This window comes from Dama dama, chromosome 6 (genome assembly GCF_033118175.1).
Source record: "Dama dama isolate Ldn47 chromosome 6, ASM3311817v1, whole genome shotgun sequence".
Taxonomy (NCBI): domain Eukaryota; kingdom Metazoa; phylum Chordata; class Mammalia; order Artiodactyla; family Cervidae; genus Dama; species Dama dama.
The window spans coordinates 31,253,247-31,391,087 of NC_083686.1; the positions used below are offsets into that span (position 1 = coordinate 31,253,247).

The 137,841-nt window shown below is 37.5% G+C and overlaps 2 protein-coding genes and 1 pseudogene across 5 annotated transcripts; all 3 read left to right on the forward strand.

Annotated features, from left to right (window-relative positions):
• The first annotated feature begins 14,492 nt into the window (after positions 1-14,492).
• LOC133058534 (UDP-glucuronosyltransferase 2C1-like) lies at positions 14,493-60,238 on the forward strand. 2 transcript variants are annotated; one of them, XM_061145238.1, is made up of 6 exons: positions 14,493-15,247; positions 29,696-29,844; positions 31,386-31,517; positions 50,022-50,109; positions 53,203-53,422; positions 59,769-60,236. In XM_061145238.1, exons 1-6 carry the CDS (start codon positions 14,527-14,529, stop codon positions 60,046-60,048), a joined length of 1,590 nt encoding a protein of 529 aa, XP_061001221.1. In that variant the 5' UTR covers positions 14,493-14,526; the 3' UTR covers positions 60,049-60,236. The 2 variants fall into 2 exon arrangements, with proteins under 2 accessions (XP_061001221.1, XP_061001220.1); XM_061145237.1 differs by lacking the exon at positions 14,493-15,247 and adding an exon at positions 22,917-23,654 and having other exon boundaries at positions 59,769-60,238.
• An 11,263-nt stretch (positions 60,239-71,501) lies between these two features.
• On the forward strand, positions 71,502-93,884 carry LOC133058536 (UDP-glucuronosyltransferase 2B18-like; annotated as a pseudogene).
• A 12,938-nt stretch (positions 93,885-106,822) lies between these two features.
• Positions 106,823-133,352, forward strand: LOC133058535 (UDP-glucuronosyltransferase 2B4-like). Of its 3 annotated transcripts, XM_061145241.1 has the most exons (7): positions 106,832-107,155; positions 107,516-107,561; positions 108,254-108,402; positions 127,300-127,431; positions 129,760-129,847; positions 131,363-131,582; positions 131,684-133,352. In XM_061145241.1, exons 1-7 carry the CDS (start codon positions 106,832-106,834, stop codon positions 131,961-131,963), a joined length of 1,239 nt encoding a protein of 412 aa, XP_061001224.1. In that variant the 3' UTR covers positions 131,964-133,352. The 3 variants fall into 3 exon arrangements, with proteins under 3 accessions (XP_061001222.1, XP_061001224.1, XP_061001223.1); XM_061145239.1 differs by having other exon boundaries at positions 106,823-107,561; XM_061145240.1 differs by lacking the exon at positions 107,516-107,561 and having other exon boundaries at positions 106,832-107,309.
• The last annotated feature ends 4,489 nt before the right edge of the window (positions 133,353-137,841 follow it).

The following is a 137,841-nucleotide window of genomic DNA, read 5'->3' on the forward strand; positions in this document are numbered from 1 at the left end:
GTGTTTTCTGCATACTTCTTTGTTCATGAGGGTCTTGTACATTATCTTCTGGCCTTGGGGCCTATTAACATTTTATGCAGGTCAGGTGAATGTAAATCTATTTTCTGTTTCTATGGTGACTTTAACTGAAAGGTAGCAGTCTCATAGGGCAACAGTATAGAGTGGAAGTATAACCTTGTTAACACACAAATTAATCCTTCTGCAGAAGTTGTCAGTTGCGTTTATCTAAGAAGTTTACCCCACACAGACTCTGCGGCTTTGGTGAGGCAGCTTCTGCCTAGCACTCCTGGCTGACAATTAACAACCATCTCATTGTTACCACACTAGGGTGGTATTTCTCTAGGCTCTTATTTCTCTAGATCTTTAGCTATATTAACAATGGTTTCTATAACACAACCTTAGCACATTAAAAGCAAAAACACAGCAAGCAAAACACAGCAAGCAAACGTCAACCCAATAACCACCTTTAGAATAATTTTTCTTATGTTTTCTAATAGGAATTCCTCACTCCCCGAAGGGCTCTGTGTCTACTAGGGCCTTTATATGATCAGGTTCTTTATGCTATTTTATGATTAGGGTATTAATATAAGCAGTCATGCATATTAGTACCAAGGGCATAAACGCATTTGCCAAACAAACTAAAATACCAGCAAAGGAATTTAAATTAAAACACTCCTTTCACCCTGGATAATCTCATAAAATACCACCACCTGGGAAACTTATTGATTAAAGTTCTAAATTGATGCTTATTTGGGAAGAGATTGGGGAAGGCCTTCTGCCTGTGTCATAGAAATTAGGGAGTAGTCTATTGAGGCACGCATCAGAAAGACAGATATCATCTTTAAGGTGAGCGCCGGGGGCAGCATTTCGGAATCCCTGAAAACCTGATCTGCCTGGCCTGTCAGGTTTTCTCCTCATGACCTTGTCATGGGTGGGATCTCGTGAGCTGGCCTTTTTGAAACCCCTGAAAACCTGGTCTGCCTTGCCCGTCAGGTTTTCTCCCTCATGACCTTGTCATGGGTGGGATCTCGTGTGCTGGCTCCCGGCAGGATAGTAATAATGATAGCACTTGAATTGTATTGTAACACTTCTTGGCTTCAGAGAACTAGCTGACTCTTGTATGTTTGTGTGGTTATTGATATGAGAGACCAAAGTAAATGACTGGAATTTAATACCCACTCTTTTAAACTAACTTAAGTACAATAAGGCTGTACATTGTCATTCTGCTTATTTAACTGTATCCAGAGTGCATCATGTGAAATGCTGGTCTGGATGAATCACAGGCAGGAATCGAGATTGCTGCAGAAATAGCAACCTCAGGTGATACACAGATGATACCGCTCTAATGACAGAATGTTAAAAGGAACTAAAGAGGCTTTTGATAAGGATAAAAGAGGGAAAAACTGGCTTAAAGCTGAGCGTTAAAAAAAAAAAAAAAGAAAGAAAGAAAATGAAAATCAAGGCATCTGGTTCCATTATTTCACGGCAAATAGAAGGGGGAAAAGTGGAAACAGTGCTTTCCTGTCCTCCAAAACCACTGAGGATGGTGACTGTAGCCATGAAATTAAAAGACGCTTGCTCCTCAGAAGAAAACCTATGACAATCCTAGACAGTGTGTTAAAAAGCAGAGATACTACTTTGCAGGCAAAGCTCCATGTACTCAAAGTTATCCCTTTTCCTGTACATTTGTGAGAGTTGGACCATAAAGAAAGCCCAGCAGTGAAGAATTGATGCCTTAAAATTGTAGTGCTGGAGAAGACTCTTGAGGGTCCCTTGGACTGCAAGGAGATGAAACCAGTCAATACTAGTGGAAATCAACCCTGAATATTCATTGGAAGGACTGATGCTACCATTGAATCTCTATTACTTTGGACACCTGATGAGAAGAGCTGATTCATTGGGGAAGACCCTACTTTGGGGAAAAATGGAAGGCAAAAGGAAAAGAAGGTGGCAGAGGATGAGATGGTTAGATAGCATCACTGACTCAATGGACATAAATTTGAGAAAACTCTGGGAGATAGTGAGGGCTTCCCTAGTGGCTTACTGGTAAAGAATCTGCCTACCAATGCAGAAGACTCTCACTTGATCCCTGGCCCAGGAAGATCCCCCAGGGGAAGGATTGGCAACCCACTCCAGTATTCTTGCCTGGGAAATCCCATAAACAAAGTAGCCTGACAGGCTACAGTCCAAGGGATCACAAAGAGTTGGACATGACTTAGCAACTAAACAACAACTGGGAGATAGTGAAGGACAGAAGAGACTGGTGTGCTGCGGTCCATGGTGTCACACAGAGTCAGATGCCAACAACTACATAAAAAATTTACTTAATTGAATCCTACATTAATTTTACTTACAATATAAATATTTGCAAAGAAGAAATAAACTGTTTCGAGTTGCACTGCAGATACTTTGGACAGAAAATACACTTCCCATAAATACTGTTTTCTATGGGGATGATTTCTCCTTCAGAATTTCAGGAGTTCATCCATTTATTTCTTTTCCTCTGTCTCAATATTTCTCCTGATCCTCTCATGAGCTGTACTGTGACCACTGTACTAAGCACAAGTACCTAGGCATCTTACTAACTAGCATAAGTCTAAAATCTGCACCAATATGAAGACATAAATTGAATTTTAATAAAAATTAACATGTCTCTTTAAAGAGAATATTCTCTTTTTTCCCCCTTCTTCTCTAATCCTATAGGTGAATATGGGGGGTTCTGGCCATGATTTTGTTAGGAAATTCCACTAAATTCTCCATTTAAAAAAAAAAAAAATCTCTTCCTTTCTTTTCTAAAAAGCCTATCTTTAATATGCTTGCCAATAATTTGCTCTTGATGTCAAAAACGTTATTCAGTCTAACTCAGATGATGTTATGTACCAACCAAGTTCAGTAAATAATTCACCATAAACTTTTACATCTATAACTCAAGTTAAATAGGCCTAAAATAACTAAGGACAAATGTAAGTGGTAGACTTTATGTTTGGTAAAATATAAAAACAGAACAAATATAACACTATCAGAATAAACATAAATGATTTGGGCAATTATATGTCTTTACAGATATGAGAACAATGTAATTATAATTTACTATTAGTTGGGGAATTATCTGTAAAGAAATATAGGAGCTAAAAATATATTTTCTCAATTTGATGAGGCTTTGAACAATTTAATTATATTGTTTTAAGAAATAGAACTTAAAAATGCAAGAACTGAAGTTACTAGTTAAAGATAAAATGCATGTAATTAAAGCAATAATACAGCATAAACCTAAATCATATATTAGCAATATGATAATGTTCTTTCCTATAATAGTCTTTAAAACATTGTTTAATCTTTGGTCATTTTATGCCAAACTCAAGATATATCTTCACTTTTTTTTAATATACAATGATGTTAACATAAAGGAATTTAAGTAGCTCTGGATTTAGATACCTTATTTCTGAGTTTCCTGAGTTTATTTAAAAAGATTACTATAACAACTAAATGCATATATTCTATCTTGTAGAGACCAAAGCTTTTTTTAAACCATAATATTTACCTATTTGTATCACCTATATATTATTATGGGGCTTCCCAGGTGGTGTCAGTGGTTAAGAACCTGCCTGCCAATGCAGGAGACATAAAAGACATGGGTGTCTTTTTCTCAAGTGCACACGGAACCTTCTCCAGAATAGATCACATTCTGGACCATAAATCTAGTTTTGGTAAATTCAAAAAAATTGAAATCATTCCAGTCATCTTTTCTGACCACAGTGCAGTAAGATTAGATCTCAATTACAGGAAAAAATAATTGTTAAAATTTCAAACATATGGAGGCTAAATAACACGCTTCAGAATAACCAACAAATCATAGAAGAAATAAAAAAAGAAATGAAAATACGCATAGAAGTGAATGAAAATGAAAACACAACAACCCAAAATATGGGACACTGTTAAAGCAGTGCTAAGGGGAAGGTTCATAGCATTACAGGCCTACCTCAAGAAACAAGAAAAAAGTGAAATAAATAACCTAAGTCTACACATAAAACAACTAGAGAAGGAAGAAATGAAGAACCCCAGGGTTAGTAGAAGGAAAGAAAGCTTAAAAATCAGGGCAGAAATAAATGCAATAGAAACTAAAGAGACCATAGCAAAAATCAACAAAGCTAAAAGCTGATTTTTTGAAAAAATAAACAAAATTGACAAACTGTTAGCAAGACTCATTAAGAAACAAAGAGAAGAACCAAATTAACAAAATTAGAAATGAAAATGGAGAGATCACAACAGACGACACTGAAATACAAAGGATCATAAGAGACTACTTCTAGCAGCTCTATGCCAATAAAATGGACAACTTGGTAGAAATGGACAAATTCTTAGAAAAGTATAACTTTCCAAAACTGAACCAGGAAGAAATAGAAGATCTTAACAGACCCATCACAAGCAAGGAAATCGAAATTGTAACCAGAAATCTTCCAACAAACAAAAGCCCAGAACCTGATGGCTTCACAGCTGAATTCTACCAAAAATTTAGAGAAGAGCTAACACTGATCTTACTCAAACTCTTCCAGAAAATTGCAGATGAAGGTAAACTTCCAAACTCATCCTATGAAGCCACCATCACCCTTATTCCAAAACCAGACAAAGATGCCACAAAAAAAGAAAACTACAGGCCAATATCACTGATGAACATAGAAAAAAAATCCTTAACAAAATTCTAGCAAACAGAATCCAACAGCATATTAAAAAAATCATACACCATGACCAAGTGGGCTTTATCCCAGGAATGCAAGGGTTCTTTAATATCTGAAAATCAATCAATGTAATACACCACATTAACAAATTGAAAGATAAAAAACATATGATTATCTCAATAGATGCAGAGAAAGCCTTTCACAAAATTCAACACTCATTTATGATTAAAACTGTCCAGAAAGCAGGAATAGAAGGAACATACCTCAACATAATAAAAGCTATATATGACAAACCCACAGCAAGCATCACCCTCAATGGTGAAAATTTGAAAGTATTTCTTCTGAAATCAGGAACAAGACAAGGGTGCCCACTCTCACCACTACTATTCAACATAGTGTTGGAAGTTTTGGCCACAGCAATCAGAGCAGAAAAAGAAGTAAAAGGAATCCAGATAGGAAAAGAAGAAGTGAAACTCTTGCTGTTTGCTGATTACATGATCCTCTACATAGAAAACCCTAAAGACTCTACCAGAAAATTACTAGAGCTGATCAATGAATATAGTAAAGTTGCAGGATATAAAATTAATACACAGAAATCCCTTGCATTCCTATACATTAACAATGAGAAAACAGAAAGAGAAATTAAGGAAACAATACCATTCACCATTGCAACAAAAGAATAAAATACTTAGGAGTACATCTACCTAAAGAAACAAAAGACCTATACATAGAAAACTATAAAACACTGATGAAAGAAATCAAAGAGGACACGAACAGATGGAGAAATATAGAGTGTTCATGGATTGGAAGAATCAATATTGTCAAAATGGCTATACTACCCAAAGCAGTCTATAGATTCAATGCAGTCCCTATTAAGCTACCAACGGTATTTTTCACAGAACTAGAACAAATAATTTCACAATTTGTATGGAAATACAAAAAACCTCGAATAGCCAAAGTAATCTTGAGAAAGAAGAATGGAACTGGAGGAATCAACCTGCCTGACTTCAAACTATACTACAAAGACACAGTCATCAAGACAGTATGGTACTGGCACAAAGACAGAAATATAGATCAATGGAACAGAATGGAAAGCCCAGAGATGAATCCACGAACCTATGGACACCTTATCTTCGACAAAGGAGGCAAGGATATACAATGGAAAAAAGACAACCTCTTTAACAAGTGGTGCTGGGAAAACTGGTCAACCACTTGTTAAAGAATGAAACTAGAACACTTTCTAACACCATACACAAAAATAAACTCAAAATGGATTAAAGATCTAAATGTAAGACCAGAAACTATAAAACTCCTAGAGGAGAAGATAGGCAAAACACTCTCCTACATAAATCACAGCAGGATCCTCTATGACCCACCCCCCAGAATATTGGAAATAAAAGTAAAAATAAACAAATGGGACCTAATGAAACTTAAAAGCTTTTGCACAACAAAGAAAACTATAAGCAAGGTGAAAAGACAGCCCTCAGATTGGGAGAAAATAATAGCAAATGAAGCAACAGACAAAGGATTAATCTCAAAAAATACACAAGGAACTCCTACTGCTCAATTCCAGAAAAATAAATGACCCAATCAAAAAATGGGCCAAAGAACTAAACAGACATTTCTCCAAAGAAGACATACAGATGGCTAACAAACACATGAAAAGATGCTCAACATCACTCATTATCAGAGAAATGCAAATCAAAACCACAATGAGGTACCATTACATGCCAGTCAGGATGGCTGCTATCCAAAAGTGTACAAGCAATAAATGCTGGAGAGGGTGTGGAGAAAAGGGAACCCTCTTACACTGTTGGTGGGAATGCAAACTAGTACAGCCGCTATGGAGAACAGTGTGGAGATTTCTTAAAAAACTGGAAATAGAACTGCCATATGACCCAGCAATCCCACTCCTGGGCATACACATCAAGGAAACCAGATCTGAAAGAGACACGTGTACCCCAATGTTCATCGCAGCACTGTTCATAATAGCCAGGACATGGAAGCAACCTAGATGCCCACCAACAGACGAATGGATAAGGAAGCTGTGGTACAATTACACTGTGGAATATTACTCAGCCATTAAAAAGAATTCATTTGAATCAGTTCTAATGAGATGGATGAAGCTGGAGCCCATTATACAGAGTGAAGTAAGCCAGAAAGATAAAGAACATTACAGCATACTAACACATATATATGGAATTTAGAAAGATGGTAGTGATAACCCTATATGCAAAACAGAAAAAGAGACACACATGTACAGAACAGATTTTTGGACTCTGTGGCAGAAGGCGAGGGTGGGATGTTTCGAGAGAACAGCATCGAAACATGTATATTATCTATGGTGAAACAGATCACCAGCCCAGGTTGGATGCATAAGACAAGTACTCGGGCCTGGTGCACTGGGAAGACCCAGAGGGATCGGGTAGAGAAGGAGGTGGGAGGGGGGATCGGGATGGGTAATACATGTAACTGCATGGCTGATTCATGTCAATGTATGGCAAAACCCACTACAATATTGTACAGTAATTAGCCTCCAACTAATAAAAATAAATGGAAAAAAAAAAAAGACATGGGTGCGATCCCTGCGTCAGGATGATTCCCTGAATGATGACCTGGCAATCCACTACAGTATTCTTGCCTGGAGAATCCCATGGACTGGGAAGCCTAGCTGACTACAGTCCATAAGGGTGCAAAGACTTGGATATGACTTAAGTGACTTAGCACGTCTATACATGATTAAATTCATTATATTAAAAATCTTATAAAAAGTATAGGTATGTAAAGGATAAACCATTGTAACATGTTACATTTTTCCAGTTTAAGTGCTAATAAAAATTACTTTTGGAATTTGATGAAGTCTGGCTCTCATAGTTAAAATAACATGCTTTAAAATCTCTTTTAAACCAGTTAATTCATATATGATTATATTATGAAATCCTGCTCCAGTTTTTCTTCATTGTGATAATCTAAAATGCTAATAGGTAGATTCAAGTTTTTTTCTTCATGTGTGTACACTCACATATAATGAACACAGAGTCAGGTTCCATATGTTATAAACAAAAAGTTATTCATGCGGTGTTATCTTTGACTATTAAACTTACTTGTCTTTTATGATAAGGGAACTTTTGTTTCTATTATGTTCTATATATTTTGCCAAAGATAATAATTCACCTGCCTACTGAGATCTAACATATTGCCTAAATTAATGGGAGTATCAACCATGATATTCTAAATGGTAACAGAGTTCAGATTGAGAAGGATCTTATGTCTATGAAGCAGAAAATGTAAGTTCTGCAGTGTACTTGAATTGCTACCTACCATTATCTGCTTTTCAATTTTATTTTCTCCCCAAGTTCTTTGCCTCTGAATCTCATTCCAGCTCTACTATGGTTCTAGATTCTTGCCCTAAACTTGGCCAAATAGGCTGAGCTTCTAATTCTTATTGTCAATTACTGCCATTCACTTCCCCCACAAAAAAATAGTCCTTCATATATTTAGATGTAATTCCCTCATATATGATATCAACAGTCCATATGACACCATGAATTTCAGACACCTACCTTTCACAGCTAATGCAATATTCAGATGTAAACCATTATTCTTCATGGAGGGAAGCTACCCCAGCTGTGTAAGAGCCCTCTATAATGATGGAAATTTCAGCAGGAATCACCAAGTCTTCCCATCCATAGTGAAAAGATCGACTCCTTGTGTTTCAAGTTTTATAAAGAAAGGTTGTTTCTACAAGCTCTCTATAATGGTTGAGAAACTTTGTTTTAGGAGCTATAAATACTTCAATTTCCTCAGTACTCTTAACAAAAATATAAACTCTGTTTAAGTCTGAACTCATAATGACAGATAGTGAAGAGGACGTAAACAGCCTCTTGATGAAGGTAGAAGAGAAGTCATCAGCATGCTGATGAATGTCTCGATATTCAGGCTATGTTTTTTACAGTAGTCATGTATGGATGAGACTTTTGGAACATAAAGAAGGCTGAATGCTGAATATGAATGCTTTCTAACTGTAGTGCTGGTGAAGATTCCTGAGAATCCATTGGACAGCAAAGATCAAACCAATTAATCCTAAAGAAAATCAACCCTGAATATTCGTTGGAAGGATTGATGCAGAAACTGAATCTCAAATACTTTGGCCAGCTGATGTGAAGAGCTGAGTCTTTGGAAAGTTTGAAGGCAAGAGGAGTATGGAGTGACAGAAGATGAGATGGTTGATTGGCATCACTGAATCAGTGGACATGAGTTTGAACAAAGTCCAAGAGATAGTGAAGGACAGTGATGCCTGGCATGGTGCAATCCATGGGGTTGCAAGGAGTCAGACACAACTGCTCGACTAAAAAACAATATCCCTTCACACCATTCAGAATGGCTATCATCAAAAAATCTACAAGCAATAAAAGCTGGAGAGAGAATGAAAAAAAAAGGGAGCCCTCTTACACTGTTGGTTGGAATACAAATTGGTATAGGCACCATGGAGAACCATAAAGATGTTCCTTAAAATACTAAAAATAGAACTACCATAAAATCAGCAATTCCAAACTGGTCATGTACTCTAAGAAAACCATATGTGAAAAAGATATGTGCACCTGAAATGTCATGGCAGCACTATTTATTAATACAATAGCCAGAAAAGAGAAGCAACATAAATGTCCATCAGCAGATGAATGGATAAAGAAGGTGTGGTACATAAATACTAAAGAATATTCAGTTCAATTCAGTTGCTCAGTCGTGTCTGACTCTTTGCGACCCCATGAATCGCAGCATGCCAGGCCTCCATGTCCATCACCAACTCCCGGAGTTTACTCAAACTCATGTCCATTGAGTCAGTGATACCATCCAGCCATCTCATCCTCTGTCGTCCCCTTCTCCTCCTGCCCCCAATCCCTCCTAACATCAGGGTATTACTCAGCCATAAAAAGACATGAAATTGGATCATTTGTAGCAATGAGGATGGACCTGGAGCATATCATGCAGAGTTAAGAATGTATTAAAGAGAAACAATGAATAACATATATTAATGCATACACGTGGAACCTAAAAAAATAAAAAGGTACAGATTAATCTATTTGTAGGCAAAGAGTAGAGATGCAGACATAGAGAACAGACATGTGGACTTGGGAGGGGGGATGAATTGGGAGATTGGGTTTGATGTATATACCCTACCATGTGCAAAACAGATAAATAGTAGGAACCAGCTGTATAGTGTAGGGAACCCTGCTTGGTGCTCTTTGATGACTTAGATGGTGGGATGGGGGTTCACAAAGGGGTCCAAGAGGAAGGGTACATATGTATACATATAGCTGATTCACTTTGTTGTACAAGAACCTAACACACAATGTAAAGCAACTCTATTCCAATCTTGGGGAAAAAAAAAGTTATCGCTGTTTATGGGAAACATGATGCTACACATAGAAGATCCTAAAGATGATGTGCAAAACTACTAGATCTCATGAATGAATTAGGTAAGTAAACAGGATAAAAAATTAATAAAGAAATGTGTTGCATTTCTATACACCAGCAATGAATGCTCAGAAGGAAATTAAAGAAAAAAATCCCCATTACCATTTCATCAAAAAGAATAAAATATCCAGGAATAATCCTACCAAGGAAGAAAAATACCTGTGCTCTGAACAGGATAAGACCCTGGTGAAATAAATTAAAGATGACACAATCAGATGGAAAGACATGCCATAGTCTGGAATTGAAAGAATCAACATTATCAAAATTTTTACAATACTCAAGGCAATCTACAGATTCAAAGCAATCTCTACCAAATGACCAATGGTATTTTTCATAAACTATCACACACACACACACACACACAAATTAGGGAGACACAAAATACCCTGAATGGTGAAAGCAATTTTGAGAAAGAAAAAGAGAGGTGGAGAAATAAACTCCCCCAGACTACACTTCAAAGCTATAGTCATCAAGATATCATGGTACTAGGACAAAACAGATATAGATCACGGGAACAGTATAGAAAGTCCAGAAATAAACCCACAGACCTATCATCAATCTCTAACTGTGGAGAAAAATCCAAGATCTTCAATAGGTGGTGCTCGGAAAACTGGAAAGATATATGTAAAAGAATGAAAGTAGAACATAATTTAATATCATATACAAAAATTAACTCAAAATGGATTAAAGACCTAAATGTAAGACCAAACACCAAAACATTCATTGAATAAATCACAATGATATCTATATTTTATCCATTTCCAAGAGTATTGGAAATGAAAACAAGACTAACAAATGGGATCAAATGAAACTCAAAAGCTGTTGCACAACAAAGTAGAACATAAGCAAGATAGGAAGGCAACACTCGGAGTGGGAAAAAAACATTTACAGATGAAGAAATAGACAAGGGATTAATCTCCAAAAGATTGCAGCAATGTATGATAGGCCTGGAAGTTATCATACTAAGTGAATAAGGAATACAGAGAAAGACAACAATCACATTGCTTATATGTGCAACCTTAAAAAAAAAAAAAAAAAAAACTTATTTACAAAACATAAACAGACTTAAACACTAAAAACAAACTTAAGGTTACCAAAGGGGCAAGGTGAGGAAAACAATAAATTGGGAGTTGGGATTAGCAAATATAGACTCAGTTTAGTTCAGTCACTCAGTCGAGTCTGACTCTTTGCGACCCTAAGAATCGCAGCACGCGAGGCCTCCCTGTCCATCACCAACTCCCGGAGTTTACCCAAACTCATGTCCATCGAGTCGGTGAAGCCATCCAGCCATCTCATCCTCTGTCGTCCCCTTCTCCTCCTGCCCCCAATCCCTCCCACCATCAGGGTCTTTTCTAACAAGTCAACACTTCGCATGAGTGGCCAAAGTATTGGAATTTCAGCTTCAGCATCAGTCCTTCCAATGAACACCTAGGAGTGACCTCCTTTAGGATGGACTGGATGGATCCCCTTGCAGTCAAAGGGACTCTCAAGAGTCTTCTCCAACACCACAGTTCAAAAGCATCAATTCTTCAGCGTTCAGCTTTCTTCACTTCCAACTGTCACATCCATACATGACCACTGGAAAAACCATATACTTGACTATATGGATCTTTGTTGGTAAAGTAATGTCTCTGATTTTTAATATGCTATCTAGGTTGGTCATAACTTTCCTTCCAAGGAATAAGCATATTTTAATTTCATGGCTGCAATCACCATCTGCAGTGATTTTGGAGCCCTCAAAAATAAAGTCTGACACTGCTTCCACTGTTTCTTCATCTATTTCCCATGAAGTGATGGGACCAGGTGTCATGATCTTGTCCTCTGAATATTGAGCTTTAAGCCAATTTTTTCAGTCTCGTCTTTCACTTTCATCAAGAGGCTTTATAGTTCCTCTTCACTTTCTGTCAGAAATGTGGTGTCATCTGCATATCTGAGGTTATTGATATTTCTCCCAAAAATCTTGATTCCAGCTTGTGCTTCTTCCAGCCCAGCATTTCTCATGATGTACTCTACATATAAGTTAAATAAGCAGGGTGACAATATACAGCCTTGACATACTCCTTTTACTACTTGGAACCAGTCTGTTATTCCATGTCCAACTCTAACTGTTCCTTCCTGACTGCATATAGGTTTCTCAAGAGGCAGGTCAGGTGGTCTGATATGCACATCTCTTGAAGAATTTTCCACAGTTTATTGTGATCTACATAGTTAAAGGCTTTGGCATAGTCAATAAAGAAGAAATAAATGTTTTTCTGGAGATCTCTTGCTTTTTTGATGATCCAACGGATGTTGCCAATTTGATCTCTGGTTCCTCTGCCTTTTCTAAAACCAGCTTGAACATATGGAAGTTCATGGTTCATGTATTGCTGAAGCCTGGCTTGAGAATTTTGAGCATTACATTACTAGCGTGTGAGATGAGTGCAATTGTGCAGTAGTTTTAGCATTCTTTGGGTTGCCTTCTTTGGGATTGGAATGAAGTCGGACCTTTTCCAGTCCTGTGGTCACTGCTGAGTTTTCCAAATTTGCTGGCATATTGAGTGCAGTACCTTTCACAGCATTATCTTTCAGGATTTGAAATAGCTCAATTGGAATTCCATCACATCCACTAGCTTTGTTCTTAGCGATGTTTCCTAAGGCTCATTTGACTTCACATTCCAGGATGTCTGGCTCTAGGTGAGTGATCACACCATCGTGATTATCTGGGTCTTGAAGATCTTTTTTGTACAGTTCTTCTGTGTATTCTTGCCACCACTTCTTAATATCTTCTGCTTCTGTTAGGTCCATACCATTCCTGTCCTTTATGGAACTCATTTTTGCATGAAATATTCCCTTGGTATCTCTAAAAATTTTTGAAGAGATCTCTAGTCTTTCTCATTCTGTTGTTTTCCTCTATTTTTTTGCATTGATCGCTGAGGAAGGCTCCCATTCTCTCCTTGCTTTTCTTTGGAACTCTGCATTCAAATAGGAATATCTTTCCCTTTCTCCTTTGCTTTTCGCTTGTCTTATTGTCACAGCTATCTGTAAGGCCTCCTCAGATAACCATTTTGCCTTTTTGCATTTCCTTTCCATGGGGATGGTCTTGATCCTTGTCTCCTGTACAATGTCACAAACCTCTGTCCATAGTTCATCAGGCACTCTGTCTATCAGATCTAGTCCCTTAAATCTATTTCTCACTTCCCCTGTATAGTCATAAGGTATTTGATTTAGGTCATACCTAAATGGTCTAGTGGTTTTCCCTACTTTCTTCAATTTATATCTGAATTTGGCAATAGGAAGTTCATGATCTGAGCCACAGTCAGCTCCAGGACTTGTTTTTGCTGACTGTATAATTTTCTCCATCTTTGGCTGCAAGGAATATAATCAATCTGATTTCAGTGTTGACCATCTGGTAGATGTCCATGTGTAGAGTCTCCACCATGACCCGTCCATCTTGGGTGGCCCCATACAGCATGGCTTAGTTTCATTGAGTTAGACAAGACTGTGGTCCGTGTGATCAGGTTGGCTAGTTTTCTGTGATTATGGTTTTAGTGTGTCTGTCCTCTGCTGCCCTCTCGCAATACCTACCGTCTTACTTGGATTTCTCTTACCTTTGATGAGGGGTATCTCTTTACAGCTGCTCCAGCAAAACGCAGACACTACTCCTTACCTTGGATGAGGGATATCTCCTCATGGCCGCCCCTCTTGACCTTGAACGTGAAGTATATTTCAAGCTGTTGAACCAACGAGAACTTACTATTTATACAACCCATGAAATTCTGCTCAATATTCTGTAGCAACATAAATGTGAAAAGAATTTTAAAAAGAGAAGATGTATGTATATGTATAACTGAATCACTTTTCTGTTCACCTGAAACTAACATATTATTAATCAACTATAATCCAATATAAAATTAAAATTAAAAATAATATAAATCTCCTTGCCTTAACATCTCTTAAAGTGTGTGTATTTCTGGCATTAAGATGATCTCTTCTGTACCTAAGATATCTAGAAGAGTTATCAGTAAAAGAAACACTACAGAGATCTTCCTGTTCAAGTGATCATAAAAATAAAGTCAGAAAAAAATTCCAAAAAATCTAGCCTTAATAGAATATGCAATCACATAATGTCGGATTTTCAAATATTATTTTGAAATTATTATGGATTTGTGTTTAAGCCTGAGTATATATTTCCTAACTCAGTGTATTTTGTTATATCAAGGTGTTTTTTTTTTCCCCCCATCAAAGGAGTTGCTTTTCATTTTAATCCATAATACAAAGTATACAAGTCAAAGTTCAGCCCAACCTACTATGAACTGATTGCGAAAGTTAAGGAGAGATCTTTGGATTGTGAGTTTCATGCATTTGGTTTAAGATTTAATTCAAGCAGGAACTAACCATGAAGACTGTGAAAGACTTCTGCATGCTTTTCATGCTGCATCTATGTCTCCTTGACTCTGGAAGGACGGGCAAAGTTCTTGTATGGCCTGTGGATTTTAGTCACTGGATTAATTTACAAGTGATTCTAGAAGACCTTCACCATCGTGGGCATGAGATAACTGTCCTGGTACCTTCACAAAATCTTCTGATTGATCATACCAAGATTCCCTACCATGTGGAGATCCTCCCGCTTTCAATAACTGAAGAAACTTTCATGGAAGAGCTCAATACCATTCTCTATGAAGAAATTTTTGAAGTGTCAAAACTCTCATGGTGGGAAAGGCAAATAAAGCTGGCAAACTTAGTCAGACAATTTTTATTAACAAACAAAAGAGTGTGTGACAGCGCTGTCACTAAAAAGGAGTTACTCAGCAGGCTACAGGCAGCCAAGTTCGATGTCTGTATTGCTGATCCTTTAAGTTTTGGTGGGGAACTGGTCGCTGAACTCCTGAATATTCCATTGATATACACTTTTCGATTTTTCTATGGGAATGTCATTGAAAGACTGTGTGCTGGGCTTCCTATGCCTTCTTCATACGTTCCTGGTGTCACATCAAGACTGACAGACAAGATGACTTTTATACAGAGGCTGGAGAACTGGTTACTGTATACAGTGAGTGACATGCTATATACATATTATGTATTTCCAGAATGGGATGAATACTACAGCAAGGTTTTAGGTAAGAATAACATGTATATAATAACTACTCTTATAGTCTATAAATAATGTAAACATTTGTCTGACTTATGAAAACTTACCAATGGTATTTTAGGGTGGCCACATTGTTTTGAATGTAAAAATTAATAACACCCTTTTTTTTGGCTTTGTGTTATATGATTGAATCATAACATTCCCTCTTCTAATTGATCTTCCCAACCCAGAATTGAACCCGGGTCTCCTGCATTGCAGGCTGATTCTTTACCATCTGAGCCACCAGGGGAACTCTGGTATATATCCAAGAAGGAATATTCTCTATATTTAAGCTTAAGGTTTTGGAGTGTCTGGAAAACCCAAATCTGACAGTGTGCTTAATTTCTGTAAACTTGGACTACTTCTCTGTGCTCTTGCTTCTCCTCCTTCACAGCCTGATTTCTTTCTGATTAACCTGCTCTTCCAAAGGCTTTATATCTGTGTTCTATGAAGGAATGGTTAATAGATGACCAGGTTTGCAATGTGATGAGCACGAAACTAGAACAAATAAGTAATGTAGCTTGGTTTCATTTGGTCTTGTCTTCCAAAGTGTAAAAACAAAAGAATACTTTTTTCCTATAGGACCATGTTTCTAGATTTTTAACTCACTTCAGTGTTTTGTTCTTGTTGTTTTATTTAAGATTAGAGGTCATTAGAAGTCAACTAGTGACTTTTGATCCTGAGCACAAATTTTTTCTCTGTTTTAGCAAGCCCATTTACCCTTCTATTTTGCTTTTGAATAATTTATTTTTATTATGTTTATGTGATTATGGTAATGACATTTTGCTTAAAAGGCAAATTACCTTTGAGAAAGCAGTACCTTTCATGTATTATTTAATTAGATTTTTTATGATATTACCAATATGCAACATTATATTAGTTTCAGATGGTGACAAAAAATTAGTCAGTAGTCAACCCAGAAAAGTATGGAAGATTTCATTTGAGCCAATCTGAGGATTATAACCCTGTAGAAAATCTGTCAGGAAGCTCTGAGGGATTCACTCCCCATTAAAAATTAAAGAACTGTCATATAGGTTTTTGAGGGAACAGGTTACAGATGAAAGTGTAATGCATCAGAACATTATATTGCCAGTTTATGTAGTCATAAACAGTGAGTAGTGGGTCATTGTGAACCCTTAAAAGATTAAGGAAAGAATGTTAGCTTATAATGGGTTACCTTGCTGGTGTCAGAAAGAAATTACTTTTTTGTAGAGTAAACATCCCCGTGTCTTCTGAGGGCATCTAGTTAATGTATAATGCAGAAACACATTGCACACCGAAACAGGGAGTGCCGGGCAGTGGCTCAACTGGTAGAGAAATTTTTATGCAATATTTTGCTTGCCCAGACTTGAAATAATTTCGTTTCAACACAGGTATACAACAAAATGATTAGATATTTGCACATTGTGAAATAATCACCAAATAACTCTAGATAATATCCATCGCTGCACATAAACACACATGGCATTTATTTGAAAACTCTTAATTTCTACTTCTGTTATTTCTGAAATTGGACCCAAGTACTGCATTTCAGACTCTTTTCTTGACTCTAGGGACACTCCCATTTCTTCTAAGTGATTCTTGCCCATGGTAGTAGATACAATGGTCACCTGAATTAAATTCACCCATTCCAGTTCATTTTAGTTCACTGTTTCCTAAAATGTCTATGTTCACTCTTACTATCTCCTTTTTGATCACTTCTAATTGATGTTGATTTGTGGGCCAAACATTCCAGGTTCCTATGCAATATTCCTCTTACAGCATCGGGCTTTACTTCTGTCACCAGCTACATCTAAAACAGGACATTATTTTTGCTTTCGCTCTATCTCTTCATTGTGTCTGGAGTTATTTCTCCACTCTTCTCCAGTAGCATATTGGGCATTTGCTGACCTAGGGAGTTTGTCTTTCAGTGTCATATCTTTTCACCTTTTTTTTTTTTACTGTTTGTGGGGTTCTCAAGGCAAGAATACTGAAGTGATTTTCCATTCTCTTCTCCAGTGTACCAGGTTTTGTCAGAACTTTCTGCTGTGACCCATTCATCCTGGGCAGCTCTACATGGCATGGCTCACAGTTTCATTGAGTTAGACAAGGCTGTGGTCCATGTGATCAGTTTGGTTAGTCTTCTGTGTTTTTAATTGTGGTTTTCATTCTGTCTGCCCTCTGATGAAAAGGATAAGGGGCTTATGGAAGTTTCTTGATGGGAGAGACTGTCTGTGGGGGAAACTGGGTTTTGTTCTAATGGGCAGGGCCAAGCTCAATGAATCTTTAATCCAACTTTCTGCTGATGGGAGGGGCTGGATTCCTTCTCTGTTGTTTGGCCTGAGGCCAAACTTTCAACCCATACCTCCACCAGAAACTCCTAGGCACTCAAAGGCAAGTCTGGCTGGGTCTCCCACTGGCCTCGAAAGTTACCATCTTATTGGGGCTTCTCCTTTGTCCTTGAAATTGGGATATCTTTTTTTTTTTTTTTTTTCTTTTGATGGGATCCAACATTCTGTCCATGGTTGTACAGCAGCTAGTTGCAACTTTGGAGTTCACACAGGAGAAGATGAGCACATGAATTTTATTTGCCATCTTGTTTGTTGACGTCCTTTTCATCATAGGGGACTGGAAGGCAAAAGCAGGAAGTCAAGAGATAGCTGGAGTCACAGGCAAATTGGCCATGGAGTACACAACGAAGTGGGGCAAAGGCTAACAGAGCTTTGTCACAAGAAGGCAATGGTCATTAACAAACACCCTCTTCAGCAGCACAAGAGAAGACTCTAGACATGGACATCACCAGATGCTCAACACCAAAATCAGATTGATTATATTCCTTGGAGTCAAAGATGGAGAAGAACTATACAGTCAGCAAAAACAAGACTGTCAGCTGATTCTGGCTCAGATCATGAACTCCTTAATACCCACTTCAGACTTTAATTGAAGAAAGTAGGGAAAAACCACTGGACCATTCAGGTATGACCTAAATTAAATCCAGTGTGATTATACAGTAGAAATGACAAATAAATTTAAGGAATGAGATTTGATAAACAGAGTGCCTGAAACTAAGGATGGAGGTTCATGACATTGTACAGGAGGCAGTGATCAAGACTACCTCCAAGAAAAAGAAATGCAAAGGCAAAATGTCTGAGGAGTCATCACAATTAGCTGATAAAAGACGAGAAGCTAAAGGGAAAGGAGTAAAGGAAAGACATATCCATCTGGATGCAGAGTTCCAAAGAATAGCAAGGAGAGATAAGAAAACCTTCCTAAGTGATCAGTGCAAAGAAATAGAGAAAGACAATACAATGGGAAACACTAGAGATCTCTTCAAGAAAATTAGAGATACCAAGGGAATGTTTCATGCAAAGATGGGCACAATAAAGGACAGAAACGGTATGGACCTAACAGAAGCAGGAGATATTAAGAAGTGGTGGCAAGAATACACAGAAGAACTGTATAAAAAAGATCCTCACGACCCAGATAACCACGATGGTGTGATCACTCACATAGAGCCAGACATCCTGGAGTCTGAAGTTAAGCGGGCCTTAGGAAGCATCACTGTGAACAAAGCTAGTGGGGTTGAGGACATTCCAGCTGAGCTATTTCAAGTCCTAAAAGATGATGCTGTGAAAGTGCTGCACTCAATATGCCAGCAAATTTGGAAAAATCAGCATTGGCAACAGGACTCAAAAAGATCTGTTTTCATTCCTTTCCAAAGAAAGGCAATGCCAAAGAATGCTCAAACTAAGGAAAATTGTACTCATCTCACATGCTAGCAAAGTAATGCTGAATATTCTCAAAGCCAGGCTGCAACACTGTGGATATTCAAGCTGGATTTAGAAAAGGCCAAGGAACCAGAGATCAAATTGCCAACATCTGCTGGATCATAGAAAAATTGAGAGCTCCAGAAAAACGTCAAGTACTGCTTTATTGAAATGTCAAAAACTTGACTGTGTGGATTACAAAATAATGGAAAAATTCTTCAAGAGATGGGAATACCGGACCACCTTACCTGACTCCTGCAAAGCTTGTATGGAGGTCAGAAGAAACAATAAGAACTGGAAATGGAACAACAGGCTGGTTCCAAATAGGGAAAGGAGTTCATCAAGGCTGTATATCCTCTCCCTGCTTATTTAAATTATATGCAGAGTACATCATGAAAAATGCCAGGATGGATGAAGCACAAGCTGGAATCTAGATTGCCAAGAGAACTACCAATAACCTCAGATATGCACATGACACCACCCTTATGGCAGAAAGTGAAGAAGAACACCAGAGCGACTTGATGAAGGTGAAAAAGGAGAGTGAAAAATTGGTTTAACACAACATTCAAAAAGTGAAAATCATGGCATCCAGTCCCATCACTTCATGGGAAAAAATGGGAAACAGTGGAAACAGTGAGAGACTTTATTTTCTTCGGCTCCAAAATCACTGCAGATAATGACTGCAGCCATGAAATTAAAAGACCCTTACACTTTGGAAGAAAAGCCTAGACAGCATATTAAAAAGCAGAGATATTACTTAGGCAACAAAGGTCCATATAGTCAAAGCTGTGGTTTGACCAGTAGTTTTATAGTGATGCAACAGTTGGACCATAAAGAAGGCTGGTCATGGAAGAATTGATGCTTTTGAACTGTGGTGTTGGAGAAACATCTTGAGAGTCCCTTAGACTGCAAGGAGATCAAATCAGTCAATCCTAAAGGAAATCAACCCTGAGTATTCATTGGAATGATTAATGCTGAAGCTGCAACTCCAATAATTTGGCCACTTGATGTAAAGAGTTTACTCTTTGGAAAAGATTGAGGGCAGGAGAAGTAGGAGGTGACAGAGGATGAGATGGCTGATTGGCATTAGTGACCCAGTGGACATGTGTTTGAGCAAAGTCTAGGACATAGGGAAGGACATGAGACCTGGTATGCTGCAGTTCATGGGGTTGCAAGGAGTCAGACTTGACAGCTCAACTGAAAAACAGCATCACCTCACACCATTCAGAATGGCTATCATCAAAAAATCTACAAGAAATAAATGCTAGAGAGAGAATAAAGAAAAGGGAGCCCTCTTGCCCTGTTGATTGGAATGTAAATTGATACGGAGACTATGGAGAGCAATATACATGTTCCTTAAAATACTAAAAATAGAATACTATAAGATGAGGATATACTCTAAGAAAACCATATGTGAAAAAGATATATGCACCTCAAATGTCATTGCAGCACTATTTATTAATACAATAGCCAGGGCATAGAAGCAACTTAAATGCCCATCAACAGATGAATGGATAAAGAAGGTATGGTACATATATACAATGGAATATTACTCAACCACAAAAAGAAGTGTAACTGGATAATTTGTAGAGAAGTGAATTGACCTGGAGTATGTCTCAGAGTGAAGTAATACAGAGAAAAAATAAATATCATATACTAATACATATATGTGGAATTAAAAAAAAAAAAGGTACAGATTAATCTATTTGCAGGCCAGGGGTGGAGATGCAGACATAGAGAATAGACATGTGAACTTGGGAGGGGGGATGAATTGGGAGATTAGGTTTGACTTATATACCCTAGCATGTGTATAACAGATAAATAGTGGGAACCTGTTGTATAGTGTAGGGAGGTCAGTTTGGTGGTCTGCAGTGACTTAGATGGTAGGATGGGAGTTCACAAAGATGTCCAAGAAGGAGAGTAATATATATGCATATAGCTGATTCATTTTATTGTACAACAGAAACTAACACAATAATATAAAACAACTATACACCAATAAAAATTTTGGAAAAGAAATAAAACTATCACTGTTTATGGAAAATATGATACTATATATAGAAAATCTTAAAGATGTTATGCAAAGCTACTAGATCTTAGGAATGAATTTGTTAAATAAACAAGATACAGAATTAACTCATAGAAATTTGCTGCATTTCTATACACCAGCAATGAATGATCAGAAAGAAATCAAAGAAAAAAATCCCATTACCATTTCATCAAAAAGAATAAAATATCTAGGAATAATCCTACCAAGGAAGCAAAAGACTTGTGCTCTGAACAGGATAAGACACTGATGAAATAAATCAAAGATGACACAATCAGATGGAAAGAATTGGAAGAATCAATATTATCAAAATTACTATAGTACTCAAGGCAATCTACGGAGTCAATGCAATCCCTTCCAACCTAGCAAGCATATTTTTCATAATCTAGAACAATTTAAAAAAAAAAATGTGCATACAGAAAAGTCCCTGAATGGTCAAAGCATTTTGAAAAAGAAAAACAGAGATGGAGGAATAAGATGACTCCCTGACTTCAGGCTTTACTACAAAGCTACAGAATCAAGACATTATGGTACTGAGACATAGATCAATGAAACAGGATAGAAAGTCCAGAAATAAACTAACAGACCTATTGCTAATTAATCTATGACAAAGGAACAAAACTACAATGGAGAACAGACTGGCTATTCAATAAGTGGCACTGGGAAAACAGGATAAATACATGTAAAGGAATGAAAGAAGAACATTATTTGACATCATACAAAAAAATTAACTTAACATGGATTGAAGACCAATGTAAGATGGAACAGCAAAACATTCTCTGAATAAATTGCAATGATACCTTTTTTTGATCTATTTCTTAGAGTAATGGAAATGAAAACAAATCTAACAAATGGGATCAAATTAAACTCAAAAGCTGTTGCACAGCAAAGCAGAACATAAGCAAAATGGGAAGGCAACCCTCAGAGCGGGAGGAAATATTTGCAAATGAATAAACTGATAAAGGATTAATCTCCAAAATATTGCAGCAGCACAGATAAACCTGGAGATTATCATATTAAGTGAATAAGGAATACAGAGAAAGACAACTATCACTTTGCTTACATATGCAATCTAAAAAGATGATACAAATGAACTTATTTACAAAACAAAAATAGACTAACACAGCATAAAACAAACTTATGGTTGGAAAAGAGGCCAGGTAGGGTGAGCAATAAATTGGGAGTTGGGATTAGCAGATATAGGCCATTATATTTAAAATAGATGAACTAACAAGAACTTACCATATGGCACAGGAAATTCTGCTCAATATTCTGTAGCAATGTAAATGTGAAAAGAAGTTTAAAAAGAATAAAATATGTATATATATATATATGTATATATATGTATATATATATATACGTGTGTGTATATGTGTGACACTAACACATTACTAATCAAATATAATCCAATATAAAATTAAAAATAAAAATAAATCTCTCTGCCTTAACATCTCTTAAAGTATGCATATTTCTGGCATTAAGTATTGATCTCTTCCAAACCTACAATATCTAGAAGAGTTATCAGTTAAAGAAACACTACAGAGATCTTCCTGTTCAAATGAGCATTCAAATAAAACAAACAAACAAAAAATTAAAAAACTTTAGCGTTAACAGAGTATGCAATCACATAATGCTGGATTTTCTAGCTTTACTTAGAAATCATTATGGAACTCTGTTTAAACCTGAGCATATATCTCCTAACTCAGTGTATTGAGTTTTTTTTTTTTTTTTCCATCAAAGCAGTTGCTTTTCATTTTAATCCATAATACAAAGTACACACTTCAAAGTTCAGCCCAACCTACTATAAATCCGAAGAGAGATCTTCGGATTGTGTTTCATGCATTTGGTTTAAGCCCAGATTTAATTCAAGCAGGAGTTAACCATGAAGACTATGAAAGGCTTCTGCATGCTTTTCATGCTGTATCTATGTCTCCTTGACTCTGGAAGGACGGGCAAAGTTCTTGTATGGCCTGTGGATTTTAGTCACTGGATTAATTTACAAGTGATTCTAGAAGAACTTCACCTTCGTGGGCATGAGATAACTGTCCTGGTACCTTCACAAAATCTTCTGATTGATCATACCAAGATTCCCTACCATGTGGAGATCCTCCCGCTTTCAATAACTGAAGAAACTTTCATGGAAGAGCTCAATACCATTCTCTATGAAGCTACGTTTGAACTGTCAAAACTCTCATGGTGGGAAATGCAAAGAAAACTGGCATACATTGGCAGAAAATTTTTATTAACAAACAAAAGAGTGTGTGACAGTGCTGTCACTAACAAGGAGTTACTCAGCAGGCTACAGGCAGCCAAGTTCGATGTCTGTATTGCCGATCCTTTAAGTTTTGGTGGGGAACTGGTCGCTGAACTTCTGAATATTCCATTGATATACACTTTTCGATTTTTCTTTGGGAATGTCATTGAAAGACTGTGTGCTGGGCTTCCTATGCCTTCTTCATACGTTCCTGGTGTCACATCAAGACTGACAGACAAGATGACTTTTATACAGAGGCTGGAGAACTGGTTACTGTATACAGTGAGTGACATGCTATATACATATTATGTATTTCCAGAATGGGATGAATATTACAGCAAAATTTTAGGTAAGAGAAATGTGTATATAATAAGTATTCTTATAGCCTATAAAAATGTAAGTATTTATCTGACTGTATGAAAACTTACAAAACGTATTTTAGGTGAAGAAGATCCAAGCACCTGTGGTTACACTGTTTTGAATTTAAGAAATAAAAGCACTCTTGTTTTGGTTTTGTGTTATGTGATTGAATACTGATAACATTCCCACCTCCAGGGGATCTTCCCAGCCCAGAGATTGAACCCGGGTTTCCCCAAATCTGACAGTGTGCTTAATTTCCATAAACCTGGACTACTTCTCTGAGTTTTGCTTCTGTCTTTTCACAGTCTGTTTTCTTTCTGATTAACTTGCTCTTCCTAAGGCTTTATATTTATATCTTGTGAAGGAATGGTTAATTGGTGGCCAGGTTTGTAATGCACTGAGCATGAAACTAGAAAATAAATAATGTGGTTTGGTTCCATCTGCTCTTGTCTTCTAAAGTGTAAATATATATATATATATATATATATATATATATATATATATTTCTTTTTTCTAAAGGACCATGTTTCCAGATTTTGTAAATCACCTCAGTGTTTTGCTTCTGTTTTTTTTTTTTTTTTTTAAAAAAAAAAAAAACTCTTCATTCTGCTAGTAGGAAGGAAATAAACTAGAACTGGCTTATCAAAATCCAGTTAGGTAAGTATCTCTCTTTGGACCAGAACATGCAGTATTACATGAACATATCTTAGGGAGAAGGACATTTGCGGGTTTTTTCTGTTTGAATTCTGGGGTAATTGTTTGTTCTGATAAAATATTTTACAGATAGAGGGGACGTGTTGTTCTATTTAAAATTGCATTAGAGGTGAACTAGTGACTTTTAACCCTGAGCTCAAAGTTTTTCTCTACTCTGATTTGATCATACCAATGTTCCCAATAATGTGGAGATTCTCCAGCTTTCAGTAACTGAAGAAACTTTCATGGAAGAATTCATGAAAGTCCATTCACCCCTTCTTTCATTCCTTTTGAATAATTTATTTTTTATTATTTTTATGTGATTATATGATTATGTTAAATAAATTTTGCATAAGAGGTAAATTACCTTTGAGGAAGCAGTATCATTTTTACATTATTTAGTTAGATTTTTTTTAAGGTATTACTAACATGTAACATTCAGAAAACTAAGATCATGGCATCCAGTCCCATCACTTCACGGCAAATAGATGGGGAAACAGAGGAATCAGTGGCTGACTTTATTTTGGGGGGCTCCAAAATCACTGCAGATGGTGATTGCAGCCATGAAATTAAAAGATGCTTACTCCTTGGAAGGAAAGTTATGACCAACTTAGACAGCATATTAAAAAGCAGAGACATTATTTTGCCAACAAAGGTCCATCTAGTCGAGGCTATGGTTTTTCCAGTAGTCATGTATGGATGTGAGAGTTGGACTATAGAGAAAGCTGAGTGCAGAAGAATTGATGCTTTTGAACTGTGGTTTTGGAGAAGACTCTTGAGAGTCCCTTGGCCTGCAAGGAGATCCAACCAGTCCATCCTAAAGGAAATCAGTCCTGGGTGTTCATTGGAAGGACTGATATTGAAGCTGAAACTCCAATATTTTGGCCACCTGATGGGAAGAGCTGACTCATTTGAAAAGACCCTGGTGTTGGGAAAGATTGAGGGCAGGAGGAGAAGGGACGACAAAGGGTGAGATGGTTAGATGGCATCACCGACTCAATGGACATGAGTTTGGGTAAACTCCGGGAGTTGGTGATGGACAGGGAGGCCTGGCATGCTGCGGTTCATAGGGTCACAAAGAGTCAGACACGACTGTGTGAATGAACTTAACTGAATTGAACATTGTATTAGTTTCAGATGGTACAAAAAATTAATCAAGAATCAACTTAAGAAAGAAATGGAAAATTTTACTTGAGCCAGTCTGAAGGTTGTAACCCTGGAGAAAGTGTCAGGAAGACCTGAGGAATGTTCTGCACATTAGAAGTCAAAGCAGTGTTATATAAGTTTTTGAGGAAAAGAAAAAATACATGAAAGAGTCATCCATTCAAGCAATATATTGCCAGTTTATGTTGGCCTAAAAAGTGAGTAGTGGGTCATTGTGACCCCTTAAGGGATTAAGAAAGGAATGTCACCTCCTAAGTCATTACCTTGCTGGGGCCTGGAGGAAATTGCTTTTTTGTAGAGTAAACTTTCCTGTGTCTTCTATGGTGATCTATTAATACAAATGCAGAAGTACATTGCATGCTAAAACGAGGGGTGTTGGACACTGACTCAAGTGGCAGAGAAATTTTTATACAAAATTTTTCTTGCTCTGCCTTAAAATAATTTTGTTTCATCACATATATACAATATAATGATAAGATATTTCTACATATTGTGAAATAATTACAATAACTCTAGCTAATATCCATCAGTACACATAGTTACAAATGGGTTTTTATCTGAGAACTCATAAGATCTACTTTCTTAGCACAATACAGTATTAGTAACTATAGTCTCCACGCTGTAAATTACACCTCTAGATTACTTACTTTAGAACTGGAACTTTGTACCATTTGACCACTACCTGTTGTGACCATGCTACAACCCTAGTATCTGGCAACCACCAATTTTCTCAATGTCTATAGTTTGTTTTAGTTTTAGTTTTGTTTTCTTTTGGATTCCACATATAAGTGATATATTTCCCTGTCTTACTTCACTTAACATGATATCCTCAAGGTCCATCCATGTTGAGGCAAGTGGCAAGTTTTCCTTGTTTCTCGTGATTTAATAATATTCCACTCTATCTGTAACAATATTTTCTTTATCCATTCATGTATTTATAAACACTTAGATTGTTTCCATAATTTTGGCTATTGTAAATAGTGCAGCAATGAGCTTAAGAGTGCAATGATCTGTTTGTTTTTTTTTCCTATTTTCCTACCCGTAAGTGGAATTTCTGGATCATATGGTAAAATCAAATAAAATCAATTTGTTTTTAAATTTTAAGGAACCTCCATAACATTTTCCTTATTGGCTATACCGATTTACATTTGCACTAATAGTGTAAATTCGTCTCTCTTCACTACCTCCTCACCAGCATTGTCTCTTATCATTTTGATGATAGCCATCATAAAGGTATGAGATGTTAATTCCTTGTAGTTTTGCTTTGAATTTTCTTGGTCACTAGTAATGTTGAGCACCATTTCAGATTCTTGTTGACTATCTGAATATTTTCTTCCAATAAATGTTTATCCAGTTCCTCAGCTAACTTTTTAAAATTTAATTATTTGATTTTGTGCTATTAAATTGCGTGAGTTCCTTCTATATTTTAGGTGGTAACACCTACACAGGCATATGGTTTGCAAATATTTTCTCTATTTTCATTGGCTGCCTTCTTATTTTGTTGATCATTTCTTTTTCTGTGCAGTGTGCAGAACTTTCTAATTGGAAGCAGTTCCACTTTTCATCTTTAATTTTTCATTTAATTTTGTTACTTATAGTTTAGGTGTTACATTTTAAATTCACTGCCATGATGAGTGTCAAGAACTATTTCCCATTTATTTTCCTTGAGGAATTTTATGGTTTTAGGTCTTATATTTAAGTCTTTAATCCATTTTAATATAATTTTGTAGTGGAGTAAGATCAGGGTCTAGCTTTTCTCCTTTGTATGCAAATATCCATTTTTTCAGCAAGAATTATTTAAAAGACTATCTTCTTTCATCGAATATTTTTGGCTCCCTTGTGAAATATTAGTTGAATATGTATGTATGAACTTATTTTGGGACTTTTACTTCTGCTCCAGTGGACTAAGTGACTCCTTTTAGCTGTATCATTTTGATTACTATAGCTTTATAACATTCTTTAAAATCAGATTGTGTGATCAGCTTTGTTTTTCTTTCTCAGGATTGATTTGTCTATTTGGAACTTTTTCATTTTCATATGAATTTTTTTTTTATTATTTTCCTTGTTACTAATTTTAACAGATGTATCTCTAATATCCTATCATTACTAAAAGTTGTGTTTATTCCCCACAACTTAAAAATATTGTAGTTGTGATCTCTTATTTTATATAGCCACTTCCTTTTTCCTTTTTTGGGTATCTATTCAATATCTCTTCTGGGAAATTATTCAACAACTCTGAAGCAACATGACTGCTTCCAGTGAACTATGCCACTTGGCAATATGTAATATGTTCAAAAAAGCATATGACCTAATCAGTGTTGACATGTTATACTGAAACCTCTGGGTATTTTGTGACAGAAACAGGTGCTTATATCTGTAGACTTGGCCCTATAAAATATGGGCAGAAACCATCACACATTCATGTTCAGAGTTCAAGCTACAAGAGGCAATACTGAGAAGGATAATTTAAAATCTCATCAAGGTGACATTTTCTGAGTCATGGTTTAATCCTTGATTGATCTACAACTAGATTGAGCTGGTTTACTTCTGGTCCCAGCAGACTGACACTCAGTTTAGGAAAATCTTTTCTCCTGTTAGAGTATTACTCTATCCCTAATTCTTCCATAGTTCTTAGCAACTTAGAATATTCTTTGGTGGAATATATCAAAAATCTGAGAAGAAGAATTAAATACTTGGTAAATAGAAGAAATGCATTTCTTTTACTTATATATGTTAAAATGCTACACGATATAGATGCAATTTGGCTACTCAGAATTTAAAATCATCATTATACAATGTATTCCAAGTATACTTTACAAATTTTAAAAGTATAGCTCATAATTTATAAAACTTTTTATTTAAACATGTCATAGATATGTTCAAATAATTGATGAATAAACCAGAAAGATAGCATTCATTTCAAAAAATTGAGAAACTATTTATAAACCTCTTGGGGGATAAAGGAATTTTAGGATAAGAGCACTAGGTTAGACACAAAAATGGTCCAAGAAAATCCTATAGGGCAATAAAATCATAATTTGGGAAACGATATTTTCTACCAGACAGAAATATGCCAGTTAACAATTCATTTTAATGTATTTTAACTCAAAAGTTAGAGAAAATTAAAAAACAAGCAACCTAAAGTGTGTACACATTTTCATAAAGAAATGATATTGTAATCACCAAAGTCAAGTCCCTCATTTACTGAGATTTGCCTTGATCTCTTATGAAGATAGACCTTCCTAGGAGTTCAAAATCCCTTATATGTTTCTAATAAAAACCTTAGCACACTTAGAACATCAAGAAGAATATTCAAAAAGCCATGTAGTGAGAAACCAGATAGCTATGGTTTCCTCCTATCGGTGACACAGAGCACATCTTTCAAAAGGCACCACAATTCTGGGTAAGGTTCGGTATACAGCAGTAGATGCATAGAATTCAGAGATGAAACTAAGGAAGATGATTCAATTCAGGGTCACTAATTTAAGTTCTTATTCTGTAACTATTCACTTGGTTTCCAATTCAGTTCAACGGAACCCTTTTGTGCTGTTTGTTAACTAAATATGTCAAAATAGCAAATATTTCACCACCAGATTATTGTGCAATGCAGTATCTTTACCAAAGAGGATGCAATCTTGCAAAGTAAGAACTTTCCTTTACCATAGCAAAGGAAACAATCACTTTAAGAATTGTACTAAAAATACTCAGGATGTAATTTGTTGTGACAGCACACTTGAAAATAGTAGAAAAAAGAAGGATAAAACACAAGTTGATTTTCAACATAGTCAGAGACTTTTTGGGATATGAGGATGAGATAAACTGAAATTCCAGAAGGTGTGACTCTACCACAGAAGGCTGAGGATCACTGCCTAAGTTTCTTGTACTTACTAGAAGCACATGAGTGGGTTCAGGCTTACCTCAAGAAGACTCCATTGACAGAGAGAAAGTAACAGGCTTTTGGTTTTGCTCCATACTTATATCTGTTTTCTTATTCATATTCTGACTATTATGTCCTCTTCAGGGTAAAAGGCCAATTGATATATAAGCTGGGTTGCAAAGGCTCAGTATTGGTCTTCAAGAATTTACTTAGAAAATTGGGTGGAGAAATATCTCCCATTTACCATATCAGATTGTTTTCCCTCTATTATCCTTTATTTATTTTTTTTTTTTCAGGAAAACCTACCACAATATGTGAGATTATGGGGAAAGCTGACATGTGGTTGTTTCGAAGTTACTGGGATTTTGAATTTCCTCAGCCTTATTTACCTAATACTGAATTTGTTGGAGGACTGCACTGCAAGCCTGCAAAGCCCCTACCTAAGGTAATTAAACATGCTTATTATTTTCCTATAGGAGTATTTATCTCTTAAATGATTTCTAGTTAATTATTATTAAGATTTGATCTACAAACTGAGAATACAGAATAGAATTTAATGGTCATTATTTTCTTAGACTATACACTACAGTCAGAAAGTGAATACCTTTATTTTGGATTATGTATTATTATCTGATTGAAGTAGTTCTCAATATTTTTTTTTTCTTGTTCAAAGTCCATTCACTATTCATGAAAATCTATTTTAAATAAATTCTAAAATATTTTCTATTATCTCAAGAATACCATGCTATAATTGAAAATAAACTTAAAGGTAATATTATATTTTAAGTCAAATCATCTGTAAATATAGTATAATGGGTAATTTTATGTATTAACTTCCCTAGCTAGGTACTCAGCTATTTAGTTAAACATTTTTCTGGAAGTTACTGAGAGGCTATTTTCAGATGACATTAACTTTTAAATATGTGAACCTTGAGTAAACAAATTACTCTTCATTATGTGGATAAGCCTCATCCTATTAGTTGAAGATGTGAATACAACAAAAGACTGAATTCTGCCAGTAGGTAGCCTTCAGACTTGAATTACAGTAGTGGCTCTTCTCTGAGTCTCCAGCCTAATGGGCTGTTCTGCACATTAAACTTGCCAGCCTCCATAAACATGTGAGAAATACCTGAAACTAAATCTCTTACCTGGCTTTCCATTTTACGTCTCACATAGTTTTTCTTGTCTTATTTAATTAACTTAGTTTTACTAATATTTAAATACAGGATGAAAGGATTTCTTTTTATTTCAGTATGATTGAATATGCAGTTTTTATTTTTAACTCAAAATTAGATATTTCTACCATATTCCTATAATCTTCAGAGTATGTTTTATAGGTATTTCTGCATTACTTGTCTGGTCAGGAGTTACTTGGCTACTTCATTCCAGATTGTGTTTGTGGAAGCTTATATAAAAATCAAATATAGCCAAAATAAAAGAAAATCGAAAGTTAGAAAACAGGGAAAAGTAAATATACCAAAATTGTGTCACTGTGCTGACCATGATTCAACAGAAAAATGAAAGATAATCTTATCAGCGTCTAAGGCTAAATATAAAGTGCAGCACCAGAACTATTTAGCCTAAAGGTAGAAATTTGCTCTGCCACCCACTGCTATGTAGGCTTGGACAAATTACTTAACCTTATTGAGAGATGTAAATGTATACATATCTCATAAAATTACCATATGCCTAAGCTAAATGATACATGTAAAGAGTTCAGCAAGTGGCAGAAGATAACAGGCAGTCAATAATTTGTAAACACAAACATGCATGCACACACATACCTGAAATATGTTTTACTAAATGAGTCTTTAGTAAAAAGAAATTTTAATTTGTCTAATAAATGATTTCAGGTCATCTATGATACAGTGAAATCATTAACATGTGAAAATACAGAATTGTCCTAATAATTCAGACATGTTGAAAAAAGTGTGACATCTATTATAACTATAAGCTTTTATACTACAAAGGCTGTTTTCTTCATAGGAATTCGAAGAGTTTGTTCAAAGCTCTGGAAAAGATGGAATTGTGGTGTTTACTCTGGGGTCAATGATCAAAAACCTCTCAGAAGAAAAGTCTAATATAATTGCATCAGCCCTTGCCCAGATTCCACAAAAGGTCAGGTAAAATTTTTTTCAGGGACAGTTATTTTAAAACCTCTATAAAAGTATACTTTTAAGACGTAGGAAAGGCTATTGATATTGGTAATGTCAATTTAAGTGAACTCTAAAGAAAAAGTATAAATGTTAAAAGGGGATATTTGATTGCTACCTTGCTTTAAAACTGGCATTATTCACAGGAAAATCTATTGCAGTATTTTCCTTAAATAATGAGCTAAAACTTAATCCTTTGCTATTGCTAAATGATCAGTCAGCTTTGTGCATGGGTTTTAAGGCATCCATGTAATCTAACTTTTTTTTTTTTTTGCTGTTCTTATATTTTCTTTAAATCTGAAGCATATAAATAAGTTACAAATAACATGACAGACAATACAGGAAAAGATAATGAAAATGATAGGCTTGATTCACAGAATGTCTTGGGACTATATTTCCTCATGATTAATTTTTTTTATTGTGAGCCCTTGTTGTTAGCTTCTAAAAATAATCCTAAATAAAGAGTCTTCTAATAATCCTTGAAAATGAATCCTAAAAATAATCCTAAATAGTAATTCTAAATAATGATTCTTTTTTTTTTAATCTATTGATTTTTTAATTGAAGGATAATTGCTTTACAGAATTTTGCTGTGTTCTGTCAAACTTCCACATGAATCAGCCATAGGTATACATATGTTGCTTCCCTCTTGAACCTCCCTCCCATGTCCTTCCCCATTATACTTCTCTGGTTGATACAGAGCCCCCGCTTGAGTTCACTAAGACATACAGCAAATTCTCACTGGCTATCGATTTTACAGCCTTCCCTAATAGCTTACCTGGTTAAGAATCTGCCTGCAAGGCAGGAGACCCCAGTTGGATTCCTGGGTCTGAAATATCCTCTGGAGAAGGGATAGGCTACCCACTCAAGTATTCTTGGGCTTCCCTTGTGGCTCAGCTCATAAAGAATCCCCCCTGCAGTGCAGGAGACCTGGGTATAATCTCTGGGTTGGGAAGATTCCCTGGAGAAGGGAAAGGCCACCCATTCCAGTATTCTGGCCTGGAGAATTCCATGGACTATATCCAACGGGTTGCAAAGAGTCAGACACAACTGATCAACTTTCACTTCAGTTCTTCACTTCATGTATTTTACACGTGGTAATGTAAGTTTCCATGTTACTCTTTCCATATATCTCACCCTCTCGTCTCCTCTCCCCATGTCCATAAGTCTGTTCTTTATGTCTGTTTCTCCATTGCTGCCCTGCAGATAAATTTTTTGATACCATGTTTCTAGATTCCATATATATACATTAGTATACAATATTTATCTTTCTCTCTCTGACTTACTTCATGTATAATAGGCTCTAGTTTCATCCACCTCATTAGATCTAACTCAAATGAGTTCCTTTTTATGACTAATATTCCATTGTGTATATGTAGCACAATTTATTTATCCATTCATCTGTCATTGAACATCTAGTTTGCTTCTATGTTCTAGCTATTGTAAATAGTTTTGCAATGAATATTTGGATACATGTGTCTTTTTCAGTTTGGGTTTCCTCAGGGTATATGCCTAGGAATGAGATTGCCGGGTCATATGGTGGTTTTATTCCTAGTTTTAAAGAATCTCCATACTGTCTTACATAGTGGCTTTATCAATTTACATTCCCACCAACAGTGCAAAATGTTACCCTTTCCTCCACACTCTCTCCAGCATTTATTGTTTGTACACATTTTGATGATGGCCATTCTGATTGATGTGAGGTGATATCTCATTGTAGTTTTGATTTGCATTTCTCTAATAATGAGTGATATTGAGCATCTTTTCATGTGTTTGTTAGCCATCTATATGTCTTTGGAGAAATGTCAGTTTAGGTCTTTCCCCCACTTTTTCATTGAGTTGTTTGTTTTTTTGGTATTGAATTGCATGATCTGCTTGTATATTTTGAAAATTAATCCTCTGTCAGTTGTATCATTTGCTATAATTTTCTCCCATTCTGAGGGCTGTCTTTTCACCTTGTTTAAAGCTACTCTGCTGTGCAAAAGCTTTTAAGCTTAACCAGGTCCCACTTGTCTACTTTTGTTTTTATTTCCATTACTCTAGGGAGTGGGTCATAGAGGATCTTGCTTTGATTTATATCGTTGAGTGCTCTGCCTGTGTTTTCCTCTTAGAGTCTTATAGTTTTTGGTCTTACTTTTACCTATTTAATACATTTTGAGTTTATCTTTGTGTATGGTGTTAAGAATTGTTCTAAATTCATTCTCTGTAGCTGTCCAATTTTCCCAGCAACAGTTATTGAATAGACTGCCGTTGCCCCATTGTATATTCTTGCTTCCTTTGTCAAAAATAAGGTACCCATAGGTGCATGGGTTTATTTCTGGGCTTTCTATCTTATTCTCTTGGTATATATTTCTGTTTTTGTGCCAGTACCATCCTGTCTTGATGACTGTAACTTTGTGGTATAATCTGAAGTCAGAAAGCTTGATTCCTCCAGCTCCATTCTTCTTTCTCAAGACTGCTTTGGGTATTTGGGGTCTTTTGTGTTTCCATATGAATTGTGAATTTTTTTGTTCTAGTTCTGTGAAAAATGCCACTGGTAATTTGATAAGGATTGCATTGAATCTGTAGATTGCATTTGGTCATATAGTCATTTTCACAATATTGATTCTTCCTATCCAGGAGTATGGACTATCTCTCCATCTGTTTATATCATCTTTGCTTTCTTTCATCAGTGTCTTATAATTTTCTGTGTGCAGTTCTCTTGTCTCCTTAGGTAGGTCTATTCCTAGATATTTAATTCTTTTTGTTGCAATGGTGAATAGGATCAATTCCTTAATTTCTTTTTCTGATTTTTCATTGCTAGTATATAGGGATGTGAGTGTTTTCTGTGTATTGATTTTGTATCCTGAGACTTTGCTAAATTTGCTGATTAGTTTTAGTAATTTTCTGATAGTACCTTTAGGGTTTTCTATGTATACTTTCATGTCATCTGCAACAGTGAGAGCTTTATTTCATCTTTTCCAATCTGGATTCCTTTCTCTTCTTCTTCTTCTCTGATTGTTGTAGCTAGGACTTCCAAAACTATGTTGAATAATAGTGATGAGAGTGGACACCCTTGTCTTGTTCCTGATCTTAGGGGGAATGCTTTCAGTTTTTCACCATTGAGAATAATGTTTGGTATGGGCTTATCATATGTGGCCACTAATCAATAATGATTCTTAAATAGTTAAAACTTTAATAATATAGTAAAAGATTTATAAGTATACTTTATAATGTTCCAGCTATATACTTTTAAATTGATACCATTCTAGGTTGTAACTGACACTTTTCCCCTAGTTTTAGTTAAAATAGACCTTTACAATGCATTTAAGATTCCAAAAATTATGACAATTCTTATACTTATATCCAAATTATTTTAAAAAATTGCTTTGTAAAAGTAATACCCATTAAAAAATTTAACCTAAAAGGCATCATCATAAAAATGTTGAACTTTCAATTGCATTAAAATACAGTGCTTAAGAGTGGCATCACTGAAGGGTTGGAAAAACCAAAAACTGTCTCTCCAAAACTATGTTGAATAAAAGTAGTGAGAGGGAACATCCTTGTCTTGTTCTTGGTCTTAGAAGAAGTGCTTTTAGTTTTAGTCATTGAGAGTAATGTTTGCTATGGGTTTGTCATGAATGTGAAAGTCATTCAGTCGTGTCTGAATCTTTGTGACCCCATGGGTATAGTCCATGGAATTCTCTAGGCCAGAACACTGGAGTGGGTAGCCTTTCCCTTCTCCAGGGGATCTTCCCAATCCAGGGTTCGAACCTAGGTCTCCTGCATTGCAGGCGGATTCTTTATGACCTGAGCCACAAGGGAAGCCCAAGAACACTGCAGTGGGTAGCCTATCCCTTCAGAGGATCTTCCCAACCCAAGAATGGAACTGTGGGTCTCCCATCACAGGTGGAATTTTTTGCCAACTGAGCTATTAGGGAAGACCTGGGTTTGTTGAATATGGTCTTTACTATGCTGAGGTAGCATTTCTCTATCCCCGCATTCTACAGCTTTTATTATAAATGGGTGTTGAATTTTGTCAAAAGGTTTTTCTGCATCAGTTAAGATGATGATATGGTTTTACTCTTCAGTTTGTTAATATGGTGGTGGTGGTTTAGTCATTAAGTCATGTCTGACTCCAGTGACCCCAAGGACTGTAGCTTGCCAGGCTTTTCTGTCCGTGGGATTCCTCAGGCAAGAATACTAGAGTGGGTTGTCATTTCCTTCTCCAAGGGATCTTCCTGATCCAGAAATTGAATCCGGATCTCCTGCATTGCAGGCAGATTCTTTATTGACTGAAAGATTCTTTACCAACTGTTAATGTGGTGTATCACATGGATTGATTTGTATATATTGGACAATCCTTGCATCTCTGTAATAAATCCCATTTGATTATGGTGTATGATCCTTTTCATGCCTTGGCGGATTCAGTTTGCTAATGTTTTGTTGAAGAATTTTGCATCTATGTTCATCAGTGATATTGGCCTGCAATATTCTTTTTTTTTTTTTTTTTGTGATATCTCTGTTTTTTGTATCAGGGTGATAGTGGTCTCATATAATGAGCTTCAGAATGTTCCTTCCTCTGCAATTTTTTGGAAGAATTTCAGAAAAATAGGTGTCAGTTCTCTAAATTTTGACAGAGTTTGCCTATAAAGCTATCAGGTTCCGGTCATTTGCTTGTTGGAACATTTTAAATCACAGTTTCAATCTTAGTACTTGTGATTGGTTTGTTTTTATTTTCTGTTTCTTCCCAGTTCACTTTTGAGAGACTGTACTTTTCTAAGAATTTGTCCATTTCTTCCAGGTTGTCTTTTAATGGCATACAGTTGCTTCTAGTAGTCCCTTATGATCCTTTGTATTTCTGTATTGTACATTGTAACTTCTTTTGTATTTCTCATTTTATTGATTTGAGCCCTTTCCCTTTGTTGTTTGATTGATTTGGCTAAAGTTTTGTTAATTTTCTTTATTTCTCAAAGAACCAGATTTTAGTTTCATTGATCTTTGCAACTGTTTTCTTTGCTTCTATTTCATCTATCACTGCTTTGATCATTATGACTTCTTTCATTCTACTAACTTTGGTTTTGTGTATTCTTTCTCTAGCTGCCTCAGCTGTGAGGATAAGTTATTTATTTTAATTTTTTCTTATTACTTAAGATTGTATTATTAAAAATTTCCCTTCTTAGAACTGCTTTTGCTGTGTCCCATATGTTTTGGATATTGCATTTTTGTTGTCACTTGTCTTTAGATTTATTTTTTAATTTCCTATTTTATTTCTTCAGTGATCCACTGGTTGTTTAGTAACATTGCTTAGCCTCCACATGTTTGTGTTATTTTAGTCCCCCTGCTCCACCCTGTTTTTCTCCTGGTTTCTAAACTCATAGTGTTGTGATCAGAAAAAGATGTTTGATACAATTTCAGTTTTATTAAATTTACCAAAATTTGCTTTGTAACCCAACATGTGATTTATCCTGGAGAATGCTCTGTGTGCACTTGAGAAGAAAACTGTGTTCTCCTGCTTTCAGATGGAAAGTCTTATAAATATCAATTAAATCTATTTGATCTAATGTGTCATTTAAGACTTGTGTTTTCTTATTGACTTTCTGTCTGGAAGATCTGCCCATTGGTGTAAGTGCCCCCACTATTATTGTGTTACTGTTGAGTTCTCTTTTTATGGCTGTTAGCATTTGCCTTATATAGTGAGGCTCTCCTATATTGGGTGCATATACTTTAAAAGCTGTTATATATTCTTCTTAGATTGAGTCCCTTGATCACTATGTAATGTCCTTCCTTTTCTCTTCTGGTAATCCTTATCTTAAAGTCAATTTTGTGTGGTATAAGTATTATTACCTCAATTTACTTTTACTTTCCATTTGCATGGAATATCTTTTTCCATCTCCTCACTTTCAATCTGTATGTGTCCCTAGGTCTAAAGTAGGTATCTTGTAGACAGCATATATATGAGTCTGGTTTTCTTTATCAATTATCAGGCTATATCTTTTGGTTAGAGTACTTAATCTATTTGCATGTAAGGTAATTATTGATATGTATGCTCCTGTTGCCATTTTCTTAATTGTTTGGGATTTGTTTCCACAGGTTTTTTTCTTCCCTTCCTTTTTTTGCATCTTCTGTTGTGGCTAGATGACCATATTTTGCTTTGTGTTGTGATTGCTTTTTCTCTTTTATGTGTGAACCTATTGTAGGTTCTGCTTTGCGTTTCCCATAAGATTTTGATATAGCAGTCTATATATATACAAGGGTCTTCCTTGGTAGCTCAGTTAGTAAAGAGTCTGCCTGCAGCGCAGAAGACCCCTGTTCTATTCTTGGGTCTGAAAGATCTGCTGGAGGAGGGATAGACTGCCCATTCCAGCTTTCTGAGCTTCCCTTATGCCTCAGCTGGTAAAGAATCCACTTGCAATGTGGGAGACCTGGGTTCAATCCCTGGGTTGGGAAGATGCCCTGGAGAAGGGAAAGGTTACCCACTCTAGTATTCTGGCCTAGATAATTCCATGAACTACACCCTTGGGGTTGCAAAGTCAGACACGATTGAACGACTTTCACTTTCACATATAAACAAAGTTGTTTTAAGTTGTTGATCTTTTACTTTTAAATATCATTTCATTTCAAATATCATTTCAAAAATGCATTTCCAATATCCTACATCTGTAATCTCCACTTGTCACAGTTGCTGGTTTCAATATCATATTTGTGTGTGATATTATCCTATCTTTACTGTGTGTTTTCCTTACTAGGTAGCTTTATCATTTAAGGTTTTCTCATTTCTAGTTGTCACCTCAACTTTTTCTACTATCCATAGAAGTTCATTTAGGAAGTAGTAACCATGGCAATTAGAGTGAAAAAAATAAAAATTCAAATCAGAAAAGAAGAAATAAAGCTCTCACTGTTTGCAGATGACATGATACTATACACTGAAAATCCTAAATATGCTACCAGAAAACTGCTAGAGCTCAAGAATGCAGTTGGTAAAGTTGCAGGATACAAAATCAATACACAGAAATCTCTTGCACTCCTATGCACTTAACAACAAAGACCAGAAAGAGAAATTAAGAAAACAATCTCATTTACTATAACAGCAAAAAGAAAATATACCTATGAGTAAACCTAACAAAGGAGGCAAAAGACCTATATTCAGAAAACTATGAGATATTGATGAAAGAAGTCAAAGAAAACACAGAAAGATGGAGAGATATACTATATTCCTGGTTTGGAAGAATCAATATTGTGAAAATGACTATCCTACCCAAAACAATCTACAGATTTAGTACAATCCCTATCAAATTACCAATAGCATTTTTCACAGAATTAGAACAAACAAACAAACAAAAAATGTACAATTTGTATGGAGACATAAAACCCCCCAAATAGCCAAAATGATCTTCAGAAAGAAAAATGGAGTAGGAGGAATCAGGCTCCCCAATTTCAGATGGTACTACAAAGCTACTGTAATAAAGGCAATATGGTACTGGCACAAAAACTAGAAATACAGATCAATGAAACAGGACAGAAACTCCAGAAATAAACTCACACACCTATGGCCAATTAATCTATGACAAAGGAGACAAGAATATACAGTGGAAAAAAGACAGTCTCCTCAATAATTGGTCCTGGGAAAACAGTATAGCTACATTTAAAGAAATAAAATTAGAATACTCCCTAACACTATACACAAAAATGAACTCAAAATGGATTAAAGATCTAAATGTAACGCCAAATACTATAAAACTCTTAGAGAAAAAAATAGGCACAACACTCTCTGACATAAATCTCAATGAGATCTTTTTGACCCACCACTTAGAGTAATGGAAATAAAAACAAAAACAAACAAATGGGGCCTAATTAAGCTTAAAAGCTTTTGCAAGCAGAGGAAACCGTAAACCAAATGGAGACAACCATCAGAATTGGAAAAAATAATTACAAATGAAGGAATTAATCTCTAAAATATACAACCAGCTCATGCAGCTCAATATATATTTAAAATTTTTTAAATGGTGGAAGATCTAACTAGATATTTCTCTCAAGGAGACATAAGATGGCCAACAAACACATGAAAACTAGGACAACATCACTAATTATTAGAGAAATACAAATCAAAACCATAATGGGGTATCATCATACATTGAAGAGAATGACCATCATCAAAAAATCTTCATACAGTAAATGCTGGAGAGGGTGAGGAGAAGGGGGAACCCTCTTACAATATTGGTGATAATGTAAATTGGTACAGCCACTATGATGAACAGTATGGAGATCCCTTAAAAAACTAAAAATAGAGCTACCAAATGATCCAACAATCCCATGCTTGGGCTTATATCTGGATAAAACCATAATTCAGAAAGATATATGCACCACAGTGTTCAGTATCAGCACAGTTTACAATAGTCAGGACATGAATTCAAACTAAATGTCAATCAACAAAGGAATGGGGGAATACTCAGTCATAGAAAGGAACAAAATAAGGCCATTTGCACAAATGTGAATGTACATAGAGATTGTCATACTGAATGAAATTAGTCAGACAGAGAAAGACCAAGAGCATTTGATATCACTTATATGTGGAATCTAAAGAAGGGGTACAAATGAACTTATTTGCAAAACTGAAATAGAGTTGTAGATACAGAAAACAAACTTATGATTACCAGAGGGATAGGGGGGATAAACTGGGAGATTGGAATTGACATGTACACAATACTTTATACAAAATAGATAATAAGAATTACTGTAGAGCACGGGGAACTCCACTCAATACTCTGTAATGAATTATATAGGAAAAAATCTAATAAAGGTGGATATATGTACATGTATAACTGAATCACCTTGCTGTACATGTAAAACTAACACAATATTTTAAATCATCTATATGCCAATAAATTTTTTTTTTTTTTAAAGAAGCTGTCTAAAGTAACCATATTGGAACTCTGAGTACTTGCAACTTGCAGGATAAAGCCAAACTGGTAAACTGTAGTTAATTTGGTCATTTCAGCCCTTTAACACAGCACCAGCTTCAAAACCTCCATTATCCAACCTGCTGGCTGTCAGCATGCCTGTGTACTTGGTATAATTTAGTGGCACCATAATGGGCAATAAAGACCTTATTCTCCACATATTGAGGTTCTTTATTGCTGATTAGTGCCCTTGATCACTGAGCTGTAGTCTCACATAATGGCCACAATTATTTCAAATCCCATTATCAGAAGCTTATATGTTTTAACCTTTATGATAAAGTATAATTAGAATAAACATATATCTAGAGATTAATGCAATGAGTGGGGTGTTTGGAGACTTTTGACACATTTAAGAAGATTCAGGTAAGAAGATTCAGTTATTCAGGTCCACTTATTAGTACCATCTTTCAAATGGTGGACGCTTTCCAAAAGTAGAGCCTTAAATTTGTTAGCACTTAGAGCAAAAATGGTTATTTTAGATGTTGAGTTCATACATAGAAGGGAACTATTGTGATCCATGAAAAATCAGAACATGTCTGATTAAAAAAACAGTCTATTAAAAAAAAAAAAAAAAACAGGACAAATGACAGCATTCAGACTCAAAAGACTTACTTGCTCACTCACTGAGTTAAGATTATGGGCTTAGAGTGATATAGATCATGTTTCAATCCTGGCTCAAGAAAATTAGATAAACTCTAGTTTGAAGTTTTCCTCATATATAAAATGTGAAACTACATTACTGCGTGAGTTGTGCCATTCACAGCAAGGTAGTCAAGAATCGCTCTCGGGAAGCCCGGAAGGACCAAACACCTCCACCCCGATTTAGACCTGCGGGTGCTGCCCCACGTCCTCCACCAAAGCCCATGTAAGGATCCAAGTCCTTAAAGACTGAAGAAATATTGGTTTCTCTGAAAAGACAATAAAACGGAAATTATACTTTATGTAGCATGTTGAATATATGTTGCCAGATGGAAAAAATAAATAAATAAATAAAATGTGCAAATAATGCCTCGCTCATAGACTTGTTATGGAGAATAAAAAGAGACAACATATGAAAGTGCTTACCACATTGTCTAGCACACAATCACCAGTCAATAGTTGAGATTATTGTTATTGTAAAGATTTCCTCCTGGAAATTTTCCTGGCAGTTTATATCAGGGAGTATGAGTTACATCCCTGGTTGGGAACTAAGATCCTGTGTGCCTCAAAGTATAGCCAAAAAATTAAATAAATAAATAAATAAATAAAGTCCAGCTTATTTGAAGAAATTAAAAAAAAAATCAGCACTATTTTTAAAAATTGTATCCCTTTTTTTTTTCTTAATTTGAGGATCAGACATTAAAGAATTAAGCTGTTTAAAAAAACTCACATACAGCAAAATTTAAAAAGCTGTGTTCATATCCAGGGAAAGAATCAGGTTCATAAAAGTCCTGAAAAGCCCTTAAAGTTCTAAGGCTTTAACCATAGCCTGATTCCTGGAAAAGATAAATTCTTCAACAACAACAACAGCAAAAATCAGATACTAAGAAGAAGGGTGAATCTGATTTCTGGAATTAGTATATTATAAAAAGTCAAAAGTACAGTTTTCAACAAATACAGCAAGATAAAAAAATAGATAAAATATGTTTCAATCAAAAGAACAAAATTAATTGAGAGAAATTATTCCTCAGGAAAGTTGGATTTTGCAATCACTGGAAAAAAGTCTTTAAAACCACTGTCTTAAAGATGCACAGAGAGCTAAAGAAAGAGAATAATAAAGAGAAGGAAACAAAGTAGAAATGAAGTAAAATACTGATACAGGGGGAAATTAAAAGAACAAAAAATTCTGGAGTTAAAAATTGCAATAATTAAAATGAAAAATTCACATCAGTGGTTCCAAATCAGACATGACCATGCAGAAGTATCAGGAAACTTGAAGAAAGGATAATTGAAATTATCAAATTGGAGGACTAGAAAGAAAAACAAATGAAGAAAAATGAGCCCTAAAATAAGAGTGGGATACTACCCTATGAATGAGCACAAAAATTGTGGTACTTATAGAAAAAGAGAAATGGGTAGAAAGAATATTAAAGAAATAATGGCATGAAATATTTTAATGAAAGAGATCATGAATCTAAAAATTCAAAGAGCTTCAGTTCAGTCCAGTTCAGTTCAGTCGCTCAGTCATGTCTGATTCTTTCTGACTCCATGAATCGCAGCACACCAGGCCTCCCTGTCCATCACCAACTCCTGAAGTTTACTCAAACTCATGCCCATCGAGTCAGTGATGCCATCCAGCCATCTCATCCTCTGTCGTCTCCTTCTCCTCCTGCCCCCAATCCCCCCCAGCATCAGCATCTTTTCCAATGAGTCAACTCTTCGCATGAGGTGGCCAAAGTACTGGAGTTTCAGCTTCAGCATCAGTCCTTCCAATGAACACCCAGGACTGATCTCCTTTAGGATGGACTGGTTGGATCTCCTTGCAGTCCAAGGGACTTTCAAGCGTCTTCTCCAACACCATAGTTCAAAAGCATCAATTTTTCGGTGCTCAGCTTTCTTCACAATCCAACTCTCACATCCATACAAGACCATTAGTAAAACCATAACCTTGATTAGACAGACCTTTGTTGGCAAAGTAATGTCTCTGCTTTTGAATATGTTATCTAACTTGGTCATAACTTTCCTTCCAAGGAGTAAGCGTCTTTTAATTTCAGAGCTGCAGTCACCATCTGCAGTGATTTTGGAGCCCCAAAAAATAAAGTATGACACTGTTTCCACTGTCTCCCCATCTATTTGCCATGAAGTGGTGGGATCAGATGCCGTGATCTTAGTTTTCTGAATGTTAAGCTTTAAGCCAACTTTTTCACTCTCTTCTTTCACTTTCATCAAGAGGCTTTTTAGTTCCTCTTCACTTTCTGCCATAAGGGTGGTGTCATCTGCATATCTGAGATTATTGATATTTCTCCCAGCAATCTTGATTCCAGCTTGTGCTTCTTCCAGCCCAGCATTTCTCATGATGTACTCTGCATATACGTTAAATAAGCAGGGTGACAATATACAGCCTTGATGTACTCCTTTTCCTATTTGGAACCAGTCTGTTGTTCCATGTCCAGTTCTAACTGTTGCTTCCTGACCTGCATACAGGTTTCTCAAGAGGCAGGTCAGGTGGTCTGGTATTCCCATCTCTTTCAGAATTTTCCACAGTTTATTGTAATCCACACAGTTGAAGGCTTTGACATAGTCAATAAATCAGAAATAGATGTTTTTCTGAAATTCTCTTGCTTTTTTGATGATCCAGCAGATATTGGCAATTTGATATCTGGCTCCTCTGCCTTTTCTAAAACCAACTTGAACGTATGGAAGTTCTTGGTTCACGTATTGCTGAAGGCTGGCTTGGAGAATTTTGAGCATTACTTTACTAGCGTGTGAGATGAGTGCAATTGTGTGATAGTCAAAAAGCTTAGAGAACTTCAAATAGAATAAAATCAAATATATCTATACAAAGACATATTAAAATCAAGCTGTCAAAAGTCGAAGACAATGAGGAAATCCTGAAAGAAGCTAGATGAAAGTGCTGTGCTTAGTCGCTCAGTCGTGTCCAACTCTTTGTGACCCCATGAACTGTAGCCCGCTAGGCTCCTCTGTTCATGTGGATTCTCCAGGCAAGAATATTGGAGCGAGTTGCCATGCCTTCCTCCAGGGGATCTTCCCAACCCAGGGATCGAATCCAGGTCTCCCACATTGCAGGCAGATTCTTAACCATCTGAGCCAACAAGGAAGCCCAGACAGAAGTAATTAATCACATAAAAGATATTTTCGCTAAGGTGATCATCAGATTTCTCATCAGAAACCCTGGAATCCAGAAGGCAGTAGATTGATAAATTCAAACTGCTGAAAGGAAAAAAAAAAAAAAGCATTAACTGGGAATTTTATCAGGCAAAATTTCCTTCAAAGGTGAGGTAGAAATTAAGACATTACCAGAAAAACAAAAGTTGGGCTACATTATTACCACTAGACTTTGCCAATAAAAAAATGCAAACTGGACTCTTTTTGGCTGAAAGGAAAAGCTGCCAGAAAGTAACACAAACCACATGAAGAAATAAATAGCTTCAGTAAAGGTAAAAGTGAAGGTAATTTTAAAAGCTGGTATCATTCTAATTTTGGTGGTGAGTGAAAGTCACTCAGTTGTATCTGACTCTTTGCGATCTCATAGACTATACAATCCATGGAATTCTCCAGGCCACAATACTGGAGTGGGTAGCACTTCTCCAGGGCATCTTCTTCCCTGCAGAAGGATTTCCCTTCTCCAGGGGATCTTCCCAACCCAGGAATCAAACCCAGGTCTCCCGCATTGCAGGTGGATTCTTTACCAGCTGAACCACAAGGGAAGCCCTCCCACCTGTCAGATGGTGGTCAAAAAAAGTATTAAAAGAAAAAGACAAACAGGACAAAGCAAAAGTCATTGTTTTTCCTGGACTTTTGATTGTAAGTCCAAATTTTTAAAATTTTCTCAATACTTTAAAAAAATTTAAAAATGATTATTAATTTATATAATTAAGAACACTGATTAAATATGTAATTTATGACATCAATTACAGAAAGGCTTTGATGCAGATATTAAGGAGCAGAGTTTTTGTATGTTTTAAAGTTAAGAATAGGTCAAAGAATAAATCCCAAGAACAATTAAAAATAGTTTTTAAATTAATGAAACAGAAGAGATCAAAACAAGAGATGCAGAGGAAGCAGGGATCAGAGGGAAATTTATATGTAAATGTGCTTACCTTTAAAATGAAGAAGGACCTAAACCCAATAACCTAATATTATACCTTAAAGAACTATAAAAAGAAATCAAACTATACCCAAAGCTGGTAGAAGGAAATAAGATTAGCACAGAGATAAACAAAGTTAAAAGAAACAGCAAATCAATAAAACTGAAAGCTACTTCATTGAAAAGATCAGCAAAATTATCAAAACATGAGCTAAACTGGAAAAAAGGAAAAACAGAATAAATGAAAATAATAAAAATCAGAAATGAACCTAGAGATATTACTAATGGTTTTATAGATATGAAAAGGATTATAAAAATCTAGATAGAAGCGCAGCCAAGATGGCAGAGTAGGAAGACCCTGAGCTCACTTCTTTCCTCTGGCATACCAAAGAGCAGTAATTTATTGCTCTCATTAACTATTAATGGGGATAACCAGAAGACTAGCAGAGAAGACCTTGAATCCACATGCAAAGGAAGCAAATGGGATGGTCACCTTATGACATATTCAGAAAATCAAGTCAAAAATCCATCGGAGACTTTTGAAGTAAAACAACAGCACTTTTACAAGAAAACCCTAAAGGAAAATTTCACCACAGTGATTGTGCTATGATTTCACAGGTAAGACACCAAATGCAAAAGCAGAAAGAAAAAATATACAAATCAGACTTCTTTGAATTAAGAACTTTGTGCAGCAAAAGATACTATTAAGAAAGTGAGATAAAATATGCAGATTTGGAGAAAACCTTTTCAAATTATATATCTGAGAAGGAATGAATGTGCACAATACATAAAAAAAAATCCTGCTACAACTCAATAACAATGACAACAACAACAAAAATCTAACTGAAAAGTGAAAAAGTAGTTGAATAGACTTTTACAAAGAAGATACAAATGGTCAAAAGTACACGAAAAGAAGCTCATTTATCTTTACGGAAATGCAAATCAAAAGCACACAGAAGTAACACTTCACTCATTAAGATAGCTATTATCAGAAAAGAAAATATAAAAAAAGGAAAATAACAAGTGTTGGTGAGAAGTGGTAACAAGTTGGTAAATTGGTAACAAGCTGGTAACAAGTGTTGGTGGGAAGAAAATCACAAGTGTTGGTTCTCTACCAACATGTTGGTAGAGAAATGGAACTTGGTGTACTGCTACTAGGAGTGCAAAATGATGCATCTGCTGTGGAAAACATTCCTGTGGTTTCTGCAAAGTTAAACATAGGATCAGATAATCTAGAAATCCTAATCTTGGTCCTTGTATTGAAAGGAATGGAAATCAGGGATTAAAACAGATATTTGCACATCAATAATCATACCCATTTGAATGCAGAGTTCCAAAGAATAGCAAGGAGAGATAAGAAAGCCTTCCTCAGTAATCAGTGAAAAGAAATAGAGGAAAACAATAGAATGGGAAAGCCTAGAGATCTCTTCAGAAAAATTAGAGATACCAAGAAAACATTTCATGCAAAGATGGACACAATAAAAGACAGAAATGGTATGTACCTAACAGAAGCAGAAGATATTATGAAGAGGTGGCAAGAATACACAGAAAAACCATACGAAAAAGATATTCATGACACATATAATCACAAGGTGTGATCACCGACCTAGAGACAGATATTCTGGAATGTGAAGTCAAGTGGGCCTTAGGAAACATCACCACTAACAAAGGGGGGTGGGGGGGTGGGCAGTGATGGAATTCCAGCTGAGCTATTTCAAATCCTAAAAGATGGTGCTATGAAAGTGCTGCACTCAATATGCCAGCAAATTTGTAAAACTCAGCAATGGCAACGGGACTGGAAAAGGTCAGTTTTCATTCCAATCCCAAAGATAGTCAATACCAAAGAATGCTCAAACTACTGCAGAATTGTACTCATCTCACATGTTAATGAAGTAATGCTCAAAATTCTCCAAGCCAGGCTTCAACAGTACATGAGCCATGGACTTCCAGATGTTCAAGCTGGTTTTAGAAAAGGCAGAGGATCCAGAAATCAAATTGCCAACATCCTTTGGATCATTGAAGAAACAAGAGAGTTCCAGAAAAACATCTACTTCTGCTTTATTGAATATGCCAAAGCCTTTGATTGTGTGGATCACCACAAAATCTGGAAAATTCTTAAAGAGATGGGAATACCAAACCGCCTGACCGGCCTCTTGAGAAATATGTATGCAGGTCAGGAAGCAACAGTTAGAACTGGACATGGAATAACAGACTGCTTCCAAAAAGGGAAAGGAGTACATTAAGGCTGTATACTGTCACCATGCTTATTTAACTTATATGCAGAGTACATCATGAGAAATGCTGGAATGGATGAAGCACAAGCTGGAATCAATTGCTGGGAGAAATATCAATAACCTCAGATATGCAGAAGACACCACCCTTAATGGCAGAAAGTGAAGAAGAACAGAAGAGCCTCTTGATGAAAGTGAAAGAGGAGAGTGAAAAAGTTGACGTAAAACTCAACATTCAGAAAACTAAGATCATGGCATCCGCTCCCATCACTTCATGGCAGATAGATGGGGAAATGGTAGAAACAGTGGCTGACTTAATTTTCTTGGGCTCCAAAATCACTGCAGATGGTGATTGCAGCCTTGAAATTAAAAGATGTTTGCCCCTTGAAAGAAAAGCTATGACCAACATAGACAGCATATTAAAAAGCAGAGACATTACTTTGCCAGCAAAGGTCTATCTAGTCAAAGCTATGGTTTTTCCAGTAGTCATGTATGGATGTGAGAGCTTGACTATAAAGAAAGCTGAGCACTGAAGAATTGATGCTTTTGAACTGTTTTGTTGGAGACTCTTGAGAGTGCGCTGGACTGCAAGGAGATCTGCAAGGAGATCCAACCAGTCCATCTTAAAGGAACTCAATCCTGAATATTCACTGGAAGGACTGATGCTGAAGCTGACGCTCCAATATTTTGGCCACCTGATGCGAAGAACTGACTCATTTGAAAAGACCCTGATGCTGGGAAAGATTGAGGGCAGGAGGAGAAGGGGATGACAGAGGATGAGATGGTTGGATGGTATCACCGACTCAGTGGACAGGAGTTTGAGTAAACTCTGGGAGTTGGTGATGGACAGGGAGGCCTGGCATGCTGCAGTCCATGTGGTCGCACAGAATCGGACAAGGCTGAGAGACTGAACTGAACTGAACTGAATCATAGCAACAATATTCATGATAGCAAAATGTATGGATGAATAATTTTTTTTTAAATTTTCTGAGGGTTAATATTGTTTATTTATTTATTTTTATTTTTATGGGAGTATAGTTGCTTTACAATGCTGTGTTAGTTTCTACTGTGGAGCAAAGTGATTCAGCTATATATATACATATATCCCTTTTTGGTGGATTTCGTTCATATTTAGGTCACCACAGAACATTGAGTAGAGTTCCCTATGCTTTATAATAGGTTCTCATTAGTTATCTATTTTATACATAGTATCACTAGTGTATATATGTCAATTTATACATAGTATCACTAGTGTATACATGTCAATATGGTATCCATACATTTGTTCTCTATGCCTGTGTCTCTATTTCTGCTTTGCAATTTATATATATATATATATATATAATGTATATATATAATGTATATATGTATATATATGTATATATACACATGTATATATATATAATGTATATGTATAAATATATATATATTAAAATACATATGTATATATATACATATATATGTGTGTATATATATATAATGTATATGTACATTTTATATATATAATGTATATAATGTATATATAATGTATTATATATATAATGTATATAATGTATATATAATGTATAATGTATGTGGGCTTCCCTGGTGGCTCAGACGGTAAAGAATCCACATGCAATGCAGGAGACCTGGGCTCAATCCCTGAGTTGGGATGATCCCTTGGAGGAGTGCATGGCAACCCACTCCAGTATTATTGCCTGAAGAATCCTCATGGACAGAGCAGCCTGGTGGGCTACAGTCCATGGGGCCGCAAAGAGGTGGACATGACTGAGTGACTAAGAACCCACATATATAATGAAACATTGTTCAACCTTAAAAAAGAAAGGGAATTTTGATATGTTGCAACATGCATGAACCCTGAAATAAAATAATGCTAATTCAGAGGAAGACAAATATTGCATGGTTCCACTTGTACTTGTTACCTCAAGTAATCAAATTTATAGAGACAGAAAGTAGAAGAGAAGCTATCAGGGGCTAGGGTATGAGAAGAATACGGAGTTATTTAATGATACAGAACTGACATGAGGGATGATGAAAATATTCAGTGTGCAGTTAGAGTTGATGGTTACACACCATTGTGGATGCTTTTAATGCCACCAGACTCAATAGTTACAATACTTTAAAATGAAAAATATCATTACTAATATTTTACTATATGAGTCTCTGTTACTAGTAACTATATTAAAAAAAGATCAAAGAGGTAAATAATAACCCTCCCCTTTGCCTCTGAAAATTTTGTTTCAAAAATCCCCTTTACCAGAGTAGCCTAGTAATACCAGTATATAGTTGTTTCAGATACAGATTGTCATTTTTCTTCATCTACAAGTTAGATTTAACCCAAGGACGATAACCTATTGACTAGGATTGTTGCAAACCTTAGAAAATATGGTTGTAGTGTCAATGGTTTAAAAACATTCATTACCTAATCACTTAGGGCCTCAGTTTGCTTGTGTATTACCTGAAGGCATCAGACCTGATTAATCCTAGGTTAACTGCCTTCTTTTGACAGGATGTGATTCTAAAAACCTTCTAATAATGACATTTATCTTAATAGGTTCTGTGGAGGTACACAGGAAAGAAACCAGAAACATTAGGAGCCAACACCCGACTATATAAATGGATTCCTCAGAATGATCTTCTTGGTAAGACCAAAGAAAGTAAAATAGAGCTGAATGAGGGATAATGTGAATGATTGCTTAATAACAGATAAATCCAACAAATTTGTATTTAAAATAATAATAATAAAAAAAAAAACTAATGCTTTCTTCACATTTCCTCTGGAGTTTGTTGAAGAACAGATTATTCCTGACACTTTTTAAAGACTAAGGCAAACTTTTTTCAAAACCATCATGATCAATATAGTTATTAGTGAAATGGACTTTTATAATATGACAGAGAGCCTGGATTCAACACTGAATGCAGAAAAGAAAAGAGGAGAATTTATCACAAAAGAGCATTGTGAGTGGAAGTTCACTGTATGGAAAATTAGAAAGAGGAAATGTCAGGTGCAAAGAAACAGCCTAGCAAAACTAACCTAATTAGATTCTCACTGAAGGTATGCTAAGGTCATCACATATCACTTGGGGGATAGTGAAAGAAGAGGTGACAACTGTAAAAGATGGTCAGACATCAAGACTGATCTGTTAAACTGACTTAGTAGAGTGCTTGCAATGCAGAGATAAAGGAGACCCAAAATCAAATTCTAGTGGAGAAGAGTTCAGGGAAGTCTGACTAGACTTTGGTCAAGGATCTTTGTCAAACTGTAACACAAATATCGAATTTATAATTCTCTCATTTATGATATAGTCTTTCCCTCCTCAGAATCAAAGTCAAATAAAGTATCTTTATATCAGGCTCCCATTAACTTTTGTATAGAATATTGCAAAAACCTCCTGATTCTTCATCCATTTCATCCCACTTCTCTTCTCTTTTGCCTACTACAACTGTATGGGGAAAAAAAAAAAAATCTGGCAAAAAATTTCATGATCTATAATACAATTGGCTCTCTATTACTATAGAGTCAAATGCTTAAACAGAGTACACATGCAATTGCTATAGCATTTTTCTATGATGCACTCAATATACCAGCAAATTTAGAAAATACAGCAGTGGCCACAGGACTGGAAAAGGTCAGTTTTCATTTCAATCCCAAAGAAAGGCAATGCTCAAGCTATCACTCAACTGCACTCATCTCACACACTAGCAAAGTAATGCTCAAAATTCTCCAAGCTAGGCTTCAACAATACATGAACTGTGAATTTCCACATATTCAAACTGGTTAAAGAAAAGACAGAGGAACCAGAGATCCAATTGCCAACATCTGCTGGATCATCAAAAAAGCAAGAGAGTTCCAGAAAAATATCTATTTCTGCTTTATTGACTATGCCAAAGCCTGTGACTGTGTGGATCACAATAAACTGTGGAAAATTCTGAAAGAGATGGGAATACCAGACCACCTGACCTGCCTCTTGAGAAACCTATATGCAGGTCAGGAAGCAACAGTTAGAACTGGACATGGAACAATAGACTGGTTCCAAATAGGGAAAGGAGTACATCAAGGCTGTATATTGTCACCCTGTTTATTTAACTTATATGCAGAATACATCATGAGAAACACTGGAATGTATGAAGCACAAGCTGGAATCAAGATTGCTGGGAGAAATATCAATAACCTCAGATATGCAGATGACACCACCATTATGGCAGAGAGTGAAGAGGAACTAAAAAGCCTCTTGATGAAAGTGAAAGAGGAGAGTGAAAAAGTTGACTTAAACTCACCATTCAGAAAACTAAGATCATGGCATCTGGTCCCACCACTTCATGGCAAATAGATGAGGAAACAGTGGAAACAGTGGCAGACTTTATTTTTGGAGGTTCCAAAATCGCTGCAGATGGTATTTGCAGCCATGAAATTAAAAGATGCTTACTCCTTGGAAGATAGGTAATGAACAAACTAGACAGCGTATTAAAAAGCAGAGACATTACTTTGCTAACAAAGGTCCGTCTAATCAAGGCTATGGTTTTTCCAGTGGTCATGTATGCATGTGAGAGCTTGACTCGAGCTGCAGTCCATGGAGTCGCAAAGAGTTGGACACGACTGAGCAGCTGAACTGAACTGAACTGAACTGAACTGAACTGATGCTAACATTCTGGTAGTGAAACCCTGTACATCTCACCACCCCTTTCCCAAAAACAAAAATATTTTCCCACTAACAAAAATATTTGGTTTCTTCAGTCCCTCCATTCTTTTTTATTGATATGTTCTACCTCCAACAGCTTGTCAAATGACAAATACTCTTCATCGTTTATTCTGCAGGAAACTTCTCAATTGTCTCTAGAAAGACTTACATGCTATAATCACTAATTATACTTCAGTTCAGTTCAGTTCAGTCACTCAGTCGTGTCCGACTCTTTGCGACCCCATGAATCGCAGCACGCCAGGCCTCCCTGTCCATCACCAACTCCTGGAGTCTACCCAAACCCATGTCCATCGAGTCAGTGATGGCATCCAGCCATCTCATCCTCTGTCATCCCCTTCTCCTCCTGCTCCCAATCCCTCCCAGCATCAGGGTCTTTTCCAATGAGTCAATTCTTCGCATGAGGTGGCCAAAGTGTTGGAGTTTCAGCTTCAGCATCAGTCCTTCCAATGAACACTCAGGACTGATCTCCTTTAGGATGGACTGGTTGGATCTCCTTGCAGTCCAAGGGACTCTCAAGAGTCTTCTCCAACACCACAGTTCAAAAGCATCAAGTTTTCAGCACTCAGCTTTCTTTAGAGTCCAACTCTCACATCCATACAGGACCACTGGAAAAACCATAGCCTTGACTAGAAGGACCTTTGTTGGCAAAGTAATGTCTCTGCTTTTTAATATGCTCTCTAGGTTGGTCATAACTTTCCTTCCAAGGAGTAAGCATCTTTTAATTTCATGACTGCAATCACCATATGCAGTGATTTTGGAGACCCCCCAAATTGTGCATATATATATATATATATATATATATATACACACACGCTTATGTATATATTATAATTATGCTAATTATTCTTAGCCTGGACTAATTAATTGCTGCTTTCTTTGGAGCCTATTAGAATTTGTATGAGGCCTCATGGCACAGAATTATATAGAAGATGTCATTTAATATAATTAATGATTTATGAAGGTATCATGATTTTCTGTTTCTGACATTCTTACAACTTAGAATAATTTTTTTTTTTTTTTTTTTTTAATTTTTAGGTCATCCCAAAACCAGAGCTTTTATCACTCACTGTGGAACCAATGGGATCTATGAAGCTATTTACCACGGGGTCCCTATGGTTGGAATTCCTATGTTTGGTGACCAGCATGATAATGTTGCTCGTATGAAAGCCAAAGGGGCAGCTGTTGAAGTAGACTTGCAAAGAATGACAAGTGCAGATCTGCTTAATGCTTTGAAAGCAGTTATTAACAACCCTTCGTGAGTAGAGTTTATATTCTTTTCTAAGAAGGAGCATCTTGTTTCTTGAAGAATAATCAGTTTCATAAATTTTTTAATTGATAACTTTTGCATAATCACCAGCACATACCTAGTGGCAAATTAGATTATTTTATGCTTCCTAAATGTTGTGGAAGTACTTTGTCACCTACCACTAATGGGTGATAGATTACAACCTTGAAGAAATACTACATTTATTTAAAGAAAATGAGCTATTGTTGAAAACATACACATTTCTATTAATAATAGTACTTTTATTTATAACCCTCTTAAAAATTGTAGATATTATCACTATAAAGAGTTTAGGCAATATGACAAAAACAAAGGTAAATAAAAATAAAAACTCACTCAACTCTCCTCATGTAGCTATAATTAATGACAGTTTAGAAAACTGTTATTTCCTTGTGCTAATTTATAAATAGAAAATAATATAATGAATTTGCTTAAAAAATAGAACTATATTTGTTAGTTAAAAATTTCTTATATTGGATTTATTTTAAATTAAAACCAGAGAAAGAGAATGAAGGAAAATTGAGATCCAAATGGAGGTAGAGAAGACCCCAGCCTCCTCATTCCTTGACAAAGAACAACAGTTAGACACTATTCATGAACAAAATAATTTCTGGGAGTGCCCTAAAGACCATGTAAGAAATTTTAGCAACACAGTAGAACAAAAAAAAAAAAAAACAAAAAAAAAAACTGAGATAAATCACACAAGAACAGAATGATGACAGTTTTATTTTACCAGCATCATCCCCAAGCCAGCATTACTCATCACTGAGAGAGAACTTTCAGCTAGAAAGAATTCCTTGGCAGAAAAAGAAGAATGGGTTGAGTAACCAATTTCTAAAGCCTTCTGGGGCACAGAAATAGAAAAACAAATTCTAAATTTGTATGCAACCACAAGAGATCACAAAGAGCCAAAGCAATCCCAAGAAATAATGAAGTTGGAGGCATCCCACTTCTTATTTCAAACTGTACTACCAAGCTATAGTAATTTAAAAAAGATGCCATTGGAATAAAAATAGACATACAGACCAATGGAAAGGATTGAGAGGCCTGAAACAAACCCTCATATGTAAAGTTGAAAAATATTTGGAAAAAAAAAAAAAAATGAAGAATACTCAATAGGAAAAGTGTTGTCTATTCAATAAGTAATAGTGGGGAAACTAAATAATTATATGCAGGAGAGTGAAATTTGGACCCCTATATTACATTACTTACACAAATTGACTAGAAATAGACTAAAGACTTAAGCAAAAGACCTGAAACCATAAAGCTGCTATCTTAAAACAGGAGGAAAAGTTCCTTGACAAGGGTCTTAGAAACAAATTTTGGGATATTTGGGACACCAAAAATACAAGGAACCAATGCAAACCTCAATAGGTGGGGCTGTATCAAGCTCAAAAACTTCTGCACAGCAAAAGAAATTGAAAGGCTGTTGCTAAACGGTAAGACGCCGGGATTCTTGGCCTCCGGAGGAGATGAATTAAATCCGGGGCCAGAGACGAGGCTGGATCGCTCAGAGCTTTTGTGTAATAAAGTTTTATTAAAGTATAAAGGAGATAGAGAAAGCTTCTGACATAGGCATCAGAAGGGGGTAGAAAGAGTACCCCCCTTCTAGTCTTTAGCTGTATGTTATATAGTCACTCACAGTCTGTTAATGAAAAGAAAGGAATGTCTTAAAATTTAGAATGGCACCAGATAATTCATCCCCGGCCATAAAATGATTGACTTGAATCTTGTAGAAGGGCAGATTCCCAAACAAATAGTTTCATTTACATAGATTAGGGGAACAATATCTGAGTAAGTAGGTTAGGCCATTTGGCGGAATTTACAGAGTCTGGGGTAAATTAACATATCTTAAGACAAACACTTCAATAAGAAAAAAATGTATTGGTTAACTCAAGGTTTGAGAATAGTTAGCTTCAGGTGAAACCAGGTGTCATGGCAACACAACATTTTAAGAGAAACATCCTTTTAAATTTGTATAGAGAAGAAAAAAATATCGCTGGTTTGTTTCCTCCTTCCGCTTAAGAGAGAAAAAAATGTCTGGCACTTGCAGCCTATTTCCTCTGTTTGGAGACCCCTGGCCTTCCTGCCTGTTACCCTTTCAAAATGATCTATAAAATGAAAGGGAATCCACAAAATTGGAGAACACTTTGAAAAGTATACATCTGATAAGAGATTAACGTACAAACGATATAAGGAACTCATTATTCAATAGCAAAAAAAATTTTTTTTTTTTAAATGAGCAGAGGTACTGAATAAGTGTTTTCCCAAAGAAAACATGCAAATGGCCAACAGGTTCATGAAAAGGGGCTTCAAGTCACTAAGCATCAGGAAATACAAATCAAAATCCCACCTCATACCTGTTAAAATTGTTGTTGATGCTGTTTATTCACTAAGTTGTGTCCAGCTCTGCGACCCTACAGACTGCGGCATGCCAGTCTCCTCTGTCCTCCACTGCCTCCCAAAGTTTTCTCAAATTCATGTCCATTGAGTTGGTGATGCTATCTAACCATCTCATCCTCTGCCACCCCCTTCTCCTTTTGCCTTCAATCTGCACCAGTATCAGGGTTTTTTCTAATGAGTCGGCTCTTCACATCAGGTGGCCACAGTATTGGAGTTTCAGCCTCAGCACCAGCCCTTCCAGTGAATATTCAGAGCTGATTTCATTAAGATTGACTGGTTTGATCTCCTTGTGGTCCAAGAGACTCTCAAGAGTCTTCTCCAGCACCACAATTAAAAGCATCAAATCTTTGGTGCTCAACCTTCTTTACGGTCCAGTGGTAAAGAATCCATGTGTCAATGCACGTGCCACGGGAGATGCAGGTTCAATCCCTGAGTTGAGAAGATTCCTTGGAGTAGAAAATAGCAATCCACTCAAGTATTCTTGTTTGGAAAATTCCCTGGACAGAGGAGCCTGGGAGGGCTACAGTCCATGGAGTCTCAAAGAGCCAGACTTGACTGAGCACACATGCACAAAATAACATTCATACATGACTACTGGAAAAATCATAGCTTTGACAATGTGGACCTTTGTTGGCAAGGTGATGTCTCTGCTTTTTAATACACTGTCTATGTTTATCATAGTTTTCCTTCCAAGGAGCAAGCTTCTTTTATTTAATTTCATGGCTGCAGTCACTGTCTGTAGTGATTTTGGAGCCCAAGAAAGTTAAATCTACCACTGCTTCCAATTGTTCCCCTTCTATTTGACATGAAGTGATAGAACTGGATGCTGTGGTCTTAGTTTTTTGAATACTGAGTTTCAAACCAGCTTGAAACTGTTAGAATGGTCATCATCAAAATACAAGGTCTAAGAAGTATTGGTGAGGATGTAGAAAAAGAGGAACTCCAGTGCACTCCAGGTGGGAATGTAATTTGATACAGCCCTTATGGAAACTAGTATGGGAACTCCTCAAAAGATTAACAATAGAACTACTAGATGATCCACTGGAGAAGAAATAGGTTACCCACTCCAGTATTCTTGGGCTTCCCCTGGGGCACAGCTGGTAGGGAATCTGCCTGCAATGTGGCAGAGCTGGGTTCGATCCCTGGGTTGAGAAGATCCCCTGGAGAAGGGAACGACTACCCACTGCATTATTCTGGCCTGGAGAATTCCATGGGCTGTATAGATCCTGGGGTAGCAAAGAATTGGACATGACTGAATAACTTTCAGCGAAATTGATTCAGTAAGACTGAGTAATCTCATTTCTGGATATATATCTAAGGGAATGAAAACAGAATATGGAAGAGATATCTTCACCCCAGTGCTAATTGCAGCATGATTCATGGTAATGAAGATATGACTAAAACCTGTGTTTGTCAGTGGATGAATAAAGAAAATGTGGTATATGTATGTAAAGGAACATTATTCAGCAAATAGGACAAAGGAAATACTGTCATTCATGAAAACATGGCATTGTGCTAAGTGAAGTAAGTCAGACAGTGAACAACAAATATTATTCAATGTCACTTATACATGTAATCTAGAAATTCAGAGAGCAGAGTGGTGTTTTCAGGGCCTAGGACTTGGGAGACTGGTGAGGCAAACTTTGAATAATAGGGCACAGGTTTGAGTAATAAAATAAATAAGTTCTGGAGGAACTTTTTACAACATGGTGATTAGCTGTAATCACAAACAAATAAATTATCAATAATGAAAGATTACATTTATTATGTAATTCTATTTCATATAAATAAAACAAATATATTCTTTGGAAAAAGAAACTATATTAAAATTAAAAGAATTGCCAGGCTGGGATAAATATTTCTTTAATAGCAGATAAATTCTTACTAAAAATTTTACATAAATCTGTAAATAAGCATTGACGTTAAAGATTAAAATAATTTTTAAAATATTTCATTTTTTTCAGTATTGGATGGCTTTTCACTAAAGTCACTTAACTTCCTATCAGTATCTCTCTTTTCAGTTTAACTTATTTTTAATTGGAGAATAATTGCTTTACAATGTCATATTGGTTAGTACTGTCCAACAGTGTGAATCATCCTTAAGTATACTTATATTCCCTCCCTCTTGAGCCTCCCTCTGACCCCCATCCCATCCCATCTCTGTGTCTGTGTGTGTTGCTCAGTTATGTCCGAGTCTTTGTGACCCCATGGACTGCAGCCCGTCAGGCTCCTCTGTCCATGGAAATCTCCAGGCAAGATTATTGGAGTGGGTTGCCATTTCCTTCTCCAGAGAATCTTCTGACCCAGGGATCAAACCTCAGTCTACTGCATCTCCTGCATTGGCAGGCAATTTTTTTTTTTTTTTTTTTTTCCACTGAGCCACCTAGGAAACCCCAGAGCACCAGGTTGAGCTTCCTGGGTTACACAGCAGCTTCTAACTGGCTTTATCTACTTTACACATGGTGTGTATATATGTCAGTGTTACTCTTTCAGTTCATCCCAACCCTTGCTACCCTGGCTGTATCCACAAGTGTGTTCTCTATGTCTGCATTTCTATTCCTATTGTACAAGTGGGGTTACCAGTACATTTTTTTCTAGGTTCCAATATTAATAGATGATGCTTAATTTCCTCTTTCTGACTTACATCACTCCGTAAAAGAGGCCCCAGGTCCCATCAGTGTGCTTTAAACATCACATCTTAGATTAGTTTGCTATAGTATCAGTGTAATATTATCAAAGTTGACAATGTGCACATCTTGTCTGTGACCATAATTTCCAATATCATTTAGCATTTGTTTCAGATTTATATTGATTTAATGATGCAATTTGTGTTTTATCATACTTTTTCAATTCATTTTATTAACTTTTTATCTGATAAATATTTTGTTACTGTGTCTGTCTTGGAACTTCTGTTGATATTGTTTGTTTTCCTGAGATGTATTCAGAGTTACTTATTCCTTATATTCTTGTGTATTTAGAAAGTCCTGCCTGGTTTTTTAAAACCAAAGGGGAAAAGGGTTTTGTTTAAGATTTTCTGGTTTATAGTTCTCTTCCTCAGAACTTTTTACATGCTGTTCCACCATTTTTCACAAGGTAATGTTCCATATTTTCTATCAAAGATGACTGCACTTCAGTGTGGGTGAATAATCCCCCTCCTTCACAAACCCAAGGAAATCTTGCTTCTAAGTCAGCCATTCAAAGCTTTAAACCAAAACCCTATCTGTTCCTTGACAGAAGTTAGAAAGATTCGTGTTCTAACAATTGCCATCCTTCCATCTCACCACTGCATGTGCAGCCCTCGGTAGCCTGAAGCAAAAATTCCAGCATGTATTCAGTCTCAGGCCCTACTTCTTGCCCAGAGGGTCACATGAAGCTTTTTGTTTGCATCTGGAATGTCAGGACCATGGAGATCACAGACCAAAACCATTTCCTGTTACTGTTGAAGTCTTGTTGACACTGATACTCCAGATCGAACCTGGGGAAGAGTGAAAGGGTGAGAGAAGGATTCCTTTTTCACAGATCTGCCCTCAATGCTGCTTCCTGACACTATCATGTTCCCAATGCCACACTCAGCAAGTGAGATCAAAATTCTATATTCTCAAGCTACATATTAATCCATTCCTATTTCTGTACTTCCAGAATGCTATTTCCAACTGGCAATTATTTTCTCTCCTGCCTCCAGTAATTACTGAGACTATAAGGCATCAAACACATTCCAACTGATAGGCCATCATATCTAGAAATATCTCAAGAGGAAACAAACTGTCATATGCTTTCTGTAATCTCAGTGATATCATTTATCACACAACTGATCATATAATTACGCAATATACTTTTAACAATATACAACAGTTTTAGGTATATGGTGTCCTTAATAAACTTTTCAAGTTGTTATTTATATATTCAATTTTAGCTATAAAGAGAACGCTATGAAGTTATCAAGAATTCACCATGATCAGCCTGTGAAACCCCTGGACCGAGCAGTCTTCTGGGTTGAGTTTATCATGCGCCACAAAGGAGCCAAGCACCTTCGCCCAGCCTTCCATGACCTCACCTGGTACCAGCACCACTCTTTGGATGTGATTGGCTTCCTGCTAGCTTGTGTGGCAACTGTTGCATTCCTGGTCACTAAATGTTGCCTGCTTTTTTGCTGCAAGTTTGGTAAAACTGCAAAGAAGAAAAAGAGAGAGTAGCATTTTTTTTTTTTTTTTTTTTAAGCAGTTGACCTGGAATCCTTGGAATGGTTCATTGAAGTAACCAGCCATTGATTAGTATAGATTCCTCTCCTACTCCACTGGATCCTTGTCCATTCCTCAGTTTACCAAGCCAAAAATCAAAGACTTACTCCCAAAATATGCCACATGATTCAGAAATAAACTTTAAAATAATCTATTCTTGAAAAAGAGAATGTAAACAATTAAACAAATGGAAGTTACTACCATTAAAGGCTCAGTGTTTTATTTATCAATTTTATTTCAACCAGTTGAGCTGCTGTTTGAGGTCTTAGGAACATAATGATTAATTCTATTTTCAGTATTGAACATATTGAATATTTCCTGAAGATCTAACATGATTTTGGGTTCAGTGTCTACTCATTATTACTCACTCTCTAAAGAAACTGGACAAGGAGTAGTGTAGAGTACAGTCTAGCCAGAGCTTCCCTTCCAGTCAGGATGGTCAGGAGAGTCTGAGTTTCTACTCTGCGGTAACGCACATTTTGCTGCCTGCTGCCTGCTAAGTCACTTCAATCATGTCTGACTCTTTGCGACACCCTGGACTGTAGCCTACCTGGCTCCATTGTCCATGGGAATCTCCAGGCAAGAAATACAGGAGCTGGTTGTCATTCCCTTCTCCAGGGGATCTTCTCAACCCAAGGATCGAACCTGCATCTCTTATGTCTCCTGCATCCATAGGCAAGTTCTTTACCACTAGCCCCACCTGGGAAGCCTTAAAGCACATTTTACACCATCAGTTTTCTTTCAGATGACACAGCAGACTTTTTCCCGTTTGTAAACACTATTTTCCATCTTTCATTTCAAGATTCCCCTTCATTTGGATATTAATAGTGATAATACTTCATTTGTATTATATGAATAACCCTTCCTGGCTTCAGAGAACTAGCTGATTATCATATGTTAGCAAGGTGGTTGGTACAATAGAGCAAAAGTAAATGATTAGAATTTAATACCTACCCTTTTAAATTAACTTAAAAATCTATTTAATTCTTCCTACATTAATTTTATTTACAAAGTACATAAGTAAAAAAGAAGCAGCAAACTACTAAAAAGCCACACTGCAAATACTTTTGGAGGAATATGTATTTCTCAAAAATGCTATTTGCTATGTGGATAATTTCTCCAATAAATGGAAACCTGGGAGTTTGCACATTTCTTCCTTTTCCTTTGTCTCATCACTTTTCCTGGCCTCTCATGAACTGTACTGTGACCACTAAACTAAGCACAAGTACCTAGACGTCTTATTAACTAGTGTCAGCCAGAACTCTGCAGTAACATCAGGATAAAAGATGATTTTTAATAAAAATAAAGATGTCTTTTCCTTTCTTTTCTAAAAAAATCTATCTTCCAGTATGTTGCCCTTGAGATCTATCCTCCAGTATGTTTTGACCTTGAGATCAAAAAACTATTCGGTCTTACTGTGATAGCATTACACAGTGGTAATCAAGTTCATTAAATGATCTACCACAGCTTTTGATATTTATAATCCAAGCTTGCATCTGTATCTTAGAATAATTATAAATCACTTGAGCAGTTATCTGCTTTTTACAACAACAGTGGCACAAATAACAACAAGGTAAAGATAAATTTATTTTTAGATGTGAAATTAACTATAAAGAGATTTTCTCAATTGTATGATGTTTTGAATAATTAATTATAATGATTTAAGGTATACAGTTTAAAAAGGGTAAACATAATTTTGTCTTGCTTATGATAAAATTAATGTAACCAAACCTACAATTTACCAAGTGCTATATTCTGGCAATAAGATAATGTATTTTCCTAAAATATTGTTTAAAATCATAATTTAATCTTTTGTTACTTTCTACCAATGTCAAGGTATACCATCACTTTTTTTTTTTTTTAATAACCAAATGAGGTAGCATAAAGAGTTTAAGCAAACTCATGATATGGATACCTTGAACAATTTCTGAGTTTATTCAAAAGAACTACCATAACAAATAAATGAATAAATTATATCATGTAGAGACCAATGTTTTTCTTAACCACAATTTTCACCTATTTAAATATCTATACATTATTATATTAAATACATTAACAACATGGCAGTGATTTTAGGTATGCACAAGCTAAACCTTTGTAACATGTCATATATTTCCAGTTTAAGTTTGATAAAATATTTTTCAGGAGTTTGATGATCTCTGATCTTTCTTGTCAGTTAAAATAGCAAGCTTTAATATACTTTATTTTTTAAAATATTTACACTTGATATGTGACTATTTTATGAAATCCTGCTCAAGTTTCTTCTCAGTCATGACAATAGAAAACATTAATGTGCTGTGCTGTGCTAAGACACTTCATTTGTGTCTGACTCTTTATGACCCTATGGACTGTAGCCTGATAGGCTTCTCTGTTCAGGCAAGAATACTGAAGCAGGTTGCCATTTCCCGCCCCCCACTCCACCGCCCCTCAGGGTATCTTCCCGATCCAGGGATTGAATCTGAGTCTCTTAGGTCTCCTGCATTGGCAGGTGGGCTCTTTAACACTAATGCCAACTGGGAAGCTCGAAAATGCTAATAGGGGGATGAAAATATTTTATACTTGTGGCTCAGATCATGAACTTCTTATTACAAAATTCAGACATAAACTGAAGACAGTAGGGAAAAATCACTAGGCCATTCAAGTATAACCTAAATAAATCCCTTATGATTATACAGTGAAGTGACAAATAGATTCAAAGGATCATATCTGATAGATAGAGTGCCTGAAGAACTATGGATGGAGGTTCGTAAATTTGTACAGGAGGCAATGATCCAAACCATCTCTAAGAAGAAATGCAAAAAGGCAAAATGGTTGTCTGAGGAGGCCTTACAAATAGCTGAGAAAAGAATACATGCTAAAGGCAAAGGAAAAAAGGAAAGATATACCCATTTGAATGCAGAGTTCTAAAAAACACCAAGGAGAGATAAGAAAACCTTCCTAAGTGATCAATACAAAGAAATAGAGCAAAACAATAATATGGTAAAGATTAGAGATCTCTTCAAGAAAATTAGAGATACCAAGGGAACATTTCATGCAAAGATGGGCTCAATAAAGGAGAGAAAAGGCATGGGCATAACAGAAGCAGAAGATAATAAGAAAAGGGGGCAAGAAAACACAGAACTATACAAAAAGATCTTAATGACCCAGATAACCATAATGGTGTGATCACTCACTTAGAGCCAGACATCCTGGAGTACAAAGTCAAGTGGGCCTTAGGAAGTGTCACTATGAACAAATTCCACCTCAACTATTTCAAATCCTAAAAGATGGTGCTGTGAAAGTGCTGCATTCAATATTCCAGCAAACTTGGAAAACCCAGTAGTGACCACAGGACTGGACAAGGTCAGTTTTCATTTCAATCTCAAAGAAGGGCAATGACAAAAGATGTTGAAACTAAAACACAACTGCACTCATCTCAGTTCAGTTCAGTCGCTCAGTTGTATCCGACTCTTTGTGACCCTAAGAACCGCAGCACGCCAAGCCTCCCTGTTCATCACCAACACCCGGAGTTCACCCAAACCCATGTCCATTGAGTTGGTGATGCCATCCAACCATCTCATCCTCTGTTGTCCCCTTCTCCTCCTGCCCCCAATCCCTCTCAGCATCAGGGTCTTTTCCAATGAGTCAACTCTTCGCATGAGGTGGCCAAAGTACTGGAGTTTCAGCTTCAGCATCAGTCCTTCCAATGAACACCCAGGACTGATCTCCTTTAGGATGGACTGATTGGATCTCCTTGCAGTCCAAGGGACTCTCAAGAGTCTTCAACACCACAGTTCAAAAGCATCAATTCTTCGGCGCTCAGCTTTCTTTATAGTCAAGCTCTCCCATCCATATATTACTACTGGTAAAACCATAGCCTTGACTGGACGGACCTTTGTTGGCAAAGTAATGTCTCTGCTTTTTAATATGCTGTCTAGGTTGGTCATAACTTTTCTTCCAAGGAGTAAGTGTATTTTAATTTCAGGGCTGCAATCTCCATCTGCAGTGATTTTGGAGCCAATAATAATAATAATAATAATGTCAGCCACAGTTTCCACTGTTTCCCCATCTATTTGCCATGAAGTGATGGGACCAGATGCCATGATCTTAGTTTTCTGAATGGTGAGCTTTAAGCCAACCTTTTCACTCTCCTCTTTCACTTTTATCAAGAGGCTCTTTAGTTCTTCTTCACTTTCTGCCATAAGGGTGGTGTCATCTGCATATCTGAGGTTATTGATATTTCTCGCAGCAATCTTGATTTCAGCTTGCTTTTCTTCCCGCCCAGCATTTCTCATGATGTACTCTGCATATAAGTTAAATAAGCAGCGTGACAATATACAGCCTTGATGTACGCCTTTGCCTATTTGGAACCAGTCTGTTGTTCCATGTGCAGTTCTAAATGTTGCTTCCTGACCTGCATACAAGTTTTTCAAGAGGCAGGTCAGATGGTCTGGTATTCCCATATCCTTCAGAATTTTCCACAGTTTATTGTAATCCACACAGTTAAAGGCTTTGGCATAGTCAATAAGCAGAAATAGATGTTTTTCTGGAACTCTTTTCTTTTTTTGATGATCCAGCGGATGTTGGCAATTTGATATCTGGTTCCTTTGCCTTTTCTAAAACCAGCTTGAACATCTGGAAGTTCACGGTTCACGTATTGCTGAAGCCTGGGTTGGAGAATTTTGAGCATTACTTTACCAGCATGTGAGATGAGTGCAATTGTGTGGTAGTTTGCTATCAAAGCAGTGCTCAAAATTCTCCAATCAGGGCTTCAGTACTGTGAGAACCAAAAACTTTTAGTTCAAGCTGAATTTAGAAAAGGCCGAGGAACCAGAGATCAAATTTCCAACAACCTTTGGATGATAAAAAAAGCAAGAGAGTTCCAGAAAAACATCTACTTATGCTTCATGACTATTCTAAAGCCATTGACTGTGTGGATGGCAACAAAGTGGAAAATTCTTCAAGAGATGAATTGATACACCTTACCAGTCTTCTTAGAAATCTGTATGTAGATTAAGAAGCAAGAGTTACAACCGGACATGGAACACACACTGGCTCCAAACTAGGAAATGAGTACGTACAGGCTGTATATTGTTACCTTGCTTATTTAGCTTATAAGCAGAGTACATCATGTGAAATGCCTGGCTGGATGGAGCATAAGCTGTAATCAAGATTGCCAGGATAAATATCAATAACCTCAGATAAGCAGATGATACCACCCTTATGACAGAAAATGAAGAGGAACTAAAGAGCCTCTTGGTGAAAGTGAAAGAGGAGAGTGAAAAAGCTGACTTAAAACTCAACATAAAAAAAATGAAGATCATGGCATCTGGTTCCACCACTTCATGGTAAATAGATGGGGAAACAAGGGATACCATGACAGACTTTATTTTTGGGGGCTCCAAAATCACTACAGGTGATGACTGCAGCCATAAAATAAAAGATGCTTGATCCTTGGAAGTAAAGCTATAACAAATCCAGACAGTGTGTTAAAACACAGATACACTACTTTTCTAACAAAGGTCCATATAGTGAAAGCTATGGTTTTTCCAGTAGTCATGTATGGATGTGGGAGTTGCATGATAAAGAAGCCTGAACATGAAAGGATTCATGCATTTGAGCTGTGGTGTTGGAGAAGACTCTTTAGAATCATTCGGACTGCAAAAAGTTCAAACTAGTCAATCCTAAAGGAAATCAGTTCTGAATATTTTTGGAAGGACTCATGTTGAAGTGAAGCTCCAATATTTTTCCACCTGATGCAAACAGCGGAATCATTAGAAAAGAACCTGATGCTGAGAAAGATTGAAGGCAGGAGGAGAAGGAATCGACAGAGAGTGAGATGTTTAGATGACATCACTGACTCAAGGGCAAGCTGAGTTTGGGCAAGCTCCAGGAGTTGGTGAAGGTCAGGGAAGCCTGGTGTGCTGCAGTCCATGGGGTAACATAGAGTTGGATATGACTGAGTGACTGAACAGTGAAGTGTATATACACATATATGTGAACACAAAGTCACATTCTATACATTATAAAAATGACTCACATTTTTGGTTTTTAATTTCAAACTTGCTTGCTTTTTAAAATGAAGAAAGCGCTTTTTTCTGTCATGTTTTATCTATTTAACCAAAAATAATGATTTTCTGTGTTTCAGATTTATCACACTCCTTACGTTTATGAGATTATCTGCTGTATTTTAAATGGTAATACAGTTGATATTTAGAAAGGTCTGCTACTCATAAAATAGAGAACTATAAGTTCTGCAGTGTATGTTGAATTACTACTAACCTTCTGCTTCTCAATTTTATTTCCTCCCCAAGTTCTTTGCTTCTGAATCCACTCCAGTTGCACAAAGGTTCTAGTTTCTGACTCCAAACTTACCCAAGGAGACTGAGATTCTAATATCTCATTCTCAGTTCTTTTCACACAAAGACAGTCTTTAATACTCAGATAAAACTGTATATGATATCAGTAACCCATATGGCAACATGAAATGAAAGCACCTTTCACCCTTAAAGGATTTGTCAGACAGTAAAATTATGATTTTTGTATCAAGGGAAGCCACCCCACTATCCTAGGGACCCTTTACCACAATTAATATGCTTCAGTTTAGTTCTTGTCTCCTTTCCAGGCAACCTCCTTCAAAAGGACTTATGCCCTCACTGCTGTTTTCAATGTCCCTGACCTCACAGCAGGCCACTGTCAACCCATGCCTCCGCCAGAGACTCCTGGACACTCAGAGGCAAGTCTAGGTCAGTTCCTTGTATGGTCACTGCTCCTTTCTCCTAGGTCCTGGTGAGCACAAGGTTTTTTTTTGTGTGTGTGTGTGTGTGCCCTCCAAGAGTCTGTTTCCCCGGTCCTGTGGAAGTTCTGTAGTCAAATTCCACTGGCCTCCAAAGTCAAATTCCCTAGGGGTTCTCAGTCCCTTTGCCAAATTCCCAGGTTGGGAAATCTGTTGTGGGTCCTAGAACTTTCTTAGCAGTGTGAGAATTTCTTTGGTATAATTGTCTTGCAGTTTGTGGGTCGTCTGCTCGGTGGCTCTGTGGTGGGGCTAATGGAGACCTCTTCCAAGAGGGCTAATGCCACATGCTACGTGTGTCCCAGATCTGCTGCAGCCAGAGTGCCTGTCCCCAAAGCACTCTCCCAGGCCTCCGCAGGAGGCACTCAAACACTCAAAGGTAGGTCTGATTCAGTCTCTGTGAGACCTTTGATAGCTAGATGCATATGAATGAAATGATTTCAGCAAGCCCAGAGACTTCCAACTTCCATTACATAGAAGATTGCTAAATCTTTTCATGTGAGAAATTTGGCTTTTAACAGTAGTCTTTTAATATTCAGATTACCTGTCCCTCTTTGCAAAACTTGTTATATAGCCTAGCTTCTCCCTTACCTCCTTGGAGTCAGCTTTCTCCCCAGTTGCCAAAGATGCTGCCTCCCAGCTCAAGTCCTAATATTCCCACCAAATAAAACCTAACCCTCAGCTTTTAGGTTGTGCATATCTTTTCCAGTCAACATTGTAAAAGGAGGTAAAGTTTTAAAATGCATGTGTAGTCAAGTATATTTTGAGCTTCCCTGGTAGTTCAGCTGGTAAAGAAACTGCCTGAATGCGGGAGACCTGGGTTCCATCCCTGGGTTGGGAAGATCCCCTGCATAACGGAAGGGCTACCCACTCCAGTAGTCTGGCCTGGAGAATTCCTTGGACTGTATAGTCCATGTGGTTGCAAAGACTCAGACACTACCGAGTGACTTTCACTGTCAGTTTTTGCAGTCAGTTCCGTACTTTTTAAAATCGTTTTGCAGATTTTGCTTTGTGTTCAGAAAATTATATGAATATAAATTATGAAGGAGATGGTAGTATTATGACCAGGAATGAATGAATGCCTAGACTCATCCATCAACCAGATTTCATCCCAATGTGCTATGTGCTATGTCACTTCAATAGTGTCTGACTTTTTGCTACTCTGTGGACTGTAGCCTTATAGGCTCCTCTTTCCATGGGATTCTCCAAGCAAGAACACGGGAGTGGGTTGCCATGCCCTCCTCCAGGGGATCTTCCTGACCCAGAGATCAAACCCATGTCTTATGTCACCTACATTGGCAGGTGGTTTCTTTACCACTAGTGCCACCTGGGAAACCCCTTTATTGCAATGGTTTCTAATAAAAGGTGATGCCTGCAGGCAGCACTAGAGGGAGTCCTGCTCTCATTCCGACAATTCCTACACTTGCTACTCAGTGCAGAGTTTGGTAAAAGGCTGAGTCGACAAGCTCTGATTCCAGGTTAAAATGATTTCCAACTCTGCCCCAGCTCATATTCCCTTTTTCTAACTGAGTACCATATAAAGTGGGGAACAGAATACTTGAGTGTGTCATCTAAGACAGATGGCATGGGCCACTATGAGTCCACTTAAATTGTGGAATGGCGATTAGAGACCAAAAGTCCGTCTAAAGATGGATAGTTCCTCTCTGATTTTAAGTGGGAAGAGGCAAGAGAAATGTTAAGCCATAGGTTCCTGAATTTACTGTCTCTTCACTTGCCCATTCATTTACTAATTTATTTATTTGACCATGCAGTCTTCGTTGCAACATGCAGGTTTTTATTTATTTATTCATTTATTTTAGGTTGTGACATGCAGGATCTTTAGTTGTAGCATGTGAACTCTTTAGTTGCTGTGTGTGGTTATCAAAGCTTTTGCTTTGATACTTCAGAATGATCAAAAGATCAGAGTATTCGGTCACACAAAAGACTCTTTGGAGGGAATGGTGGAAGTTCCACTTTATCTCCATTTCCTCCTCCTTTGAAACAGTGTCTGTAGTGTTATGCTAGATCTGTCATCATTATATTTGAGGGACAGATAACTCGTTGGTTAGACTCAAAGGAGAGGGATTATGCTCTATAATGGATCATATCCAGAGCTTCTCCCATACCAGACTGAGATGAAATAAAGGAGGAAATTTAGGATCTTGAGATCATGTTGTAATGTGTTGAGACATTTAGAAAACTAAGGATGAGGTGAATATATTTTGCTTGTGTGATGAACATGAAACTCTGGGGCCCAGAGGAGAGACTGTGGTTAGCAGAATAATGACCAATGAAGACATCTAAGCCCTAATCCCCAGACACTGTGAAAATGCCAACGCACATGGTAAATTTTAGTGAACTTTGAAGATGAAGAGAATATCTTGCATTATCCAGACTGAGCCCATCTAATCACATCCAAATTTTCTTAAAAGTAGAGGACTTTACCTAGCTTCAGAGAACCAGAAACATAGCAAGATGAGAAGAAATCAATCTGCTGATGCTGATTTTGGAATGGAGGGGAAGGGGTTGGAATGTAGGAACTAGGAGAGAAATGCACCATGGAATACAGGCAGCGTCCTGAAGCTGAGAAAGAAAAAGAAACAGATTCTTCCCCTAAGTCTCCAGAAAGACATGCTTAGCTGTGCCAGCACCTGGAATTTTAGCCCCTCAGACTTCTGATCTAAGAAGTAAATTTATAAAGTTTAAAGTTCTGAGTGTGTAGTAAGTTATTACACCAGCAAATTATAAAAAGAACTAATAAACTAATACAAAGTTAAATTCTATGATTCTGTCCTTCCCATCATGGAAGGAAAATATTTCTTTATATTAACAGGTTCTATAGAGAGATGGTGTTAAGAAACAGAACACCTTAAGACCCAAGACTCATTTTGTAAATGGATCACTGGAATGATCTCGTTATAGCTCATAAAAACAAATCCTGAAAGCTAAAATAAAATCAATCTGAGAAATAATAATTCAACAAGAAACCATTTTATTTGAAACCCAAACATTGACTCCAAGCAGGGTTAGATCCCTGGGTCAGGAAGATTCCCTGGAGGAGGGAAGGACAAGCCACTCCAGTACTCTTGCCTAGAGAATTCCATGGACAGAGGAGCCTGGTGGGCCACAGTCCATGGGGTCACAGAGAGCTGGACATGGCTGAGTGACTAACACTTTCACTTTCATGTTCCTTCAAGTGCTAATTACCTCTCCTCTGGAAAGTTTTAAGACTTTCCAGATTAGCCCTCTTTTTGTGGGGTTCTTTCATCTCATATCTACATTCTCACAACCTGCCATAAGGAATTTTCAGAAATGAAATAAGGAAATATCTCTCTAGGACTTGTCCAAAGCTCCTCACAGTTTACAGAGCAAATATTTATATAACCACAGTAAATTTCTCCTCATACTAGGAGGAAGCTGTGTTCCTTCAGGCTTCCATGCTTTTTCACATTGCTCTTTAAATCTAGATTCCCCATACATACCTTTTATACTTGACAAAACACTAGTTAGTACTCACTCTCTGCACAAACATCACTATGAGAACATCACTTCTTTACTCTCCCCGGGAGACTTGTTCTGTGTTCTAAAGGGACTTATAAGGGGCTTTATAACCAAAATAGTCATAACTAAAAGTAATACTTCCATCATAGGCATGCACTATTCAGTTCCCTTTCTTTTTCTAGATTTTAAAATCTATACTTTTCCTTTATCTCTTTCCTCAGTGTCCAGGAAATCAAAGCTTATTTCACTGGCAGAATGAATGTTTTGCTTAGAATCTATATCCAAATCCTTCTTAAGAGATTCTCCTCTCATTTCAGGTCAATAGATTATTGATATCATGAAAACAAATCTATCCCATGACTTGCATCTTCCCCCTCCTGCTTCTAATTTGATGGGGATTCCTGGTAAGATTTTTAATGTAACATACCTCAATTACAAAAGTAGGATACAAAATGAAGTTCAGAAGAAGGTACTTAGAGGATAAATTCTTTCGAAGAGTAAGCTTTGAGGAAGTGTTGAAGAAGTGAGAGGAATAGAAGGAAGGTTACAAATGTTCAGGAAAGGAAATGATCATAATTCAGAAGCAATATTCTCAAAGGAAAGTGACTAAAATTATACTATACTGACTAAAGTTATACTCCAAGGATGCTCATGTTCATATAAAGAGGGAAAAAGGAAGGAATAACTTCAGTCAAAAGAACAAAGGTGAGCTAAATGAAATGGAGCTAATAAAATAGGTGTAAAAATATGCAGAAAGAAATGTTTAGAATGCTTAAGTAAATCAAAATGTATCTGTGTTGACACATGGTGCTTTCTTATCTGCAAACTCCCTACATCCTAGGTAATTTCCTCTTACCCTAGAACCAGAGCATTTACAGTGATACTGGATTTATTGTACACAGAAGCACAAAATCATCCATGCTTTTCTTTATCTATTTGCTTTCCAAAGCCTGGAGATTAGCTTGCAGAGAAATTGCTAAGGCAGACTCTTGGAAACAGTCTTTAGCTCATAGTCATTGTGACCTAACCAAGTGGCAGTTATATTTTAACTACTTAATTGATTCTGTCTTGAATATAAGGGTGAGCTACCTCTGAAGCTAAGGAAGCTTATGAAGAAGGTTTGGATTTTATCAGGATGTCTAAGAGATGGGCTTTGCTTCTTGTGTTTTCTTTTAATTTCAGCTGTGACTTCTGTGAACAGGTGCTGGTGTGTCCAACGGAATAAAGTCATTGAATCAATTTCAAGACAATTTTGGATGAACTTGCTCAGAAGGATTGTGAAGTGACTGTGCTAGCATCTTCAGCTTCCATCCTGGTGGATCCCAGTAAACCATCTGCCCTTAAATTTGAAGCTTATCCTACATCCTTCACTAAGAATGAGCCTGATTTGTGTTTTATGAAATAGATCAAGATATGGGCATATGAATTACCAAAGAGTACATTATGGGCATATGATTCAAAGATGCAAAAAACATATCGCAAATATTCTGATACCTGTCAAAAGCTCTGTGCAGATGCAGTTTTAAACAAAAAACTTATGAAAAAACTGAAAGAGTCCAGATTTGATGCTGTTCTTAGAGATGCAATTTCTCCTTGTGCTGCGCTGCTGGCTAAACTGCCTACACTACCTTTGGTCTACAGTCTTCAACTTACCACAGGCAATATATATAAAAAACTCTGTGGAGGGCTTATAGTACCTCCTTCCTACATACCTGTTATAATATTTGAACTGAGTGACAAGATTACATTTATGGAGAAAGTGACAAATACGGTGTATGACCTATATTTTGACTTTGCATGAGACTTTTAACAAGAAGAAGTGGGATCAATTTTACAGTGAGGTATTAGGTAAGTCTGGTTTATTACACTTTCCCTCCAGTAGATGGAAAGAAATCTTGCTTTCTTTGCATAGGTTAGAGTGGTATAATTTGTGTTTTCTTAGTTTAGTGTCAAATGGAAATATAACAACTTCTTAGTCAAAAGATATTAACTATTCAGGAGAGTGTGCAAAGTAGTCTAGAACTTTGTGACATTGGAGATGTTCCTCTATTTGACAATAATAATCCAATATGTGAATATTTTTGAGGCTTATTTATTTTGAAAGCTACATATGCACTGTGCTTTTCATAAATCATAATGTCTGTTATTTATTGCTGTAAAATAAGCTATCCTAAAACTCATGATTTAAGAGAAATCATGCTGTTTGCTCATGACCCTATGAATCAGAAATTTGGGCTGGGCTTAGGAAAATGTCTCTTCATTGCCCAGGGTTTTTCCTGGGCTTAATGTTTATGCTACTGTTAGTTACCAGGCTTGGCAGAAGTGGAACAGTCCAAGAAAGTGTCACTCCCATGGCTGGGGTTTGGCAGATTAGCAGGATACTTTGATTGTATCCTCCAGGTGACCTCTCCAACAGAAAACCTTGGACCTTTTTAGATGGTAGCAGAATTCTAGAATAGGTTGCATGAAAGTTTTAGACTAGATTTGGAAGTCAAGCATAATCACTTCTGCCACCTTCTATTAGTAAAGCAGGTCAGGAGGAAAGCCCAAATTCAAAGGGTGAAGAAATAGCCTCCACCTCTAAATAGGAGGAGTTACAAAGAGTATTAGCCATTTTTGATATGCTATGGTAAGAAATTTCATTAAATATATTTAAAAATCAAGTGAAGGTTAGTCATGAGGCAATATCTTTTTAAACCTAGGTCAGTAAAAAAAAAAAGTCTATGTACAAAGCAATCTGATATTTTGTATAAACTTTGTGCTTACCTGTCTTTAAAATTAAACATTTCTATGAACCCATAACTGAAGTTCCTTTTAGCTTTCAGAATCAAAGTTCCTGACTTCTCCATCTAGAGTCAATTCTTCTATTATTTTAATCTCTCTAACACCTCCATCCTAGTGTCTCTATAAAGAAGAAAAATTGCTTAGTTGTGGATGAGTTTCTCTGGGAGTTATCTAGTATTACTCCTTCCTTCTCAATGGATTAAATGCCATTTACTAAGTAAACCTCTAGTCTTTCCTATTTTAATACTTTCTCTATTTCTTGGGATTGATCACTTAGGAAGGCTTTCTTATCTCTCCTTTCTTTTCTTTGGAACTGTGCATTCAAGAGGATATATCTTGTCTTTTCTCCTTTGCCTTTAGCTTCTATTCTTTTCTCAGCTATTTGTGAGGCCACCCCAGACAACCATTTTGCCATTTTGCATTCCTTTTTGGGAGAATGGTTTTGATCACTGCCTCCTGTACAATGTTATGAACCTCAGTCCATGGTTCTTCATGCACTTTGTCTATCAGATCTAATCCCTTGAATCTATTTGTCACTACCACTGTATAATTGCAAGGGATTTGATTTAGGTCACACCTGAATGGTCTAGTGGTTTTCCCTACTTTCTCCAATTCAAGTCTTAATTTGGCAATACAGAGTTCATGATCTGAGCCACAGTCAGCTACCAATCTTTTCTTTGCTGACAGCATAGAGCTTCTCCAATTATGGCTGCAAAAAATATAATAAAACCGAATTTTGGTATTGACCACCTGGTGATGTCCAATGTAGAATCTTCTCTTGTGCTTTTGTAAGAGAGTATTTGTTATGACTAGAGTGTTCTCTTGGCAAAAGTCTACTAGTCTTTGCCCCACTTCATTTTTATACTCCAAAGCCATATTTGCCTGTTACTCCAGGTATCTCTTGACTTCCTACTTTTGCATTCCAGCCCCCTATGATGAAAAATACATATTTTTTTATGTTAGTTCTAGAAGGTCTTGTAGGTCTTCATAGAACCATTCAAATGCGGCTTCTTTGGCATTAGTGGTTGGGCCATATACTTTGATTACTTTGATATTGAATGGTTTGCTTTGGAAATGAACAGAGATCTTTCTGTCGTTTTTGAGATTGCATCCAAGTACTGCATTTCAGACTCTTTTCTTGATTATGAGGGCTTTTCCATTTCTTAAAAGGGATTCTTGTCCACGGTAGATATAATGGTCATCTGAATTAAATTCACTCATTCTGCTCCATTTTAGTGAACTGATTCCTAAAACGTCAGTGTTCACCCTTGTTATTTCCTATTTCACTTCAGTTCAGTTCAGTCACTCAGTCGTGCCCAACTCTTTGTATCCCCATGGACTGCAGCATGCCAGGCATCCCTGTCCATCGCCCACACCCAGAGTTTACTCAAACTCGTGTCCATTGAGTTGGAGATGCCATCCAACCATCTCATCCTCTGTCGTCCCCTTCTCCTCCTGTCTTCAATCTTTCCCAGCATCAGGATCTTTTCAAGTGAGTCAGTTATTCGCATCAGGTGGCCAAAGTATTGGAGTTTCAGCTTCAACATCAGTCCTTCCAATGAACATTTAGGACTGATTTCCTTTAGTATGGACTGGTTGGATCTCCATGCAGTCCAAGGGACTCTCAAGAGTGTTCTCCAACACTACAAGTTAAAAGTATCAATTCCTCTGTGCTCGGCTTTCTTTAGAGTCCAACTCTCAAATCCATACATGACTACTGGAAAAACCATAGCTTTGACTAGATCGACCTTTGTTAGAAAAGTAATGTCTCTGCTTTTTAATATGCTGTCTAGATTGGTCATAACATTTTGTATTGTCATTACTTTGAGAATTTACTCAACTAAGCAATTTTTCAAAATCTCCTGTTTGGTCACTTGCAAATTACCTTGATTCATGGACCTAACATTCCAGTTCCCTAGGCAATATTGTTCTTTACAGCATCAGACTTGACTTCCATCAGCAGTCACATCCACAACTGGACATTGTTTTCACTTTGGCTCAGCCTCTTCATTCTTTCTGGAATTATTTCTCCATTCCACTCTTCTCCATCAGCACATTGGGCACCTACCAACCTGGAGAGTTCATCTTTCAGTGTCCTAACTTTTTGTCTTTTCATACTGTTCCTGGGGTTCTCAAGGCAAGGATACTGAAGTGTTTTACCATTTCCTTCTCCAGACTTTATTTTCTTGGGCTCCAAAATCATTGCAGATGGTGACTGCTGCATGAAATTAAAAGACACATGCTCCTTGGAAGACAAGCTATTACAAACCTAGACAGCATATTAAAATAAGCCTAGACATGTTAAAAAGCAAAGACATTACTTTACTGACAAAGGTCAGTGTAGTCAAAGCTATGGTTTTTCCAGTAGCCGTGTATGAATACGAGAGTTGGAGCATAATGAGGGTTAAGGGCAGAAGAATTGATGCTTTTGAACTGTGGCATTGGAGAAGACTCTTGAGTCCCTTGAACAGCAAGGAGATCAAACTAGTCAATCCTAAAGAATATCAGTACTGGATATTCATTAGAATAACTGATGCTAAAGCTGAAACTCTAATACTTTGATCACCTAATGTGAAGAACTGACTCTTTGGAAAAGACCCTGATGCTAGAAAAGATTGAAGGCAAGAGGAGAAGGGGATAAATGAAGTTGAGATGATTGGATGGCATCACCAAATCTTGAACATGAGTTTGAGCAAGCTCTGGGAGTTGGTGATGGACAGGGAAGACCTGGCATGCTACAGTCATTGGGATCGCAAAGAGTCAGTTAGGATTGTTTACTAAACTGATTCAGTAAACCTAAAACATCAGAGATTAATATTAAAATATAAAGAACATCAGGGGATAATATTTGAATTATCAATGTCTACTTTCTGATTCTAATAACTGCAGTATGAAAAAGTAAGCAAAAGGTGAGAGTCCAATAGATTTTTCATATCTGGATGATTTCTTTTTCTTTGTTTTCTTTTTTTTAAAATTTATTTTATTGGAGGCTAATTACCTTACAATATTGTAAGGGTAAGAAAGTAGTGGGTTTTGCCATATATTGACATGAATCGGCCTTTCCAGAGCAAGACATACCACGCATAACTGGATGATTTCTAATCTTGATTCTGTGAATATATCCATTCAACAACAAATATTTATTGAACTTCCTCTTCTTTTCTGTTGTTTACTAATTTGGGGAGCAGAAGGAAATTAGCAAATATTTGTTGAGAATTTACTCTATTCCAGGAAATCTAAGTCCATCATATTTATTAATTCATAGGATAGAGACATAGAGATCTTATTCATAGGCAGTATTATTCTCATATTATACATACAGAAACTTAAGTAAGGTAACCTACTCAAGTTTTCATGGGGAAGAAGTGACAGAGATGGGATTAAAACATAGCAGTCTGGCCCCAGAGTAACCACTCTGCATATTGCATTATATGATAAAAAAAAAAAAAAAGAGAGACTCTAATTTCAAAACTCTATCTATGATTTGGACAAATGTCATGGTAAGCATCAAGTGCACTACAGTATAGAGAAGGTTAGTTTCTCTTCATTATGGTGGTCTTTATAACAGACATTCTCTATATCACTCAACTAACCAAACTTATCTTTGCCAAGAGACATGTTCCCTCAATACCTTTTACTCAAATATATTATCTTTGTGTTTGGAAATTATTGTAAAAATTTTGGAAACCATCCTTTGCAGAAATTCATTATTGTTCTCAATGGCTAAGAAGATTTACAAGCTTAATTTAAGATTATTTATATATTGTATATGCAATATTCAAGATTAAGATTACATATATATTATATGAGGTTATAGAAGGTAGAGGCCTGAAGAAACCAAGACCAAAGTCTAGGAACAAATCTGCTAAAAATTAACCAAGAATCACAGGTTGTGGAAACTAAATTCTTAGACAAGGTCCCATAGCAGGGTCATGCGACTTAATGTGAAGTGAAAAAGGGCTGCTGCTGCCGCTAAGTCGCTTCAGTCGTGTCTGACTCTGTGCGACCTCATAGACGGCAACCCACCAGGCACTCCCGTCCCTGGGATTCTCCAGGCAAGAATACTGGACTGGGTTGCCATTTCCTTCTCCATTGCTTGAAAGTGAAACGTGAAAGTGAAGTCGCTCAGTCGTGTCCGACTGCTAGCAACCTCATTGAGCGCAGCCTACCAGGCTCCTCCGTCCATGGGGTTGTCCAGGCAAGAGTACTGGAGTGGGGTGCCATTTTCTTTTCCAGTGAAAAGGGACATCAAATGCCAAACAATCAGTGTAGAAAGCTGGTTGGTGAATGAAGTGGAGGATGACCAGGCCTATCTAAAATAAAAGGCTAAACAAATAATCCAAAGACCAATATTTCTAAAATAAATAATTCAGAGGTTAAAGTTTCCAAGACAAAAGTTTACCAGGAATCATAGGTCATAGAAAAGCAGCTTTTAAGTGAGGTAGCATGATAAGCACATGCACAGCAAAGTGAAGGAAAACATGGCAAAAAAAAAAAAAGCAAAAAATCAAAGTAGAATGCTGGGCTATGAATGGAGAGTATGTGTGGGTCTCTGAGGATATGACTGAGCTAATAATCCAAAGCCATAAAAAAGCTTAGAGAAATTTTAGGTAAGTAAGGGGACAGAGGTGCAAGTGACTGGTGCAAATAGACTTTTGCAACCAAGGCAGGCATCCTAGCCTGGCTTTCCAGAATTTTTATGTCATTCCTTGAACAAGGAGCCATCACAGCACTGCTGACTTAGTCTAAGAATAGAAATTAACAAAGAAGATCCTTTAACCAAGTTATAAATACTAAAAAGGAAGATTTTTATCAGTCTTTAGCAGATGAATCTCCCTTATCATTCATTCTGACATGCTTTTTAATATGTCTTTTTAGTTTTTCCAATATTTATAATTTTTCTGGAGACCAAAGATACAATTTTAGACACAGGAACACACTTGACAGACTGAATCATAAGATAGTTCCTTAACTGCCCATTCTTTTTTCCTTTTTAGGCAGTTATCAAGCAGCCTTCTATTGCCATTAGACTGTAGTAATCAATACAATCAGAATGTTTCAAATTTTTTAGGACACGAAAAATAAATAACACAAAGATGGAGGTGAAAGCCATCATTTCATTTAGTGCATCTCAATCATCATGCACTTTTTTGGTCACAGATGGTTCAAGAATTTAGTCCCACAATAAGTTTATTCTTCAAAACATACAGGAAAAGTTGAGACTTTAGCTATAGGAGGGAAGGCTATTGATTCCTGGTGAGATCTGCATCATTAGAGAGGCTTCTTAAACCACTGGAGTGTCTTTTCTTGCCTTTATCTATACTCTGAAGTTATCATGAGTAACCAGTATTCTCTGGTGGCTGACTAGGTGACCTGAAGACCAGACTGAAACAAGTGTGAGAAGTGCAAATTCTTCATGCTGTTGGTCCATATTTAATGTGGAAAGTCATTAATAATCTTTAGAAAACAATATCTATGTGAGTGAGATCAAGTTGGTGAAGTAGAAAGACCCTGAACTTATCTCCTCCCATGGACACACCAAAATACAACTACTCACAAAGCAATTATCTTTGAGAACAACATGAAGGCTAGCGGAAAAGATTTCCCACAACTACAGATATAAAGAAGGGGCCACAGAAGACAAGTAGGAGGAGCAGAGATACAGTCTAACTGGGACGCATAACCTGATGTTGGCCATCTATAAACAGGAGGAATATCACAACCATAGAGGTCCTCGTCCAGGAGACAGGGGTTTCAGCTCCCACATCAAACTCTGTATTTTGGTAAGATATACCCCCAAAATGTCTGGCTTTGAAAACCAGAGGGGCTTACATTCAAGAAAACAGGAGACTGTAAACAGAGACTCTGTTCTCAAAGGGTGTACATAAAATCTCACTTAGTCTGAGTTCCAGCAAATAGTCAGTAGTTTGAAAGACACCTGGGTAAGAACTACTTGCTGATCTTGGAGCATCTCCTGGAGAGGTATTGCGCAGCTGGGACTATACTTGGGAATGTGACTCCTGTGGTAGCCATTTTTAGGATCTCATTCCACCATTCTGACACCAACCCTGGCAAGCACCATTTTAGAGTCCTCCCTCTAACCTATTAGCACCAGGAGCTTGCCTTGCCAATGGGTGCATAACAATCACAAAATACTGGGTTCTCCCTGGAAGATGGGATCCTCAGTTAGTCAAAAAAAATGTTTAAAATGTCAGAATATTATTAAAAATGTACAAATATCATGAAAGTGATACATATCTAATGCTATACATTGGAAAACAAGAAGATGATCATTTAGAATGCAATATTTGTCACATACATAAATAATTACAGAGTAAAATTGACTTAGAATTAAAATCTATTAGTGAACCTGTAATGTTGATACAAGAGTTAATCTTTAATAGTACATGAACCTAGAAAGGTTTGAAAGGTTGTTTGTTGCTGAATCATCCAAATATTAATCTTAGAATTTAAGATTCCACTCACATCACGAGAAGTCAGTACAGCAAGGTTTCATCCATTAATTATTTTTAAAGCTTCAGGTGCTAATAAAGCAGCTGCCCCCATTACTCTTAGGCAGTGGGGCCACCCACGTGCAATTACATCTAATTATCTGCTTAGATAAGCAATAGGTTGCTGGTGAGGCCCTTGGGGTTGTGTTAAAACTCCCAAGGACATACCTTTTCTTTCAGTGACAAATAAATTAAATTCTGACCCTGTGGGCAAGCTCAGAGCCGGAGCTTGCAGGAGAGCAGTCTGAAGAACCTTAAAAGCCTTTTGAGTACCTGAAGACCAAACCAGTTTGTCGGTTTGGGCCTGCTGAGTTTCAGCTATAAGTTTATATAAAGACCGGGCAAGTTCCCCATAACCCGGAATCCAAATACAACAGAAGCCTGTGATTGCCCAAAATCCTCTCAATTGTCTTAAAGTTATAGGTAGGGGATGGTTTAGTATAGGTTCAATTCTCTCAGGGCCTATGGCCCTAGTACCTTCTGATATGATTAGGCCCAGATATCTAACAGATTGTTGGCAAAGCTGAACCTTCTCTCTTGATGGCTTGTAACCGCAGCCTGCCAGAAAGTTTAAGAAATCTTCTGAGGTTTGTGAACAAGCTTCCTCTGTCTCAGCACAGAGCAAAATATCATCTACATATTGTAACACTACCTCTTTAGAGCTATTAAAGTTCTGTAGATCCCGTGACAAACTTTGTCCAAATAAGTGAGGACTGTCACGAAATCCCTGGGGCAAACTGTTCAGGTTAACTGAGAAGCTGGCTGCGTGGGGTCTTCAAAGGCAAATAGAAATTGACTTTCCTCCACCAAAGGCACTGAATAGAAGGCATCTTTTAAATCAATTACTGAGAAATATTTGGCTCGTTCAGGAATTTCAGACAACAGAGTATAAGGATTAGGCACCACGGGGTGTAAAGGAACCACAGCCTCATTTATTATTCGTAAGTCCTGAACTAGTCTCTATTTACCATTTGATTTCTTTATACCCAAAATAGGAGTGTTGCATGGACTGTTACAGGGAACTAACAGTCCCTGCTCCTTTAAATTCTCAATGATGGGTTTTAACCCTTCCTTAACCTCAGGTTTCAGTGGATACTGCTTCTTATGTGGGAATAAGTGTGGGTCTTTGAGCTTGACAACTGCAGGAATAGCATTTTGTGCTCGACCCACAGATTTTCCATCAGCCCATACCCTAGGATTTACATTTTGTTCAACTAAAGGGAGAGAAAGGGAGGGCTCCATATTCATGAAAACAGAGGCATGGACCTCACCAAAAGTGGTGAGGGTGATTCTGGCACGATCAGGAACTCGTGTGAAAATAGCACAGAATCTCAGTTGCAAGATAAAGAATAACTGAAATAATATCTCGTCCAGACAGTCCCATTATGGAAGCGGATCGGGAAGAAAGTGGGCCAGAGGCTTCAGTAAGCACGGAGTAAGTTGCCCCAGTATCTAAAAGGAAATCGACGGATTGGCCTCCCACCATTATCAATACCCAGGTTCCTCAGGTGTAATTAGGATGGGAGCTTGTGTGGGGACCCCTGGGCACCTTCAGTCCTGATGGTCTTGAGAGTCAGACCCCTGAAACCTACACCTCTGGGGGCAGTCTCTCCTCTAATGTGGTCCTTTGCAGACCGACATGGAGCCGGGGCGGCTTAGATGCCTGAGGGCAATCCCGCTTGAGATGCCCCTCCTTTCCACAGTAATAGCAAGCCCATCCCTTTTCACCTGGGTCCCTCTGGGCATTTTTCTCAGGCTGTTTAAGAACGGTTTTCATAGCCATTGTGAAGGTTTCTGGGTTTTCCTTTGTCTTTCTCTGCCTTTCTTTCTTTTCCTCATATTCCCTTCCATAATAAACTGTCTGAGCCAGTTGTAACAGATCATCTAAAGGCTTATTTGGTCCTTATGCCCGTTTTGATAACTTAGGGCGAATATCTGGAGCCGACTGAGTGAGAAATCTGTCTTTTAAGATCACTTTTCCCTCCTCACTTTCAGGGTCAATCTCAGTGTATCTGTGAAGGGCTTCTCTCCATCTGTCTAGGAATTTACCAGGAGCTTCCTTCTCCTCCTGTTCTATGTCTGCCAGTTTGCCATAGTTTAAAGGCTTAGAACGCGCCTGCCTGAGTCCTTCAAGAATATATCTGACAAAATGACTCTGATCCCATCTTCCTTGTTCTCTACAGAACCAGTCTAATTGTAAAACAGTATTATACTTAAGAGACCCTCCAACTGGCCACGGTTCGCCATCCTCCAGTGGGTACCGTGGCCATGCACTATCACATAGGAAGACCAGGTGTGTCTTCTTTAAGCCCTGGGGGTCAAATCTATCCGTTTTTCAGGATACAGTTCAAAGGAGTGAGGCTGGAATTGTTAGCTCCCATCTGTAAGAGAGAAAAAAAGCAACCAGTGCCATTTTTCTACTGGAGGCGTCCCTCCCTGCTCTAGATGGGGGTGTAGACAGACTTTACACGAAAAACTTTTCCTTTCTGGTCAGACTTAGTCTGTCCCTTACCGATACAGGCGTCACACTCATCCCTCCCGGTTCTACCACCGAGATGGGGTAAGGATGCATCAGGGGTAGACCTGATGGCATCCCTGACTGACGTCCAGTTCTTCACCATTAAAACCTTGCTTGCCTCTGATGCCACCCGGGGTGCAACCAGAGTAACCTTCCGGAATGCCTCCCAAGCCAAGACCGCTGGGGGAAACATTCGTCACCTGAGTGCCTGTGCACGACCCTGAATATATTCCTGACCACAGTAAGACCGATACAAACATGAAACTGAGATGTTTCTTCCAAGCGTCACCACACCAGTATGAGCCTCCTCTTATCCACTAAGAGCCAGAGTTACCAAAGGAAAAAAATCCCTTGTAGTTCCAATCTGAGTAACCTTTAACGTCAGAGATGCTCTTGGAGCTAGAGCTCCATCTAGCTTCCATGCCTCGCGAGGCTAGGCGCTTCCTGACTACCAATCCAAGTTTGGGACCTAGGCCACAGTACACAGTAGCAACATAGATTACAAGTCCCTTGAAAGTCTATGATCCAATAGATTAGGCTGTACTTCTAATTCCAAAAGAGTTATGAAATGGTCAAAGAAACAGAAAAGTTTGACCGAGAAAGGAGAGTTTGGTCCACAAGCTTTGCCCATTTCTGGTCGGTTCCTGAAGGAGATGTTGGGTGCCTCTTGGCATTGACACGTCAGTATAAACCCCTGACAGGTTTCTGCCATAAGCCTTATGAGGTCACCACGGAACCGCAGAGCAGGGCTCCTCACTTGCTTCACGCAGGGCGTTTCATTCATTCACACAAGCACACCGTAGAGTTAGTCAAGTACAGCGGAAAACGTGTTTGCTAGGAGAACAAAGAATTAGAGCCCCAAGCATCCTTACCTTGCCCTGAAGGATCCGGACAAGCCCCCAAGATGAAAGGTTGTTGCTGAATCACACAAAGAGGCCAGGGTTCTTGGCCTCCGGAGGAGAAAAATTCAATCCGGGGCCAAAGACTAGGCTGGATCACTCAGAGCTTTTGTGTAATAAAGTTTTTATTAAAGTATAAAGGAGATAGAGAAAGCTTCTGACATGGACATCAGAAGGGGGTAGAAAGAGTACCCCTTTAGTAGCCTTTGCACTGGAATTATATACTCTCAAATTAGTTATTACAGTGAATCAAAAGAATGTCTAGAGGTTGTAAAGACCTCACCAGACCTATTCCCATGATTTACATTTTGAGATAACAGAATTAGCCAGAATTTCCAGAGACTGTCCTCAAGCAGCATACATTATTGTTATATAATCCTAAGGAATGTAGAGGGGAAAAAAGTTTGTCCTTTCTTCCTCCTTGAGAATTCCAAACCCCTCTCTCCATGGGGACCCCTAGACTTCTTATCAGCCTGCCTAGGAATTGACTCTCTCAGGTTCAAAGGTGCCAAGGAAGAGGTTATTATGAGCTATATAGCTTTCTCATTTACATGTGTTTTTCACTCTCTTTTTTCTCTATATATGTTTGTTTAAATTGTAAAACACTGGCATTATTTGTTCATCTTGGCCTGCACAGAACAGAAGCTTTATTGTTGTATCATCTAAGAAAAATGGATATATATTCACAAATTTCCATATATCCCTTTTCTTATCTTCCATTACAGGAAGACTCACTACAATCTGTAAATTAATGAGAAAAATTGATTTTTGGTTGATAATAAGCTCTTGGGATTTTGAATTTTCCCAACCATTCTTACCAAATTTTGATTTTGTTGGAGGATTTCACTGCAAACCCACCAAACTACTGCATAAGGTAAAATTTTCATCTTCAAGGAAGTTTTCCATTCCCAGTCCAAATACTGTCTTATGGAAATGATATGGGCAAGATATAAAATTTCTTCACACCATTCCTTCACTTACTGTGTGTTTCATGTTTCATTATTACCAAATATTCTGGATTATATAGCAGTCATAAAAAATATGAGAGAAGTGCAAGATTATGTGGATATAGCCACTATGATAAAGTCTTCCAACACATAAGAAATAATACTTTTTCAACAAATGTGTATTCTTTGCCTTTTAGATGCCAGATTCTATATTCTGTACTGAAGAAGGAGGGATGAAAGGCGGAGACTCAATGGTAGTCCTTGGGGATCTTATAGACTGGTCAGCCAGAAAAAAATATGAATGTTAAACAATTACATATAATAAAGTTCAAATCAATAGATACTTTAGATTGAGGTGATGTGGGAGTGATATCTCATATTTCATTAAAGTAAATTGCAATGAAATATCTAAAAGAATCAAATTCTGATAATGCAATATTAAAATTGGAAATATAAGGGAGTATTCAAAGACTATGGAACTGAGAGATTGAACGGAACTGAACTGATGGAATCTGGTGCTTTAATATATGGTACTATGATAGGTAGGAAATATACAAAAAGTAAATTCTGCCATAGTACCTTTCTTACAAAATATGGATGCATGAGAATAAAGGAAGAAAAGTATGGTCTACTTTATAGACCATAACTACTGAGAATAAAAATAATCCACCAGATACATAATGCCCTTGGGCTTTCCAGGTGGCGCTAGGGGTAAAGAACCTCAGGTTTAATCCCTGGGTCATGAACATCCCCTGGAGAAGGGCGTGGGAACCCACTCTAGTATTTTTGCCTGGAGAATCCCATGAACAGAGGAACCTGGTGTATTACAGTCCATAGGGTCTCAAAGAGTGGACACAATTAAAACGACTTAGATCACATGTACATAAAGTCCTTACACACTGTCAAAACATAGTGCTTCATAAATATTGGCTACTATGACTTTCTTTTTTTAGTGAAATTTTGGCCAAAAGAATTTGTCTCTGAAATCAAAAAAAGAAGAAAATATTAAAATAGTATTTGAAGTTTTAAGCAGTGTCACCAGTATCTACACTGGAGGGATTCCTTCTGGGGTGTTGTGTGGGGGTGGGGGGTGGGTAGGGGGGTGTATGTGTGTGTACTGTCAAACTCATATTTTTTTCCAAAAACTTTGTGAATGCACTTCAGTATTTTTTCTGATCTTATCTGAGGTAAAAGAACTTCACAACACAAAACAGACCAGAAATCATTGCATCTTGATAATACAATTCATGAAAATAAGCCTCTCTCAGGTGCTAGTGGTAAAGTACTGGCCTGCTAATGCAGGAGATGTAAGAATCGCAGGTTGGATCCCTGGATCGGGAAGATCCCCTGGAGGAGGGCATGGCAAACAATTCCAGTGGTCTTACCTGGAGAATCCCATGGACAGAGAAACCTGGCAGGCTATAGTCCATAGGTGTGCAAAGAGCTGGAATCTAGTGAAATTACTTAGCCACTCATGATACAATGCCTAATTTCATTAGATATAGTTATATTTCAATCATGTAAACTGCCTGATTTTTTTAGTCCCACAGTTGGTAAAGAATCTGTCTGCAATGCAGGAGACCCAGATTCTACTCCTGGGTAGGGACGATGCCCTGGAGAAGGAAATGGCAAGTCACTCCAGTATTCTTGCCTGGAGAGCTCCATGGACAGAGGAGCCAGGTAGGCTACAGTTTATGGGGTTGAAAAGAGTCAGATGTGACTGAGAGACTAACTTTCAACTTTCAGTTTTCAAGCTGCCTGATCTCACTAACCAGGCTTGGAAACAATATAGTAAGGTAAATACCAAGGAGGAAGTGACTGGTTTAGTAGTAACCTGCTCAATGTTGTTGCTCAATTGCTCAGTCACGTCTGACTCTTTTCGACCCCATGAACTGCAGCACGCCAGGCTTCCCTGCCCTTCACCATCTCCCAGAGCTTGCTCAAACTCACGTCCATTGAGTTGGTGATGCCATCCAAACGTCTTGTCCTCTGTCTTCTGCTTCCCCACTGCCTTCAATCTTGCCCAGCATCAGTCTTTTCCAAGGAGTCAGTTCTTCACACCAGGTGGCCAAAGTATTGGAGTTTCAGCTTCAGCATCAGTCCTTCCCATGAATATTTAGGACTGATTTCCTTTAGGATGGACTGGTTGGATCTCCTTGCAGTTCAAGGGGCTCTCAAGAGTCTTCTCCAACACCACAGTTCAAAAGTATCAATTCATCAAGTATAAAGAGTGCTCTGCATTCTTTATAGTACATTTCTCACTTTCATACATGACTACTGGAAAAACCATAGCTTCGACTAGATGGACCTTTGTCAGCAATGTCTCTGCTTTTTATATGCTGTCTAGGTTGGTCATGGCTTTTCTTCTAAGGAGCAATCATCTTTTAATATTGTGACTGCAGTCTCCATCTGCAGTGATTTTGTAGCCCAAGGAATAAAGTCTCTCACTGTTTCCATTGTTTCCCTATTTATTTGTCGTGAAGTGATGGGACCAGATGCATGATCTTAGTTTTACGAATGCTGTTTCAAGAAAGTATCAAATCTTTGATGTTCAGGCTTCTTTATGGTCCAGTGATAATGTAACCATATGCCAATGCTGGAGCTACAGGAGATGTGGGCTCAATTCCTGAGTCAGAAGATCTGCTCTAGTTTTTTAGTAGCTCAGTCATATCTGACTCTTTGCCACCCCATGGACTGCCACGTGCCATCCTTCCCTGTCCTTTACCATTTCCTGGAGTTTGCTCAAAGTTATGTCCATTGAGATGGTGATGCCATCCGACCATCATATCCTCTGTCATCCCCTTCTCTTCTTGCCTTCAATCTTTCCCAGCATCACATCTTTTCTAGTGAGTCAGTTCTTTGCATTAAGTGGCCAAAGTAGTGGAATTTCAGCTTCAGTATTAGTCCTGCTAATGAACATTCAGGGCTTCAGCTTCAGTATCAGTCCTTCTAATGAACATTCAGGGCTGATTTCCTGTAGGATTGACGGGTTTGATCTCCTTGCTATCCTAGGGACTCTCAAGAGTCTTCTCCAACACCACAGTTCAAAACCTGCACAATAGGCTACACATTTAAAAATGTAGATGAAAGTTTTCTGTAACTTAATGTCATAAACCATAATTACATCTTAGATAGCTTGGTCAGGTGTTTTACCCAATAAGTCACACTCTCATGGCATAAAATCCACTAAAAATAAATAGCTTACAGGCAAAATCTGTCACATTCACTGTATATCATAGCATCAGTATCCTTAAAATATCTGGGCCAAGATCAGAAATAAAATCAAATTTATACTCAACATTTAAACATCCCATATAAAAATAATGATAATATATGATATTATAATTTCATTAGGTTTTGAATAAAAATAGGGAGAAATAAGCTATGGAAAGTTTTGAAAAGCTATTTTCTTAACAGAGATGAAATAAATGTAGCATACCCAGTGTTATCAGAGCATGAGCTAGGAAGAAAAAAGAAATAAACTTTTAAGACAAGAAAAAAATACTTTCAGCAGTCTTTGTCTCTTTCAGACAATTACTATAATAGCATGAGAAATTTAATAGATCAGAGTCTTAGCTGAGGCTTAAATTTAGGGAATTGTGGGTACTGGAAATTTGAAACACCAATAAATAAATAATAAATCATGGTTAAAAATTGAGAGTTTTTATTCAATTATATAGAGATGATTTAACAAGAATACTTTTCTTCTTTTACCAAAGCAATATACATAACCTTTAATCTGTTCATATTATCATGAAGAAGGGAAAAGTGAAAGTATTAATCACTCAGTTGTGTACAACTCTTTGCCATCCCATGGACTAGAGCCTACCAGGCCCCTCTGTCCATGATATTCTTCAGGTAAGACTATGGGAGTGGGTTGCCATTCCCTTTACCAGGGGATCTTCCCTACCGAGGAATTGAACCTGGGTCTCCTGCCTTGAAGGTGGATTTTTAACTATCTGAGCCACTAGGGAAGCCCCATACCCTTATATTACATAGGTAGCCTTATAATCAAGAAAGCCTGTGTATCAGAAGACATGCCCTTCAAACTGCTAAGAAGAAAAGTAGATCAATTCAGTAATGAATACATTGGAAAAAGAATGGCATACAAATTCATGAAGCTGAAATACAAACTCTTTTTCATTTTATTTGAGGAATTCTGTTAGGAGTTCAGTTCAGTTCAGTTCAGTTCAGTGCAGTCGTGTCCAACTCTTTGCAACCCCATGAATCACAGCACGCCAGGCTTCCCTGTCCATCACAAACTCCCGGAGCTTACCAAACACATGTACATTGAGTCGGTGATGTCATCCAGACATCTCATCCTCTGTCACCCCCTTCTCCTGTGTCCAATCCCTCCCAGCATCAGGATCTTTTCCAATGAGTCAACTCTTCGCATCAGGTGGCCAAAGTATTGGAGTGTCAGCTTCAGCATTAGTCCTTCCAATGAACACCCAGGACTGATCTCCCCTAGGATGGACTGGTTGGATCTCTTTTCAGTCCAAGGGACTCTCAAGAGTTTTCCCCAACACCACAATTCAAAAGCATCAATTTTTCGGTGCTCAGCTTTCATCACAGTCCAACTCTCACATCCATACATGACCACTGGGAAAACAATAGCCTTGACTAGACAGACCTTTGTTGGCAAAGTAATGTCTCTGCTTTTTAATATGCTCTCTAGGTTGGTCAAAACATTCCTTCCAAGGAGTAAGAGTCTTTTAATTTCATGGCTGCAATCACCATCTGCAGTGATTTTGGAGTCCAAAGAAATAAAGTCTCACACTGTTTCCACTGTCTCCCCATCTGTTTCCCATGAAGTGATGGAACCAGATGCCATGATCTTAGTTTTCTGAATGGTGAGCTTTAAGTCAACTTTTTCACTCTCCTCTTTCACTTTCATCAAGAGGCTCTTTAGTTCCTCTTCACTTTCTGCCATAAGGGTGGTGTCATCTGCATATCTGAGGTTATAGATATTTCTCCCAGCAATCTTGATTCCAGCTTGTGCTTCATCCAGCCCAGCGTTTCTCATGAAGTACTCTGCATATAAGTTAAATAAGCAGGGTGACAGTATACAGCCTTGATGTACTCCTTTTCCTATTTGGAACCAGTCTGTTGTTCCATGTCCAGTTCTAACTGTTGCTTCCTGACCTACATATAGGTTTCTCAAGAGGCAGGTCAGATGGTTTGGTATTCCCATCTTTTTCCAGAATTATCCACAGTTTATTGTGATCCACACAGTCAAAGACTTTGGCTAGGAGTTCAGGTCCTTTAAAACATCTAACTTTTGTCAACTTCTCCAAAACAAACCAAGAAGAAAAAGGAAAAAAAAAAAAACCAAATACACCTTGATCTTGCTAGGCTAAGATTATTTAACTTATTATAGGAAACAGGAACAGCACTTTGACAGAGTTTCATCATTTTTCAGTAAAAGGAAATCAGAGAAAGGTAATCTAAGGTGTTGAGTTCTGGTTGGTGATATTAAGGAGGACTTTGTAATGTAAGGAACAGGTTGGAAATTAGCAAAGTTGAAGACATAACTTTGGATTTCTGGGCACAGTGAGGTCTTGAATCTTGTCCTGGTGAACAAGCCATATGTTTTAATAAGCATACTATTTTACTTGTGTGCTTGTATAATCCTGTCATCCTGGGATGTTACTAATCCATTGTTTCTGGATCTTAGCAATATTTAACAGAGAATGAGAAAAAAAAAAAATCCTGGTCCTGCTATTGTTTAAGACATGGAATAAAAATTACATTATTTTCAAAACTCACTTAAGAAAATCAAACCTGTGTTGTCACAATGTGAAATGTTCTTCCCTGGAGACTTTCATTTAGTGACATCCCTTGTTGGTAAGTGATAAATAAATCACCATACTTATTAGTAGTCAATGGTAATACATTGGTTAAAGAAAATGAATTGCATATCACACATCTCTTTCTAAAGTGTTTTAATAGTTTAGCATATTAGAAGATGATGCTATTCTAACAATTCTATCTCTTTAGAAATGTATGTGTTCATGTTCTTCAAACAAACTAAAGAAAGAATGAATGAAACAAAAACCCTCTCTCTGCTGATTCCCCTTCATAATACAACAAATTATTTCTTTTCAGGAAATCAAAGAGTTTGTCCAAAGCTCTGGAGAAGATGGCTTTGTAGTACTGAGTTTGGGGTCAAAGGTTGAAAACCTTCCAGAAGAAAAGGCTAATATGATTGCATCAACCCTTGCCCAGATTCCAATTACCTTTGTACTGAACAGCTACTTGAATGAATCTCTTTAAAGTCTGGAGTCTAGATTTTAACTTCTAGAAAGTCTAGATTTTAACTTCTATTAGAATGGTTTTTGCAAAGGAGACAGAAACAGAGAATGTCATAACATGGTTAGATCAAAATGAATTGGTATATCTGGTTCTTTCTTTGAATTTTAAAATGGTACAAGGTGGATATATGTGCTTAAATGTTCCAATTTCAGTTTTACTTTGTTCTGAGAGATATTTCTATCTTAGAGATTATTTGTGAGGTTCTAGTAGTATCAGTCCTGGGTGTTCATTGAAAGGACTGATGCTAAAGCTGAAACTCCAGTACTTTGGCCACCTCATGGGAAGAGTTGACTCATTGGAAAAGACCCTGATGCTGGGAAGGATTGGGGGCAGGAGGAGAAGGGGGTGACAGGATGAGATGGCTGGATGGCATCACCGACTCAATAGGCATGAGTTTGAGTAGACTCCGGGAGTTTGTGATGGACAGGGAGGCCTGGCGTGCTGCGATTCATGGGGTCGCAGAGAGTCAGACACAACTGAGCGACTGAACTGACTGACTGACTGAGTGGTATTAAGTTAATAATTAGAACACAACAACATCCAAGTCTTACCCCAAATCAGAATTTTTCCCAGAGAACTTCCTGGAGGGACTGCAGAAGTTCTGAGCAGCTGAGAGGTGTCCTGTTACAGTTCAATTGGTAGCTGCACTCGATATTCAATATTCAAAAGAATTTTGGAACATAAAAATTCAAATCTTTCCTCCTACTCCTGCTCCCTTTTTTCCCAAAATGAAAGCAGCATATGTCTTAAAACCAGTCGTTGAGGAAAAGATCAAGAGAGAAGCCTGGAATCCAGGTTTTTTTTCCTGTTAAAGCAGAAAAAGATGATAGGAAGGGGCATGGGCTCCAACTTCAAGGTCTCTAGGTCCTGCCCATTAACAGCTTGACCTAATCAACATAGTATTCTGACTAACTGGATTAACAACTACTTTCTCAGAGGTGGGGAGGAAGAGAAGAGGCAAAAACTGGGAAGCATGGAAGAGTCAGTGTTAGCGGAGAAAAAATTAAAGAAGCGCTTCCTGCTAAAGTTCTATCATTATTTGTATGGCAGTATAAATCCATCAGTACTCATTCACTATCTGTGAACTACTTGCTCTAAACTGCCCCAAACAACCCTTACTATTTTCATCTTGAGAACCTGGATTCAGGTTGACAGCTTTGACACGTAATATATAGCTATGTGCCTTAAACATAAAAAACATTACTCCACTAATCTAGGATTTGGGGGTATTTCATTCCATTGAGAAATGAGAATTTCAGCATCAGTGATTTATTTGGGGTAGACATAGCATTGCTGATACATTCTAAATTAGTATCTTCTGTTGTAAAAAAGTGCAATTAGATCTCTTAACAGCACAAACTTCTAAATTGCTGATTTCAGTTTATATGATCAATGAAAATTAATGTGGCACTCTTTTTTAAAAAAATTATTGCTTTTATTATTCTGCAATGCCTAGCTTTGTACAAAATATGTGCATGGATATTTCCACTATTAATACCTTTAGAGGAAAGAAATGAAATAATGTCTTAGAAATTTTGCACTTCAAAGATTATAGGAAGTGATTTTCCAATATGCAGTGTAAAATAATTTATATTCTTTCTGCTAGTTGAAGAAATTTTATCTCATTATACCACATAGAAGAAAGTATAATATTGCTCACAATATAAAATAGAAAGATACACATTTCCATCAAAATGCTTCATCGAGAAAGTAAACATAAGCAAATCTTCACCTATTTCTCTCAGAAAATGCTGAGCAAGCAAAGTATTTTCTAGATTCAAACCACAGGTTTGTTATATAAGATAGTCACATGAAATGAAGTTGCAGAAATTTCAGTCAGCTTTTTGTGTACACTACTGTTCTGGTTGATTCTTGAATGCTTTTAACTATCAAATTACATTATTTACAAGCTAATTTCCCTCAAGTCTTTAAAACTAGTCGTAGCATGTTGTAGTAAACAAAATGATAAGTTGGTCAACAGGGTCCCAGATTTTTGCTGCTTTGATTTTTTTGAACTATTATTTAAGATTATTTAACATTCCTGAGCAGAAATGTCCACATCTGTTCATTGAAAGAAGTGGGGCAAGATGACTTCTTACAAGATTTTAACTTCTAAAATGCCCTGAGACTGTGATCTTATTCGTGGAGTTGAGTCTTTTCTTAGTCTTAATAGGTTGTGGGAGATTCAGTGGGAATAAACCAGATACATTGGGAAACAACACTCAACTTTTTAAGTGGATCCCACAGAATGATCTTCTTGGTAAGAAGGTGGCAAAAAAATACTAGGTTCTAATTAAATCTCAGGGACAATAGAGGAACAGAAGGTAAAACATCAACACTAGATGATAATTATCTTTCATCTATAAATTTTCGATAGTTTCTTGACTGGTCTTGTCTCCCCACTCTTCTATCTCAGCTCACTACTATTGTAGTGCTTTTATCTAAGATGATATGGGAAGTTCATTTCAGTCCAGTCACTCAATCATGTCTGACTCTTTGCGACCCCATGGACTGCAGCATCCAGGCCTCCCTGTCCATCACCAACTGCCGGAGTTTGCTCAAACCCATGTGCATTGAGTTGTTGATGCCATTCAACCATCTCATCCTTTGTCACCCCCTTCTCCTCCTGCCTTCAATCTTTCCCAGCGTCAGGGTCTTTTCAAATGAGTTAGCTCTTCGCATCAGGTGGCCAAAGTATTGGAGTTTCCACTTCAGCATCAGTCCTTCCAATGAATATTCAGGACTGATTTCCTTTAGGAGGGACTGGTTGGATCTCCTTGCAGTCCAACAGACTCTCAAGAGTCTTCTCCAACACCATAATTCAAAAGCATCAGTTCTTTGGTGCTCAGCTTTCTTTATAGTAAACATCCATAATTTTCTGTGAACTTTCAGTAACTTCACATTGCCTAAAAAACAAAGTGCATCTAATGGAAGATGACTTTGTAATCAGCACATCCATCATTTTTCCTCTATTGCCAAACACCCCCTGAGATTCTCCAGTTATCAGAATAAATCACTCCCTCTATTCCTAGGAAACAATGTTTCTTCACCTCCATCATTTTGAGCATGGTGTTCTTTGAATCAAGAATCAGTCCACACTTTTCCTCTGGACAAAACAACTCTGCACTAACATCCCCTCTAATGTATAACTTTCTCTCATTTCCTCAGACAGACGTCTTTTGGAAATTCACAAATGTTTGCATGATCCCATGAGCATAGCAATCCTCAGCAGAAAGCATTGCCTTCTTTATTGACTTATACTGTCAATTTCTATTTCTAACCAGGGGACTCAGAATTTATTGTTCTCACTGAAATCTTTCTTAGGTTACCCAAAAACCAAAGCTTTTATCACTCATGTTGGTGGCAATGGCATCTCTGAAGCCATTTACCATGTGATTCCCATGGTGGGACTCCCTATGTTTGTTGACCAACCCTATAATACTGCTCACATGGAGGCCAAGGGAACAGCTATTAGACTTGAACACAATATCAAGTACAGACTTGCTCAGTGCACTGAAGACTGTTATTTATGACCCTTCGTGAGTATAGCATTTCTTTAACATGCTAGTATCTATAGATCAATAAATTCTCTTTTCAGGAGTAATATAAGTTTATTTTCCATATTAAGAGGCTAATTTTAAAATAATTAAATTATATAACCAATGTGAACTTCACTTTTACATTCAACCTGTTGTTTCAAAGTTGCTTTTTAATCTTATCAAGTTAATGAGCAACTGCTGCTGTTTGGATGCTAAATTGTATTCGACTCTTTGCGACCTCATAGACTATAGCCCGCCAGGCAAGAATACTGGTGTGGGGGTACCACTTCCTTCTCCAAAAGAGCAACTAATCAGTGCAATAATTTTCCATACCAAAAAAAAAAAAAAAAAAAAAAATCTGAACTCTATACAGCTTATTGTAACAAGCATGCATTTTTAAAAGTATGACAGAATCCATACAAGGATGGATACCTGATGACTCAGTGGTAAAGAATCTGCCTGCAAAGCAGGAGAGACTGAAGACGGGTTTGATTCCTGGGTTGGGAAGAGTAGGACACGACTGAGCGACTGAACTGAACTGATAGACACAAGAGCAATAAGAAGTCTATTTATAATATCTATATTACTTCGCAGATATTCAGTATTTTATCTTTGCTTTGGTGCAGAATATTGTAGCCTTATCTTGCTACAGGAACTGTTCAATAATTGGAATTGTATTTAAAAATTCACAATTTTGTTTCATTTGTAGGACTTCTAAAACTTCTTGGTTATTACTGTGCATCTAACCTCAGCATCACTTCTTACCTAAAACCATGGCAAGCCATTTGCCTTCATCCAGTTTAACTCATTTCCCAGTGGAATATTGGTGTAATTAGAAATATAGCAACTGATACCTGCCTCCTATTTTGTTGCTGTTTAGTTGCTAACTCTTATCCAAATCTTTTGGGACCCTATGGACTATAACCCGTCAGATTCCTCTGTCCGTCGAATTTTCCAGTCAATAATACTGGAGTGAGTTGCCATTTCCTACTACAGGGGATCTTCCCAATTCAGGAATTGAACCAGTGTCTCCTATGTTGTGGACAGATTTTTTACCACTGTGCCACCTAGGAGGCCAGTAGACTTAACTGTTCTTCCTCAAATATATCCTGCAATACAGGCAACCTAAAAAGGATCGGTAGTCATTGTACAGTGAGAACTACTACAAATCTTCAACAAAAAGTCAAACAGTCCAATACGGAAATAAAGAGTATGAACAAGAAAGTGACAGAAGTGAAATGGCCAATGACCTATGAAAAATGACAAAGGCCATTCATGTTTTTAGAAATGCAAATTAAGTCAATTAGTTACTTACTTACAAGTGATTTGTGGAACAAATATTCTGGTAGAACTATTTATCTGGAAATGGACATATGTTTGTCTTTTCTTGCTGTTTTTTATTGGAATATATTTGCTTTAAAATGTTGTCAGTGTCTGCTCTACAATATCAGGAATCAACTCTATGTATACATATATCCCCTCCCTTGTGAGCCTTCCTCCCATCCCCTCTATTTCATTCACACTCTATTTCCTTGCCTGCAAAATTCCATGGACAGAGGAGCCTGGTGGGCTACAGTCAATGGGGTCCCAGAGAGTTGGACAAAAGAGCAGTATGCACACAATTGGTATTAACTACCTCATGAAGTTGATGAAAAACTGAATGTACTAACATTGTTAAGCCATAAAAATAATTGCTGTAAGAACTGTACAAAAAAAGATCTTATGACCCAGATAATCACGATGGTGTGATCATTCACCTAGAGCCAGACATCCTGGAATGTGAAGTTAGGTGGGCCTTAGAAAGCATCACTTTGAACAAAGCTAGTGGAGGTGATGGAATTCAAGTTGAGCTATTTCAAATCCTGAAAGATGATGTTGTGAAGGTGCTGCACTCAATATGCCAGCAAATTTGGAAAAGTCAGCAGTGGCCACAGGACTGGAAAAGGTCAGTTTTCATTGCAATCCCAAAGAATGCTCAAACTACTGCACAATTGCACTCATCTCACACGCTAGTAAAGTAATGCTCAAAATTCTCCAAGCCAACCTATGGGATACTGTAAAAGCAATGCTAAGGGGAAGGTTCATAGCATTACAGGCTTACATCACGAAACAAGAAAAAAACCAAATAAATAACCTAACTCTACACCTAAAGCAATTAGAGAAGGAAGAAATGAAGAACCCCAGGGTTAGCAGAAGGAAAGAAATCTTAAAAATTAGGGCAGAAATAAATGCAAAAGAAACTGAAGAGACCATAGCAAAAATCAACAAAGCTAAAAGCTGATTTTTTGAAAAAATAAACAAAATTGACAAACCATTAGCAAGACTCATTAAGAAACAAAGAGAGAAGAACCAAATTAACAAAATTAGAAATGAAAATGGAGAGATCGCAACAGACAACACTGAAATACAAAGGATCATAAGAGACTACTACCAGCAGCTCTATGCCAATAAAATGGACAACTTGGATGAAATGGACAAATTCTTAGAAAAGTATAACTTTCCAAAACTGAACCAGGAAGAAATAGAAGATCTTAACAGACCCATCACAAGCAAGGAAATCGAAACTGTCATCAAAAATCTTCCAGCAAACAAAAGCCCAGGACCAGATGGCTTCACAGCTGAATTCTACCAAAAATTTAGAGAAGAGCTAACACCTATCTTACTTAAACTCTTCCAGAAAATTGCAGATGAAGGTAAGCTTCCAAACTCCTTCTATGAGGCCACCATCACCCTTATTCCAAAACCAGACAAAGATGCCACAGAAAAAGAAAACTACAGGCCAATATCACTGATGAACATAGAAAAAAAATCCTTAACGAAATTCTAGCAAACAGAATCCAACAGCATATTAAAAAAATCATACACCATGACCAAGTGGGCTTTATCCCAGGAATGCAAGGATTCTTTAATATCTGCAAATCAATCAATGTAATACACCACATTAACAAATTGAAAGATAAAAACCATATGATTATCTCAATAGATGCAGAGAAAGCCTTTGACAAAATTCAACACTCATTTATGATTAAAACTCTCCAAAAAGCAGGAATAGAAGGAAAATACCTCAACATAATAAAAGCTATATATGACAAACCCACAGCAAGCATCACCCTCAATGGTGAAAAATTGAAAGCATTTCCCCTGAAATCAGGAACAAGACAAGGGTGCCCACTCTCACCACTACTATTCAACATAGTGTTGGAAGTTCTGGCCACAGCAATCAGAGCAGAAAAAGAAGTAAAAGGAATCCAGATAGGAAAAGAAGAAGTGAAACTCTCACTGTTTGCAGATGACATGATCCTCTACATAGAAAACCCTAAAGACTCTACCAGAAAATTACTAGAGCTAATCAATGAATATAGTAAAGTTGCAGGATATAAAATTAACACACAGAAATCCTTTGCATTCCTATATACTAACAATGAAAAAACAGAAAGAGAAATTAAGGAAACAATATCATTCACCATTGCAACAAAAAGAATAAAATACTTAGGAGTATATCTACCTAAAGAAACAAAAGACCTATACATAGAAAACTATAAAACACTGATGAAAGAAATCAAAGAGGACACAAACAGATGGAGAAACATACCGTGTTCATGGATTGGAAGAATCAATATTGTCAAAATGGCTATTCTACCCAAAGCAGTCTATAGATTCAATGCAATCCCTATCAAGCTACCAACAGTATTTTTCACAGAACTAGACCAAAGAATTTCACAATTTGTATGGAAATACAAAAAACCTCGAATAGCCAAAGCAATCTTGAGAAAGCAGAATGGAACTGGAGGAATCAACCTGCCTGACTTCAGACTCTACTACAAAGCCACAGTCATCAAGACAGTATGGTACTGGCACAAAGACAGAAATATAGATAAATGGAACAGAATAGAAAGCCCAGAGATAAACCCACGAACCTATGGACACCTTATCTTTGACAAAGGAGGCAAGGATATACAATGGAAAAAAGACAACCTCTTTAACAAGTGGTGCTGGGAAAACTGGTCAACCACTTGTAAAAGAATGAAACTAGAACACTTTCTAACACCATACACAAAAATAAACTCAAAATGGATTAAAGATCTAAATGTAAGACCAGAAACTATAAAACTCCTAGAGGAGAACATAGGCAAAACACTCTCCGACATAAATCACAGCAAGATCCTCTATGACCCACCTCCCAAAATATTGGAAATAAAAGCAAAAATAAACAAATGGGACATAATGAAACTTAAAAGCTTTTGCACTACAAAGGAAACTATAAGTAAGGTGAAAGGACAGCCCTCAGATTGGGAGAAAATAATAGCAACTGAAGAAACAGACAAAGGATTAATCTCAAAAATATACAAGCAACTCCTGCAGCTCAATTCCTGAAAAATAAATGACCCAATCAAAAAATGGGCCAAGGAACTAAACAGACATTTCTCCGAAGAAGACATACAGATGGCTAACAAACACATGAAAAGATGCTCAACATCACTCATTATTAGAGAAATGCAAATCAAAACCACAATGAGGTACCATTACACGCCAGTCAGGATGGCTGCTATCCAAAAGTCTACAAGCAATAAATGCTGGAGAGGGTGTGGAGAAAAGGGAACCCTCTTACACTGTTGGTGGGAATGCAAACTAGTATAGCCGCTATGGAAAACAATGTGGAGATTCCTTTAAAAACTGGAAATAGAACTGCCATATGACCCAGCAATCCCACTTCTGGGCATACACACTGAGGAAACCAGATCTGAAAGAGACACGTGCACCCCAATGTTCATCGCAGCACTGTTTACAATAGCCAGGACATGGAAGCAACCTAGATGCCCATCAGCAGATGAATGGATAAGGAAGCTGTGGTACATATACACCATGGAATATTACTCAGCCATTAAAAAGAATTCATTTGAACCACTCCTAATGAGATGGATGAAGTTGGAGCCCCTTATACAGAGTGAAGTAAGCCAGAAAGATAAAGAACATTACAGCATACTAACACATATATATGGAATTTAGAAAGGTGGTAACGATAACCCTATATGCAAAACAGAAAAAGAGACACAGAAATTCAGAACAGACTTTTGGACTCTGTGGGAGAATGTGAGGGTGGGATATTTCAAAAGAACAGCATGTATACTATCTATGGTGAAACAGGTCACCAGCCCAGGTGGGATGCATGAGACAAGTGCTCCAGCCTGGTGCACTGGGAGGACCCGGGGGAATCGGGTGGAGAGGGAGGTGGGAGCAGGGATCGGGATGGGGAATACGTGTAAATCCATGGCTGATTCATATCAATGTATAACAAAACCCACTGAAATGTTGTGAAGTGACTGGCCTCCAACTAATAAAAAAAAAAAAAAAAAAAAGTTAAAAAAAAAAAAATTCTCCAAGCCAGGCTTCAGCAATACATAAACCATGAACTTCCAGATGTTCAAGCTGGTCTTAGAAAAGTCAGAGGAACCAGAGATCAAATTGCCAACATCTGCTGGATCATCAAAAAAGCAAGAGAGTTCCAATAAAACATCTATTTCTGCTTTATTGACTATGCCAAAGCCTTTGACTGTGTGGATCACAATAATCTGGAAAATTCTTCAAGAGGTGGGAATACCAGACCACCTGACCTGCCTCTTGAGAAACCTGTATGCAGGTCAGGAAGCAACAGTTAGAACTGGACATGGAACAACAGATTGGTTCCAAATAGAAAAAGGAGTATGTCAAGGCTGTATATTGTCACCCTGCTTGTTTAACTTATATGCAGAGTACATCATGTGAAACGCTGGGCTGGATGAAGCACAAGCTGGAATCAAGATTGCTGGGAGAAATATCTATAACCTCAGATATGCAGATGACACCACCCTTATGGCAGAAAGTGAAGAGGAACTAAAGAGCCTCTTGATGAAAGTGAAAGAGGAGAGTGAAAAAGTTGGCTTAAAGCTCACCATTCAGAAAACTAAGATCATGGTATCTGGTTCCATCACTTCATGGCAAATAGATGGGGAAACAGTGGAAGCAGTGTCACACTTTATTTTGGGGGGCTCCAAAATCACTGCAGATGGTGACTGCAGCCATGAAATTTAAAGACACTGGCTCCTTAGAAGGAAAGTTATGACCAACCTGAATAGCATATTAAAAAGCAGAGACATTACTTTGCAACAAATGTCCATCTGGTCAAGGCTATGGTTTTTCCAGTAGTCATGTATGGATGTGAGAGTTAGACTGTGAAGAAAGCTGAGCGCCAAAGAATTGATGCTTTTGAACTGTGGTGTTGGAGAAAACTCTTGAGAGTCCCTTGTACTGAAAGGAGATCCAACCAGTCCATCCTAAAGGAGTTCAGTCCTGGGTGTTCATTGGAGGGACTGATGCTGAAGCTGAAACTCCAATACTTTGGCCACCTCATGTGAAGAGTTGACTCATTGGAAAAGACCCTGATGCTGGGAGGGATTGGGGGCAGGAGGAGAAGGGGACGACAGAGGGTGCGATGGCTGGATGGCATCACTGACTCGATGAGCATGGGTTTGAGTAAACTCCAGGAGTTGGTGATGGACAGGGAGGCGTGCTGTGATTCATGGGGTCGCAAAGAGTTGGACACGACTGAGCAACTGAACTGAACTGAATTGTATAGAGTGAAATGCAATTTGCATTAAGTACTATCATGTAGGAGAAGGAAATGCCAACCCACTCCAGTACTCTTGCCTGGAAAATCCCATGGATGGATGAGTATGGTAGGCTAAAGTCCGTGGAGTCGCAAAGAGTCGGACACGACTGAGCGAGTTCACCTTCATCACCTTCGTTGTCATGTAAATGCATCAGAAAATTGCCACAGTAATTTTGGTCTTCGCATTTACTTGATGTATTTTTAAATATAACATGTTTAAAATGTAAATGAAAATAATAACAACATTTCCTATTAAAGATGTAGGAACTAAATTTATGTACAGGATTGGATTAAGATGGTGGAGTAGGAGGACAGTGAGATTACTCCTCCCGCACCCCATAAACATATCAAAAATACATCTTCATGTGCAACAGATCAAACAGGAAACTAATTGGAAAGTGGCAAAACTCTTTAACAACCAATGATATAATACAGATTTCCACGTAACTGGGTAAGATGGATAAAAACATAGCCTTTGGACTTCTGCCCCTGGAATGGATCTGAAAGGAAGAGAAGGTTTATAGAGATAGACCCTCAGCCTGGGGATTAAGTAAGTGGAGCCATAGACTTTACATCCCAGTCCTAAGGTCTTATGTGGAGGAGACAAGTCCTTTTGGCTGCTGAGAGAGGTAGAAGGGCTAGAGAAGCTTAGAAGCTGTTCTCAAAAGGTGCACATGTGCTGGCTTGCCAACAAACAGGGTAAGGAAGCTTTATGCTGATAGTTGCTGCCTCACTGCACTCCCCGATCCAAGCTGGTATATGCCAATTATAAAGACATATGAACCTAACATCAGAGATCAAAACACACGAAGCAAAAGATATTGAAGGAGAAGAGACTTCCCACATGCCTAGTGGTTAGCAATCTGACTGCCGGTGCAGAGGACACGGGTTCAAACCCTGGTCAGGGAAGGTCCTACATGCCGCGGAGCAGCTAAGCCCATGCTCCACAACTACTGACCCTGCACTCCAGAGTCCGCAAGGCACACTACTGAGGCTCATGCACCCCAGAGGTCATGCTCTGTAACAAGAGAGGTTACCATGATGAGAAGCCTGCCACCACAACCAGAGAGTAACCCCTGCTCACCGCAACTAGGGAAAGACCCAGTGCAGCTAAAGGAAATAAATAAATCTGGGGCTTCTCTAGTGGCTCAGATGGTGGGAATCTGCCTGCAGTGCAGGAGACTCGGATTTGATCCCTGGGTCCAGAAGGTCCTCTGGAGAAGGGAATGACTACCCACTTCAGTATTCTTGCCTGGAGAATTCCTTGGTCAGAGGAGCCTGGAGAACTACAGTCCATGGGGTTTCAAAGAGTTAGACATGACTGAGTGATTAACATACACACACACACACACAAGAGAATGCAAAATTTACAAAAATTTACAACTTTGATTTCTTAGAAATGTCACCAATAGTTCCCTTGCTTTTGTATTTGTTTTTCTGATTTCTATTTCATTTATTTTACTCCAATATTAAATATTTCCTTCCTTATACTAATGTAGTCTCTTTTTTCTAACTCCTCATATATCAGGTTAGGCTATTTGAGATTTTTTTCTCACTATGTGCATTTATTATCATAAACTTGTATCATATTACTGCTTGCTGTAATCTCATACATTTTGGCATGTTTTGTTTCCAGCTTCATTTGTTTCAAGATATTTCTTATTATTTATTTCCCTTTTTATTTCTTCTTTGACTCATTCGTTGTTCAAGGGGGCATTGTTTAATTTACACTTGAATTTTCCAGTTTTTCTTCTTTTTTTTTTTGATTTCTAGTTTCACATCATTCATAATTTCCATTATTTTCTTATTGATTCTCTGCCTGGATGATTTCTCTGTTGTTGAAAGTGGGATGTTGAAGTCTTTTATTATTATTACATTGCTATTTTTCCCTTCAGATCTGTGATTTTTTTTTTACTATATTCAGGTGCTACTATACTGGGTGCATATATTAACAGTACTTACACACTTCATAAAATTGACCCTTTTACCATTACATAATGGGCTTTTTGTCTCATGTTAGAGCTCTTGACTTAAAGCCTATTTAGTCTGATACAAGTTACCCCCACTTTCTTTTGGTTTCCCTTTCCCTTTGCATGGATTATCTTTATTCAAAATTTCATTTTTAGTCTATGAGTATCCTTAAAATCTAACTCAGTCTCTTATAAGCAGCATATAGTCGGAACTTGATTTGTCTTTTTCTTTTGACCTATTCAGCCACTCAGTATCTTTTGATTGAACAATTTAGTCTGTTGGCTGCTGCTGCTGCTAAGTCGCTTCAGTCGTGTCTGACTCTGTGCGACCCCATAGACAGCAGCCCACCAAGCTCCCCGTCCCTAGAATTTTCCAGGCAAGAACGCTGGAGTGGGTTGCCATTTCCTTCTCCAATGCATGAAAGTGAAAAGTGAAAGTGAAATTGCTCAGTCATGTCCGACTCTTCGCGAGCCCATGGACTGCAGCCCACCAGGCTCCTCCACCCAAGAGATTTTCCAGGCAAGAGTACTGGAGTGGGGTGCCATTGCCCTCTCCCAATTTAGTCTACTTATATTAAAATAATTATTAACATATGTCATCATTTTGTGAATTGATTTCAGATTCTTTTGTAATTTCTTTTCTTTCTCTCTTGCTGTTTTACTTTCTAATTGATGTTTTGGGAGTAGTGTGCTTTTATTCTTTTATGACTTGTGTAGTTACTATGTTTCTGTTTTGTTATTACCAAGAAGCTTTCATAATATGTCTTACAGTAAAACATTCTAATTTAAACTAAATTCTTAACATCTATTCCATGAAAATATTCTACATATTAACTGGACAACCCCCCCCCCCCCCCCCCCCCACATTTTATGTTATTAATGTCTCACTTCAAATATTTTTGTACTGGGAATTCATTAATAAAATATTGTAGATACAGATACTTCTAATACATTTTTTTTTTTTAATCTATATGGTAGAATTTATCATTGCAGTATTAGAGCATTCTATGTTGCACTACAACTTGTTGCACTACTTGTAGATCTCATTTCATTACTAGTGAGTTTTATGTTGTCACATGTTTTCATGGTACTAATTAATGTCTTTTTGTTTCAGCTTGAAGAACCTCATTCAGCATTTCTTCTAAGGCAGGTCTAATGGCAATGGATTCCTTCAGCTTTTGTTTGTCTGGGAAATTCTTTATATGTCATTTCTGAAGGACGACTTGCTAAACAAGGGATCCTTGGTAGACGGTATTCTCTTTGAGTACAATATACACTTCCTTCTGGCCTGAAAGGGTCTACAGAGAAATCTACTGATTATTTCATCAGTATTCCCTTGTATATGATGAGTCTTTTTTTTCTTGATGGTTCCCAAATTCTATATTTTCTGAATTCTGAGGGTCTGGTTATAATGCTTTTCAGTGAAGAGCTCTTTGGATTGAATCTGTCTGGGGATATTTGGACTTCATGTACTTAGATATCCACAGCTTTCCACAGATTTGGGAAATTTCATCCATTAACTATTTAAATTAATTTTCTGTCTGCTCTTCTCCCTCTTCTCCTTCTGGGATTCCTATAATGTGAACACTCTTTCCTTGATAGTGTCCCACAATTCACACAGGTTTATTTTATTCTTTTTCATTATACTTACTTTTTCCCCATCTCTGGGTAATATCAAGAGATCTGTCCCCAAATTTGAGTATTCTTCCTTCTATTAATTGTTGGTGACTCTACTGTTGAAGTTCCTCACTGGATTTTAATTTATTGCAATAATTTAAGGGTTAAAGTTAGATATAGCAATTGCATTCTTAAATTCACTGTACTCTTCAGCTCTATAATTTCTGTTTATTTGTTTTTATAAGTCCTTTCTCATTTTTAAACTTTTTATTTGCTTATGCGTTGTTTCTCCTGGTTTCATTGAATTGTCAATGTCCTTAAAAGGTCACATATCTTCCTTAAAACAATTGCTTTGAATTATTTTCTGGTAACTTGTAGATCTCCATTTCTTTGGGATCTATTACTAGCAGTTTGTCCCTTTGGTGAAGTTAATTTTCCTTGTTTTTCCACTTTTGTGATTGTTTCTGATTATGTCTCTGTATTAGAGGTGACTATCACCTTCTCAAGCCTTTTTGAACTCACTTTGTTGGGGAAAGATTTTCACCTCAAATTGGCTGTGAGGGTGCTAGGTGAGTGGAATGTAATTATCTTTGCTCTTGGGAGTGCATAACTGCATAATTTCTCTGCATCTCCATCAGCATAGATCAACATCTGTGAAGACTGCATAGGTCTTCTGTGACCCAAGCTAGAGAGTTCTCACAGGTAGTGGTAGTGTTGGCTAGGGCCACTGAGGTACTTGGTAATAAAGGCTTCTGAGGTCCCACTGTTCTCTTTGGCTGACAGAAGTTAGTTGTAACAGGAAATACATACTGGCACTCAGAAAGGAAGTGGAGCCAAAGACCTTAGGTCAGGCTCACACGGGACAGTTATATCGCTTTGGCCCTGAGGTACAACTGTACTGGCTGGGGCAGAAGGACCAGTCTCGAAGGGACAAGCAGATATAATTCTGCCATGGAACTGGGGTCTATGTTTGCTGTTTGCTTCAGTAACGTGGGGAGTAGGGTAATGCAGCAGTGGTGCAAGCCCTGATGCGACAGAATTCCGCAGTAGCTTAGGCCCAGAAGTGCAGGGTCACACAACAGTGCAGCCCTGGAATGTTGAGTCAAAATTCCAACTCTGGCCTCAGGAGAAGTCACAGAGAAGTTGCATCATGGTCCCAGGGATGGCCTGTTTAAGCCCCACGTCAGGACCCGAGAGGTGGACTGGAGAGCGGCAGTGGTGTGTTCCCAGTCGTGGTGGGTCAAAGCGCTGACTTAGCACAGACTGTGAGGTCAGTGTAGCAGCTCTGTGGCCCAACAATGCTAAAGTGATGCTGAAGTTTAGGGCCCAGGAATCAGGTGTAGAACAGCAGCAGCTCAGCCTAAGTAATAACCAGTCAGAGCTACGACTAGGAATACAGTTAGGTTCAGAAAATAGCAGCATGGCTTTTGTTATGGCAAGACCAAGCACTAAGGTAGATGCTGGGGGCAGAGCATGCAGCAGCAGCTCTCAACCCATACATGTCAGGGCACTGTGGTCACAATCAAGGAAAGCAGGGTGGGTATGGAGGTGACAGGGCCCCAAGGTCAGGTATCCCCACAGCAACTTTTCAAAATAGGAAGGCATGGTAGCAAAGACCCTGGGCAGCTCTGTCAGCTGGAATTAGTGTTGGTAAAGACTGTAAGTCCTCAGTAGCAAAGACTGCAAATGTCTATGATGGTTAGACTTGCCGGAGTTCTGTTTTCGTTTTCCCATGGGATGAAATCCCTTTGAGAGAATCCTTGCTGATGTCAAGCTACTCTGAACTGAAAGATAACGGTGATCTAGTTAAAAAGCTTTCCCATGCTTTGCTACATGGCCATCTTCAATTTCTGCATTCTGCAAGGTTTCTGCTCCATTTTTGTTGTAGTCCAGAACCTAACCAGTGTAATTTAAATTGGTTTCTACTTGCTCATTTGTTGTTTTTGTGGGGGGTACAGGTGTTTGGAACTCCTAGCCTTCCATCTTCTGGATGTCATCTTATCTACTTCTGTGTCAAGGAGACTGCAGACATAAGATCCACTCATATGCTATTGTTTTTACAGTAGTCTATACACTTCTCTCTTACATATTAATAATATAGTTTACTTGCATGTGCAAGATCATTAACTTTTAGATCAGTGATAATACTGAACAAAACAATATTTTTTTTTATAATTTCTTTTTTTTTTCATTTATTTTTATTAGTTGGAGGCTAATTACTTTACAATATTGTAGTGGTTTTTGCCATACATTGACATGAATCAGCCATAGATTTACATGTGTTCCCCATCCTGATCCCCCCTCCTGCCTCCCTCCCGAACCCATCCCTCTGGGTCTTCCCAGTGCACCAGCCTTGAGTACCCCTCTCATGCATCCAACCTGGGCTGGTGATCTGTTTCACCCTTGATAGTATACTTGTTTCAATGCTATTCTCTCAGAACATCCCACCCTAGCCTTCTCCCACAGAGTCCCAAAGTCTGTTCTGTACATCCGTGTCTCTTTTTCTGTTTTGACAAAACGATATTAAACACTTTATTATCATGAAATGTTCTACACTTTGCCCTTGCAATTGATTTCCACAGCTGCTGACTACTCATCAAATTTAGTTATTTGAAGTGTAGGAGTTAAATTTTAACTTCCTGGTTGATTTCTCCTTGGATATAAGCATGAGCAAAACCAAATTGATAGAGTAATTTCTAAGTACTGCATATGAACAAGATGTCTATGAAATGGTTCTCACTTCTGCTGCCTTTACAGCTGACTTGCTACTTTAGCTCTGGGAGCTGCGGAAGGGTGCTGGTGTGGCCAGTGGAATTTAGTCACTGGATGAATATGAAGGCAGTTCTGGATGAACTGGTCATGAGGGGTCATGAGGTGACTGTTCTAATATCTTCAGCTTCCACTATTACTGATGCCAACAAACCATCTGCTTTTAAGTTTGAGGTTTTCCCTGTATCTTTAACTAAAGATGATTTTGAAAATGCTGTCAAGAATTTGCTTGAGAAATGGATATATATGGCAAAAAATTCATTTTGGACAAAGGTTTCAACATTTAGAGAATTGAAAAGCTTACTTTTGGAATGTTCTGGAATGCTTATGAAAATCTGTAAAGAAGTTGTTTTGAACAAGAAAATTATGACAAAGTTACAGGAATCAAGGTTTGATGTCCTCCTTGCAGATGCCGTTGGACCCTGTGGTGAGCTGCTGACTGAGATACTTGGAATACCTTTAGTGTACAGTCTCCATTACTCACCTGGTTATTTGTTAGAAAAGTATAGTGGAAAACTTTCATTCCCACCATCCTATATGCCTGTTATATTTTCAGCGTTAACTGATCACATGACATTCATGGAAAGGGTCAAAAATATGATATATGTACTTTATTTTGACTTCTGGTTCCAGACATTTGATGAGAAGACATGGAATGAGTTTTACAGTGAAGTACTAGGTAAGTCATCTTTTTCATTGTTAGCATGAAGCCCTAATTTTCCAAGTGTCTTGGAAGATAACCACATAAACATAAAGTAACAGGTTTTTTTCTCTTACAAGGAAATGAGGGAATGAAAATATAAAATGACCTATCAATCCCATAAATATTATGGAAACACTTAAATCATAGGATAACGTAAAACCTTGTGGCCCTTTACTAGTACAGGACACTCCAGGAAATTGTAAGCCACAAATTGAAGCACTTATGATTTCTCCAAGCAATTATATATGTAACTCATGAAACTTCATCTTTTAACTTAAAAATGTCCCTGGAAACCTCATTAAATAGCTTGATAAAAGAAGACAAGTAGATTAAGGGATTAAAAACACATTTGTAGTGTGAGTATCTAGGAAGCATTTAGAAATTGTTTCTACTTGTGTAGCTCATTTTCCATAATATATATTATATTATTCATTAGATGCATACAAGTTTCCCAATCATATTTCAGTATATCATATCTTATTATATTATGTGTACACACACACACACACACACACATATATTTGCTTTATCAAAGAACATACACTTTCAAACATCTTTCTCTACATTATTCCAAATTCCTTTCCCCATATTACCTAATATATTCATATGGCAATATTCTCATTTGATCTAGTATTTGTTGTTACTTTTGTTTTTGTTTTTCCTTTAAGGAAGACCCACTACATTTTTAGAGACAGTTGGAAAAGCTGATATGTGGCTCATTCGAACCTATTGGGATTTTGAATTTCCTCTCCCAGTGCTGCCAAATTTTGAATTTGTTGGAGGCCTCCACTGCAAACCTGCCAAACCCCTGCCTAAGGTCACCTCCTCCTCTTTGTTGTGCTTTGTTAACTTTGCATTTTCAGTAAGAATAATCTTACAAAATTCTAGAATTTTGATTGCAGTGAATCATATATGGGAAGCTGGATAAAGTGACATTCCAGTTAGAAACTGATATATTTCCATACCAACACAAGTACCTGTATTTCATTATCATCGCAAAATAAAGTGGGATACCTGGGAGACTTTGAGAATATGTCAGTTAAATTAAGGCCTTGATAATTCAACATAATAGAGATAAAATATTCTTTAAAGAATAATTAAAAAGGGACAAACATAATCCAGAAATAAGTGCTAACATGAAGAGGAATGGTATGGACACAGTTTCTGCCACAGGACACTCTATCTAGAAAGACAGTATGAAAGCAATTAATAAAATGTATTACTATATGGAAAGATCAAAATGCTAAAGAAACATCCAGCAGGAATCATAGAAAATACCTTGGAGGCATTGATAATTATGGTGAATTCTAAAGGATGCTCAGGAATAATTGAAGGTAAGGAACATCTACATTTTAACAATCAGTGAAGTAAAATGGTCTGGAATGGGTGAATTTAACTCAGATGACCATTATATCTACTACTGTGGGCAAGAATCAGTTAGAAGAAATGGAGTAGCCATCATAGTCAACAAAAGAATCTGAAATGCAGTACCTGGATGCAGTCTCAAAAATGACAGAATGATCTCTGTTCATTTCCAAGGCAAACCATTCAATATCACGATAATCCAAATCTTACCCCGACCAGTAATGCTGAAGAAGCTGAAATTGAATGGTTCTATGAAGACCTACAAGACCTTCTAGAATTAACAACCAGAAAAGATGTGCTTTTCATTATAGGGGATTTGAATGTAAAAGTAAGAAGTCAAGAAACACCTGGAGTAACAGGTAAATTTGGCCTTAGAGTATGGAATGAAGCAGGGCAAAGGCTAATAGAGTTTTGCCAAGAGAACACACTGGTCATAGCAAACACCCTCTTCCATCAACACAAGAGAAGACTCCACACATGGACATCACCAGATGGTCAATACTGAAATCAGATTGATTTTATTCTTTGCAGTCAAAGATGAAGAAGCTCTATACAGTCAGCAAAAACAAGACCAGGAGCTGACTGTGGCTCAGATCATGAACTCCTTATTGTCGAATTCAGACTTGAAGAAAGTAGGGAAAACCATTAGACCATTCAGGTATGACTTAAATCAAATCCTTTAGGATTATACAGTGAAAGTGAGACATAGATTCAAGGAATTAGATCTGATAGGCAGAGTGACTGAAGAACTATACATGGAGGTTTGACATCATTCAGGAAACAGGGATCAAGACCATCCCCATAGAAAAGAAATGCAAAAAAGCAAATGCAGTCTGAGGAGGCCTTACATATATCTGTCAAAAGAAGAGAAGCAAAAAGCAAAGGAGAAAAGGAAAGATATACCCATTTGAATGCAGAGTTCCAAAGAATAGCATAGAGATAAGAAAGCCTTACTCAGTGATCAATGCAAAGAAATAGAGGAAAACAATAGAATGGGAAAGACTAGAGATTTCCTCAAGAAAATTAGAGATACCAGGGGAACATTTCATGCAAAGACGGGCTCAATAAAGGACAGAATGGTATGGAACTAACAGAAGCAGAAGATATTAAGAAGAGGTGGCAAGAATACACAAAAGAACTATACAAAAAAGATCTGCATGACCCAGATAATCACGATGGTACGGTCACTCACCTAGAGTCAGACATCCTGTAATGAGAAGTCAAGTGGGCCTTAGGAAGCCCCACTACACACAAAGCTAGTGGAGGTAATGGAATCCCAGTTGAGCTAATTCAAATCCTAAAAGATGATGCTGTGAAAGTGCTGCATTCAGCATGCCAGCAAATTTGGAAAACTCAGCAGTGGCCACAGGACTGGAAAAGTTCATTTTTCATTCCAATCCCAAAGAAAGGCAATGCCAAAGAATCCTAAAACTATCGCACAATTGCACTCATCTCACACGTTAGTAAAGTAGTGCTCAAAATTCTCCAAGCCAGCCTTCAGCAATACGTGAACCATGAAATTCCAGATGCTCAAGCTGAATTTAGAAAAGGAAGAGGAACCAGAGATCAAATTGCCAACTTCAGTTGGATTATCGAAAAAGCAAGAGAGTTCCAGAAAAACATCTATTTCTCCTTTATTGACTAGGCCAAAGCCTTTGACTGTGTGGATCACAACAAACTGTGGAAAATTCTGAAAGAGATGGGACCACCTGACCACCTGACCTGCCTCTTGAGAAACCTGTATGCAGGTCAGGAAGCAACAGTTAGAACTGGACATGGAACAACAGACTGGTTCCAAATCAAGACAGGAGTACATCAAGGCTGTATACTGTCACCCTGATTATTTAACTAGTATGCAGAGTACATCATGAGAAATGCTGGGCTGGATGAAGCACAAGCTGTAATCAAGATGGCTGGGAGAAATATCAATAACTTTAGTTATGCAGATGACACCACCCTTATGGCAGAAAGAGAAGAACTAAAGAGCCTGTTGATGAAAGTGAAAGAGGAGAATGAATAAGTTGGCTTAAAGCTGAACATTCAGAAAACTAAGATCGTGGCATCCGGTTCCATCACTTCATGGCAAATAGTTGGGGAAACAGTGGAAACAGTGGCTGACTTTATTTTTGGGGGCTCCAAAATCACTTCAGATGGTGACTGGATCCATGAAATTAAAATACACTTACTCTTTGGAAGAAAAGTTATGACCAAACTATGTAGCATATTAAAAACAAGAGACATTTCTTTGCTGACAAAGATCCATCTAGTCAAGGCTGTGGTTTTCCCACTAGTCATGTATGGATGTGAGAGTTGGACCATACAGAACACTGAGCACTGAAGAATTGATGCTTTTGAACTGTAGTATTGGAGAAGACTCTTGAGAATCCCTTGGACAGCAAGAAGATTAAACCAGTTAATTCTAAAGAAAATCAACCCTGAATATTCATTGGAAGGACCAGTGCTGAAGCTGAAACGCCAATATTTTGGCCACCTAATGCAAAGAGCTGACTAATTTGAAAAGACCCTGATGCTGCAAAAAGATTGAAAGTGGGAGGAGAAGGAGATGACAGAGGATGAGATGGTTGGATGGCATCACCGACTCAATGGACATGAGTTTGAGTAAACTCTGGGAGTTGGTGAGGGACAGGGAAGCCTGGTGTGCTACAATTCACAGGATCACAAAGAGTTGTCCATGTCTGAGCAACTGAACTCAAATGAACTGAACTGAAGGTAGAGGAAGATACAAAAGAAAAGCATAGGAACGACAGTTTCCAAGAAGTCCAAGTTCAGCCTAAACAGGAAGACACTGAGTAAAGAGGCAGAAAATGCTAGAGAGTTAAGTTGCAGACATATTAGTATAAGGAGTTTGGCACATCTAGTAGGACATAAAGGAGAAAATTAAAAGGGTAAAGAAAAGGGAGAGAAGATCACATTAAAAATAAAATCACAGGATGTAGTTACCTGGTTGGATTGTAAAGTTTCAAGAGTGGAAAGGGACATCATTTAGCAGGTTGTTGCAAGATATTGGCAGTGATGGAAAACTAGACAAAAATGTCCATAGAGATATAACCAAACTAATTTATAATAATAGCGCCAACCTCATATTGTCCTTGAGGGAAAAAAATGTGTTAATACATGTGAAATATCCAAAATGTCACTGGCCCATGCTCAGTGATTCTGAAGAAATATTAATCATTTTCATTATATTGTTACTATAACATACTGTCAAGACCCAATATGTGCCAGCCACATAGATCTAATTTCTTATTGAAATTGAAATGATTTTCCTAATCATCAAGATTACATTATCCAGCAAACTGTCAGAGAATTGATATCCCATGTAATCTTTTAAAAGCAAATTTTAAAAGTCAACTTAACTAAAAGGCAATAAAAATAATCTAATAAATTCAACAAAATTTCCCTAAGTAAAGTTTAATTTACATTTAAACTTTTTTTAGTGTCAAGAATTTTAAGTTTTTGGCAATCAGATGAACAAGATGAAATGTAAAATATTTTTTTGTAAGAAATGAGGCTCCTTACTAGTGATCTATATAAAATGAAAAACCTCTTCAACAATATAAATGTTGCCTTAGTAATTTGCAGCCATATCCAACACTAACTTGCTTTCACATCATCATTTAAACCATTCTTCATTGGAAACCCCAGGGGTTTACATCTTACAGCATAAAAGGGATAACTCCATCTATTATAAGAAAACGGATGTTTTCTGCCTACACTGATCCTCTTGCTCAATTGCTCAGTCGTATCTGACTCTGTGACCCCACAGACTGCAGCACACCAAGCTTACCTGTCCTTTATCATCTCCTGGAGTTTCCTCAGTCTCATGTCGTTGAGTAGGTGATGTCATCCAAACATCTCAGACTCTGTCATCCCCTTCTCCTCCTGCATTCAATCTTTCCCAGCATCAGGATCTTTTCTAATGAGTTGGCTCTACACATCAGGTGGCCAAATATTGGAGTTTCAGCTTCAGCATCAGTCCGTCCAAAGAATATTCAGGGCTGATTGCCTTCAGGATTGACTGGTTTGATCTCCTTGCAGTCCAAGGGACTCTCAAGAGTTTTCTCCAGAACCGTTTAGAAAACCTCAGTAAAAGTTCCCTTAAGGAATGCAGGTCTCAACATCATAGAAGCTTAACAGAATGAGCACAGAGAAAATCTACCCTGCATAAATAAGAACCATAAATACTGCACAGATTAAAAAAAAAAAAAACATAATTTCTACTAATTGAATCCAAAACTATCTGTAGTTTCAAAATATAATGAATTCTATTTATAAGGTAATATTCCTCATGACGGAAACCAAGAATCTAGTCTATTTTAAATTGACTTAAGACATAAATAGAAAGCAAGCAATATTAGCCAAATGTTTTGTGGTCTCCTTTTAAAAATTAATTAATTTTTGTCTGTGCTGGGTCTTCATTGCTGTGCCAGCTTTCTATAGTTGCAGCGCATGGGCTTCTCACTGAGGTGGTCTGCAGGCTCTATACTTGCAGGGTCAGTGGTTGTGGTGCATGGGATTAGTTGGCCCTGGGGATGCCCTGAGGCAGGTGAGATCTTTCCAAGTTCAGTTGCTCAGTCATGTCTGCCTTTTTGCAACCCTATGAATCGCAGCATGCCAGGCCTCCCTGTCCATCACAGACCCCAGAGTTTACTCAAACTCATGTCCATCGAGTCGTTGATGCCATTCAGCCATCTCATCCTCTGTTGTACCCTTCTCCTCCTGCCCCCAATCCTTCCCAGCATCAGGGTCTTTTCCAATGAGTCAACTCTTCACATGAGGTGGCCAAGTATTGGAATTTCAGCTTCAGCATCAGTCCTTCCAATGAACACCCAGGACTGATCTCTTTAAGATGGACTGGTTGGGTCTCCTTGCAGTCCAAGAGACTCTCAAGAGTTTTCTCCAACACCACAGTTCAAAAGCAACAATTTTTCGGTGCTCAACTTTCTTCACAGTCCAACTCTCACATCCATACATGACCACTGGAAAAAACCATAGCCTTGACCAGACAGACCTTTGTTGGCAAAGTAATGTCTTTGCTTTTTAATATGCTATCTAGATTGGTCATAACTTTCCTTTCAAGGAGAAAGCGTCTTTTAATTTCATGGCTGCAATCACCAGTGATTTTGGAGCGTCAAAAAATAAAGTCTGGCACTGCTTCCACCGTTTCATCACCTATTTCCCATGAAGTGATGGGACCAGATGCCATGATCTTAGTCATCTGAATATTGAGCTTTAAGCCAACTTTTTCACTCTCATCAAGAGGCTTTATAGTTCCTCTTCACTTTCTGCCATAAGGGTGGTGTTATCTGCGTATCTAAGGTTATTGATATTTCTCACAGCCATCTTGATTCCAGCTTGTGCTTCTTCCAGCTTAGCGTTTCTCATGATGTACTCTGCATATAAGGTAAATAAACAGGGTGACAATATACAGCCTTGACGTTCTCCTTTTCCTATTTGGAACCAGTCTGTTATTCCATGTCCAGTTCTGTCTGTTGCTTCCTGACCTGCATATAGGTTTCTCAAGAGGCAGGTCAGGTGGTCTCGTATGCCCATCTCTTGAAGAATTTTTGACAGTTTATTGTGATCTACATAGTCAAAGGTTTTGGCATAGTCAATAAAGCAGAAATAAATGTTTATCTGGAACTTTCTTGCTTTTCTGATGATCCAGCGGATGTTGGTAATTTGATCTCTGGTTCCTCTGCCTTTTCTAAAACCGGCTTGAACATATGGAAGTTCATGGTTCATGTATTGCTGAAGCCCGGCTTGGAGAATTTTGAGCATTACTTTACTAGTGTGTGAGATGAGTGCAATTGTGCAGGAGTTTGAGCATTCTTTCGGTTGCCTTTCTTCAGGATTGGAATGAAAACTGAACTTTTCCAGTCCTGTGGCCACTGCTGACTTTTCCAAATTTGCTGGCATATTGAGTGCAGCACCTTTCACAGCATCATCTTTCAGGATTTGAAATAGCTCAACTGGAGTTCCATCACCTCCACTAGCTTTGTTGGTAATGATGCTTCCTAAGGCCCATTTGACTTCACATTCCAGGATATCTGGCTCTAGGTGAGTGATCACACCATAGTGATTATCTGGGTCATGAAGATCTTTTTTGTATTGTTCTTCTGTGTATCTTTGCCACCTCTTCTTAATATCTTCTGCTTCTGTTAGGTCCATATCTTTTCTGTCCTTATAGAACTCATCTTTGCATGAAATGTTCCCTTGGTATCTCTAATTTTCTTGAAGAGATCTCTAGTCTTTCCCATTCTGTTTCTTCCTCTATTTCTTTGCTTGATTGCTGAGGAAGGCTTTCTTATCTCTCCTTGCTATTCTTTGGAACTCTGCATTCAAATGGGAATATCTTTCCCTTTCTCCTTTGCTTTTCGGTTCTCTTCTTTTCACAGCTATTTGTAAGGCCTCCACAGACAACCATTTTGCCTTTTTGCATTTCTTTCCCATGGGGATGGTCTTGATCCCTGTCTCCTGTACAATGTTATGAACCTTCGTCCATAGATCATGCAGCACTCTGTCTATCAGATCTCATCCCTTAAATCTATTTCTCACTCCCACCGTAAAGTCATAAAGGATTTGATTTAGGTCATACCTGAATGGTCTAATGGTTTTCCCTACTTTCTTCAATTTAAGTCTGAATTTGGCAATAATGAGTTCATGATCTGAGCCACAGTCAGCTCCTGGTCTTGTTTTTGCTGATTGCATAGAGCTTCTCCATCTTTGGCTGCAAAGAATATAATCAATCTGATTTCAGTATTGACGATCTGGTGATGTCCATGTGTAGAGTCTTCTCTTGTGTTGATGGAAGAGGGTATTTGCTATGACCAGTGTGTTCTCTAGGCAAAACTCTATTAGCCTTTGCCCTGCTTCATTCCATACTCAAAGCCAAATTTACCTGTTACTCCAGGTGTTTCTTGACTTCCTACTTTTGCATTCCAGTCCCCTATAATGAAAAAGACATCTTTTTTGGGTATTAGTTCTAAAAGGTCTTGTAGGTCTTCATAAAACCATTCAACTTCAGCTTCTTCAGTGTTAACTGGTTGGGGCATAGGCTTGGATTACCATGATATTGAATGGTTTGTCTTGGAAATGAACAGAGATCATTCTGTCGTTTTTGAGATTGCATCCAAGTAGTGCATTTCGGACTCTTTTGTTGACCATGATGGCTACTCCATTTCTTCTAAAGGATTCCTGTCCACAGTAGTAGATTTAATGGTCATCTGAGTTAAATTCACTCATTCCAGTCCATTTTAGTTCGCTGATTCCTAGAATGTTTACATTCACTCTTGCCATCTCCTGTTTGACCTCTTCCAATTTGCCTTGATTCATGGACCTAACATTCCAGGTTCCTATGCAATATTGCTCTTTACAGCACTGGACCTTGCTTCTATGACCAGTCCCATCCACAACTGGCTATTGTTTTTGCTTTGGCTCCATCCCTTCATTCTTTCTGGAGTTGTTTCTCCACTGATCTCCAGTAGTATATTGGGCACCTACCGACCTGGGGAGTTCCTCTTTCAGTATCCTATCATTTCATATTGTTCATGGGGGTTCTCAAGGCAAGAATACTGAAGTGGTTTGCCATTCCCTTCTCCAGTGGACCACATTCTGTCAGACCTCTCCACCATGACCCGTCTGTCTTGGGTGGCCCCACAGGGCATGGCTTAGTTTCACTGAGTTAGACAAGGCTGTGGTCCGTGTGATCAGATTGGCTAGTTTTCTGTGATCATGGTTTTAGTGTGTCTGCACTCTGATGCGCTCTCACAACACCTACTGTCTTACTTGGGTTTCTCTTACCTTGGACGTGGGGTATCTCTTCACGGCTGCTCCAGCTAAGCGCAGCTGCTGCCCCTAACCTTGGATGAGGAGTATCTCGCACGCCCCCCCCTCCTGACCTTGAACGTGGAATAGCTCCTCTCAGCCCTCCTGCGCCCGCACAGCCGCTGCTCCTTGGGGGTGGGGTTGCTCCTCTCGGCCGCCGCCCCTGACCTCAGGCGTGGGGTAGCTCCTCAGGGCCGCTCTTGCACTGTTGCAGCCTGACGCTCTCGGTTGCCGCCCCTGACCTTGGGCGAGGGGTAGTTCCTCAGGGCCACGCTTCTGCGCGGTCCAACCAGGGATCAAACACATATTCTCTGCATTGCCAGGAGGATTCTTAACCATGGGTTCACCAGGGAGGTCCTGTGAACCCTTAATAGATCGTTTTTTGTCTACTCTTTATTAATGGCAAAATGAAACTGATATCTTTTTCAAGGGTAAAATTCAATATCTGTTTTAGTCTCTCTTTTGTAAACTAACAATTTTAAAATTTTATTCCAATTTTATTGGAATACAGCTGATTAACCATGTTGTTACAGCTTCAGGTGGAAAACAAAGGGACTCAGCCATGCACATACATGTCTCCATTTTCCCAAAAACTCCACTCCCATCTAGGCTGCCACTTAACATTGAGCAGTTTCCTATGTTAGCATTTAGGTCCTTGCTGGTTATCCATTTCAGATATAGCAGTGTGTAATATCTGTTTTGAATACAAATTGGTTGGATTACCTATAGGAACCTTCCCAGAGTCCAAAGGCTGAGATAAGATAGTGAAAGTTCTGTGCTATCTAACCCTATTTTTGAAATTTCCATTTTTTTTTTTTTTTTAATTTCAGGAAAGTGATAATGTTAGTGGGACGGGAGGTTAGGAGAGGAGGAAGAACAACGAAGGGAAACATTAATAGTACTATAATCATGATAAATTAGCAATAGTTGAAGAAACAAGATTTAATTCCAAGTCAATGACTGTGAGGACTTCATTGCATAAGAAAACTGCTTATTCACACCACTAACTTTTCCAGTAATTATTGGATTCTAAGAAAATTTCTTCACTTTTTAAAGAATTAGGATATTTGACAAAATGCATTGAGTCGTAAAAATGCTTATAGATTTTGCTTCATAATATACTTGTATGAAACAATACAGAGAAAAATAATCAAGATGTCCTAACACAATATTTTGAGCAATAATTGAAAATGTCAACACTGGAAATAATAAAAATAAAGCAATGGTTAAATAATTTATAAATGTTCACATCATGCCACTACAATGATTTCATCAAAGAATGCTTAATTACACTAAGTCAGCTATGAGGTTTAGTTGGAAAATAATAAATATAATAAGATCACAATTTTCTTCTAGGATAAAAAATAATATAAGCTGGAATTACAATTTTCAAAATATGTATCAAATGCACATTTAAATATAGGACTAGAAAAAAGATTAGAATGAAATCACAAATTTTAACATAATGTCCTCTATGCTTATTCAGGTTGTCAAAAATGGCAGGATTTCCTTCTGTCTCATGATGAATAACATTACATTCTGAGTGTGTGTGTTCATGTGTGTGTTTGTGTGCGTATTTATCACATATTTTTTTGCATTCATCCATTGATGGGCACTTAAGCTGTTCCATTGGTTATCGCAAATATTGTTGCAATAAGCATGGAAGTGTATGTATTTCATCTACCTTGCTTTTATTTCCTCTGGTTATATACGCAGCAGTAGAAGTGTTGGACCAGACAGTAGATCTATTTTTAATTTTTTGAGGAAATTTCATTTTGTTTTTGATAAAGGTGCAAACAATTTACATTCTTATTGCCAGTGTAAAAGCATTCACTTTTATTCATATTCTCACCAACACTTCTTGGTGGTGGGCTTTCTAACTTTGATTTGCATTTCCCTGATAATTAGTAATATTGATATTGATAACTGGTGGCCATTTGGACGTCTTCTTTGAAAAATGTCTGTTTTGTTTATCTGCCTATTCTTTTTTATTAGTTGGAGGCTAAATCCTTAATTGAATTTTTTGTTGCTATTGAGTTTTGTGAGTTACATATATACATATACATATATATATATATATATATGTATATATATATAATATTACTCCCTCATTCAGTATGTATGAGAAATCTGTATGCAGGTCAGGAAGCAACAGTTAGAAATGGACATGGAACAACAGACTGGTTCCAAATAGGAAAAGGAGTGTGTCAAGGCTTTATTTTGTCACCCTGATTATTTAACTTATATGCAGAGTACATCATGAGAAATGCTGGGCTGGAAGAAGCACAAGTTGGAATCAAGATTTGGAGGAAAATATTACAAATCTCAGATATTCAGATGACACCACCCTTCTTGCAGAAAGTGAAGAAGAACTAAAGAGCCTCTTGATGAAAGCTAAAGAGGAGAGTGAAAAGTTGGCTTAAAGCTCAACATTCAGAAAACTAAGATCATGGCATCTGGTCCCATCACTTCATGGGACATAGATGGGGAAACAGTGTCAGACTTTATTTTTCTGGGCTCCAAAATCACTGCAGATGGTGATTACAGCCATGAAATTAAAAGATGCTTACTCCTTGCAAGGAAAGTTCTGACCAACCTAGAGAGCAATAAAAGCAGAGACATTACTTTGCCAACAAAGGTCCATCTAGTCAAGGCTATGGTTTTTCCAGTGGTCATGTATGGATGTGGGAATTGAACTATAAAGAAAGCTGAGCACCGAAGAATTGACGCTTTTGAACTGTGGTGTTGGAGAAAACTCTTGAGAGTCCCCTGGACTGCAAGGAGACCCAACCAGTGCATCCTAAAGGAGATCAGTCCTAGGTGTTCATTGGAAGGACTGATGCTGAAGCTGAAACTCCAATACTTTAGCCACCTCATGCGAAGAGTTGACTCATTGGAAAAGACCCTGATGCTGGGAGGGCTTGGGGGCAGGAGGAGAAGGGGACGACAGAGGATGAGATGGCTGGATGGCATCACTGACTCGATGGGCATGAGTTTGAGTAGACTCCGGGAGTTTGTGATGGACAGGGAGGCCTGGCGTGCTGCGATTCATGGGGTCGCAGAGTCGGACACGACTGAGTGACTGAACTGAACTGAACTCAATGTGTAATTTTGAAAATTCCCCCCATTCTGTAGGTTGTGTTTCATTTTGTTGTTTCCTTTGCTATGCAGAAGCTTTTAAGTTTGGCGTAGTCCCACTTGCTGATTTTTTTTTATGTTATATTCAAAAACAATCACTTTCAAGACTACTGTCAAGGAGGATCATTTCTACATTTTCTTTTAGGAGTATTATGGTATCTGGTGTTATGCCTAAGTCTTTGATAAATCTGAGGGAATATTTTGAGGGTATAAGATAGGGGTCTCATTTCATTTTTTTGCCTATGTTTATACAAATTTCTCAGAAGTAAAAAAGTGACTCTTCTTTTCCCATTGGGTGTTCTTGGCTCTTTTGTTGAATTTTGGTTGGCTATACATGCATGGATTTTTTCTAGACCCTGTATTATGCTTCACTGGTATGTGTGCATTTATAGGCCAGTACCACATTGCTTTAAATGCTATCCCTTTGTACTATAGCAAAGCAGATGGGTTTCCTTTGTGGTTCAGCCAGTAAAGAATCCTCCTTCAATGCTAGAGACCTGGGTTCGATCCCTGAGTTGGGAAGATACCCTGGAGAAGGGAAAGGCTACACAAACCAATATTTCTGGGTGTGGTTCTGAAGATTCATAGATGGCTCAGACAGTAAAGAGTCTGCCTACAGTATGGGAGAACTGGGTTCAATCCCTGGGTTGGGAAGATTTCCTGGAGAAGGAAATGCCAAGCCACTCCAGTATTCTTGCCTGGAAAATCCCATGGACACAAGAACCTGGCAGGCTATAGCCCATGGGGTCACAAAGAGTTGGATACAACTGAGTGACTTCAATTTGTACTATAACTTGAAATTTGGAGGTGCAATGCCTTTGGCTTTGTGTAGCATGGACATTTTAACAGTATAAATATCCTGATCCATGAACATAGGATATCTTTGCATTTATTTACATTTTCTTCTATTTCTTTCAACAAAGTCTTGGAGTAATCACTGTAAAGATCTTTCACTTTACAGGTTACATTTATTTCTAGCTATTTTCTTATTTTTGGTCCTATTGTAAATGGAATAGCTTTTCCATTAATAATACAGAAAATGTAACTGATTTCTCTAAGTTTATTTTACATCCTGAAACTTTACTGAATTTGCTGATTAGCTCAGTTTTGTGGTTAAACCTAATTTTTCTGTACAAAAATCCATACCATCTGCAAAAAAATGACAATTGTACTTCTTCCTTTCTGTTTGTGTGCATGCACGCTCAGGTGCCCAGTTGTGTCAGACTTTGAAACCCTATGGACTGTAGCCCACCAGCCTCCTCTGTCCATGGAATTTTCTAGGCAAGAGTACTGGTGTGGGTTGCTATTTCCACTTCCATGGAATCTTCCCAACCCAGGGATTGAACCCACGTCCCCTAGTAGCTCAGCTGGTAAAGAATTTGCCTACAATGCAGGAGACCTGGGTCGGGAAGATCCACTGAAGAAGGGAATGGCAGCCCACTCCAGTACTCTTGCCTGGAGAATTCCATGGACAGAGGACCTGGCGGGTTACAGTCCTTGGGATCGCAGAGTGGGCACGTCTGTGTTACTAACTTTCCTTTCCTTTCCTTCCTTTCCTTCCTTTCCCACATCTACTGCTTTGGCAGGCAGATTCTTTACCACTGAGAAGCCCTCCTTTCTGATTAAGAAGCCTTTTATTCTTTGTCTTGCCTAGTTACTCTAGCTAGGACTTCTAGTACAATGTTGAATCAGTGTGAGAATGGGCATGCTTTTCTTGTTCCTGATCTTGCAGAGAAAGCTCTCAAGTTTTCACCATTGAGGATAACATTAGCTTTGAGTTTGTGTGTGTGTGTGTGTGTGTGTGTGTGTGTATAGATATATAGATATAGATAGATCTTTATTGCATTGAGGTATGTTCCTTGTATACCTAAATAATGAGGGTTTTTATCATGAAAGAATGCTGTATCATTTCAAATGCTTTTTTTATTGCATATCTGTTTAGATGACCAAGTTATTTTATATTTCATTCTATTAAAGCAATGTATTACAAATATTTTGGGATTATGTTGGACCATCCTTGCATTTCAGAGATATATTCCATTGGTGATTGTATATAATCTTTTAAATGTATTCTTAAATTCAGTTTGCTGATATTTTAGTGACAACCTTTGCATATACATTCAGTCTGGATATTGGCCTATAGTCTTCGTTTCTTGTAATCTGCTTATCTATTTGGTATCAGGGTAATGCTAGCCTTCTAGAATGAGTTTGAAAAGGTTCCCTCCAACCCCTTATTTTGGGGGAAGATTTTTCTGAAGGACTGACATTAATTTTCTTTAAATATTCATATAATTTATCAATGAACACATCTGGTTCTGAGTTTTGTGTGCTAGGAGATTTTTGATTTCTGATTCAATATCTTTACTCATTGTGACAGTTCAGATTTTCTATTTCTTCCTGATTCAGTCTTGGTTGTTTAGGTTGTGTGTTTCTAGGAAGTTATCTATTCATTTCCAATGTGTAATTTGTTACCATGTAATTCATCATACTAGTCTCTTATGATCCTACATATTTTTGTCATATCAGTTGTAATGTCCCCTATTTCATTTTCATGTTTTGAATCCTTTATTTTTTTCTTGGTAAATCTAGTTAGATATTGTCAATTTTGTTTATCTTTTTGATAAAACAGAAAAAGATAATGTATGATGTCACTTGGACCCAGAATCTAAAAATGCCAAACTTGTAAAAACAGAAGCAATACAGAAGTCACCAAAGACTAAAGGACAGGGGAATAAGATAGATGTTTAAGGGTACAAGTGTGCATTTTGTAGTAAATAAGTACTAGAGATTTAAAGTACAGAATGTTGAATATACACAACAGTATAATATTATAATCATCATACTTTCCAAGGGACTATATATTAGTTATTCCCACCATAAAAAGTAATGATAATTATTAGACATAATAGAGGTTCTATCAATAATAAAATGGCAATCATATTATAAAATATAAATTATCAAATCAAGTTATACATCTGAAATTATATAATATTTTCTATATAAGATATACTTCAATTTTTTCTAAAAACATGTGAATATGAAACTAAGGGATTCCTGGATAGAGAGTTTATTAAATATATTTCCTATTTTAATTTTCTATGCTTTTGCATATTTTCTTGTCATAAGCTTTTATTATTTTCATAAAAGTTATCAGAGAATGAGACTTTCCAGTACATATCAGTAATTAATTTGTGAAAAGAGAATATATTGCAATAATAGCAAACAGATGTATCTTTCAGAGTATAGACGAAGCATCATTGGGTAGCAAGTTATTGATACAAAACATTGAAGACAAGTAAATTTAAATCCTGCTACAGGTCATTAAAATGCATACATTATCTGCATGCACCACGTGAGTCATAAAGAAGTTTAGTGACCTTACAATTGTGACTCATATCATTAGGGTGAAATTATATTCTGAAAAAATGTGCTACACAATATGTAGTCTGCAATATTAAAGTGTGAACATTTTTTCTTCTCGTCTTTCTGTTAAAAATAATTTTGAAACAAATGTATGCCAGTAATTATCATCAGTAAGTATACATTCTGTGATAGAGGGGTTCAGTCATTCTTTCCAGAGAGAAAAGAGTAGTGAATTTAAAACTGAAGAAAGAAATAAGAAAATGTGAGTACATGGATTTGATCAACTATCCAGGAAAATTTTGCTCATCTATATTTTTTGTAATAGAGTATACTGAGAAATGTGGAATTATTCTTTTAATAGTAGGATAAAATGTCACAAATTTTAAAATTGAAATGGAAGCAAGAATCACAAGACAGAATAATTCAGAAACAGTTCCAGGAAAATACAGATCCACTAGGAGCTGTCAGTCCCCCATGGGGACTGTCCATGGTCCCCCATGCTGCAGTCCATGGGGTCACAGAGTCAGACATAACTGAGTGACTGAAGTGAACTTCTGAGGAGTTTTATTTAGTTTGAAGTGAACTCAAAACGTGACCAGACCTCTACTGCAGAAGGCCATGGGGTACCTCTCCCACTGTGTCCTGGGGGGATTGATGTAACGATGTTAGGTTCCCTCACAGTGGTTACACATAGCACATCCTCTTGTGACATCAATTATACAATATTAGTTCATGACAAAGGATGTCATATATAAACAAACCCAGTAATATGGTAACTCAAATATGTAACTGCTCCAGCATTGCTGTTGTTATTCAATTGCTAAACTGTGTCTGACTCTTTGTTATTCAAGCATATCTCTGGCTTATATATAAGATTCATAGGACTGTTTCATAGAACTTTCAAACAACAAGCCAGTCTCTTCAATATCAGTAGTTAGTAATTTAGCGAGACAGAGTTTGGGAGATTATGACAAAGTTTCATGTAAGACAATGATAGAATGACAGTCATAAACAAATTTGAATCATAGATTTTTCTTAGTGCTCACAGTAAGGAAAATGAAATCATAATGAATAAAGTAAAATTTAAAATAATTCTCCAGAAAGTCTGTCAGAAAAAAACAAATGATTTGTAGATCTATAGTGATTTAGCAGATCTAAAGAATTAAAAGTGAATTAAATCCTGCAGTGTAGCTCTCCAAGAATCTTTTAGTAATTAATAACATAATTGATGAAGAGTCTGAGTATAATATTGTTTCACAGTATCTCCTTTGACACTGCTGTGTATTGGCTTATTTCCTGCCTATACACAATCACATTTGCACAAATACACATAGAAGAATTTAATCAAATCTCAACCATTTCCTTCCCAAGCACCTCAGGGAGAGATGCCATCTGTTAAAAATGGCAACTATTACTAAAAAGAGCAGGGGCTTCCATGGCGGCTGAGATGATAAAGAACCTGCCTGCAATGAGGGAGACCCAGGTTCAATCCCTGGGGAAGAGAAGATCCCCTGGAGAAGAAAATGGCAACCCACTCCCATATTCTTTCCTGGAGAACTCCATGGACAGAGGAGCCTGGTGGCCTACAGTTCATGGGGCCATAAAGAGTCAAACAGAACTGAATGACTAACACTTTCACTTACCAAAACAGGATGGAATTTCTTCAAAGTTTTCTAAAGTAAATATTTTGTGTTTAATATTGAGTAACACAACTGACCAAAGTTGAAGATGTGAAGTTAGCATGTTCAAGAATCAAGAGGGCAGGAGGGAAATCACTTTACAAACTAACTATATAGTATGTGATAGGAATAATACACACTTCCTAATTTAAAACCTGTCAATACATACTGTTGTTATTGTTCAGTTGCTCAATTCTGTTTGACTCTTTGCCACCCCATGGGCTGCAGCATGTCAGGCTTCCCTGTCCTTCACTATCTCCTGGAGTTTGCTCAGACTCATGTCCACTGAGTCGGTAATGTTGTCCAACCAGCTCATTCTCTGTCGTCTCTTTCCCCGCTACCCTCAATCTTTCCTAGCATCGGGGTCTCTTTCAATGAGTCGAATCTTTGCATCAGCTGGCCAAAGTATTGGCCAAAGCTCAGTCCTCCCAATGAATAGTCAGGATTGATATCCTTTAGGATTGACAGGCTTGATCTCCTTGCTGTCCAAAGGACTGTCAACAGTCTTCTCCAGCACCACGATTCAAAAGAATCAGTTCTTTGGTGCTTAGTCTTCCTGATAGTCCAACTCTCTCATCAATACACGACTACTGGAAAAACCATATTTTTGAGTGTATAGGCCTTTGTCAGCAAAGTGATGTCTTGGCTTTTGAATACGCTGCTTAGTTTGGTCATAGCTTTTCTTCCAAGGGGCAAGCATCTTTTAATTTCATAGCTACAGTCATCATCCACAGTGATTTTGGAGCCCCCCAAAATAAAGTCTCTTACTGTTTCCATGTTTCCCCATCTATTTGCCATGAAGTGATGGGATTGGATGCTCTGATCTCAGTTTTCTGAATGTTGAATTTTAAGACAGCTTTTTCACTCTCCTTTTTAACCCTCAAGAGGCTCTTTAGCTCCTCTTCAATTTTTGCCATTAGAGTGGTATCATCTTCATTTCTGAGACTGTTGATGTTTCCCCCAACAATCTTGATTTCAGTTTATGTTTCATCCAGCCTGGCATTTCGCATGATATACTCTGCCTATTACTTAAATAAACATAGTGACGTGATACAGCCTTGAGTTACTCTTTTCTCAATTTTGAACCCGTTCATTGTCCCATGTCCAGTTCCAATTGTTGCTCAGAAAAGGCACTGGAAACCCACTCCAGTACTCTTGCCTGGAAAATCCCATGGACGAAGGAGCCTGGTAGGCTGCAGTCCATGGGGTCGCTAAGAGTTGGACATAGCTGAGCAACTTCACTTTTACTTTTCCCTTTCATGCATTGGAGAAGGAAATGGTAACCCACTCCAGTGTTCTTGCCTGTAGAGTTCCAGGGACAAGGGAGCCTGGTGGCTGCCATCTATGTGATCACAGAGATTCGGACACAACTGAAGCAACTTAGCAGCAGCAGCAGCAGCTAACTGTTGTTTCTTGACCTGCATACAGTTTTCCCAGGATGCAGATAAGGCAATATTCCCAACTTTTAAGAATTTTCCACACAGTCAAAGGCTTTAGCATAGTCAATGAAGCAATAGATGTTTCACTGGAATCCCCTTGCTTTTCCTATGATCCAATGGATGTTGGCATTTTGATCTCTGGTTCCTCTGCCTTTTCTAATCCAGCCTGTACACCTCAGAGTTCTCAATTCATGTACTGTTGAAGCCTAGCACCAATACACGTGATGTGGCAATTCCTCTTCTGTTTATATATCCAAAAGAATTGAAATGAGGATCCCACTGAGATATTTGCACACCATATCCATGAAAGCACTATTCATAAGAGCCAAAAGGTTAAAGCAACTGAATGCCCATAAACAGAATTAAAAAAAAAAAAATGTTGTAGATATAGAAAGATGGAGTACTACTCAGTCTTTAAAGGAAAATTTTGACACATGTCACAACGTGAATTAATCTTATGCTAAGTGAATTAGCCAGAGGTGAAAAGACAGACCATACAATTCAAGTTGAAAAAACTATCTAGACTAATCTAATTTGTGCAAACATAGAGTAGAATGATGGTTGCCAGGGACTGAGGAAAGATGAAGATGGAGTTTCTTAATGGGCGCAGATTTCCATCTTTGCTAGATAAAAAAGTTCCGGAGATTGGTGCACAATGTGACTATAATTAACATTACTGAACCATACACATAGGAATGATTAAGATGGTAAAATTTTATGTTGTATTCATTTTACCATGGTATTAAAAAAATAGTGATTAATAATTTTTAGACTATATGTGATTTTGTTTCTTTGTTGTTGTTTTTTTTTCTGGCAAACTTTTCAATATTGTTTGCTATGCTGTTGTTGCTCATTTGTGATAAAGTAAATTCTTTTTCACAGGAAATGGAAGAGTTTGTTCAGAGTTCTGGAGAAAATGGTATTGTGGTGTTTACTTTGGGGTCGATGATCAGTAGCATGACAGAAGAAAGAGCCAATGTAATTGCATCAGCCCTTGCCCAAATTCCACAAAAAGTATGTAAAGTAACTTAACAGTGGATAAATACTTAAGGAAATTATATTAAATATGTAAAAAGCACTGATTACAGATACATTATGCAAGAAAGACAAACTATTAAGATAGCTCCAACTTATCTTAGATTTATATTTAAAAAAACAAAATATATATAGTAGATGGTAGAACAGTACATAGCATGTCTTCAACTGACAATAAATTTGGTTTAACACTGTAATCACAAAAAAAATATTTAAGAGATGCAGTGTGAATTTTGGTATTGTAATGGTAGTGTTGACAGGAAAAGAAATCACCAAATTCTGTCTTGTCATTTGTTCATTTTCCCGAAGGACTCCTGAAGACACGATACACATACAGACGTTCTCAGAAGTTAAATTTTCACGTTATATGTAGCCTCTCAATAATGTTAAGCAATATTGATAAAAGTCTGGAGTGCTTCTTGCAGTTTGTACTTGCCAGGAATTCCTGGTCCCTTTTACATCCCCTAAGCTTTGGAACAGACCTAATCAGTGCGCTTTCCAGGTTGCTTTTCAGAGAAAGGTTGGCTTCTCCTAATTCCCTACACTCAATTATCCTGAAAAAATAAAGTTACTTTACATTCACAAAGAAACTAGAAGTTAAACACTAATAATTATAATCTAGTTTATGAGAATTGCTTGGAATTACAAAACTTGTCCTTACTTTTGCTACAATACCTAGAGACCGTATTAATCAATGTTGTCAGTGCTTTCTGCTTCATTGTTGAAGCATTCAGGGTCAGTTGAATAAACTTAGTGTCACAATTTTGAAACATTTTCAACAGCCTTGTTGTCTCTTACACATTACCAACCAACTCTTTTTTTCTAAATGTAAAAAGTTTCCAAGCCTAGTATGATAATAGTGCTAATAATCTGGTGATGCTGGTCTAGTTGCTGTCATGTCCAACTCTTGTGATCCCACGGATTGTACCCTCCAGGCTCCTCTGTCCATGGAATTCTCTAGGCAAGAATACTGGAGTGGGTTGCCATTTCCTTCTCCAATAATCTGGATTTATGTAAAAAAAAAAACTCCAGTTATTATTGTTTTTGGAAGTAGTATTTAACAATTTGTAATATAAATGAAATTTATATTTCCTAGACAGTCTTAATTAACTTATTATTAATAAACTATAAACAAGCAGAATATTTCTCTTAAGTTGCTGATTGCATGCATTTTCTTTCTGCAGTAAAAAATTGCAAAATTCTAATACTAAGTTATATTAGGCATACCCACTGAGGAAACCAGATCTGAAAGAGACACATGTACCCCAGTGTTCTTCGCAGCATTGTTTACAATAGCCAGGACATGGAAGCAACCTAGATGCCCATCAGCAGACGAATGGATAAGAAAGCCCTGGTACATATACACTATGGAATATTACTCAGCCATTAAAAAGAATACATTTGAATCAGTTCTAATGAAGTGGATGAAACTGGAGCCCATTATACAGAGTGAAGTAAGCCAGAAAGAAAAACACCAATACAGTATACTAATGCATATATATGGAATTTAGAAAGATGGTAACGATAACCCTATATGCAAGACAGAAAAAGAGACACAGATGTATAGAACAGACTTTTGGACTTTGTGGGAGAAGGCGAGAGTGGGATGAGAGAACAGCATCAAAACATGTATATTGTCAAGTGTGAAACAGATCACCAGTCCAGGTTAGATGCATGAGACAAGAGCTCGGGGCTGGTGCACTGGGATTACCCACAGGGATGCGATGGGGAGGGAGGTGGGAGGGGGGTTCAGGATGGGGAACACATGTAAATCCATGGCTGATTCATGTCAATGTATGGCAAAAACCACTACAATATTGTAAAGTAATTAGCCTCCAACTAATAAAAATAATTGGGAAAAAAAGTTATATTAACATGTGCATATAAGTAAACACTTCTATAACAGTTAAAAAGAAACTGGTGAATAAATTGAAAATGAGATTTAGAGTACAAACTAAAACAAAAATATGTGGTTTATTATTAATTTGCCATAGTCTTTCTGCCCTAGAAATAGGGTCATGTAAAAATTTCTTAAACATTTGAATTTGTCATTGAAAATCTATTTGTCTATGTCATCATATGTGAGATATCATGATTGCATTCCATCTGAGATTGAACCTGAAAAAAAGTACATCAAATGTGGGTATTGCTTTCAGTAGTATATTAGTAGTTATTGTCGATTAAGGCCTCATGCTCTGGTTTACTTATCTGTTATACAGAGACATTTAAATTTTATTTGCTTGAAATTTTAACACTATGACTTTGAAGTTTAAATCATGGAATAAGGTATTTCCTTTATCTTAACAGGTTCTATGGAGACATGATGGCAAGAAACCAGATACCCTAGGGCCCAATACCCGTCTGTATAAGTGGATCCCCCAGAACGACCTTCTTGGTAAGACTTGGCAGAAAAATACTGAAAACATGAGTAACAGCTGAGCAGAGTGATATTACTTCAATAGGAAACAAACTTATCTAACATTTATTATTGAACACTCCTTTGAGTTTAAGTAAGAAAACTTTACTCCTTCGTTGCTATTTCCAGCCCCAGAGAAAAAAAGGGGAAAATTTAACAGCATTGTATCATACATGGTCACATCCTTCACATCCAGAATCAAAATATGTTTAGTTTGGCTATAATTACTTCTCACCATGAAATCTGAAGTAACTTTGTGCATTGTTCTGTCTCTGAATTCTCTCCTTACACCTATCTTTTCCACTCCTTAGGGATATTTTAAATGATACTTAAAAATAAGAGTTCCTCTATTTATTAGCTGTGGCTCTCCATTTTCTATCAGAAAACATCCATATCTTTTACATCAAGTGGTCACACATTTCGAGATAAATTTTAGCTTTTCCTTCCTCTGGTTCCACTGCCACTACCATTTACTGTTGTTGCCTTGACACACCTCCTATCAGGCTAAATGGCTTCATTATTGTTTTAGAGATTATATTTCTGACATGCCCTCCCCGTTTTTATTGCAAAAATGTTGTCTTTTACCCAGAATGCCCTTTCAGGTTTTTCACCTACCAATCTTGGATTCATTTGTGAAGTTCAAATGATGTATCTATTTATGAGATATGTATGAGATACTTCACTTACCTCTCCAGCAGACTTCAGTTCAGTCGCTCAGTCATGTCTGACTCTTTGTGACACCATACATTGCAGCACTCCAGGCCTCCCTGTCCATCACAAACTCCCAGAGTCTACTCAAACTCATGTCCATCCAGTCGGTGATACCATCCAACAATCTCATCCTCTGACATCCCCTTCTCCTCCTGCCCCCAATCCCTCCCAGCATCAAGGTCTTTTCCAATGAGTCAACTCTTCGCATGAGGTGGCCAAAGCATTGGAGTTTCAGCTTCAGCATCAGTCCCTCCAATGAACACCCAGGACTGATCTCCTTTAGGATGGACTGGTTGGATCTCCTTGCAGTCCAAGGAACTCTCAAGAGTTTTCTCCAACACCACAGTTCAAAACTATCAATTCTTCGGTGCTCAGCTTTCTTCACAGTCCAACTCTCACATCCATACATGATCACTGGAAAAACCATAGCCTTGACTAGACAGACAAAGTAATGTCTCTGCTTTTTAATATGCTGTCTAGGTTGGTCATAACTTTCCTTGCAAGGACTGTCTTTTAACTTCATGGCTGCAATCACCATCTGCAGTGATTTTGGAGCCCAAAAAAATAAAGTCTGACACTGTTGCCACTGTTTCCCCATCTATGTCCCATGAAGTGATGGGACAGGCAGACTTAGGGATTTCTTATTCTGAGTTCTGAAGCAATTTAAATACAGTTTCGTATGTTATCTAAAAGATACCGCTTATTTCAGTTTCTTCATAATGCTCAGTTTTCATTTTATTTTTAAGACTTATAATAATTTTTCTGAAATTCACTCAATTCTAGGTCATCCAAAAACCAAAGCCTTTATAACTCATGGTGGAACCAATGGCATTTATGAGGCCATCTACCATGGGACCCCTATGGTGGGCCTACCTTTGTTTGCTGAACAACACGATAACATTGAGCGAGTGAAGGCCAAGGGAGCAGCTGTCAGATTGGACTTGGAAACAATGTCATCAAGAGATTTGCTCAATGCATTGAAGGAAGTCATTAACAATCCTTCGTGAGTATATTTGTTTCACTACATTTGGTGATAACAAATACAATAGTTGCCCCACAAGCTAGCTCATTTTATAAATTGATGTTTCTTTGCTTTTCCTTTAGCTACAAAGAGAAGGCTGTGTGGTTGTCCACCATTCACCATGATCAGCCTGTAAAGCCCCTGGACCGAGCAGTCTTCTGGATCGAGTTCGTCATGTGCCACAAAGGAGCCAAGCACCTGAGGCCAGCCGCCCACGACCTCAACTGGTTCCAGTACCATTCTCTGGACGTGATCGGGTTCCTGCTGGCCTGTGTGGCAACTGTTGTATTTGTCATCACAGAATGCTTTCTCTTTTGTTACCACAAGTTTGTTAAAACAGGAAAGAAGCAAAAGAGGGAGTAGCTGAAGGCGTTATGCCCCTAGGTGGAACTTCTCCAGTTTATTCCAGCACAAAAGAGTTATGATGAGCTTCCCCTGTGACAAAACAATTCACAATTTAGCATCTCAGATCAAAATTATTTTCAAGTGATTTTCTACCTGTTTACAAATTAGAAATAAGCCGTGCCAAGAATAAAACTGGTGAAAAATTCAGTGAGAATAAAGCTATAGGGTATATATTGAAATTTATTATTTTAAGTCAAAAGTTATACTGAAATCTTTGAATTTAACTTTCACAGTTTGTGCATAGCTACGAGAACAATAACAAGTCTATTCATAGAATCCATATTATTTTGTAGATATTCAGAAGTTTTACTCTATTTTGGTGTAGAATTCTATAGTTTTATCTTGCTATAGAAGCTATTCAATAATTGGAGTTGTATCAAAAGACACAGCCCTTCGTTTCATGTTTGAGTCCAGTAACACTTGGTTTTTACTATTCATCCAGCCTCAGCATCACATTTTACCTAAAGTCATGGTAAGTCATTTGCCTTCATCCATTTTAACTCATTTAACAGTGGAATATTTGTGGAATTAGGAATTTAGCAACTGCTACCTGCTTCATATCATAAAATTGAGATATTTCTGAAAATCTTTGATTCCATGACCTAATTCTCTACTTTTCATCATCTTTAAAATTAGTCACCTTATTGGGACTTTAAGTTGGTACAACCACTGTAGAGAATCTTATGAAATTTCCTTAAAAACCTAAAATTAGAGCTTCCATATGACCTGCAATCTACTCCTTAGCATGTTTCCAGAGGAAAACATGATCCAAAAGGATCCATGCACTGTCATTGTAGCACTGTTTTCAATAGCCAAGTTATGGAAACAAATAAATGCCCCTTGAAAGAGGAATGGATAAAGATTAGGTACATATATACAATGGAATATCACTCAGCCATTAAAAAGGATAAAATAATGTCATTTGCAGCAACATGGATGAATCTAGAAGATTGTCATACTTAGTAAAATAAGTCAGACAGAGAAGGAGAAATATCATGAGGCATCCATATGAAATCTGAAAAGAAATGTTACAAATGAACTTACAAAACAGAAACATACTCACAGACTTAGAAAATGAACTTACAATTGTCAAGGGGAAGGATGAGGGGAGGGATAGTTAGGGAGTTTGGGATTGACATGTACACACTGCTATATTAAAATCTTGTTGGATAACCAACAAGATCTACTGTATAGCACATGGAACTCTGCTCCATGTTATGTGGCAGCCTGGATAGTAGGGGTATTTGTGGGGGAAATGAATACATGTATATGTAAGGCTAAGTCCCTTCTTTGGTCACCTAAAATTATTGCAACATTGTTAACCATCTATACCCCAATTTAAAGTAAAAAGTTTAAAAAAAATAGTTACCTGGTTGCTTTCATTTCCATATTCAGCCCTTTATAAGGAGTAGACTAAGAAATAGACTAAAGACTTAAACATAAGACCTGAAACCATAAAGCTGCTATCTTAAAACAGGAGGAAAAGTTCATGGACAAGGGTCTTAGAAACAAATTTTGGGATATGACACCAAAAATACAAGGAACCAATGCAAAGCTCAACAGATGGGGCTGTATCAAGCTCAAAAACTTCTGCACAGCAAAAGAAATGACCTATAAAATAACAAGGAACCTGCAAAATTGGAAAATATTTTGAAAAGTATATATCTGATAAGGGATTAATATATAAATGATATAAAGAACTCATTACTCAGTAGCAGTTATTTTTAAATGAGCAGAGGTACTGAATAGATATTTTCCTAAAGAAGACATACAAATGGCCAACAGGTTCATGAAAAGGGGCTTCATGTCGCCAAGCATCAGGAAATACAAATCAAAATCCCACCTCATACTTGTTACAATCATTGTTGATGCTGTTCATTCATTAAGTTTTATCCAGCTCTGTGACCCTACAGACTGTAGCACGCCAGGCTTCTCTGTCCTCCACTGTCTCCCAAAGTTTGCTCAGATTCATGTCCATTGAGTCAGTGATGCTACCTCCTTGGAGTCAGCTCTCTCCGGGGTCACCAGAGATGCTGTCTCTTGGCTCAAGTCCTAACATTCCCATCAAATAAAACCTAACTCTCAGCTTTTAGGTTGTGCATATTTTTTTCCCAGTCAACACTGCAAAAGGAGGTAAAATTTCAAAATGCACATGTAATCAAGTATCGTTTGGGCTTCCCTGGTAGCTCAGCTGGTAAAGAAATTGCCTGAATGCAGGAGACCTGGATGCAATCCCGGAGTTGGGAAGATCCGCTGGAGAAGGGAAGGACTACCCACTCCAGTATTCTGGCTTGTAGAATTCCATGAACTGTATAGTCCGTGTGCTTCAAAGACTAAGGCCCTACTGAGTGACTTTCACTTCCAGTCTTTTCAGTCAGTTCCATATTTTAATAAAATTGTTTAAATTTTGCAAATTTTGCTTTGTGTTGAGAAATTTATGTGAATCTAAATTAAGAAGGAGCTTTTAGTATTATGACCGGGAACAAAAGAATGCCTAGACTCATCCATCATCAGACTTCATCTCAATGTGCTATGTGCTATGTTGCCTCAACAGTGTCCGACTTTTTGCTATTCTATGGACTGCAGCCTGACAGGCTCCTCTGTCCATGAGATTCTCCAGGCAAGAACACTGGAGTGGGTTGCCATGCCCTCCTCCAGGGCTCTTCTGGACCCAGAGACTGAACCCATGTCTCTTATGTCGCCTGCATTGGCAGGTGGGTTCTTTATCACTTGTGCCCCCTGAGAAACCCATTTATCCCAGTGGTTCCTAATAAAATGTGAGGCTTGCAAGCAGCACCAGAGGGAGTCCTGCTCTCATTCCAACCACTTGCTACTCAGTGCAGAGTTTGATAAAAGGCTGAGTTGACAAGCTCTGATTCCAGGTTCAAAATGATTTTCAACTCTGCCCCTGCTCATATTCCCTTTTTTCAACTGAGTACCATATAAAATGAGAAATAGCATATTGGGTGTGTCACCTAAGACAGATGGCATGGGCCACTGAGTCCACTTAAACTGTTTGTGGAACAGAGACTAGAGACCAAAAGTCAGTCTCACGATGGCTAGTTCCTCTCTGGTTTTAAGTGGGAAAAGGCAATAGAAATGTTAAGCCATAGTTTCCTGAATTTACTGTCTCCTCACTTGCCCATTCATTTAATAACTTATTTATTTGACCATAGTTCCTGCATGTAGGATTTTGTTTTTTAAGTTGTGACATGCAAGATCTTTAGTTGCAGCCTGTGAACTCTTTAGTTGTTCCAGCATGTGAGTTCTAGTTCCCTGACCAGGGATCAAACCCAAGCCCCTTGCTTTGGGAGTATGGAGTCATAGCCACTGGACCACCTCACTTGCCCATTCAATTGTGACTCGCTCAATCTAATTGCCTCTGAATAATCAGATCAACTATTCTAAATTTCTCAGCTAGGGTAAGAGTGGACGGGAAAACTTGGGAAAAAAGTAGCAGAGTCAGATCTATCCTAGAAAAATATAAATAAGCCCCTTTCTTTAAAAATGTAAGCTCAGTCTGAGTTTTCTCAAAATATTTTTTTTTTTTTTTTTAACTACAGGTCAGGTTCTTTCTTGATCTGAATTCCTTCCAAACAACCTATACAGAATGTTATTTTTTTTTCCTTTATTTTTATTAGTTGGAGGCTAATTACTTTACAATATTGTAGTGGTTTTTGCCATACATTGACATGAATCAGCCATGGATTTACATATGTTCCCCGGCCTGATCCCCCCTCCCACCGCCCTCCCCATCCCATCCCTCTGGGTCTTCCCAGTGCACCAGCCCTGAGCACTTGTCTCATGCATCCAACCTGGGCTGCTGATCTGTTTCACCCTTGATAGTATACTTGTTTGAATGCTATTCTCTCAGAACATCCCACCCTCACCTTCCACAGAGTCCAAAAGTCTGTTCTATACATCTGTGTCTCTTTTGCTGTTTTGCATATAGGGTTATCTTTATCATCTTTCTAAATTCTATATATACGCGTTAGCATACTGTATTGGTCTTTATCTTTCTGGCTTACTTCACTCTGTATAATGGACTCCAGTTTCATCCATCTCATTAGAACTGATTCAAATGAATTATTTTTAATGGCTGAGTAATATTCCATGGTGTATATGTACCTCAGCTTTCTTATCCATTCGCCTGCTGATGGGCATCTAGGTTGCTTCCATGTCCTGGCTATTATAAACAGTGCTGCGATGAACATTGGGGTGCACGTGTCTCTTTCAGATCTGGTTTCCTCGGTGTGTATGCCCAGGAGTGGGATTGCTGGGTCATATGGCAGTTCTATTTCCAGTTTTTTAAGGAATCTCCACACTGTTTTCCATAGTGGCTGTACTAGTTTGCATTCCGACCAACAGTGTAAGAGGGTTCCCTTATCTCCACACCCTCTCCAGCATTTATTGCTTGGAGACTTTTGGATAGCAGCCATCCTGACTGGTGTGTAATGGTACCTCATTGTGGTTTTGATTTGCATTTCTCTGATAATGAGTGATGTTGAGCATCTTTTCATGTGTTTGTTAGCCATCTGTATGTCTTCTTTGGAGAAATGTCTGTTTAGATCTTTGGCCCATTTTTTGATTGGGTCATTTATTTTTCTGGAATTGAGCTGCAGGAGTTGCTTGTATATTTTTGAGATTAATCCTTTGTCTGTTTCTTCATTTGCTATTATTTTCTCCCATTCTGAAGGCTGTCTTTTCACCTTGCTTATAGTTTCCTTTGTTGTGCAAAAGCTTTTAAGTTTCATTAGGTCCTGTTTATTTATTTTTGCTTTTATTTCCAATATTCTGGGAGGTGGGTCATAGAGGATTCTGCTGTGATTTATGTTGGAGAGTGTTTTGCCTATGTTCTCCTCTAGGAGTTTTATAGTTATGCTATTTTAGAATTGGCCTGGCTTGTACTACATAGCAATTTGTCCTTAAAATATATATATTCCAGTAATTTCAGATTCTCTGGGATTTTACTAGATTAATTTGGGTACATAATCAGGCTTTAGTTGGATTTATGATGTTTTACAGATTTATTAGATATTTATAGATGTTTATGATGTTTTATAGATTATAAGTTAAGATTATATCACCTGAGAGAACATCCTGATAATTTTCACATTTTCTCTAATAATGATAAACTGACTATAATATGGATGATCATTCTTGTGACTATGTGAATAATAACATTATTATTTCTGTCATTCCTATGGGCTTCTTTATTTCTATATCAAAACAACTGACTGGACACTCAGTGACAAAACACATTAGATGCAGGTCAATGATTTCTGTCTATGATATACTAGGAAATGGGTTTTCCCACTACTATATAATAAAATGCTAGCTATATTGCCTCTCTAAGTAGAATAAATTATATTCTTATTCCCAAGCCAATGGCAATATATTATTGAGTACACAACATAGAAAGACATAAATTGCCTGAGAAATATCTTATGGGTAGGAAACATAAGCAAGTCACTGTATATATACTCCAAAAAAAAAAAAATACCTAAATCAAAACAAGTAAGCTGTTAATATAAATATTGACATTAAATTTGTTGCCAGTGAGTTCTCAAAAGGAAATGAAAAGCATATGATCAGAAACTGGACGAGAGGTAAATCTTGTTATATAGTATCAGAAAACTTAAAGAAAGTTTGTCCTATGTCTGGATGTAATGAAGGGTTTGTAAGTGACAAGCTTGTACATCTAGCTGAGATTTCCAAGCAAAGCTTCAAGGTACTGACTGGTTTCTTCGGTGTTTATAGTAAAACGTGAGAGTAGAGACATTAAGTGATGAAAGAAGTGTTAAACAAGAAGTAACCTGGACTTGATGACTTGTGA

Excerpts from the sequence above, each read along its gene's own strand:
- LOC133058534 (XM_061145238.1), top strand. The coding sequence starts at position 14,527 with ATGAAGACTGTGAAAGACTTCTGCATGCTTTTCATGCTGCATCTATGT. Across the intron at positions 15,248-29,695 it reads ATACTACAGCAAGGTTTTAG|GAAAACCTACCACAATATGT; the intron begins GTAAGAATAACA and ends TTTTTTTTTCAG. Across the intron at positions 29,845-31,385 it reads CTGCAAAGCCCCTACCTAAG|GAATTCGAAGAGTTTGTTCA; the intron begins GTAATTAAACAT and ends TTTTCTTCATAG.
- LOC133058535 (XM_061145239.1), top strand. The coding sequence starts at position 106,823 with ATGAACAAGATGTCTATGAAATGGTTCTCACTTCTGCTGCCTTTACAG. Across the intron at positions 107,562-108,253 it reads GTTTTACAGTGAAGTACTAG|GAAGACCCACTACATTTTTA; the intron begins GTAAGTCATCTT and ends TTTTCCTTTAAG. Across the intron at positions 131,583-131,683 it reads GAAGTCATTAACAATCCTTC|CTACAAAGAGAAGGCTGTGT; the intron begins GTGAGTATATTT and ends CTTTTCCTTTAG.